Below are 130,711 nucleotides of genomic sequence, written 5' to 3'. Positions count from 1 at the left end.
ACCTGCACTGATTTTGAATGGATTATAAATCACACAGTGAACAAATAGCAGTAACAATTTGAGTAGAGGATAGAGAGGATAGAGCCTATCATCCTAATGGAAAAAGCTAGAAATGAGTTGATATTACAGATTTTTTTCAGAATGTTAATAAAATAGTCTTGCAAATTTTTGAACAGCTGTTTAATGTTCTATCCAATGGTCCTGTAAGCTCCTGCTGTTGAATTTCCTGTGAAGTCTGTAATGTTTGTGGACCTTCACACTTAATTTTGAAGTAATTCTCCTGTGAATTGTGGGGGGGTTTGACACAGAAGCTAATACAAGTACAGCCATTGTATTTTTCTCTACATAATAAATTGCTGCTATCCAAAAAGGTGTACTATATATTTGGACATGATTGTCTGGCACTTTAAGGGGAGTGGTTTACCGATACAGTCCAACCTGAGAGACTGTCCCTTTTTTCACGCTAAGAAGGAGTTTTGATCCCTTGTTGCTTCCTGACTTGGGCAGGTGGTCAAAGTTTTGGCAGACAGATGCCTTCCATAGGCCACTGTGAAAGAGCTTGAACTCTTTTTATAAAGATGTTTATATTCGATCAGTTGATTTCATGGGAGCTGGTTATGCTAATATGCTCACTTTGACCTGGATGATTTTCAAACTAGGTTCTTTCATTTTAAACCATCAGTCAAACATTGTGAGGGGGAACAACACCTCTAAGCACTTCTGACATGCAAATCATACAAATATGAATGGCATAATGGTTATATTACATGTCCAGCTACCACATAAAGCTAACTGAATTCTTCAGCATTCACATTCCCCAAATACCTTATGCTGCTGTGCCAAGATAGCACGTGGCAGAGATGAGTACATCTTTGGGGGATCTGCTTAGTTTCTCTAGATAGGGCATAAAGGGATGGAGAGTTAGGCAGACCACTTTGCCTGAAAAATCTGTGTTTGACCAGAATGTGTGTGCCAGGGGAGTAGGGGGTTGGAGGTCTTCCTTTGCAGTTCTGTCTGTTCATTAAGTAATTTATTCTTTGCAGGGGGTAATACAGTTATGATGAGTGAAAGGTATAGTCCATGTTACCTATTTTAGGTGTACAAAACCAACTAACCAACCATCAACAACGACAAAAAACAATAATCATACAAAACCAACAGAAAAATAAAAACTCTGATAACTTTGCTTCAGGGACCATAGAATGAGCAATTATGTTACACAATTTCAGAAATAACTGGGAAAACTCCATTCTTCATTGGTATTCATTTAGTGAAAACTCATATATCTTCAGTCATTTGGTAGTATGGAATAATTTAGCTGAATTTTGACTTCTGAAATATATTTTCCAATCCAGTAAATAATCAGCTACATAGTAAAGTACATGCTTCTTTCAAGGAAGAGAGCCTCTTGGATCAATTTATGTAACAACGGTCAGTATAAAAGTGAGGTGTAGGAATGCAATGGCCATGTGAAAGCCTTATATTGCAAGATCTCATCAAACAAAACCATAAAGAAAACACTAATAAGGAGCAGAGTACAAAATGCTAGTGGAAGTAATTGTCACTTGCTATGCAACATGAAAAATGATATTGAAGTTGTTTTCTATACAATTCCTTCAGTTATTTGGAGCATACTCCCCACCCTCTCCTGAAAAGTATTATGAAATACAATGCACTTCTAAAAAATTATCCCTGAAGAGACACCTCTCGAGAGAGCCATAATACTGACTAGTAATCCTGGCAAGAGAAAATCTGGATGTGTTGCAATAACATACTGTCTTGTGAATTTGAAGGATTTTGCGAGGAAGACGTTATATGCAAATTAATCTCATCTTGTTCTAAGTTTAAATTGTAGCTTTTGGTATTTTCATAAGAAGTCTATCTCTTTCATCTGAAGATTTTTGAATTACTAGATTGTTTTTGTAGCATGGACCTGACAACTCTGCCAATAGGTGAAATTTTTTAGCGATGATTAAATCCATTAGACTTTCAATAACTATCTGTTTACATGCACAGTTTTAACTCTCAGACTTCTCAACTTCCAGTCACAAGATCTGAATAAATACATTCTATTAAAAGAGGATTATTTCCGGTTATTGTAAGACCTTTAAGCAAAAACTTAAGTCTGAAGTTGGATTTCATTTGGAATAGAAAAACATTCTTTTGACCAGTTCAAAGCATGCAGCTAAATCATAACACTGAAATAACAGATTGGGGGCAAATTTTTAGCTGGCATTGTGTTGCTGTGACACCATTGAAGGAGCCGATGATTTCTACTAAAAGACTGGGAGGGGTTGGACTCTTGTGCTTCTAGTCCATTACTCTTTCTATCAGAGGGAGTCTGCCTTGTCATATCTGTGCTGAAGCAGAAGCAATACTGAGAGACAGGTGGAAGACCTGACCTACCACCTGAAGAGTGGATTGCATTCATCCATAAACTGAGCATGTTTCCAGCATGCTATTCTGTCATCTTTTTCCCCCAGCACACACACACGCTGTATTTGGTAACTTGCATACTGGCCTAAGGTTGTCATAAACGTGCAGCTCAGGCATCCTGGATGAATGGAGTACTTAAATAGTGTTTTAGATAGGGACAGGTCAAATAACATATCTTTTTATGTTTATATGTAGCAGTATGCTCAGTGAGTTTACACAAATATAAATTAAAAAAAAAAAAAAAAAGACATTCCAATACACTTTTGAGTGAGAAGTTAATAGGTTTAGTATTAGGCTTTGTTAATCCCATTTACTGCTGCAATACAGCTAGGCAAGGTAAAAGTTGTAACAGGCTGACTACAAAACTGCAGGGACTCAGCTGGTATGTCCAAGGAGTTTACAGCAGGCACATGCCTACAGTTCGTGGACGTTTATCCATTGTGTTGTTAATTATTATAATTCAAAATATAGTTTCTCAGAAAATAAGTTTCTTGGATAAATCTAGCTGTAGGCTCTGTCTCCCAGCTTTTTCTGGGTGAACACTCAAGTAATATTCAAACTGTCTTGTTCTACCTAAATACTGGCAGCTGCTACCCAAATTGCACGGCAGCGTCCTGGGGCAGTAGCCTTGCTGGATCTCACGAGAAAGACTTTGCATTGTAACTTCAGCTTCAAATGCCAAATAATCCACCATTATCCATCCAATGTGTCCACACAGATTCCATTGTGCTTGGTGTGACCTGGCTATCTGACCATACTAATTGGTCACCTGTCGCCAGCTATGACTATAGCACCATAAAACACTTGTGTGGTTTATATGACTGAAGAGGCTTTCGAAGTATCTGGCAACATCTTGTGAAGAAACTAGGTGTTTCTACTGCTGCAGCAACACTATCAGGAGTTTCACACCATGCTGCTGTGCCATTTAACAGGGTTTCTTGCAGTAGTTTTTTCTTGTCACCATAAGAACCATGCTGACATTTTTGAGAGGCCTCGTGTTTGCTGCCACCAGGTACCTCAGGCACTAGTAAACAATATATCATCAGCAAAAACTTGTTTAGATCAGTTTATCTTAAACAATATTATTTTAAAAAACAAAAACAAGAAAACCCCTGATGTGTCTCAAATCTTTCTGGAGAACTTGGCTTCAAGGGAGCTGACAACCGGCGACATCAGAGGCAGTTTCATCCCAAAAAGGCTGAAACTTCTGGTATAAAAAGCTAGTGGTGGTTCAAAAATTTGAAGTATTTTCAAATGGTTTCAAGTATTTTCTGTCAAAGTATCCACTTCGTGTAATGTTTCTGTGAGCCATGGAGGACCTATGAACTTTTCTGTTACAGAGCCTAGATAAAGCTGTCTTCTCAGAAGCTCGGGCGGCCTTGTGGGATGATTCCAGTTTAGAAATATGAAGCCACAGTCACCCTGAAATACCAGTTTCTGGATGCTGGAGAATAATCAGGAACACATTTTATGGTACAAAGCCAGCTGACAAACAAACTGATTATCTGAGCTCAAGTTTGTTTAGACTTCAGGCTCTTTGAAAGATCTGTTCAATCTCTTAACTCAGTAAGTGTCTGATTTGTCAAAGGATAAGATTTTGAAGAAAGCCAGGTGGAGGGGCATCGAGGTCCTTATTTTGTTTGAAAGAAAATGGATTGTTTTGTTGCAGCATGAGATTTTTTTGTTGCTGATGTTCTGGAAACTCATCCAGCTTAAGCTAATTTCCTTTCAGTTGGTGTTGTTAGTAGCTTGCACTAACTACACTTTATTAAATTGCTATGTCGTTGGAGAGTGTTAGGTGAGGAGAACATGATTACAAAACCTAGAGGATGTGCCCTGTTCTTGTGACGAAAGCTGACATGCGCTTGGCTCTTGCTGCTGCGTCCTGTCACAGCAGTGCAGAGCAATAGGATGAACTGCTAGGAATATAAGCAGCATACCAGTGAACACAAAATACAGCTTTAACTAAGAAAAATTTTTGAGTTAAGAAAAAAAAAACCCTCTTCCTTCTCCTGATACCTTTTTTTTCTTTAGTAATATTCCTGTGGCTATTCATAAGGCCTTGGTTTAAGAAAGTTTACTGAAATGTATTTTTGAGTAGACTTTACCTTCAGTCTGTAACAGACTTACTTAGGGAGGTGTTTGTCCTTTAAGCACCTTAGATATTCCACATATTCTTTTAGACCTGTAATGAAACTTAGCATTGCTATAAAAAAGCATTTCTTGTTAACAATCTCACTTGTTCTGTCTTTTACTCAATGAGCCTTTTCATGTCACCTCAGATTTGGCTTTTAATTTTTTTAACTGAGATTTCCAACTCTATTAGCCTGCATTCGGTTTCTGTTTTAAGATGGCACCTGTTTGTTAGCAAAGACAAGGTCTTAGGATTCCAGAGTTTCACTTTTTCTTGTTTTTCCCTATACTTCCTTTGCTCTTTAATATTTGTATTTTCTCTATTTTACATCATATGATTCGTTTAAGAGCAGATATGAAAACAGCTGTTTGCTAACAGTCATGATACTGTGTTTGAGTCTTTCAAGGGCCAAATTCCAGTCTCGGCTATATGCATTTTATTTCCTTCAAAACTAGTGAAATTGGCTCTTGTAGACTAAGGACAGGACATCTTTACAATGTAGGACAGCAATGGAGAACGGTGTTCACTACTTCTTATTTGGTTACAAAGTGAAGTCACTTCAGTCACAGCTGCATGGTGACAACATGCTACTTAAAATAATTTCCTTTCAGGCTTGGAGGCAGAGGTTTAAGCACTGTGCAATTCAACCTGAGCAGAAAGCACAAGAGGCAGAAGTATCTAGCAGGAAAACAGTAGTTACAGAACAAAGTTTTGTTTCCTCAGTTTTAGTCTATAGGCAGCTTGTCCAACCTCTCTAGCAGACAAGAGGCCCTTCATCACTAGTAGACTTCACCCTCTTTTTTTGGACTGGTGCCCTCTGTGGGTTTGGACCACCACAGGGTTCATATCTGGAAGAAAGAATGTGGGAGGCTTGGTGGAGGTGGTGGTCTTGCTCAATGATAATTTCCTGCCCCTTTCCTCTACATCCTTTGCCCACCCTCTGCAAGACCCAGTTTTCTCTCTTCTCCTGATGTCATGAAGAGTCAAGCCTAAATTAGCTGGTTTCCGCACAGCCCTATTGCTCTGCTAGGTAAATGGAGGGAGCAGATGGTGTACATACAGTCCAGTAACTTGGAATGCAAGGGCAGAGGGCTCTGTGTTGAAGGTAGAAGCACCAGGGTGATGTGCACAGCAAGAGGAGCAGCCCACATCCTTGGCACCCGGCTTTGCCTGCTATGGGTTCACATTCCCTCCAGAGTGGCTGTGTGTTGAAGTGGCCCTGGTTAATGGCAGGGATACATTGTGAGCATGAGCAGGGACAGGTAAGAAAACCAAGAAGATGCCAAACGCTGCAAGATGTCCTGTTAAAGAATACAAAAACAAATCCAAAACCAAACAAACAAAAACCTCAAACCCCAAGAACTTTGTGTTCTCTATGACAGAATTGCTTTTGGCAGCAACATATTTGCAGGACATCTGAGGCTCACTAGACCTCAGGCTTAGTCGATCAGGCAGGGTGCTGCCCACAGGTAGTATGGAGTGAGACTTCTTGCAGCTGGGCCATCACAGTCACCTCTGTTAGCTGGGGAGCTCACACTGGGAACTGGAAAAGTGGATGAACTACCCAAGTGGTTTCTCTGGTGAGGGTTTCTCTAAGCAGAGCACCCCGGGCTTGTGGTCTTTCCAGGCTTGAACTTCAGCATTTGCACCTGGCTGGACATGAGGTGTTCTGCCAGCAGGGATCTCTCTTGCACTCGGAGCATTTGAGCTGAGACAGCAGTAGCAAAAATGACATTGTGAGCCTGCTGAGTTGCAGAGAAAGAGATATAGGGTGGCCAGAATCAGCCAGTGGGCCAGCAGAGAAAGCCAGCTTTTCTGATGAATGTAGGGCAAGCCACTACCAATGAGAATAACCTGCTCACAGACCCCCACCTCTATGTCCAGGGAAGTGAAACCCAGTGGCAGAGCCTGAGGGTGTCCTAGTCCCAGAGAGTGGCCAGGACGAGCAAGGACACAAGGTTCCTTCCCACTGTTCCCTGCCGAATATTTGCTGGTGGAGCTGGTCATGATAAGGCGGTTTACTGTGGTTCATGTAAAAGTAATTAGCACACTCACCTGGTGTGCAAAAACAGGGCCTCAAGCCTCTTCTATAAATTTCCAGACCTCTTAACATGCTGCAGGCATTGTTCATACAGATGGCATGGTTGTCACCCTACACTTACTGAACAGGGAAATTAAACAGGGTAGATGACGTAAAGAAAATTACAGCTTTAAACTTTCCTACTTAAAAAAGCTGCACAGGGAGTACTATTTTTAACATGTGAGAGGGCATTCCTGGTAGGACTTGTGGGTGATGTGGCACTTTCCCAGTGACAGATGCAGGTGTTGAAATTGGGCCAGCTAGTAACTAGGCTTGATTTTAGTCTTGAAACTGCTCTGTTTTCCAGCCAGTCACCAGAAAGAAATCAAGGGTGAGGGAGGTTGATTTGTCTCCTACTATGGGGATATGGATGGTTGCGTTTTTACCAAAGGTTAGGCCTTGCAGGAGAAGGCAACTTGAAAAAGCAGTTAAATAAGTTTTATAAAAACGGTGTATCATTGTTGGTCAGGGGGAAGAAAACATATGAACAGTATGTTTCTGAAAGGAAGGAAGCATTTTGATCCAGAGGGGCTTTAGGACAGTTTTATGATGTCAGAGAAAATCTGAATAAGCTCCCAGAAGAGCCTTCAGCAATGCTCCTGCCGCAGGATGCTGGAGGAGAGGCAGTGCCAGGTGGTACCCACCAGCTGATCCCCTGACAGGGCTGGGAGGCTGCCGTCTGGGCTACCTCACCAATGCCAGGGAAAACACATCTGTCTCCCTCACCATGGCAGAGGCAAGATTGACATGGGTACAGCAGAAACTGCAGACTTACTGTGCTACCCCAAACTGCAGTCGCCAAGCAGCAGCTCCTGGGCAGGGACGCTGGAACAGAACCATTCATGTGATTTGCAGCCTCTCACCTTTCCTTTTTCTTTCTTCTGAGTTCATCCCCTCTACTTTCTTTATCTCATCACGAGTTAATAATCTAAATGACCAGATCAGCACTTCCCAGAGGGGACAGACTCTGCTCCCCAGCTAACAGGAGCTATCCTCACCCTTATCAACACAAACAACAAAGAAGCACTCCAGAACTGCAGAGAAAAAAAGGGGTTGCTCTTTACAGGAGCTAATTGAAATCGGGAATACAAGATGCTGTGGGAGTTATTTCTCAGGATATGAAAGAAATGTCTTTAGGCCTAATGAGATTAACGGAAGTTGAGAAATGTGTGCAGTGTTATTGAGGACAATGTTCTGATTGTTGGAGAAGCAGTTGGAGGGCCGAATGAAGACAGCTGAAGTTAATACAGAAATGCTGTTCACAGAGGAAACAACAGTCTCAAAAGCAGAAAGCAAGATCTGGAGATTAAAGACATAATGAAAATCCTATTGGTATCGCCCAGATAAAACACCTTTAAAAACTGCTGTCATGGGTCCATGGTTCCACAGCTGTAAGCTGGTCATTGCCTTGTTGGCTGCAGATGCAGGAGGACATGAGAAAGGGGACAGTCAAAATACCAGATGAGAGGACCCTTTGACATGTGCGGCTGGACAAAGTTCTTCAAACTTTTATGGTGTGAAGGGTAATGATGTATCTGAAATTATATCACAGGGGGTGGCTGACACAGATAGAGATTAATTGTTTTCCAGCTTTGCAGACTGTCTTGTGCATTGCTTGTTTGGATCTCATGCAATTCACACTTGGGGTCTGTGCCAATTTTGGAGCAGAGCAGGAGCAGGACTGAGGTGAGCACGTAGACACTGAGCCTGATGCCAGGGCTGGGCTTAGGGTCCTTATGCATTGACATCTCGCTTCACCCACAGGACAGAAAACAAGAGCTGCAAAACTGAAAATCTGCCATTTTCCTGCCAGGGGATTCCAGGTAGGTGCCCAAAATGAGAAAGGAGCGTAAAATGGGGATACTGAGAAGATAGCTGTGCATGCTCTGATCACAGAGGGCAGCACAGCAGAACCCAGAGAGGCTGCATCTCCTGACTGCCCTGTTGTGCTTGTGATATTGCACAAGAGTCGAGAGAGTTAACAGAACTGTGTGACGTGGAAGAAATCAAAGACGACCTATGAGAAATATTAGCTAATAAAGCACCAGGACCAGATGGGTATGCAGCTGATTTTATGGGACATTCTGAGACAAATTACTTCCAATTGTAAATGAGGATTATTAATGCACTTAAGAAACAAAATATTTTCCCCTAACTTAATTTAGCCCACCAGGAAGAACACCAAAGAAGGGGAGAGTGTACAAATCTATTTCATTATCTTGCATTTACTGTGGTAATTTTAAAAGTCATTGCTATTAGATGAGGGGCCAATATAATGAGATTTTCTCAGGACAATTTTGCTAGAAGCCACTGCCTTCTTAACGACAACAAAAAGTGAGTATATCAGCTTCTCTGTAGCATTACAATTTGATTGACCAGGAGTATCTCCACAGTGAATATGGTTTATCTCATGAAAAAGGAAGCCACTCACTCAGCTGGTCACTCTCTCAACCTGCATATTGGAAGAGCAGCAGTTGCCCTTTTCCACTGCGGCTCTGGAGAGCAGAGCACACTCGCCTTGCCTGTGTCAGAGCTGCCTTGCACCTTGCACTGCTGTCCCTGTGAGCTCTGCACAGCTCCGATGAGCACCAGTCTGGGGCTGTGAAAGTGCTGACACAGCAGTTCACAGCACTGGACACCAGCTCAGTGCACAGTGAATTATGCCTTAATGCAGAGCTAAAAGTACGCTGTGTGTGCAGTAATTCAGGCAGAGTAGTGTAAATCATTCTTGGTGCCTGGCAATAATAATAATAATAATAATAATAATAATTTATTGCCAAGTAGTATTTCTGGGTTTTAGGTTGTGCCAGTCCAACCCCTATTTTCTGCCTATGTAATCTGCATTTATTTATCCATGTAGATGATAGTCTGCAGAGCCATTTCTGTCAGAGGTGAAGTTTTTGCATGACATTACCCTGTTACCGGAATCTGGGTCATTGTTCAGCATCTTAGTGTACATGTATTTCATGTACATGTCTGTATAAACATGTATTTATATGGTATCAATTGCTATGATGTATATATACATTCATGCAGATGCATACATCCATACAAATATATATGCATATATGGTACGTAAACATTATTTAAAATAAATGAATAATTATGCCACTTAGGTATAATTTCAAATAACAATCTCAACCTTAGAATTAAGAATTTCTGGCTGCTTGGAGGACACCACTTCTCCCCTGTTAGTGCTCGCTCTGCAGTTGCAGCGCAGGCACTAACACAGAGAGGTTTGTTGCAGGAGGGGAGCACAGCTGACTCAGGAGCCTGAGCATCCCTCCCCTCAGATGGCCACAAGGTCACTGCCAGGTGTTAGAGGCACTCATCTGCTACAGATGTCGCGTGATTGCTTTTGGTGCAAGATGTCCTTGGTAGCCCTGGTGGTCCTTTGGCTTTCCATATTCAAATGGGAGTGCACCTGGGAGCAGCCAGCACTGATGATTTCTCTTCCAAAGGGACAGACATGAGCTCTGCTGTGGAGCTGTAGCTCTCTGCTGTGCCAGGCAGCAATCTCATCTGCAGATGGCGAGTATTATTTGGACGAGGCTTTATTTATATCCTGATGACCAGACGCGAAAGAACACCCCAGGCTGGGCTCTAAGTCTTCTGAAGATTTTACATTCTGATTTTTTTTTCCTGTGGTGTTAATTTTAATAGCATTTTCAGTTTTATACATATTTTACTTATGTGAATTTGAAATGAGAGCAACCTTCTTATGGTCAGCAATGTCTCTCTGACCTGTGTAAGGACTCAATGCCTTGCTCTGAGGCTGTGTGTATGTCGTGTGTTTCACACAAAAGCATACTGAGAGGTTTTCTAAATCATAACAGATATTCTAAACTTTAACAGTAGCATTTCTCATATGCCTCCAGTTATAAAGGCAGACTCTTAGTCTCTTAACACTACTTCTTATAGGCCTTGGAGGTGAATAAAAGTTACCAATATAGTTTTAGAAATGGCTACACTGTGAATTTTACTACCTAGCAGCTTGTGACTTAGGACACCTCAACACCTTGGATCACTAGGAAATTATATGTTAACTGCAGAATCTAGAAATTTTTTTGTTCAGTCATTTCTAGGTTTTAAAGACAAAATCTAGGACTGATTCAGAATAAAACATTGTCTCTAAGGATTTGTGTATAAGGGAGGAGGAGGAGAAGTATTTCTGTTTTTTAATTGATCCATTGTCAGCTGTCCAGAGGTGTCCAGAAGCTGTTATGACCACAGTCTCCAAGAGTGAATATGGCTGTATCATATAACAGCTTCAGTACAATTTTTTATTCCCCCCTACCCCCTTTTTTTTAAATAGCGTTGCTGTGCTGTGCTTTCCTCAGTAGGTGGCAAACTTCACAAGCTGTAGCCGGCTGGATTTTTTTTCAAGCCTTTATACCTCAAATAAAATAGCACTGGGAAAGCTTTGCTTGGACATCATCCAAATAATATTTGCTTTCTTTCACTTGCAAAAAAGGAGCTATTATTGCTCCTAATTCAATCATTTTCCTTTCTAGGCTGATCTGTGAAAAGCCTATAGCTGCTGCAATGGGGTATTTACTTTCTGTGTGTAGTGCTCTTTGAGATCGTTGGGTAAACAACAGGGAAAATGCCTCTGTTTTTTTCTGTTTATAAAAGAAGCACCTCACATCAACTCCATCCATGAAACAAAGGCCTGGTTTGCTGATACTATAGAACAATCATTAGTTAAAATAAGAAGTAGTACTGGCATTTCTTTCTGTATAATAAATATCCTCTGGTGCTACAGGTTTTTTTAACATCATTATTAAGTCTAGGGAGAGCACTTGGCATTCTTCACACTATAGAAACACGCATCACCTTCAAGAAACTTAAGAGGTCCCTCTAGCATATAACTAAGGCTCCTGTGTTTCAGCAACTGTATAGTCTAATTTCAAATAGTGATACTCAGTAGCAGGGTGGTACAGAGAGCAGGGTTGGCCTTGGGATCCAAGCAGGTTTTCTTTTCACTCATAGACCGATGGCATTTCTACTTAGCATTGGTGGACTTTGCAGAAGAACTGATGACTCAGGAGGCATTTGGAAGGAAACAAAATGTATGTCTGATACACAAGGGCATTAAGAAAAGACTTTAAAGCATTAGGGGCTGTGACAAGTTGGCCTGACTCTTGTCAGAATGTCTAGAAGTATTTGTTATCACATCTGCAGTATAAGATGTCGTGCACTTAATTCACACATTATTTTGTATAGGGGCTTGTTCTGTAGTGCTTGTCACAGCAGGGAGAGTGAAGAAAACTGGAGAAACAAACATAAGGAGCAACAGAGAGATTTTAATACAAAATCTGAGAGGAACTGGAGAGCTTCAGTGGTTGGGAGGACAGTTCAGTTGAAAGTGTTGTTGCAGCTGTTAGGCTTACCTTTAACAGTACTGAATTTAGACAAAGAACAAAGGCCCTCTATTCCACAGCAAGTCCTCTGTGGGAATGTTTCTGCCTGTGAAGGAGAGATTGATTGCTCATTAGCAAAAATAAAGTGTGTTGAGGGGGAAGGCTGAAATCAGTTGAACTGGTAAGGTACTGTGGTTTGAACTGAAATTTGCTCTTCTGAGTGGTCATGACAATAAGCTGTGCATCCAAGGGCAGGTTTTTTCATTACTCTGTGCCTCTGTTTGTTTGCACTGCTGACCGTGAGGTCCTGAAACAATAATAAGTGTTGATCTGACATCTGCTTCCTTGAGCTGGAGGGCCCAATCCTGCAGGGTTCGTTTAAACTGAGGAATGCATATTGGCTTTCTGTGGGAGAACCCTCTTATCTTCTCATCCTTGGAACAAGTCTTTACTCTCCTTTGCAATCCCTGTCCCCCTTGTATTTTGTCATCCTCCCACCTGCATCGTCAGTAAATCTGTCAACATAATCACCTGGTGTCATCATTTTCACAATATAATACCCTGTTTCCTATCTCCTCATTTCTGTTACACCTCTCTACTCTTGATTCGTATGTTCCCCATACAATCTGTTGAGCCTGTCTGAACTTGTGTTCCTCTTAATCTTGTTATCCCTTAATGTTTAAGGCAAGATTTGCTCACCACGCTTTGGCTCTATTGTTTTCTTCTTTTTGCCTTTTTTTTTTTTCCTGTCTGCTCTCTGCATGCACGCACCTCCTCATTTTTTCATCTCTATCCCCAGTTCATGACATGGCTGCTAGTTTTCCTGGAGGGAAACTGGGTCCTAACAAAGCAAAGCCATAGAAGCTCGTAGCCTTCCTCAGTAGACATAGGCACCTTCGTCTTAGCCACACTGAGGCAAAAACAGGAGAGTAGGACTCATTTCAGTAAGGAAAAACATTACTGTATGTGAGAAGAGAAGTCCAGGGTAGTACTGGGAGGAAAACATACCTCTTCTAATCAATAAGAGAGGCTCAAAGCAAAGAAATGGAGAAAGGTTTTGAAACAGTGACCCTCAAGACCTGCCTCTGACTGTCCTTAGAAGATAAGAAAGGAAGAAAGGAAGAAAGGAAGAAACAAAGAAAGAGCTTGAACTTTCTAACTTACCTGCTGGGGTAAAAGTGGAGAGCAAAGATGGTGCCTGGATATCAGTTTGTCATGCCTGCAAGCATCTGGAACACCAAGTGAGAGGGAAATTGTGTCCTTTCAGGGTGATGCCTTGCAGCCAGCTGTGGAAAAATAAAGCCATCTTGCTCCGACCTGGCTAGTACAGTAAGGTCGTCAAGCAAGATGAAGCAGACACTCAAAGGCACGAGAAAAATGGACATCAAAGTGGGAGAGATGAAAAATATCGTAGATGAATTTCAGGGAAGGCTAGAAGCAGATTGAGGTGGTGTGTTGAGCTGAGTGCACAGAAAGAACCTGGTAAGGAAGCACACCCATCATGGAGCTGATGCTGAGGAGAGCAATGTCCCTTGGGAAGCCAAGTGGTGAGTGTCTTGGGAAATATAATATGATTTATAGGGTTGAAGGAGATGCTGGGGACAGAGGGAGGGAGAGAGACTGCACATAGCTTAAAATATTTTCTTGAGGGTTTATCTGAAGTACAGTTACCTGACCATTGATGTTTAACCAAAAGTGCTTGCCTTCTTTTCCTCTCCACTCCTTGCTGGCACGACCCAAGGCCTGGCCCAGGGTTGCTCTGAGAGGGCTGAGCCAATGACCGTGCTGACCAGCAGCACAGAGGGCTACCCAAGCTCAGCCACCATCACCATGTGTCCTCCACACGTACTTGTTGCTGGGCATGGGCAGGAGTGAGAGGAGGTGCACGGTGCAGGAGCTGCAGCCTCAGCTGCTCGCCATGTAGCACCATAGCTGCAGGAGACATCAGCCCACCCGGGCTGCACCAGCTCCAAGCATTTAGGTCTGCCTTCTGACACATTAGAGCTTCTTGAGCAGCCCTGAAGGTCTGAAAAAGGGGAGAGAAAGTAAAAATCCTCTTGGATTATGACTTTTGGTAAAAGTGTTGTATTTTCTTCTTGCCTTTGCTGTAGAGGGGATGAGTTTTTCTCCATCCCCTATCTCACAACAGGCAAATGTCCAGTCCGAGTCCAGCTTGGATGTCTTTGCATGGTTACACAGCCTGGACACCCATGATCTCTAGCAACAAACATACTCTGTGCTTTTAGGAATTAGCTGTTTAAAGAGTACTTGTTCAGGAAAAGGACTTTCACATATTCCTAAAGGAGCAACATGGGGTCAAAAATATTTCATGAGGAAAATAATTACTTTTCTCCTTGTTTCATTTTAACCACATAACAAAAACTAAAACCAAACCAAAACAAACAGCTTAGGTAAATATTTAAGGAAATTGCGAAGTCCCATTGAGGGACATGTCACGGTGATATACCATTCCAATGAAAATGAAAAGAAGAAAGATCATGATCTGTACTGCTGGCCAAGACAACCAGTAGTTCACAAGCAGCTGACTCAGCTGGGCCTCCCATCCTCTGTTGCACAGGCTTTGGGTTGGCTTTTACAGCTAACATCAACAGTGCAGTTCCCACACCTCCCCAGACCGTGCCTGCTGGTGGAACAAATTGAAGCAATCTGCACTGCCCTCATAGGTCAGGGCCTCCTTCCTTCTCACCTCACCTTGGCTAAGCCAGCTTGTTTACCAAATGCAAGAAAGTTTCTGAGAAACAGACGAGTGTTTGCCAATGTCCTGTGCAATCGGATGGGCTCTCCACGGGAGAAAGGAAAAGCTTCGCCTGGCCTTTACGGGGGCTGAAGACAAAAATTGCAAGTAGCAATGCAGTGGAGACATAATCTGCCTTTTTGTGGCCATGTGGTTTGCAGTTCATAATGTCACACGCAGTTGAAAAATACGCTAATCCACACTAGAGGTAGTGTGATCTTTCTGGATTTTGGCACACACACATTTTTTTCAGAACAGGTGGTCAGGTTAAAAGTACATGTTGTGTTTGAATTATGTGGCTCAGCCTGTGTGGGGAAAATGTGAAGTCTACCAAACTCCACTCTTCTTTGTGCCTTTCCTGAAGCTGCATACCAAATTGTCATATGTGATTTTCATTACCTGTAACTCTTTACAGTGCACAGTTACTGTGACCACCTTTTCTGGTCTGTGTGCTTGGAAATGTTAGAAATAAAACTTGTTAAAATAATGACTGTCCTTTTCAGTGGAATTATGACAAATTGAACTGTTTACAAATTTGTATTTTGCACAAAAAGTGAAAGTGTCTGTAAAACTTGTAACACGTCTTCCCTGTTTCATTATCTGCTTGGCTTCATGCTTGCATCTGCTACACCATTTTATCAGTATAGCTTTACATAAGAAAGAGGATCATAGGCAGATGCAATATAAAACCAGGCTTTGTCTTTGCTTTTAACTGTCATTTTATCTAACAGTTTGTTTATTTATCCAGTCAATTGGGCTTCAAATTGTTAAAAAAATGTCTGGGATTTGCAGTTCCTCCTGACAATAAGTGATCTGTATGGATTAAAAGAATTTCTGGAACAGGACCCTACTTTGCTGCCAGAATGGCCATATGAATTCTCCACTGACTGGGATCTTTGCACGAAACAACAGTTAAGCAACACTGACAAGGATCTCTTCTGATAGCAGGTGTGAAACCTCTCTGGCTTCTAGTTCCCCACTTTCAGCTATTGCCTTTCCTTGGGATGGCCTGCATGTAGCGGCTGCTTTGCTGCAGAGGATGCCACCTGTGAGTTGAAGTTGAGTGACGGTGGGAGGAAATGTGGCCTTTACCACACCAGGATTATTCATTGTTAATTGTGACAAAGTAAAAAACAAACATTAAGGTCTAATACCAACTGTAATTTTAGAACAATAAAGGTGTCACAACACCAGTGAACTAGATAAAATGAATAATTACAGAGTCAAGCTAGGAGCAGAAATAATGAAGGTCGCTTAGCCAAAGAGAGTGCATTTCACTTTTCTAGTTTTCTGTTGGGAAAACCTGATTATTTGTTTTTTTAAAGCATCGTTTTAGAAGCAGTGGATAGCCTAGCTGTTCTTCTATCCCCTCAGCTTCTTCCTGATGTGCAGCATGAGGGGAATGAAATGGAAAAGATGAAAATAGAAAGCAAAACACTAGTTCCTCCTGCAGTTTAAAAAGAAACGAGAGAGAAAACTCAGCTTGCTAAGGTCATTCTTTCCAAGGCTTCTTTTCACGAAAGGAACCTACCCTGCTAGAGAGATGGATCAGGTCCCTGTAGTTCTTCTCTACAACACAGCTGAGACTGAAACTTGGCTGAAGGATTTTGTTGCTTTTCTGTGCAGAATCATGAATTTTCCAGGAGTTGCCTTCAAGGAATGCCTTTGAAGACTGTGGATAAATTGTGAGTTTGCAGTGCCCATGAGGAGGCACTTCTCATGCCACTGTGAAAAGTGCAATGGAAATTGCATGAAGCTTTGCTCTGAAAGACTCTGAAATCCCAGTGTCAGGCAGGGAAGTCTACTGCTAGTTAGTGCTTATCTATGAGATGCAGGCAAACTGTTGATAACTTGTTGTGATGTTTAGCTTGTTAGTTTTACCAATCAATATATGAAGGCATGGCAGGAATGGCAAATCCTGCATGAAAATAAGTGAAAAGAGCTTTTTTCTGATTTCTCTGAAGTGCAGGTAAGATTAAAATGAGAAGTTACACAGCCCGGTTTGGCTTATTCCATTACTAAGACATTCCCATGAGGGCTGTTTTCACAATTGCACCTTCTCTGCCTCCTTATGGAGTTATACCTTGGGTGGATTCAGCCTGTCATGACTATTTTTGGATTATTTCCCTTGGTTGTTCTGATGCATCAGCAGCTGTGACAGCTCTTTCTCTGGATAATCTGCATAGTTTTATGTCAGTCCTCAGGAAGTGGGGCAGAGGATGCTGGAACATATGATCTCATTTCTGCAATGAAAGGCAGCTTCTGGCAGGAGCCACTGAAACTTTTTTTCTAGAGATCAAAAGTGGTTCATTGATATTTTTAGATACTGTCCGTCTAATGCATAGGTCTTGCCTACTGATTTTGTCCATCTTCCTGTTTCACAGATGCAAGGGTTAGGGTTCAGTAAAGTGCAGAGATTGTATGGACTAGAATAAAACCCCTAGATATATAAGAATTCAGAAGTTAGAAAACACATGGTTGGAGACAGAAGTCTCTGTACTGGCTATTTGAGCTTGGGCAAGTCAGTGCTCACGTTTCCACTCCTGTGTGTCTCTGAATGAGGATAAATGTAATCTATCTGTGGTGTTACTTGTTGAAATATTTTACACGAACTAAAGAGATATTGTCTTGGCTTAGGTCAACCATAACCACATTGAGAGATCTATTCCTGTCCTAAACTTTCATGACTAAAATCAGAGTGAACTACTATGTTATTCAAAGTGACTGTTTCCTCTCAAAGAAAGATAACCTGCTCCTTCTTTTCATGGTGTAAATCCTTAATAAAAAGTTGCTCAATATAGAAGGCAGAAAAGCCCTGTGCTGTGAAATAGTTCTTTTCAGATGGACCAGTTTCCAATTTGCACTATGGTAATAATGAGAATGATCTCCTTAACAAAATCCTTCTAGGAACTTGGGCTCCCACCCTTTAACTCATCACATTTCCCCCTCTTGTATCTCCAGAATTAATCTTTCTTTCTAATAATGTCTTTCTTGCTTCAGTGCACTAGAAAGGGAATCTGTAGAAAACGACCTGGACTGTTTATGTACTTAGATGCCTCCTCAGGTTCCTGAAATTATTCTTGATTTGATCAGTGTTTTCTCCACATAAATCTTCCATCCCTGTGGTAACAATGAGTGGATGTTTTGCCCCTTCTGATCACATCTCTGACTCTTGGCGTCAGTGAGGCGTCAGTGAGGCTCATGCTCACTCTGCTTTGCTGAGAACTCCCCTTTAAACTGCCGAATTGTACTTCTGAAAAATTGCCCACTCTTCCCATCTAATTGCTCCCTTTGACAACTATCTTGCAGCCATTGTCTGCTCTGTTTGATCTTCTGGTATCTATTTCTGACCCTAAAATTGAACTAGCGTGTACAAATCATAGCTCTGCCTTGTTCCCCCTGGAGCTCGTAGCTGTGTAAAAGAGCCAGTATCAAAGGCAGGGAGAGCAGCCACCGGTTCTGTCCTTTCCGATGTCATGCTGATTGGCATGCCTGTGGCTTGCTGGTCAGTGAAAAGAGACATGTAAATACAACATTATATTGTGGGCTCTACTTGCTCTGTCAGATCAGTTTTGCTCTCAGAAATGCAACATCTACCATCATTTGTCTTGCTAGACTAGGGAGGGCTTCTGGCTTCATCCTCTTTTGTCCTCTCCATTCTTTTTTTGCTCTAGAGCATATCAAAGTACTGACTTGGACCTCAAACACCATTCATGACTCCTTCACCACCATCATGATCACTCTAGCTCTGTCTTTGGTTATGCTGGCATCTGCAAATGTTGTCTTCTTATCCCCTCTCGCCCTAACTACATTGCCGTACTTTTTGTTCTATCTCTCATTGTCACCAGTTTTCCATTTGACTGCATTGAATTTAACCATGTCCCTCAATTTTAAGGGTGTCCAGCAGTGCTATTTGCTTTCTTTTTGTGCCATCAGTTCCTGAGCAGAGCCTACAGGCTTGTCTGAGTACCTCTTTTGTATGCTTTCTCACACAATTGTGTCTGCATGCTTGATAATGCCAATCTTATGCGCAAAACACCTCCCTACTTTAGTTTTTATTTATCTCTTCATTCTCCAAAAGCTCATTGATGAATACCATCACATATCATTGCCTTTCTTAGCTAACAAACAAACTGAAATGTGGTAAAAAACATTAAGGGAACCCCAGCTGTCTTCCTCTGCTTTGGCTACTGCATTGCTATGTGCTTTCTCAGCTTTCACTTGTTCCTCTTCTAATCCTTGCACCTGGACCATTCTGTTTCAGCTTTTGAGGACTGTAAAATATCTGATAACAGAAGTGATGTGTCTGCTCTGTAAGATGATGCTAGTCTCGGGAGTAGAAAAAAGCTCAAATACCTTCTTTGCAGAGCTCATTAAAAACTGTCTGATGACTTTTTTTTGAGCATTTTGTCTGAAATGTCTGAGCGGTACTTCTCAGCTCCAGACATTTTAAAATATTTTGCTGTATTCTTTTGTATATCATTGTGATTTTAACTTCATATAATTCCTTGGGCTTCAGTCCTACAAGGTACTGATTATTCTGACTCCTCTTCAAAAAGTGTTTTCTTACTTCTTGAGTATAGCTTTTTCTTTTCACTACAAATGAGCTAAGCTGCATCACTACATTCCTCTTTAAATCCTTCTCCTTTAGTATGCACATGAAATTAATGGCTTTTTTATTAATAAAAACAGATTATGCTCCCTCATTTTTGTAATATGTAAGCTTATATGCAATACCTTATTTCCCTACTTTTAATGTGTCTTAAATTATTGACGTTAGTGCAAAAGAAAAAAAGCCTTTGTACTTGAGTGCACCAAACCCTTGCAGCCCTTCAGTGGAATTAACTGTGTGGACTAAATGCTCTAATGTACCCTGAGTGTGTTTAAAGGCTTGGGCCTTCAAAAACCTTTCCTCACTTCAGAGATAGTCATGGGCATGGAGCAGCTTTCAGGTTGGTGCACCAGCCAGTGTGCCCATTTCTTGGGCTGTTAACCCACATTCCTGTGATGTTGACATTTGCTTCTGTATGGTGATCCTAGATGTGTACTACCCACTTTCAGACTCGGATATTTCCCCTTCATCTAGGAAATCTCTCAAATGCCTTCTCATCTCCAAACCTTTCAAGGAAGTCTTTAAGGGTCTGCAAAATTGAACCTAATTGCTGCTATAATGAAGCACATTTTTGTTCACCCCTTTCACAAGACTGATTCTGCTGCTATTCCTGACTGCTAAAAATGTGGAAACTTTGGTGTTCTGAGTTGTGAAAACACAGCTGTTCAAACCTTGGTGTGGGAGTCCAAGGAGGCTAACTTTACCTTTTTATTTCCTCAATAAATATTTTAGACTAAAAGGGAAGACAACGGGGCAGGAATGTGCCATATGAAAGGATATGGGCAATGAGAAACACTCTTATTTTCTAATAAGTGCCCCCTAAACAGTCTTACTTTTAATTACTGCATCTCACTAACTTGCAGAAACTACCCGCAAGGCACCAGGCCAGGCACCATTTGTGAGCTGGAAGTACTGCAAAGAACCACTTTAGCTTTGTAAGCAAATTTACTGGCGCACAAAGTAAGAATGAACTGCTGACTGATCCAGTGTCCTTTCTCCTATGTCCTCAGCGTCAATAAATATATTCCGGTTAGTTTTGAATGAAAATACACAAGTAGTTACAAAGATAACCACTGAGCTTCACGAGAACCTGTGCTGATAGCAAGGTCCTACTCTTGAGGCCTTGCTCTTTCTTCTGTAGACAGTGAAGCACTGCAGTGAAAAATATCAGTCTTCCCATTTCGCAGGCGGAGAAACGGAGGTACAAGAAGGAATGGGGTGAGCTGGTTAGGAGTGACCTGCCAGCTTCACACGACTCGCGCCTGCACCACACAGCAGAGTACAGGGCAGTCACAGTGAAAAGAAAGAGGGTTCAGTAACCCAGACCGAGCACAAGCACCTTAGCAAAGACAGGCTGCCCTTGGGATTTCAGCTTCTCCGTGCAGCGTAGCAGTTGACATGCTCTGTAACCTTTCAGATCCATGCCCAAGAAACAACACAGCTTTCCAGCTTCGGTCAGAGCTCAACCACTGCTGTCAGCTCTCACAGCTGTGTGAGGGGCGTAGAGTACCTACTCAGAGCCAGCCTACATATTTAGCTAAAACATTTAGCAAAGCTTCTCCACTGCCTGCAAGTTGTTTTGTTTCAGCACAATGGAAGTGCAAATTCATTTAAAAATATGGAAAATAATGTCCTTTATCACTTTAAATCTTACAGAAAAGGTTGCAAAGTCTTATTCTGTGTGTTCCCCCATATGTTCCACATCTTTTGCGAACTAAAATCCACTTTCCAAAGGCATGCTCTTTAGCAGTTAATTCTGGCCATGTTTTTTTAATCAAGCATCTAGCAAAAGACCACACAGAGAGCTGAGTAATGCAATTTGAAGGGCAAGCTCTTAGTGATTGGGGCCCCTCAAAAGCCATCAAGACCTCAGAAATGAAAGCTAGCTGGAAAACAGTCTTGATAGCCCTTAATAGAGGGTCTAATTCCTGTTTGTGTTCAGATGTAAAACTTGAACTTAAGTAAGCTCATCTTGCTAACACAAGTGTCTCAGGATTGAGGAAAAGCCTGGGGCAGCAGCAGGATTAGAAACCCACAACCAGGGTGGAGGTGGTCCATGGTGGTCACGATGACTCGCTCTGGTGTGACCCCATCTGTTATCTGAATGTTGACTGTGATGCAAACATGGAGTATTTTCATGCATGTCTTTGAGATATCCCAGGTATTTGAGTCTCTTCTTCTTTGATATGTTACTGTCTGAGAGAATTAACTGAAGTAAATACTCTTACCAACCTTGAGCTGTGACTGCCTTTCACCAGCTATGCTGTTGGTTTGAATATATGTAAAAGTAATATTCTTATTGTAGATGTCTTTCAGAAGCTCTGATATGTTTTGTTCAGCTTATTGTGGTTTCTTTTTTTTTTTTTTTTTTTTTTTAATGGCTAATCCTCATCCTTCAGTCTATCTATCAGCTATGCAATCTCTGCAAATTCAGAGTAGCAATCAACTGATTGCCAGTTTTCCTTGTGAAAGTTTACTATGCCTCCTGTCCTTAGCTGTGGCATTCCTGGGACTTCATGATCCTATTTCCTCTCTGAATCGGGTATCTGATCTCGCTATGTTGCTGGAATTTAAAGCACAAAAGCACAACTGCAAGCAACTTATCGTGAGTCTGGTCATAATGTTTCTTGTGATTTGTAGTTGTTATTTGTGGCTCAGAGAAGTATCTTTCAGATATAGAAACTATTCACAAGACACCTGGTCAGTCATTTATAAGATGGAAGGCTGGCAGGCAACATTTTCGGCTGCCTGAGGGATTTGGTTATTGAATTTTCTCCTCCAAAGCCCAGAAAAAGCCACTTTCCAGAAATTCTTAGAGGAATCAGGAATCCTAAATAGGTTTAGAAGGAATGTCACTAAATAGGTTTATATTCCCCAGAATGCTAATAATTTCTCCATCAGAAAGAGGTGTTCTAACAACTGTTTTTAATTTCTCTGGAATGACTAGTATTAGTTAAATATAAACTAAGCACTCTGTTTCTAAACAATGTGTCACTTAATCTTCGGTCTCTCTCATCATGTGGAAGGATCTAAAACTTGAAAAATATCCTCTCATTTTGCAGGGGGTCAGAAAGCATTTATTATGTCAATTGGTTAATGATGGGTATGTCTTTTATAACTTACTCACAGTATACATTAATTTGGCAGCTCCCATTGTGTGGAGGTCTTACTAGTTACCTACTAAAATGTCTTCTGGTCTGCAGAGGGGAGGAGGAGGTCTCGTTGGTATTGTTCTTTCATTAGAGCTTGTAGATGTAATTCTCTCACACATTTTCCCTATTCCAGTGTAAGGTGGGGATTACTGCCCTTTCTGTGGGAGTTCATGCTTTGCTCATTGCATGTCTAGCAAGCACTGCTCCTACATGTAATCTTGCTTGGGTTTGTTCCTCAGCTGATGAAGTCCACACTGTACAGTGCAGCTGAACCTTCCAATGGAGATACTTTTGCAGATATTGTTATTTGGCTTATCAAAATTCGTAGTATCTATAAGCCAAGTAAAACACATCTATTTCAAGGTCTGTCACAAAAGAATGTTCGTTTTATGGCAGATGCTTTCATTGTGCAGTAATGACTTAGGAAGGTAACATGACAACCTGGAGTTTTCATGCAGAATTATTCAGGAGAACAAGATTTCCAGTGGTAATTTCTCGGTTGTCTCTGAGCAAGCTCGGGACTGGACTTCTGGAGGTATTTCCACACTACCTGTTATTCACAGTCTGGCTTGTAATATATATCTGGAAAAGTTTAGAAATATTTAAGGCAATATCATTTCCTCTTATTACAAGAATGGATGTTGTTCAAATCTAATATAGGAAAAATATCACCCTTAACTAGTACTGAGCTCTATTTACAGCCGAGTCTGGACCTGTCCACAAAACACAGAACAAGAGTGGGGTGGGGTTGACAGTCCAGAAATATCTTGCAGTTGCTTCCTGCATCCTTCATGTCTGGGAGAAGTGTTGGTACAGTGTCCATAGCTCCAGCAGATGTACATGTGCTCAGAGACGTCACGCAATGGGCAGAGAAAATACATGGTACTCTGGTTGGTATGCAAAAGCTTAGCTTTCTGCAGTTATCTTTCAGCTGTGCTTTTTGTCTATCAGTTTGTTTTCACTCATTATTATCTTTAATGGATATATTTTGGAACTAAATAGAACTTGGAGGACGAAGACAAGTAGATTAACAGAAATGGAGAGAGAAACAGTTGTTTCTTTCTAAAAGTAACTTGAAAATTGAGGTTATCAGATGAATGCTGCCAAAAGCAATTTTAAGTAGTCCAGCTGCAATTTATTTGAGTTTTACTTTGTTTGGTTGGTTTTTTAATCTTTTAATTTCAGAGAGTAGAGAAGGTTCATAAGTGTTATGATGAAAATTTACTGCAACTGGACAATTACATGAATTACATGTTTATATGACTTTGGGGTTTTTTTCCACTATCTCCAGATGTAAATCATTCATATAAAAATAGAAGATTTATTCAGAAAAAGCATTGGCTAAAGCTACTCTTTCTACAATGAAGCAAACATTGACACTAATTAAAAAAAGGAACTAAAGCCCTATTATTAATGACCTTATGGGGAGCTACTTTTTCTTATCTTTTTCATCTTAAAATGATATTTTCCAAAAGGCTACAAAAATATAATGGATCTGCACTACATCTGTGTGGGGTTTCCATCCCAGTCCCTGCCTCTCACTATGCCAAAAGTGGATGCTGAGTAAGGAGGGTAGAAACAGTGAGACAACTATACAACATTTCAGCCTTTTTTTCCCCCTTCCTCCATGCTGTCCCAGCCTGTCCTATTCACATCCTGCTGAGCCAGAAGTGGTTTCTGTGTGCTTTGTAGCTCAGTGGATTTCTTCTCTATAAACCTGTCCAGACTCCCCTTCAATGTGTATAAAACATTATGGACCATATTGCCTTGTGGTGGGGAGTTCCACAGCATAACTACCTGGGCTTGCTGCAAACCCCTCACCTGCCAGCTTTGCTTGCTGATCCCTGGTTCTTCCTGAAGCTGATAGGGGCTGACCTTTCTTCTCAGATGTACATCTAGAAAAAAACCTGGCTTAATTAGAGTCTGTGTTAATATGTGAATCATTATTTCACTGTGCAAGCCACTGTCGACCAAACAGAATTTGTTGTTTGTATGAAGGGGTATGTGTATATGATAGACATATCTGCTAGCAATACTTACTGAATGGAAAGCCCAGAAGACAACCTTGTTAGCTTTTGCTGAAAACTTTGTCAGATTTTAGCTGCTGAGTTTGAAATGACCAACAAATGTTACCTAAGTTGAACTTAAGCTTTGTTAGGGTGGTAAGCTCTGTCCAGTGTATCTTAGCCATTTCCGGTCCTGACTTTGGGTCAAGTGCATTGTTTTAACAATGCTTCTTGCTTTGAGAAGCTCCAGTTGATCTGTTTCTTTGAGAAGAAACACTAAAGAGGGCAACTGTCAGTAAGCTCAGACACTGGTTATGGAGTTATATCGCAGTGGTGTGTTTTGTTAGGGTTGAATCTTGCATTTGAACTAGAACTCCCTCATTGCCTATGCTGCTTCTCTCTTCAATATCAGATAGGAGGGGGAGACTGATTCCTACCTGAGTCTGTTTGTAGGCTGTACATGGACAACAAAGCTGGTGAGGGGCCTGGAGCACAAGTCTTATGAGAAGTGGTTGAGGGAACTGGGGCTGTTTAGCCTGGAGAAAAGGAGGCTGAGGGGAGACCTTGTCACTGCCTACAGCTACCTGAAAGGAGGTGGTAGCATGGAGGGGGTTGGTCTCTTCTCCCAAGTAGCAAGTGATAGGATGAGAGGAAAGGGCCTCAAGTTGCACCAGGGGAGGTTTAGATTGGATGTTAGGAAAAAGTTTGTGAAGGAAAGGTTTGTGAAGCACTGGAACAGGCTGCTCAGGGAAGTGGTGGAATCACCATCCCTGGAGGTATTTAAAAGACGTGTAGGTGAGGTTCTCAGGGACATGGTTTAGTGCTAGAGATAGGTTATGGTTGGACTCAATCTTCAGGGTCTCTTCCAACTGAAATGATTCTATGACAATTGACAACCACAAATGCAAGTTTATATCTAGCAGCTCTTAAATGCAATGTGCCCATGTATTGCTTCTAAGCAGACAACCATTTTATGCCCTGGAGTCCCTTTTTTTTTTTTTTTTTCCAGATTCCAGAGGTTATAGAGGTGTGGAAACCCATCAAAGAGTATTTTTTGGGGGGTGGAGGGATGTGAGTGTTTCTTTCTGTCAGCTCTGGGAGAATTTCTCCATGGATGGGAGTGTATGGCCTACTACAATAAGTTGGATTTTTGTTTTTTGTTTTTTCCCTGTTAGTTGTAATTTTCAGTTTCCAGATACAGTAAGAACTTTTTGGGTTGTTTTAGTGCTTGCCAGGTAACATATTAACTTTCCCTTCCTTTGCCTGTCACCAAATGAAGGTGTCTGAGGTTTAATATTCCCTTCTCTGATATGCTTTTTCAAGAACTTTTTAACTGTGAAAGCCATGTGTTCATTGTCACACAGAAGACCATTAGCCAAGCCAAGCTGACTGCCGAGTGCCCTGGAGCCTGTGAAGTGCTGTGTGGCTGGAGATGTTTTCCTTTCTAATCTTTTCAGTCTCTCCCTGCCTTTTGCAGGGACCTGGCTGTAACCTACAGCTGGTTTAAGGACAAAGATGTAACACAACTGGAATTTCATCTTCAGCCGCTCTAGGAATAAATCACCTCCTAGGTCCTCTTATCAGCACAGCTCCATGAATGTTGTTACTGGCACAGAACAAATTGCTGTACCGCTGCACCAGACAAGCTGTGGGCAGCAGTGTGAACCTGATATGCCCTTGCTCAGTCCATGCTTGAAATTTCTCAAGCGTGTATATAGGCTCATCTGAATGGGGATGAAAAGACAGACCTTTAAGACAGTTTACTGCTACTAGGTTGGGTTCACTCTGTGGTGTTCTGGATGTTCTGTTTGTTCTCATTTTGGGAAAAAAACAGAATGAAATGCATCAGTTCACAGGATTTGTTTAATTGCCTTTAGAATCATTAAATGTAGAATGTAGTAGGGTGCTTACTCAGAATTTTTTTGTTATTAATGAGAAGCCTGTGTCAATTGTAATGGTGATGACTTTGGTACTAGAATGGGTAGTATTTGTTGTCACTCACTTCAGAGGAAGGTAATTCTGAGTCAGAATGAACTAAACTACTAAAACTCCCTGGCAATATCCTGACTATTTTGTTTCAAGAAAAATTGCATTTCTCTACAAGCAGATTTTTTCTCTAACTGTTTGACAAGAACTAGATGTAGTACTACACAGAACCGTTGGACAGGAGACCCACTGAAGACAATAAGACCCCACATGACCAAGGTAGCTTAGTAGCTTTTGTTGGCAGAACATGGCCTTTACGCTTGCTCCTTAACAGTGGTCTCCTCAAGGCAGGAACATGTCAGCTACTTAAAAATATGTCTGGTACTGATATTCTCTGATTTTACAAGTTTTGCAGTATCTTCAATACATATCCCAGTGATGAGTGAGAAGTTTCTGCTGCATTTCTTTCCTCCCCCTTTTAAGCTTTAGTGTACTAAAAATGTAATGCATGGAGGTAAAAAGCAAATCTTCAGATATGAATGGAAACTATGGAACTTATATGAAGCTCTCAAGGAGAGAAAAGCAGACAATTTGTTCTGTGTTCTGCCACCTTTCTGAAGCTGTGCCCTGTAAGTCAGAGACTACTGTGGGGAGCACCCCAAGAACTTTGCATTTCTGCAAGCCCAGACTCAGATCCCAGCTCCGTGACTTGAAGGCTCTCCTTGGTGACAACCAATTATAAGACAAGGGGCAATGTGTATAAACTGGAACACAGGAGGTTGCATTTAAATTTGAGAAGAAACTTCTTCACGATGAGGGTGACAGAACACTGGAACAGGCTGCCCAGGGAGGTTGTGGAGTCTCCTTCTCTGGAGACATTCAAAACCCGCCCGGACGCCTTCCTGTGGAACCTCATCTGGGTGTTCGTGCTCTGGCAGGGGGATTGGACTAGATGATCTTCCGAGGTCCCTTCCAATCTCTAACATTCTGTGATTCTGTGTGAACTCTAAGGTTGCAGCTTTGTCTCTCTGTTACCTGTGGTTTACTTGTAAAAGATAACAGTTTACACAGATATGTGTTCTATATTAACATACATGTGTTTCTAATTATATTCTGGAAGTCTGCCAAATATTTACTCCTAGTTATTTTAATCACTGTTGGCTTGTCCTCCCTTTCAGTATTTCATTAATGTAGGATTAAAGATCAAGCCAATGCTGCCTGCTTAATGTCTAACTGAGAGCACACAATGTGGCTTACTTTAGTAGATGTTGGGCCTTCTTTTAACTTTATTTTGTGCACAAAGCTCAGAATAAATATTGTTAAGCCTTATGGAACATGGAATTTTTTAAGCACTAAAATGCTCGTCCAGGGAAAAACTTTGATTAATAAAGTGCAATGCACTGGAAAAGATTAATGGAGCATTTACTAGATATGTTTTCTGGCTATCTTGGAGACTTAAGAATCTGTCAGAAGAAACACAGATATTGTATTTTTTTTTACTCTCCTAAGCCTCTGTATGCTGAGAGTTACACCAGAGGTCCTAACACTCTTTGTCACTGTAACCAAGTGCATGCCTTTGCATCTGCCTCTGGAGAAAACAGTGAATGAGCAGTGTGGTAAAAATGACAGAGGGAAGTCATACATGCTTTGGGAACCTGCACATTCAGTCACCCTGAGAAAACTACCAGTTTTCACTAAAACAAGTAAAGCATATCAGGATATGTTCTAAGGGAAATGCGCTTGATATTTCATGGTTATTTGTGATGTCAGAATAGTCTGGGACACATTATAATCATATTCTATTACCTGTCTGTGGTGAGAGGAGGTCTCAGTTCATGTCAAGACTTCCTTTTTTAGAAGACATCTCACAAGATACTGCAACCAGTACGATGTGTGGAGACCACAGTCCTGGAGAAGACTAGCTATGGCCATCACAGCACCTGGGAGTGATTTCAAAAAACAGGAAGACATTTTTTTACAACAGGAACCTAATATTACAGTCACAGGAAACTGACTCGGAAAAAAAGCATTAAAAGCATTTCTGCAAGTGAAATATATGTACTTTTCTGCCTACATTTAGGTTTGTCCCCATGCTTATTTTGCTCTGACTTCCAGGGCTACTGTAGAAATAATAAACTGAATCTGGTGATGCCTGCAACTCTGGAAAAAAAAAAAAATCTACTAGTGGTTTTGAAAAAAAAGAGGCAAAACCATGAAGGCACTTTGTTGGATGTTTTTTAAAGGCAGAATATGTTTGGGATGATTAGTCCATGTGAAAGTTAAATTGGATATCCTATTAACAAATGTTTTTTTCTTCAAAAGTATACTATGCATCTGTGTTGAATTAACAGAACTGTTCTTCCAGTTCTGTGGGAGAAGAGATCCATCCACTGCTCAGGAATACAAAGGACTATAAGCATGCTTACTTTGTCATGCCACGTTATCAACATGTCGCTTTATGAACATTCATTCTTTTTGTTCCAAAACAAACATTTCCAGACACATAAGTTTTTGTGTTCATGAGCATCCATGCACTGAAAGTTTATGCAGTAAAATCTGAGTAGTAAACATGTAATCGTTTTGCATAGGATACAAAAAAATTGATACTATTGTTATTCCATTATTTTGTGGTGAACTGAAATATAACCTATAAAAGAGTTTTCAAATCAGCTTTTTAATCTATTTTTCAGCTTTTAAAAAGTGCCGACCTCTTCTGCTCAACCCACCTCTCTGTTTTTAAGAGGAGTCTCTTTGGCAGTTTTCTTTCCAAAGAAGCATCAGGAGTAGTTGCTCTGTCTGTACTTGTTTTCGTGAGAAATTTCTGGCCCAGGAGAAGGCTTACCTGTGCATTGTCAAAATGTATTCTTTGATAAACAGGAAGCCATTTCGAAGTGTTAGCCAAACCATTATTACAAATCAGGATAAAAAGCTGGTAATAAAAGCTTACAAAAAAAAAAGCCAGATGAAAAGTTCCCAGAAGTCTGGTTTTAACATCCCTTTTGCCTGAGTTTTCAGTTTCTTCACTCTAGAGAGAAAATATTTTTGCCATTTCCCTATATACCTTAAAGCAGTTTGTAGCAGCCAAGACCTGATATTCTGACCAAAGAAGAAAAGAGTTTCTGCTGCCATAGGCCTCTTTCATCCTCAGGTTCTGTCTCTCTTGTACACTGACATCTTTGCACAATTCTTTAAATGAAATCCAAAATGATGAACTTCTTTATTTTTTTTATTTTTTTTTTCCTTCATTCCCCTAAAGGAAATGGGAGGACAAGAACAAAGAAGCAGAGAAAATAAGACTGCAAGCTAACAAACAAGATATTGTTTTGACATTCCTAAAAAAAATATTCTGGGCTGGCCCCTGACCCTTGAGCTCCCTCAGCTCATGGCAAAAATTATGGGAAACGCTTTTCTCATGGGGAAGGGTTAAATCTCTTCCAAAGTAAGCAAATGCCTCAGCTGTGTAATCAGCTAAGGGTTATGATGCAGTGTTAGCAAAAGAAATGTTTCTTTCCAGTGGCTAGTGTTAAGTTTAATTTCCTATATACAATAGATTTTTATTGCTGTTAAATTGTAAATGATGCGACAGGTGTCAACTCTGTTGCTACTTGCAGTTACTAGCAAATTTGTTTGTTTGTTGGGATTTTTTGTTTTGTTTTTCATTTGGTTTTTGTTATTATTTGGTTTTTCAGGAAAATTTCCTGTCCTGTTCCTCCCACTGCCCTGTCTTTCAGAAATACACTTTTCAGTACATTATTATCTCGTTTTACCAAGGCTAAAATATATATATATATTACGGAAAGCCAGCATGAATAGTTACTCTGGCAGTTACTTTGTTTATGGAGGGTGATATACATGCTCCATATCCTGTCATCTCCGGTATTTGGCAGTGCTTTTAGCAAGAACTGGTTTGGTTAATCCAGCAGGATGCAAGCCTGGAGCCCCTAGAACTGTGGATATTCAAGAAGTCACGCTCTCAGCTTCAGAGAGGAATGCTGAAATAGAGGTGGTCCCTTTAAATAGATTTACAGACATTTCTTATGTGCAATTTACTTCTGTTTACATGAGATGTTATCTAGAGGATGCTAGGAATTTAAACATTGCTTTTCATTTGTGCTTACTGGTAAAGGCTGATTGTAACCATCTGTCGTAAAACAGACTCAGAAAGGGATGACCTTTCAGGTTTCTAGTTCTGGCCTCCCTGAGCTCAGCCTAGCAAAATGAGAGTGCAGTGGAAACACTGGTGGGTTGCTGGGTCCTGGCTGGGTGCTAAGTGGCATAAAGGGGATCCCTCAACATGTAGTGCAAAAAGAAAGTAGCTATTTCTGTTTGACAGTACTGTGCGGTTGCACCCAATTTTTAAAATACAATTAACAATCTGCTCAGCAGGATTTATGGCCCTGGAAGGATTTCTGCTTTGCTTGCAAAACAAGGTACTGCTAATAATATTTCTGTTGAACTGCCAATAAATGATGAGGCTTTTATCGCCTGATAAACTCTGAATGGGCTCACTTTATTTCAGTTAGGCTCTATGCAAGTGCAAAGATCTACTCAGATAATGTTAATTCGTTGCAGGACTACAGATTGGATGCTTGGCCTGCAGGATACGTACCTATTTAACTGGTGTCTAAAGTGAAGGTAACTGAAGTTTTTCTAAATAGAAATATTTTAGTTTTAATGCACGTTGCCAGTGAATGGTTTGAAATGTAGAGACTGTTAAAATATTGACTCTGATCTCGTTGTTGTCAAGTCTCTGTTGGTATGACTTTGTCATTTGAAACCCTCAACACCTGGTGCCAGCAGTTTGGAGATGCCAGATGCTCAAGGCCTCTGCAAATCAGTTATCTTATGATGACATCCAGATGCAGGACTCCAAATTGCCATATGTGGGAGTTCTGTGGCCCTGTCCGGTACCAACAGGATTGAGGGGGATTCACGGCCAGAGACTACTGTGAAGAGGAAGGTGCTAAAAATTGTCAGGAGGTGGGTTCAGAATTGAGACTCCAGAGGATTACATCTATGACTTGTAGGAAGACTGAGAATGAGAAAATGTGGGCTGAACACAGTAATACAGAAGAGACATCAGTTTAAGAATTTTTTTATTATAACTTGCATGAGACCTTCCCTTTCTCCTTTTTGCTTGAAATGTTGTAACTTTCTGTTATTGGTATAACCTGTTTGGGCTACTCACAACAAAAACTCTGGAAATAGAAGACTAAAATGTATTTTGGCCGAGGCTGTTAGCTTATAAACAGATTAAAAAAACAAAACCAAAACCAAGCAAACAAAAAAAACCCAAACCAAACCCTCCCCAGTGGTCAAGCTAAAGGGTCTTTCATATATTTGATATGATTGTCTCCTCTGTATTCAATCCAAATCTATGAATCCTAATGGATAAAGCCTGGTCCTAAAGGGTAAAATCACTAATTTATTGTCATAACTCTTGCTGGCTTTAGCGGAGACAGTCTTCCATTTTTATAAAATTCCTGTTAAGTGTCTCAGCTGTCCTGCATGTAGCCCAGGTCAACTTTGGAAATAAAGGCACAGTATTAAAGACCAAAAAAATATTGTTTTCACTGAGACAATTTCTTTTGTCTGGTAACTTGTTGGTCAGTACCCCGCATACTGCTGGAGAAAAAAGGGAAAGGCAGGAGGGGGAAGTGCGGGGATTTTTCTGGCCAACTGTAGTTATATTAAATTCTGAAGATGACATTTAGTTTACATTGAACACTGAGGTCTGTTTAAGAACTTGCCCTTAAACTTATAATTGTCTGCACTGTACCCTGAAGGGTAGAAAAGTTAAACCAAGCAGTTCTCTGCTTCTGCAAGCCCCCTTTTGGGTAGCAAGTCAGTTATTCTGGGAAGATACAGTAGAGAGATATCAAGGGTGTCAAGGACGTACTTTTGTTCAAAATGCTGAAACCCTGTAAAATTTGCTAATGTGCAGTGATTACTGGGTTATTATTGTTTCCCCTCATGTGTACTGACAATCCTCCTCTTCTTCCAATAGTTGTTTTTGTTCTAGATGCCATACAGTTTTACTTTTTTTTTTCTTTTTCAGACCAGATGCATAAGCACACTAACAACATATGTAAATCATTGCCTTCTTCAGCCACGAGCAAAATGCCATATGCTTGCTTGTACATCTGAGCTAAGTGCTTGAAGGATGAGGTTTAGCTAACACCTTAATTCTCTGTAAAAGTGCTATGGTGGGGTTGCGAACAAAGGGAACAGGCTTGGTGAAAGGAAAGCAACATGCACTGTCATCTGTTTCCTTATCCTCCATCCCCACGCCAGTCAGATCCCTCAGCTCACAGGAAACTGGTTTCCTCTCACACTGGGAAGCACCCCGGCCCACGTTGTGCCTGGGGAAGGAGTGCTGTTTGCAGATGTTCATAGGGGTCGGGTCTGTTAAGGCTGGGATTCTACAGGCAGCCTGCTCCTCAGCCTCCAGCTCCCACGATGTTCGTATTTACCACCAGGCTTCAGCTTCCTACGTGCCCAAGCTGGTGCACCTAAGCTGAGGTCCAGAGTCTCCCACTGTGGTGTTGGATGGCCGCAAGGTCTGGAGCCAGAGCGGTACACGTGGAGAGATTAGGTCTGTCCGATGCTGGTTTGCATGAGCTGAGTGCTGCACCAGCAGCCGTGATCTGACCCTTCCCAGGGTATATGCAGTGCACAAAGTATCTTCGAACAGTGGCACCCAGCAGTGCTACTGCCTTCTGAGGTCCATGTTGGGACAGACACACGCTTTTGCTCTAAACAGTCAGTAAGGGAAAGATGCTTACCAATGTTTGGATGCTTTTTCCTGTAAAATTGGTTCCCATTTAAATGGCTCCAGCTGAGGAATCTCCTCACTTATGAACACATCTTCCACCTCCTCAACACAGTAGCCATGCTCAAATCTCTCATGTTCCATGCATGGAAATACAGAGAAGAGCTTTTGGTTTGGTTTGGTGTTTTTGTTGTTGTGGTGGTGGTGTTTTTGGTTTTTTGTTTGTTTTTTGTTTGTTTCGTTTGGGGCTTTTTGTGTGTTTTTGTTGTTTGTTTTTTGAAGTCAAACTTCCCTTGGGTTATGCTTTCAATCTCATTTACTTCAACTACTTTTTAGAAACTTTTTTTTAAGATGAAAGAGCAATTAGCAGAGTACAAGAGCTTCGAAGTAGTGAAATTCAGGATGTTATAAAGACCATGAGCCAAGATCATATCTGTCACCACAGGTAAGAGGCCTTTGATACTGCCTGTGTAATTCCTTTCTGCGTAATTACATATGTGACCCGAGTCTGTGATTTAAAAGAATCAAACTACAGTTTTTGGCTAAGCTCTTAATACATTTTTAGTCGCTATCTGCATTGGTTGGTTTTAATAAAGCTAGTGGCTGCAAGACTGAATAGTTCAGTAAATTCTACTGGTGGGGCTTTCAGCTTGTCTTGGTTCAAACTTTGAACATTAGTGAAGCTGTGTTAGCATACTCTATAATGGTGATCATATGATGCACATTTAAATTTCTGATCTTCCTGAACAGTTTCAAGTTCAGCATACACCTTTGTGATCTTAAAACTTTTTTTTTTTTTTTTTTTTTTTGAGCAAAAGGGTATTTAACAAAAAGTCTTTTTCAGTTTTGGAATTCTCCTTAAATATCCAATGATGGTGCTATGGCTGGTGGTAGGCTAAACTATTAGGAAGTAAGAGCTGTAAATTCTGACATCTGCAGAGGAAAGGTTCTCTCTCCTCAAAACATAAAAAATTCAGTTTTGCAGAGCTTCTGTCTCACTGAGCACTGTCTTTGGTCTGGATGGCTAAAGAGCAAATCTCTCTGGAAATGAACCAACAATCAACCTTTGGAAAACTCTATATGCTCACAATGCCTTTTTTTTTTTTTTTGGTAAAGATTTTAATCATGTTAGATCAAAGCCCTGTTTTTGTGGATTAAAGTAGAGCTGCCTGCTTTGAATAAAAGCTCAATTCATGCTGGTTTTCATTTCTAAACCCTCAGCTGTTTTGGCTGAATCCTGAAAACAGCCTGGTAGCTATTTCAGTTCTTGTGCTGAAGCTGCTGAGGAACACCGATGACATCTCCTCTGCTGACTTCTGGACGAGGGTGGTCGCAAGCTACTGGGAGGTGGGGACAGACACTACTGGAGCTCTCAGTGAGTGTTAATGTAATGTCTCAGCTCATTATTTCTGCTTAAAACAGGATATATCCTCCAGGACAAAACTCCATGCTGAAATGGCTGCACATCAGTGGGTGCCAAGTAGACTCATTCAGCACCAGCTGGGGACTGTTGGCTCAGCACGGTGGTGCCCTGAAGGTAATGCTTCCTTTAGGATGTGGACACAGATACCTCCAAATAACTGAACAGCTTTAATCTTTAGGTAGGTTATTTTTTTTGAGATCATTAAGTTTGACTCTGAACTCAGCGTGTAAAGTGCCATTCACAAAACCTGTGAGGGGCTGAGATGGGCAGTTCAAACTTTGGTGCATACACTGTTTACTTTCATAGTTGTGTCCCTGCACACAGCTACTCTTAAGGCTGAGTAGGTGTCTAATCGCCCTGCCATGACTCTGAGGGAGATGCTTCCTATTCTCTTTGTATAGACGGATGAATGAATAAGGTAATTGGATATTTCAGTCTCATACTGACACTTGAGATGTGCCTCTAACCCACCCTGTGAAATCCATACCAAGATGAGGTTGGATGAGATTTTGAGCAACCCGATCTAGTAAAAGATGTCCCTGCCCATGGCAGTGGTGTTGGGCTAGGTGATCTTTAGAGGTCCCTAACAAATCAAACCACTCTATGGTTCTATGATTCCATGAAGTTTGTTGGTGTCCTTGAAATTTCACAGCTGGCTTAATTTCTGTGATCTAGCACTCTCATTATTTGAATCTAACCCTGACCTTTGGGAGGCAAAGGTCAGAAAATGGGAGAATTTTCTTTGTCACACTTTTTGTCAATTTTCTGTGCTTCCACAACACCCAGCTCTCTCTGGAAACACTACTGTTCCTGGCCAACACACTGCAGTCCTCAAGGATCTTCCTTTGTGCTTTTTTTACTCAAACCTCATCTGCTAATTTCAAATTCTGTTTGGATAAGCTTTGAATTGAAAACACCTCATGCTGTCATTCACTTGTATGCTGTAAAGAACCTCAGCTGAAATAGGTTTTAAACAAAATGGATTGCCTTTTTTTAAAAAAAAAAATTTTATTTTTTATTGGGATCACTCTCTGGCTAGTGCAGGGAGGAAGCTGAATGACTTTACTCCTTGCTTAAGTGGAATTTTGAAAAAGGGGAACTAGAAAATAAATCAGTACTGGCAGTAGATGTTGATCCAATTCAAGGAGAAAGCATCTGAGCAGGCAAATTTTAGTACGGAGGTTTAGCAGACCAAGATATTAGCTAAGTGGTTTACAAAGTAAAAATCCAGAAATAGCTCAAGTAAGAAATAGACACTGAGAATAAAAACTATGCACTTCCAGAAAAACAGAAATTGAGCTACATCTGGTCATTTAAAGTCTTTGAAAAACAAAGACTTGAAAAAAAGTGATGAAAGAGGAAGAGAAGGAAGAATTAGTTTATTTATTTTTTTTTAAAAAAAGCTACTAGCTCTGAGTGTGGTTACCTGCTAAAGTTTTAGAAAAGTTTCCGCTCTTGGTAACTTGTCTAGGGTTTTATGATGCGTGTTTTTCCTTTTCTAGGGAGGGAAGATCATGAAGTCAACACAAGTCAAAACACTTATTCAGGACTTTTTATCAGGCATTCAGAAGTTCTTGCTGGAGAACTTTCTCCTTCTTCTACATCTGTGTCAAGCTGGGGAAGTGTTTCTTTGGCCTCAACAGATCATAGCTTAACACCAGTGTGTTGTTCAGTGAGAAGACCAAAACAAAGCTGTGCCTTGGGCTATACCCTGGTGTTTGGGTTTCAGGCTCTCCTTTTCTAACGTAGCCTTTGTTCTGCACTTTTCTTTTTGGCTTTATCTTTCAAACCTCGCAGGTTGCCTAGTCCTTCCCACCTTCCTCTCTGCTTCCCATGCTGAAGTCTATATCTGCCCAGGCAACAGTGGATACTGCTTGGGCTATGGGTGGGCTTTGGTGTTCAATTAGAAAGATCATGGTAATATCCGCATGTGAAGTGGGGATTTTCTGAAGAAGTCTGAACTTCACTTTTCTAGTTGATAATTTCATTAATAGTGAGCAAGGATCAGATCTGACACTGTTATTATTAACATAAGACACCTTTCTGGAATTCTCCAAGCTTTCTCTAGGCGCATATAAGTGGAGCTTCTTTTTTTTCTGTATCTCAGAAGCCTCATTCAGTTTCCTCTAATTAAACTGTCATCTTAATAATACCTTGGCTGAATGCCAAGATATGAAAAAATCCTTCAGAAAATAATCTTTTTAGAGGATTATGGCAGATTAAAGCACTGTACTCTGCTTAAAGACTTCAGCATACCTTCTAAACGGTTAAGGGTTGTAATGGTTTCAGAATATGTTGTCACACTTATTATTAAAGCATTGCTGTAAGTGTAAATGTAGACTTCAGAGGGAAGGGAAATTCTTCATTATGATTAGCATTCTTGGTTTTCAGTCTTGATGCTGTGTGTAGCACATACAATAATAAGCACAGGATGATTTCAATACACTAAAATGTATGGTTTTACTGGAGCTACTGGTTAAGGTCAGGACTGTTGTCAGTTATGTGTTAGTTCTGCCTGATTATGCTTCTAAGAAGTATTCTGCCTCTGCAGAACTTGCAACTTTCTGCAGAAAATGGAATAAAATAGATGATATTGTTACGAAAGCTCCACCCCCACCCCAACCCTGATCTTTCATAGTCAGTGGCAGTGTGAGCTAACTAACAAAAGCTGGTGAAACTTCAGAAGCATTAACTGAGATGAAAATCCAGTTGTGCCAGCTGTGATCTAAATCCATGTATGCCAAAATACTCTGCCCCGCAAAGGCTCAGTTTTCAAAGACTCTGGATAAAAATGTTCAGAGCCTCATTAAGTTCACTTTGATCTCAATTAAAACAACTCAGAAACCTTTTCTGAATGCACTGGTAATACTTTAATGGCAATAACATTCCTAATAGTCTTTCCGTTTGCAGTAAATCGGATAGTTGTTTAACTAGGAGAACAATTTCCCATCTGCAATAACAGGGCCATGTGGTCTGAAGGTTTTGTTGGAATGACTGGAGCGGGAACAACAGACTATGAAGAAAGGGAAGGAAAACATGGGCATTTTGCAGCCTGGTTGTGAGCATTGTTGCTGGGAGTGAACAGACTGCCAACATGCAATAATCGTACCTGTAAGTGTGGTTTTTGTTGGTTTGTTTTCAGCCTGTGGTGTCTGGCCACATTTTGAAGATGGAGACTTTACCCTTTCTCTCCTGCACTTCTTGATGTGAAAAAAATTGCCTTTTCTATCCCTTACTAGGTACATTAAAGAACAGGCCAGCTCTTCAGAAGCTGGAATCTAATTATCTCCTCTATTATGGGGACACTGCTGTTCTTCCAGTGCCTTCATTAAGTTCCTGTCTCCAACTGTGCCAAATTCACTGCTTTTGTGGTGCTCAAGACCTGGCTTTGCCCTCTGTGAGCATACTGGTTGTCTCAGGAAGGAATGGAAAAGGGTTCATCCTGGGCCTCATGTGTGACCCTTGTGTGACAGACCAGACTGCCCCCACCCCCGAAAGTTAGAAATGCTGATGATCATCTTAGCTGCTGCCAGGCATTTCACACTATGCTGCCTGAAGATTTGAAAAATTCAACCTCTAACTTTTTACCCTAGATAAACAGTGTGCGGCAGCAGCCTGGAAGGGAAATGGCAAGAATCATCACCTTTATAGATGCACGAAGCACAAGTACAAATATTCATAACTACAGTTTCTAGAATTGAAGTTCTGTGATGAAGCTTAAACATGCAAGCATGTCTTTTAATGCCGCAGAAGATGCTCTGCAAGAACAGTGGTAGCCTGAATTTCTTTTCCTACTACGTTGTTATGTATCTCTACTATCCTGATCTGATGAGAGCCAGGCCACCTCTGATGGTCACGAAGTCCCACAACCCCAGTGGCCGTGCTCCCTGCAGTGATGCTGCGGGAGGACATGGACAGAGGACTCTGCTGCTGTGCTGCCAGCTGTGCCCAGTCCCTCTCACGCCTCTGCAAAGAAATTCATGGTGTTTTTATGATTTGCAGTATGTACGCTGATCCCCATGGCTGTATAATTTGAAGAAACCTTATAATTGGTGATGTGCTCTAGGTGCATTCAGGCCAAGATCTGCAGGGGCTGCCAAGATGCTGAAGTCCATAAATATGTCTGTTCACTGTTCCTCTGCAACAACTGAGGGTTTAGTGCAAGATACAAAGAATTTTAAGAAAAATCGAACTGTTTAAAAGTAGAGAGAATAGCATCAAGTATGGATTTTTCAACGTTACTCATTTTACTTAAAATGTTACCTACCTTTTTCTCAAACTTCCATTTCAGACCACATTTTTATTTCTGAATCTGCTTGACAGAAAGCAAAGGATTTTGTGTTGCCTTGTTGTAGGGCTTTTTATTTGTTTGATTCTCCAGAATGCCATTCTTAACTTCATGTTTAGTGCCTCTTCTGCAGTCAAAAACTTGAATAGTTTGCCTTTGTTATTACAATTTCCAATGAAGCAGCTGGCAGTGACAGTGCATTTGATCTCCTGAAAGCTGTGCTCTGTGTGAGATATCAATGCATCAGAATAATTTCTTTAAAAGTTGTGTGAGATTAAAAAAGACTATAATGCTTACACTTGTTGCATTACAATATGGCTTTACTTCCTGGAGGTATATCCAAATCTGAAGTGAGCTATTTTTAGACTAATTTCTTGACATTACATGAGGCTCAATTAATAGTTATTTCCTTTATTATCTTTTTTAAAATCATCACTTGCTTTTAGTTGAGTCATCAGACAACTTTTTTTTTTCACAAACACATAGTGCATATATTGACTTGTAATTATTGAAAATAGAGAAGATTTTTAAAAATTACATCAATTACTGAGTATGGATTCAGCATACATTTGATTTTTATTCCTCACGCCCTTTCCTGTTTTATCTGAATACCTAATGAGCGATCACAATTCGCAGTCCTCTTGCTTCTAGGGCACCATTATAGACCTGTGCTCCATGTTCTTTTAGAGAAGCAAAGGGAACCACATAGCAATGTTTTAAAATTTACATTGCTGAGAATCTGAAAATGAGGACATGGCCTGTAGTAAACTCTATTACAGTGACTGTTTGTGAGACTTAACAGTCTCAATGAACATTTAAGTTTGAAGGTCCCTTCCAACCCAAACCATTCTGTGTTTTTAAACAAATACAGAAAGAGTTCCTAAAGAGCCTATCTGCACTAAATGAGGAAAAACGTTAGTTATGACAGGATATATAGAATAATCTTAGAAGAAACTCCGCAAAAGCAAGTGATATGATCCTCATGCAGGACTTACTGTAAATATGATTTACGTGCTGCACCTGGCTTCCCGTCATAGCCTCGCATGTTAAGCTATAGACAGCTATAGACATTTTGGGAAAGGAAGGCTTTGAAGGTGTAAGTCAGATTTTGTAGAAATGCTGGCTTTCCCCAAAGAACAATTTATCTAGATTTCCAGCTTTATTAAGAAAAACACAAATTTTATTTGCTGTAACATAGGCAAAAATAACACCTTGGCTCTCTTTCTCTCCTTTGTTCTTTGCCAAAAAACTACACTGTGTTAATCAGAGGATTACTACTATTTTAGAGATCAATCTTAGTAAACATAAATAAACCATTTCCATGATATGTGAGATAAATAGCATTGTTATTCTCTTTAATATGTTCTGGTTGAGAATCTCATTGTTTTACAACCATACACTTTGACTCCTTAATAGAAATCATGCCTTCAAATAGCTTTGATACAACTTGGGCATCAATCAGGTCATTTAACATGACTGAGGTGAGAGGAGTTTACATGTGACAGGAAAACCGAGACACACAATGCTTTGCAGGAAGCTGGACTAAATTTTTTGAGCTGAAACCAGTTTCAAGAATTTTTAACTTTAGACATTGTGTTCCATCTGGTGAGTATTTTGGCATGCTGGCATGTCTCTGTCAGGTTCATTACCTGTTATAAGTAAGTTGAAGGGCAGCTATGCTTGTGGAGAGACTCTCCCCGCTACTTAACCCAAACCTCTAAATGCAATCTGAAGTAAACAACAGTAATTTTTTCAGCTGGTTTGAGGCTTTGCAGTAGGTTAAATACAGGCTTCCTTGTATTCAGCAAGTGGCTGTTGTCCGTGGGTTGGATCTGGGTAACATCCCTCATTCCCTGATGATTAACAGCTTGCCTTTCTGTCACTTTTGTGGAAGTGTATGCAGGTTGAAACTCCCTTTAGGTCACAGCTTCTTTTTTCAGACAACACTGTAATGTCGTGGTTCATAAATTAAGAGGTCAATTGTCACCAGAGCTGAAAATACCTACCTAAAGGTTAGGCCTCTGAGAGATTCTTCAAGATGCTGTCAGGTTTCTATGACAATGATCTTTTCAAAAGAATGTTTTCTGATACTTATCAGGGAGTAAAAGTCAACAGTGTGATGCCTTATCATTTTGGGCTCATTCTTGTGTAGAAACCTTTGCCATGCTGTTTGAAGTGTCACTTGACATCCCTGTTGTTGGTTACAGGGAGAGTTAAGCCTACATCACATAAAACTCAGTAGCGCTAATAAAATGTAATTTCCAGTCGTCTTCTTTCTCGAGGACAAGAATGATTTTGTGGAATACAACCAGAAACAATGCTCTTCGCTCAAGCAGCTCAAGGGCTTCTTCGCCACATCTCCATACTTGTAAGGGGGTAGGTGTCATCTGAATCCAGATCTCCTGACTGCCAGGCTTCAAACTGTTGGATTCTTTATTAAAGTCACCAAAACTGCTAGGATTATGTTCCGAACTCTGAAGATATATAGGATGTGTATTACAGGGAGTCTGCAGACTGTAATGTGTCTGTGTAGGTATTTCTCTATTCACTTGTTACTGCAGGAACCTTTCCATAGCACCACTGCCACTTAGTGAGTGTGGGTGAGAGAGGATTTAACCAAGCAGAGAAGTTTTTTCTGGTGTCTTGGTCTGGCACAAGGCTTTTCAGTGCCTCTGAAGTAGAAGAGGATGTACTCCCTGCAGCAGGGACCACCTCCTCTATTGTGTCACATGCATCACTTGCTTTGTACCATGAAAACTGAGTAGGTTTCTTACTTGGCCATATCTGATAACCAACAGATCCTCAGTCTCCTATGAGACAAAGGAATATTGTGTATACTGCTTGCTTTGTAATGCTCCAGAAAACACTTCTGGATAAAGAGGGGAAATGACCAGCAGACAGTTTAATTGTGAATTTCGTTATTAAATTCTTGCTTGTAAACTCTGGGTTACAGCACTGCAAAGAAGCCCTATCCAGTGACTCCTAGCATGCAGTAGTTCCAGATTATCCTCCTTTTTTCTGTAGGAAGTATGCTGGCTTTCTGATGGCATGAACATGATTATCATGTTCTTATAAACTTTATTGTGGGAACCACTAGGCAAGTCTCCATGCAAGCCTAGCAGATTGACAGCCTCTTGCAGGATCAGCTCTCTGTCGACATATCTACCCTTATTTTCCTATTTACCATCTGACATTGCATTGTTAATCTTGCATTTCTATGTTTAGGAAGAACATAACTTAGTGGGGAAGAACATAACTTAGAACATAACTCTGGGGCCTTCCCACATTTGTGGTAGCCAGGAGGACAATGAATCCTTATGGGCAGAGTATATACAGGCTGGAGGAGGAGAAAAAGATAGATTTAATACTTACTCTTTTAAACATGGTCTTTCACTCAGTTCTCCTCAGCCTGCGTTAGAGACTGAAGAGTGGACTGCTGCGTCCAGGTACTGTTGCTCACAGAATAAAACTTCTGCCACATAGTAAATACCTGGGAAATAATTCTATCATTTCCCCCCACAGTTCAGCACATCTTCCTGTGTACAGCCTTCAGGTTTGGGATGAGCATGAGTCTTTTGTTACTTCGAGAACGTCATCCTCCTCACAGTAGTGTTAACTGAGTGTGCAGATGACAGACAGTGTGCAGTTCAGGCCATTGCTTATTAATGTACATCGAAATGAAAGAGAAGAGACAGGAGGGAGTGAGGGGTGCGTGTGGCTAAGGGGGTGTTGTGGGTTCTCGCCTGTTTTGTGCCTCAGGGACACTTTTTTTTCTTTTCCAAACAAAGGCCTGGAAAGAAAGGGACTGATTATGACTACAAATTATTAAAGAAAGCTTGCAGAAAACAGTTGACTGATTAGCTTCATATCAACAGTCTGGACTGCACAGTTTTATCCAGTAATTAAGAAGGAATATATACCATGCTTAAGTTGCGTTCACAGGAAACTGAACTATTCTGTTTCCCATGTAGAAAAACGCTGAAATAATAGGAGTGATTATGTGTACAAAAGGCATGTATTCTCTTTAGTACTCTGGCATTTCTCAGGAAAAGCTTTGGTAATTTTAGTCTTTTAGATAATGTGACCTTGATATATTGTAAAAATTAATTGTAGTTAGGGGAGTACAATAAGAAACGAGATGCCAAGTTCATTGCTGGAGCAATCAAACTGATTTGAAAAGAACTTCTGCAATTAAGTTAGGGATTAATGGGTCAGGGACATTATACTTTAAAATAAGCTGCCACTTTCTTAATCAGCCTTTAAGTACAGTTATGTTCATGATCCTAGCCAGACCACTATACAATATGAACAGGCCATTCATCATGGTGAATTAGAAGCTATGTTCCAGCAAGCACAAACACAAACACACAAGCTAACCCACAGCCATCTGCATGACTTAGGGGAGATAAATACTCATTCCAAGTTTTTCTGAAACTTTGCAAAATCTGAGAATTACTATAGGTCTGAAACTCCGGACAGTATAGCACTCTAATACAAGATTTGTACCTTCAGGATTTTTTTTTGCTTAGTGTTTTTTCGTAAACAATTATAGCCCAGATTGTATCATATTACACACAGTGTAGCTTTGAGTTCATTTCAATTTTCAACAGTCATCTGTTTTCTTCATCTGCCTTTAAGTCATGCCACAGGAACATCTGCTTGTTCTTTTCTTTCACGCTATTGACTTCAGTTTTGCATTTTTATAGTATGGTTTTGTTTCCAGATGAGGGTCAAAGTCAGCTTGCTTGTTCATAAAGGGGCAAGGGGCAACATGCTACAGAGTTACAGTCATACTGGATTTGTCCCCTGCTTACACAGGGAAACAGAGTCAGGAGCACTTCCCCATGTTGTCCCTCTTGTCTACTTGTAACAATGCCCTGTGGCTGGGCTGATAATCTGTTTGTCCAGTACACTTAAAAGTGCTTTTGATCCCTCTGCTGAGATGGGCATAAGGTGGTTTGTCCCTGGTTTGTGTATTGCAATTTTGCAGTACAGCCTCTGCGCTCTGAAAATGTGGGCTGTCAAGTTTACTCCTCAGGATGTATCAGAGAGCCACTATGTGGGAGCAGATTTTACTTAGAATCCTACCAGCCAGTCAAATCTGCAAATCTGACATAAATCTTGTGACAGAAGGCTGGAGAGATATCTTGAATTCTATGAGATATCAAATAATTGGTAGGATTTGAGCAATACCCTTCCTCTTTCCTGCTGTTCTGAACAGAAAAAAAAATGAATACTCCTGGTGCAACTGCAATTAGTCAGTAAAATGAATATATGTTAATCTGAATACTTAATACTTTAGCATGCAACAGGATTTTGAACACTTTAGCTTATAAAAAGTATCACATTTATAAGCAGGCAATATACATTAATATTAAATTGATAATTAACTTGATTTTAATTTCACCAGCCACCTTGAAATAAGATCAAACTTGCTTTGTTATTATGTTATGGTGTAAATTAATCAAGTCTGTATTTTGATAAAGACTGTATTCCCCTTCTTGTGGGGGAAAACTGATTGATCTGAAAATATTTTAGATTACCTCTTTGTCTATGAATCTTTAATACATAAATGAGTGTGTGTGTGCGTATGTCGAAGGAAATAAACTAGAAGTGGGGGGAAAAAAATGAGCAGGACTTATTAGAAGGGGCTCAGTTTTCAGTCACAACAGACTTAACTAGCAGAAGAGGGAAGGAAGATCTGGGGCTGGCTGCCAGAGAAGCATTGCTGAGTGTAAACACTCCAAGGCATCTCAGAATGCCCTTACCACAGACAACCCAAAAGTGTTGGTACTCTGGGACTCTGCACTCAGGAGCAGTCTTGCAAGCAGAGAGTGTTTGTGTGGATTTTCAGTACCAAGAAAACTACAGTCAAGCTGACTAGGAAGACTGGAATTTCATTTATCTCCTCCCACTCCCCACCGCCTCCCACCCCCGTCTATTTCTCTGTCACCCACTCATTGGATTTCTTTCTCTGGCAGCCTTTTAAACCAGAGATTACTGGGTCAGTGACATTCATTATTTCTTTTATTCTAGTATGCTCTCGTATTCAGCCTCCTGGAGAAACACTGCTACCTGTAAGTATCCGTTTCAATTTTATTGTATACATTGAAGGCTGTTGTGGTTGTAATAATGTTTAACAGCTCACAGTATTCAGTTTTCTGCTGAATGTTGCAGCAAAGCTGTTGGACAGTAATTTTTGTAGTCAGGATGGATGAAAGGTCAGTTCTAACCTTGGAGGAAAACAGACACTGGTTCTTGCCAGTCATTTAGTAGAAGTTAACTTGGAAGTTAAGGATTACAAGCAACTTAGTTTATCCTAACGTTGATACAGATTTCTCAACTATGCTGACTTTCTTCCATTAGTTCTAATAAAACTTTATGGTTTTATCTTTTATAAAAGTTTAGAAGTACTGAGCAAGATTTATTTTCTTGAAATTGTCTTTTTAGTAAGATACACTGGGAGAGAGAAATCTGAAAAAAGCACTGAAAACCATGAAAACTTTCAAGATTAGTCAGTCTTTCTAACAGATGTATTTTGTTTAGCTGGGTTAACTTGATTTTAAATGCATGTTTTAAAATTACAGGCTTTTATTTTGCAGTAGGGATCTGTGAGAGTTTTTAGATTTTCATGTACATTCAGACAGCTGACTTCATTCATCTGAATTAGTCAGATGTTCATTGGCAATATGTATGTGTAAATGTTTATACATGTTTCTGAAACCACAAATACATGCTTGCACAGTTTTTACATTTCCTGCTGATTTCTTTGCATTTATTCAGAACCAAACTCTAAAATATCACCTTTTAGAGATTAGTTGCTGTCACTCTGTGTTGTACTTCAACAAATCCTCTAGATAATTATACAGTTTCTTGAAATAGTTATTAAAGGGCATTTCGCAAGTTACGTTTTTGCTAGTTAGAAAATTCTACTAGTTCATCATGTGAGCTACCTCAAGACTGCACATAATCGTAGGCAAAATGCATCTCTGCTGTTGACATGCGTCCAAGGTGTCTGTGGGAGGCACTGGAACTATAAATCACCAGTTGCTTTCACAGTAAAAGAGCACACACATCTGCAGAAATTGTCCCATCTCTTTTCTCTTACTCGGATGTTACTGCTGTGGCCCTGCCAGCATTTTCTTCATGATTCTTCTCTAGGGTTTATTCTGCTTCCAACATGACTTAATGCAGATCGTTTTAACCTAGAGGCTGAGATGGTTTAGATATGGACACCTTCAGATTTTGAACATTTTTTTCCAGCACAGATCCCTGCTCTGAGAAGAATTAGACAAGTATAAGGACAAATGATTAAACAAGTCCCTGGACAATGACTTGATTTTTAAAATGAAAATACCTCCTGTCTATTAATTTGTTACATTAATTTTCTGCAGTCCTTGAAGTAGTCTTGATAATATTAGTCTATATAGTACAACATGAATTAATTTTTTCATGGGGATAAGAAATTATCACTGCCAATAAATCTACCAGTGAATTCAGATGGTAACGGCAGTATGTGTAGTAAAAACATTACGGTGAAATAGCACATACTAGCCAAATAATAATACACTAGAAGTACAGTCCACTTGGCTGCACCTGTTGAGCATAAAGGGAAATTGAGCAGATAATTCGTCACTGATTCTCTAACTTTGCTTTTCTCAGTTTTTGAGACTCAGTGGCAGTTAGTTGTGGACCCAGATTAATTTATGTCATGCTAATGGCTGTGTGACCTACAGTTACTGTATGTAGATTGTCTGTGCACAATTTCATGCTTTCACAACTTGTAACAGAGATCCCCAGGATGATTCACCTGCCTTTTGTGAAGTTGGGTAAAAACCCACCTGAATAGACTGCATTTGGGAAGCTGTTAAACACTCCCTAATGAAATGTGTTATTTCCATCTCTAGTTGCTATCCTTGTGAAGCCTGCAACAGTATTTCAAAGAACTCTGATAGCTGTCTCTGAAGAGAAACTTCTGTAGCTGGATTGTGTCTGATTTTCTGACAAATGCTGTCTAAAACTGTTACGCAACTGCATGAGTTGACTGTTTGTAGCTGCACTTTGCAGGCATCCTGAATGCATAAGGATATACCTGCGTCAATGAAAATTGTTAACAGAAGCGAAATTGTGAGTATGGGTATGTTTTTAGTGGATCTAGATTAATTTTGATGAGATGTGTAACTACTTAATATAGCGCATACTCCTTATCAAACATAATTTGAAGGCAATCATACCACATCTAAGTAACATATAGATGTAACAAAAGAACATCAAATCAATTTTGATTTGTATGGAGGGAACGTCAAACTCCTAGAGGAGTCCCCTCACATGCCTTTTGAAACCTAAATTTGTGTCTGCACTAAATCTATCATCTTTCTCTTAGCTATATAAACAGGAAGGAATTGCTCTTTGAAGGCACACCTTTTGCTCCTGGAATATAGCAGTAATCCTGGCAAAAAAGCTCAAATGAGCTTTTAAGTTTCACATATCTAAGGTGCAAAGAGAAAAACCAAGCCAGCGTGTCTGTGGGAAAGTATAAACTATACCATCTACCAGCTGTTAAAATTTAAGCATTCAAAAAAATCCTCTGTGTAGCATATGCAGCAGATTGCAAGTGTTCTTTTGTTTAGGACTGAGATGCTACACACACTTTGGTGAGCTTGTTTTTGTGAAGAGCAGTCTGCAAAGCCTTACTTCTCGAAAATTAAGAACCTTTGCCATTACCTTCAGGGCTCATCAGCTTAAAGCTCAGCCTCCCCCTCCCCACACACAGTTAACCATCCCAACCAATAGCAGTGCATATTAAAATTATTCTAAAATCACAAAAAGCACATACTGTACTTCAGGTAGCTTTCTGCCTGTAAGAGAGAGTCTGTCAGAGATGGAAGCCCACTGCCATTTCATTGCTTTGCTCTTCCACGTAGAGCAGGGTTGGGTGTTGTCTCATACAACTCAGTACCTGAGCAGACATGTAACATGAGATGCAATGTGTCAGTTCTACTGCATTTTACCACGACTGCCCAATGATTTTTTCACATAGGTATCAGACCTTATACTTCATGGTATGATGAAATTATGTCATTGTCAGGCAGCTGATCACAGGCTCCTTGTCCCTGCCTCCTCACATTGCTATTCCTTGTGCAGAAGGCTTTTTCTGCTCCTTCTCTCTGGGTTTTGATACCCTCACACTTGTGGGTCAGAGATGTGTTCAATCTCTGGTAGAACTCTGCCATAAATCAAACTCATCTAGTGCTTTGTGCATGAGATCTGACCATAGCTTGCAAAGGTCATGGAAAAGCATCGGTCTGCAGAGCTGGAAGCCTTGTGTTGTCGTGTTATGTACTGAACGCAGTGCTTTCATTTCTGTCTTGCTGAAGTTATGGATCAAGCTGAAGCTAACGGTTTTGTCATTATAACACAAGCACAGTGGTCACTGACTAATCCTAGGCTGCTTGCTGAGTTTCACTGATTTCTATCTGTTAATAGGTACTTGCTAAAACTAAATATCTTTTCAAAGTCAATGATCTTGGGAGATTTCCTCTATCTACTACTTCACCCACCCACAGTTTCCATTATTTGGAGTAGTTTTCATTTTTATTTTTCAGTCATTCTCTGTGTGGATTAGGGGAAGCCATTCCACTACCCATGTTATAGACTGCTCTTCTCTTAAGCAGAGAAGGTTTTACTCCCTATCTGCAGTGTGTGTGATTATACATAAAGTAAAAAAGGTGGCTAATCTACTTCTTCCGCTTTACTGTTTTCACCAGTTTTCCCCTAGTTTATATCCCTCCCCAGCCACAACTGTGAATCTCCAGGATCCCTCTCTCTTTCTCATATAGGAAAAGGAGAAAAGAAGAGAGATTAAATATGCTTCTGATCTTTACAATTGTGTCATTCTCTTAGGAGAGTACCAGTATCACATTAAACTACAAAACAATGGCAGTAAAAAAAAAAAAGTTTGTATTAACATTTACACTGAGAATTAGCCTAGTCCCTTTGCCAAAAACCCAACATTTTTCTGTATTTGAATGGTCCAAAGAAAATTTTAAGTGGGAATATTCAAACATTCTGAAATGTTAATTAGACCTGGAAATGGCAAAGAGGTTTATTCAGTCTGTGTTTCTCCTAGGCTGGCTTGACTTTCTCTTCCACCAAAGGGAAGATGGGAAATCAGTGAGTACTGAGACCCAAGAGGATGAGGGTCATGTGCAGTGCAGTAACCTATGGATAGCATCAGTGGAAGAACCTCACTGGAAGCTGGAGTGTTTAATGAACTTCCTCAGACAGTTGTCAAAAAGATGTAATTATCTCTTTTTCAGAGTGATTTCTGCATTGCACTCTGTTCCAATTCAGTGCTCACGTCTGGTGGAGAATAGGTAGTCAGAGGGTGGCAGTTCCTATTTGCGTAGTGATCTTAAAAACACATAAAGAGCAACTAAGAAGGAAAAAAAGAAAATTTATCTTCTCAACTTCTGCAATATGAGAGATTTTTCTGGGCTTCAAAGAGCAGAAGGAAAAGAAGCTTTCATTGGTCTTTTAAGAAGAACATATTTACCTGTTCAAAAAATGAAGGTTAGCTGTTACTTTCTTATCTTTATGAAAACAAAAGCCAAGACTTGATTTTATTTGCTTTTGCAGTTATCTTCAGTATAATGGGCATCTGCTAACAACGGGATCTCGATCTCTATCTCAAAATTTAAAGTACTTCTAACAATATAAACAGATTTACTTAACACTTAACAGGTAACAATGCATTATTTTCAAGATGGTCTTTGAGGGGCAACCACAATCGATAGCTCCTTTTTGTTATTCTCAGTCTGGGACTCTGACCTGCTCTACCTTTCTAAAAGTATGTTGTGTAATGGCTGAAGGCCAAGCTGTTAAGTACCCCTGCTCTTGATTGACTGAAAATCGTCTTCTCGGTGCTTGCCTTTCCCTTTATTTTCTTGTCTGTCACTGAGTCCCCCCACTTGCCTTCCTACAGCTTAGCTCTGTTCAATGGCATAGAGCGAAGGACTGCTCTTTAGACAGAAACCCCTCTGGCCCTACAGCCTCTGGTTGATGCAGAAGGGGATCTCCTAAGGAATGGAAATTAGAAAGGTTCATCGAGGGCTACAGAGGAACCCTATGGAAAATAATAATTCCATTTTCAGCCTTGCATTAAGCTGCAATACTTGGCATCACAATGCAATAATGTTTATGGTGTTATATTCAGATTTTCCTTCTCTACTGCTTCTCTGCATTTGCGTAATGTCAAATATGTTTTCAGTCTTACATTGGCTTGACAGCATATGGGGATACTTCTGCACTCAGTTTCCACTAGCTAATATCCTAAACTTGGATTAATCCTAACTTAGTGTACGACAGTGACAATACCATGCTGAGAATGAATATTGAAGTCTGAAACCATCTCTTGTCAATTGAAACTGTATTAGGTCTTTATCTGATAATCATTGCTAAAATATCTGTAATGCGAAAGAGGGTAGAATGAAGAAAAACAGGTGTGGAGTTTTGTTTGTTTGGGTTTTACCCTATAGTATTCTTATTATTCTGTTTAATACAGCAAAGAAACAAAGGAAAGAATAAATGTTAAGAACCTGGATACGTCTGATGTTCTTCACATTCATCAGTTGTTATCCCTGATGAAAGTTCTATTGATTGACCATGCAATTAAACACTTCTTGTTTATTTACATTGCTAAAAACTGTACAGGATTTGTCAAAAAGTGCACAGGACGTCCATTCGCAGACCAAAACTGAGCAAGCAAAACAAGAAAGAAACTGTTATCTACCATTCCTTAACTCAGCAAATACCTTGCTGAATGCTTAGCTTCTATGTGACCTGTAATCTTTGTTTGTAGTGCATGGAACAAAATCGTTAAATAGCAAACAGTGCAAGGGGCGCATGTGTTAATTGCACATTCTGAAGTGACAACGCCCTAATTTAATAGCTCAGGATCCTTTCATTGCCCCGAGCTAAGTTTTAATTGCTGTAACAATATTCGCCTTTTTTTCCACTAGAAATCGTGGAAGGCTGCTATTCGTTTCCTTTAATCCCATCCTGTTAAAAAAAAAAAAAGGAAAAAAAAAGTTCTTCCTGTTTCTTGTAAACTTTTTCTGGCGTTCATCAAAACAAACCAGTCCAACTCCCAGCCCACAACAATCATCCTCCATAATCCCCTTCAAGCTTTGTTCGATGAAATCTCCCAGGCAACCAGAGATTTTGTCACACAAAGAGAAACTCCTAAAGTCTTATCCAAATCCCATTGAAGACTTCGGATGTCATTGAGACTTGGCTCAAGGTCACTAGCGATTATAGATTTTTTTTTTTAGTCAGCTTCTAGGTATTGCAATTGCATGTTATTAGTGCTGTTTCTGATCTTATTTTAAGTTGTTTTGCACTGGTAGATAGCTATCTATCTAAATCATTTGGACTAGTCTTTCTTTACATCACATCAGCCATTCTCAGAATCAGACTCAGGAATCTGTACCTTTATAACTTCTAAATAAAGAAGTGCTGGAAACCTTCCCACCAACGGATTAATATTTGCATTCTTTGAAGTAAATTTCATTAATACCAGGGTTGTAGTGACAAAAAAAGATATAATAAAAATTTATCTAAAATAGCAGATCTACTTGACATGCATCTAGACACACACAAATAAGAGTTTCTGTGTGTACCTCTGGGTGAGTCCTGTATATGGAGTCCTGCATATTTTCTCCAGAGTCTGCTGCTGGAAAGACATCTATCTTGCAATAATTCGTGGATGCTTTTAGGGACTTAACACGTTCTCCAGCTTCCTAAAAACAATGAACGCTTGGCAAATTGGGAAGTTTGGTCAGATATTTTGTGATGATGATAGCTCTACGGCAGTCTCTGAGTTCCTTTGTTTTTCTCTTTTTTTTGGTTTTGTTTTTTGTTTGTTTGTGGGGGGGTTTTTTGTTTCTTTTTTGTTTCTTTTTTTGTTTTAGGCTCTTGAAAACCAATTATATTTGGTGAGAATGCTTATGTTTGTAATTAGCCATTGCATCACATGTGCACCAGCAGCTCTGAGGAAAAACTGGTTCTCCTGGCATTTGGTGGAAATTTTTAACAAACCACATCTGAAGTTCTGCATAACCTTCCCCTATGTTGTCCATAGTGCGTTGTGTTCCTCTGTTAGCTCTACAGAGTAACATCCACTGCCTCTTTAGAGGCTCCTTTTCCCTCTGCCTTCTCTCCTGGGCTCATCTACAGAGCAGGGCAGGGCTCTGCCAGCAGATGAGGAGCTCCTCAGAATTCCCCTTGCTGACTGTCCATTGCACAATGCTTTGGACATGTCTTCAGGACTCCTTTTCCTTTTGGCCAGTCTGCCTCTAATTATGAGAAAGGTCTCTTGTTGCCACATTTTTAAATACCAGTATGGTTTTATATTGGATCTCCTAGGAATTACTGAACCATTTGTGGGGTACAGTGCCGTGTTTTGCAAAAATACATCAGGTAATTAACTTGGGTCCGGGAACTCAGACAGCTTTGTCATTTCAGCTTAGTGTCATCACAAGATGTAGAGTGCAAAAGATCTCTGCAGGTAACTGCTCTCACCCCTTGCTCTCAGCACAGCTAGCTTTTACAGCAAGTCAAGCTTCAAAGTTACATCAGGCTACTTGGGCCATGATTAGTTGTTTTTTAAATATCTCTGAGGATGGAGACTCCACAGACCCTCTGAGAAACATGTTCCACTGATCATGTTCAATGTGTCTTTTTTTTTTCCCTAATATTTAATGTGAATTTCCCTTGTTGTGAATTTTGTGGGTTGCATCTTGTCCCTTTGCTGTGCACCTCCAGGCTCTCTGCACTCTTCTGTTAGATGTCTAAAAACATCAATAAGCCCCTTCTTCTTCAGGATGAACAGACCCAGCTGTCTCAGCCTCTCCTCATAAATCATGTCCTCCATTCCCACTGGGGGATAACAACTAATACATGATATAACACTGAACTGACATGGCTGCTTTACTTCTGGGACCAAAGCTGATGGCTTTTTGTGGCCTTGTAGGCACGCAGTGCACCTGGGCCTCATTCAGGTGTTTTGCCATATAGACAGACCCTTAGAAAGTCAATGAAGGAACAGCTTAGTTTAAAAATATTGATTCTGCTAACATGTTGTTCATGAATACCATTATTTCAATAAGCCTCTATATCTGAAATATTGTGGTGCATTTGGAATTAAATAGTGACTCAGTCATTTGTTTATTCTGGATACACAGGTGACATGCCAGGGAATGAATAGCAGGCGTGAATCAGGCTTGGTGTGATATTAACAGCAGAGAAGTAAGGAGACTGTAAGGAAGTCCAAAGCAGCCACAAAATGTGGCAGTGGCATCACCAGCAGTTGTAGAGCTGCTGGAGACAATGCACTGTCACTGTAGATCAGCATAAGTACTGTGCAGCACATGTGTGACCTTGCTGAAGCAATGGCCTTCACACAGAGGGGAGAATGCTAATCTGATGGCATTGACTTCAAAACTTTCTCATTTTATTGCCATTATGCGCTGAAAGGATCTCCATTGCATTGCAATGCATTGCATTGCATTATTTCATTTATTTCATGCTGCTGTAGTTTGGTAAGTGATTGAGAAAGCAAAGTTATATGTCTCAAGGTCTTTACTCAGCCACGTAAGGAGACAGCCCTGCAGCTGACAAGTAGGGGCCAATTCCTGGATCATATGGGGCAAACATACATAGTGACACAGGAGTTGTACCTGCAAGCAAAAGCAGTCAAAGCAAGACCGTAATACACAGGGACAACAAATTTTGTAGTAGAGCATGACTCACACAACCACCATGAAATTGGCTAAATGCTCCTGGCTCCTCTTGGAGTCCTTTTATGCTCTTCGTATTTGAAGCAGGGTAAGAAAAAGCAGCACGAGGTTTATACCTGCACCCAGTGCTGGGGTTTATGGGGCAGGCACCACAGATCAACCTGGGCTTCATCACCATTGAGGTGAAGATGTCTCTGCATGAACGACTCTGGCAGTGCCTATCGGAGAGAGACAGCTGGCTGTCACACATGTACACACATGTAAGGCGTAAAGAGAACAATATGCTTCTTGACCAGTACCGTTTCTCAACTGGTGATTAGGCTGTCTCTGAACCATAACATGTTTTTGTGGCAGCTATCCAGGTGGGAGAGGAGAGGGTCAAACTCTCGAGGCTTCAATTCTGTCATTTCTCATGAGGTACCAAGTGCCTTGTGAATAAAGATATTTTGCACTGTAAATCAGTGCCTTAGCCTGGTATTATGGAGCATGAAGTTACTAGCGTTGCCATGAGCTGTAAATCACCGGGTATATGCTTCAGAGTCATTGATGGCCTCTTAGCACTTTTCCAGGTCCTAGTCAGAGTCTAAAATTCCTAATTATCGTCTTCTTATCTGAGCCCCTCTATGGCTCAAGAAACTCAGTCTTCTCTGAAACTACCTAAGACGTACTAATGCATGACTTCTTCATCAGGAACTGGAGTAAAGGGATTCAAAATCCACTGCAGTCACTGTGCCAGGAGCTTCCTGCTGGCCAAGGATCTCAACGTGCATGAAGTCGGAGGTTTCAGGCAGAGCATCTTCTTGAGACATATACTAAGGAAGTATTTTACTTCCCTCAGCCTTGTCTTTACTTTGTTTAATGCAGAAAGTAGGAAGAAGACACAGAAATGGAGAAGGTTTTAGATCAGAACACCTCTCCATATTTTGCAGCTGGTATTTGAAGGAAACACAGATTATATCTGATAAATGCCAGTAATCCCTACATTGTGTGATAAATGCCAATCAGATATTCAAGTTAAAAGGTTGCACTTGCAGCAAACCACACTTTCTCACTAGGAGGCTGAAATGTAGTCTGTTTTCCTCTGTCTGTCTCCAAGTTTTCCTTTATAGGACTGAAGACTCTTACAAAACTGTAAATTTTAGGAAGTGGAGTGCTGTCTCAGATGTGCTTATTTTGATGAAGTGCTATGAATACCCATCCCTCTAGAAAGAAACAAAAATTAGCAGGTACTTTGGACACATTTATATATCTGGATTTTAGTAGAAGCTGTTTGTGTAACTAAACATTTAAAATGAATTGAGATTTTGATTTGTTTCTGGAACACATTAAAAAAACCTTTAGCTGTGAACTTCATTCCCTTTAGCTAGAATTCTATATTTTTTTTCAGAGTTTGTTCAGACTGATCTGGCTGAAAAAATTTAGGCCAAAATGGAAGGATTTTCAGATAAAAAGATAGAAAACCAAAATGAAGATTTGTGGCCCAGACTACATGGTCAACATATGTCTAACTTTAAACGTGTTAGTCCCAATGTCTTCAGTCTTGAGTCTGAACTGAAGTGAGTAGATCTGTCTTATGTTACTTTAGGAAGTGAATAATGGTTGTTTTCCAGTGAAACGTAAAACTGAGTGGATATGTGCATACAATTGTAGGCTGTTCAGAAGGTCATCCTGCTGGAAACAGAAGAGTGAACAGTTATCTGCTAACAATAATGAAGAAAATAGAGAGATAAATGGATGTGGTTTTTTACTTAGCTTTCAGGAAAGCTCATTGTTGGTGGTAGGGTTCTGTTTAAATCATACTGTGCACAAAAAATTTACTAGAAAGTGAAGGAATGTTGATGTTTCAGTAGCTTGAAATTCTTATGTTCTTATCAAATTTGATAAGGTCAATACCATTGCCTATTCTTTGGGCCATAGATTCAGTTACTTTCAAGGGTTGTGGAAATTAGGGTCTTACAAGGATTTCAATAGTGCTTGTTTAATGTCAGAAGAACCATGCCTTTTTTCTGAGTTTATAAACATGAAAGACAAGATTGACTGTAACTAAGGGTGTGAGGACCTTGTGTAATTTTTTTTTCCCATATTGTCTTTTGTTCCTTTTTTCCACTGAATATGCCTCAGATTTGTTTGGTTTTTTTTTTTTTTTTTTTTTTTTTTTAGTAAGAAATTAATCAGCTTTGTTGTGCCATATCATGTGTTTTTGTGCTGATGTCCTGACATAGTTGCTCTGCATAGCAGGAGGAGTAGAGTAGCACTGGCAAGGTGTTTTCAACTAAAGGCTGAATTTTTCCCCTGCATTCAATGGCAAAGCAAAGATAGATTTAACAAAAGATGATTCTCCCTTTGTTCCACTTTCAGGTATATTCAATCTGGATGAACACCTACTGCCGCACTTTCAAATTATTTGGATACTCACACTCTTTTATTAATATGTACTTGGTCTGCCAGTAAAAAAGGATCACTAACAAAGGATCCTACACAGTAAGAGTTTTTATGTGCATATGGATCAATGGTGCCCTGGAATTCATATTGAGAGCTGATCCATTGAGAGAGAAGTCCCATTTGTATGTAGCTAATTTTCTGAGCATGTGTGCACTTAATAGTATTCAAAGGTGAAGCTAATCTGTTGCTTGAAATGAACAGCAATTGTAAGAAATGGCAGAAGTTTTTTGCGTAGTTATTTTTTCCCCAATAGTTGCTCATGCCTTATGTCAACTTTCTTTTCTTTCTTTTTTTTTCTCTTTTCAGGATTAGCAAACTTTTAAAGTACTCTGAGAACACATTCATCATCTCGTCAGGCTTGACCAATGAATTTTATAAAAAGCCAAGCATATTTTCGAAGGCCGCTGTCCAAATTTCAGTCAAGGGATGCATATTAATAGAAAACACGTAGTACATTGTTACCTATGACTAACATTTTAGTCCTTCATTATATGGTGAAAATCTGCTGGTGGAAGAAGAGAAGACTTCTTTTTTTTAAGAACATTTTCACTGGTGGAAAAGAGCTGGCGTACACTCGAAACATGAAGCCCTTTGAGAAAAGCTGTCTGTTTCTACTGCTGCTTGTGGTACTAAGAGTTGTGTGCTCCTCCTTCATTAGTGTCAACCTTGGGATGAAAGTGATGAAGGGACAGTCTGTCTTCCTGTCAGAAGATGACCTCAAGTTTTCCATCCCCAGAGAGAAGGATGTCTGCAAAGTAGAAGTTGTGATCAATGAGCCAATAACACAGAGGGTTGGGAAACTAACTCCACAGGTATTTGGGCTCCCTTGTGCTGCTCTGAGTGTCCATGTGTGCGCGAGTGTGGGAGAAGCTAGAAAGATAATTTATTTTTTTGGGTAGTGACTAAAAGGCATGAAACTGAATGGTCTGTGAGATTCAGCCTTTTGCTAAAAGTAGCCAGCTGACAGAGAACTCCAATCCTGAAATCCAAAAGCTGAGCTCAGTAACACAAGTGAGAAGTGAGTTTGGTCAGAGTCTCCTTTTACAAGCAGAGGATGGGTATTTCAAAACCTTCAGCTGGGAGATATCCTTCAGTCTCTCAGCTGCTTGTTTTTCTACCATGAGGGTAACCAGTGCCCCTCGGGTAATGCATAGCGTGACAGAGCATTTCACATTTTAGTCACGCAGCCACTACTTAGGGAGAAATTGAGAAAAAAAATCATCACATACAATAAGCACATTGTGTACACCATTGCTTGCTCTGCTCTGCAACAGCTAAATTGCTAACAGATGGCAAATACATTACAAAACAAAGTTCTCTGTTAAAATGTCAAGCTCGTAGGAACAGTGAAAGGTATTTCACCTATCACTGTTCTGCTACTCATTCACCTTATAAATCTCCCCACCTGAACCACAGCAGGAAGGAATTCAAAGTAATCGACATGAAATTGTAGCAGTAGAGATAGAAGATGAATGGTTTCAATGAACCATAACCAAACAGTTTTTGTCTATTTTTTTAAAGTTTTGTTTAATGTACCATACAGCATATACTTCTACAATATATCTTTGTATATGTATATTGTTTTAAACATCCTCTCTGAGGTTACTAGTGGTCTCTATGAAGATGGATGCAGAATCATTAGCCTCAATAGATTTTTCAAAGCTTCTGGCTTGGTCAACCTCACTATTTTAGCAGGCAGCTGATGAGTACTTCAGCTGAACTAGCACTTGGAAGGAGCAGAGGCATGTCAGGGAAAACAGGAGGCGATGAGCAGGGCCATGTCTGATCTTCTCTAGAGACTGTCCCCAGGGAGTGCGCTGCCTCTGCTGAGGCTCTCCCAGGGCTTGCCCTCTGTCAGCACAGGACCTCTGACCATAGTCTGCCCTCTCCACTTCCCCAGTCTAGTTTGTCATATGAGGAGAAAAAGAGAGACTTACACGTCTTATTGCTGGCAAACCTCCTCTGTAGGCAAGCTGTCTGGTTGAGGGAGTGACTTTGTTTTCCATTTCTGCCTCAGCCTCTACATGCAGTAGGACACAGGTATTTTGAAAAAGCCACTTTGTCCTTTGTAGCCTGACATGCTTAAAGCACAGGGTCAAAGGCAGTTTTCCAGAGACCCCAAGAGATATGTTTTCACCATACCTTGTTTTCCAAAATACCTAGAGTCCTTGATGTTCCTCACTCCCAACCCCCTAACCTCTGTTGGGCGCCCATGCTTTCATGGCCCTGATGTGAGCCCCAGCAGCGGAGCGTGGCTCTTGGGGGCTGCAGGCACTCCTCATCTGCAGGGGTGAGCTTTCCTCAGCAGGTAGCCCTGGGCTACCAGGCTGGACAGTGGCTGTGGCTGCTGGTGGCGCCTGGAATACCTCCTCTGGATGGTCTCCTGGCCTAGTGCCATCCTGTTAGGAAAGATGCCTTCTCCTCCTCTCACCAGGCGTGGTGAGGAGGCAGTGCCAGAAACACCCCACCACGCAGAGTCACCCAGGAGATTGCCAGTGAGACAGGCAGTGTGGTTATCTTGATCAACCCATATTTCCTTGGTGGGAAAGAAAAGGACACATTTGTAAGTTTAAGGCTTCTGTTTTAAATGACAAGATTCTGAGCCAGACACTGAAAAGTCCTGCCTGAACTTCCACCATTCCTGAAAAAAGGTGCCAGAGTTTGCCCCCACCCACTCTGGTGCCACCTCTGCTCCTTCTACCAGGAAATTCTGCAGCGAGAAAATGTCTCTGGTCTGATGTTTTACTGCCGTTAAAGTGAGTAATGTCCTAGGAATGTATAACAATTTAATTATAAATTGTAATTGAAAAGCAGCTGAAGTGGAAACAAACAGAGCTCGACAGTAATTAGGAAAAGATTTAGATCTCCTTTGTCTTACCCAGTGAATTTATAGACAATTAGAGTTGCCTGTTCATATAAAATGAAAACATATTAAGAAACATAAACCAGATGTTTCTTTTTGCAAAGCAGATTGTGTCTTACACACATATAAAATGACTGTCAGTCAGTGATAACAGACCTCTGTGGAAAGGTCCTTCATTTTCTGTCCCCTTGTTATCAATTAAGAAGTGGGAATAATGATGTCTCAGAAAGAAAGAAATTAATTCTTTGATAGGATAAACCATCTCCTCTGCTGTAGGCACTCCCTTCTGATATGAACAGGGATGCATTATCTGAGCAGTATCTCATCGTCAGGTGCACACCAGAACTACATGTCACCAAATGCCCTACTGACTTTGAGGGCTCTACACTGATTTACATCAGTGAAGAATATCTTCAGTGTACAACTTTAAAGTACTGGAAGCTACAATTTGAGTGGATTTTGTATATAATGTACTTTTAACTTTTTTTAATCTGATAATCGTAAGTCATTACTTAAAAGAAAAAAAAAAGACTTTGTATAATGTATTTCTTGATGAATGTTAAAAGCAGGCAATACATTTTAAAATCACTAGGAATACAGAAAAATTGCCACATAGCTTGAGCATCTAAGAACAACTTCAGTGAAAGTGGACACTGCCAGTAATAATGAAAGCTGATAAACTCTATGTTTTTTTTTTTCCATTATAGGAAGATGCAAGTTTTAATTCCATGTAATGGCTAGAAAGAAACCAAGTTCACTAGTTCTTGTACCCTTTAGTTTAAATCCACACAGTGGTTATGATGCACTTCAGTTAACTAGGCATTATCATCTAATATAGAAAGTAAAGTATGACTTTATTTTGCACTGAAAGTCAGATCATCAAAGACTTTCTCTATACATTGCACTTCCAGTCAGCTTTTCAGAACCTCACTAAAATCCCTCTTCCATTTCACCATCCTCCAAAGTCTCTTCATTTTCATGATTCTTTTGGTGTATTTTGAGAAATGACTGGCAGTAAGAAATTACCTTTCTGAAAAAACATGTGGTTTGTCAGGCACCCATAAATGTATATGAATCCTTTCTAGTTTTGGCCTCACTAGGTCTATGAGTGAATGCTGAATAGATTTTACTGAAGTCCATAGAAGTCCATAGAATAATATGTGAATACTGGTGATAAAAACTGAATCAAAACCTCATATAGTTTCACAGTGAGACACCCAGGAAATGTGATGATTAGCTTTTGCCTTCTTGCTGACAAGACCATGCCTTGTCTCTCTGTAGATATGAAACAAGAGTATCCTCAATCTACACATGGTCTGTGTAGAGCTTCCCTGTTATCACAAGGATAACATTGACGTGGTCTTATCAATGCTAGGAGCTTTCAGCTGTTAAACTCTATAAAGAAGTATAGCTACATGGGAACGGTAATTTGCCAGGCTTGCAGACCGGTATATGTGAGGACATGGAAATGGTATGCCCCAGAATTCAAATCCTTTCTCTAAAGAATGGGTGTGTATCTGAACTCTCCAGGGAAATATTTTTTCCATTTGAGTCAGGACTTTTTCCTAATTGCCTTACTTTTGCAAGTCAACACATGATTAAATAAAACAACCAGCCTGGAAAAAAATGTCTGGCTTAGATGGTTAAACTGTGGCCAACCAGCTTTGTAAATTCGACCCATATCAGGTATTTTATAAGACTTAGTCTCTTTTGAGTTAGCTGGTGGACACAATAGAGAAATTCTGCTTGCTTTTATGCTGTGGGATTACACTGAAGTTGGGGCTGGGTGTTGGTATGACACAAAGATGACATCTGACCTGGTAAAAGGGTACTGATAAAAAGCCAGTGCTCCAAAAACATGTAACAAATCTGAGCTAGCAAAGTTGCCAACAAAGAAGTTTCACTGGATCATACTTTTGTTGTCCAGTGGTAGTGGCCATAAAGCAGGATTTACTATATAATCAGGCTACCACCACAAGCAACTTTAAAAGCTAATAAATCTAACATGATACTGCAGGAGCTGCTGGCTTTTCAGACCCACTGCACTTGTCCCACTGAATACAACTGCATCCATAAGTCCACTGGCTGTCGTGGTAGAGGAGTGTGCCCTCAGGCTATTTGTTGCACTGGAGGAAGGACTTCGCAGCCTGAAACAGTCATATTTATACGCCCATTGCCTTTCTAATTGTAGAGTGCCAGCAGACCCAAATTAGAATAGTTGCTCTGACTCTCACTGGGAGACCACAGAATGGGTAAATACTTATTCGTATAAATAAACTACAGTTTAAAAATTTCCTTAGTCTGATGCATTCCTGACAGTCAGAGAGAAGTGGAGCAGAAGCTGTGAAGTTAACATCCTTGACAGTGTTGTACTAGTCTATTCTTCCTTCTTCATAGGTTTTTGACTGTCACTTCCTTCCCAATGAAGTCAAATATACCCACAATGGCTGTCCAATTTTAGATGAAGATGTGGTCATGCTTAGGTTGTACAGGTAAGCAGTGGTGGGAGATCACACTTCATTGTTACCAGGAGCACAGCTGCCTTCAGGAAGAGCAATTATACCATTTTTCACAGTAAAAACATATTCTGCTACTGTGCATGTCATAACTACTGAGATCCAGTAGCAGCATCATCAGTCAACAAGTGGCCGTCTGGTTACAGAAACATTTCTCACAATGTATTTCTGATACGCTCAAATATGCCTGTTAGCATTAATAAATATTATTAATTCCTTGATTACAGAAAAACAGTCATTTTTCTTTTTGTTATTGAAAGTGACAATGGTACATTCAGAGCACTGGATATTCTGTGCTGTCCTGGTGATCAGGACACAGACCCTTGCATGTGGACAGTGAGTAATCTCTTCACACAGACACCCTTTTTACAAGTATGAGGAGGTGGGCAGCAGGATCTGGCACCTCATGGTCTCTGGCGATCTGGGGTTTGAGGGCACATGAGACAAAGGGCTTCAATTAACTCGGTTTAGAAGGTGAGGCCAATGCCAAACTCACAGAGCGACAGGAGATGAGATGAAACATAATAATTTCCTTCTATCACCTGCAGGTTTACAGAAACCGAAACGTTTGTAGAAACATTCACCCTCCATGTGCAGTTACTTGAACCAGACTGTAACATCATCAAAATGCGCTTCCATGCCCTGGAGGTCCCTGAGTACTATGGTCTGTCCAGGGCGATTGACAAGAATGTCCTCACTTTTGACTATGACAGGAAGATAAATCTGGATTGCACCATTTCCATAGTTTCTTTGGAAACCCACCTGCCTGCTCATGGCCAGCTCATCACTGGGGAAGTGCAGCAAGAGCGTCTTCATGGACATCAGTCACAGAGCTTCTTCCCTGGCCCTAGTATGATGTGCTTTAGTTGTTGTATTAGCAAGTTCAAAGAGACCCAGCAGTTTAAATCTGCAGCAGTAGGTTGCTTCAGATGTGCGGGGTAAGAGTGGGTCATGTGAAGTTTAATGAACAGCTTAAGCTATCATGGAAACTGAAAGGGATATGAAGTTTGTGTGAGGCACAATGAAGATCACAGATCTGGTAATCCCCTGAGGGAGTCTGGTTTTGGCTACTAGACTTGTGGACCAATGTGATGCTTTTGCAAGTGCCAAGACTCAGTAGAAATAGTACAGGGAGTTGTTGAAGGCAGGAAGAGACCCAGGAGCCTGAGGGAGGTTGGAGTTGGAAGATGCCAATTGAAAACAAAATCCTGGAGGAAAAGTTAAGTCAGGAAAGGAGTACTAATTCTCATAACACTGGCTTTTTATCAGGGTTAGCTTAGCCATATGAACAGGATTCCCATGTTGGTTTCTGCTTTGGTAACTGTTCTACTATTGCTTCTGTTGGGTTACAGAGCACAGCCTGGGCCAGCAGTGCAGAAATGGGAACTGCATGCTAGAACTGGGAGTAGTTCATGACACAAAAATGAGCTGCGAAGAATTTTTGAGCATGGGGATTCGATATCGGCACCTTGACCCTCCTTCGCCTGACACTGATTATATTCCTGTGAGGCTGGATCTCACAGACAGCAGAAGCAAAACTCTGCATAAGGTAGACTTTTGTGCAATCTTATAATGTTTGATGTCTTCCTGGTTTTCAAAAAATTTGATTTTTTTGTTCCTTTTCATGTCTGAAGAGAGATAGTGAGCCTTAAAGTTTGTTCAGTTCTTACAGGGTTGCCAGCTGGGCAAATGAAATGCATTGTCTCCATGGTTCTTAGACCATTATGGCTACAGAGAAACACCTCTGATTGTTTACTGGCGGCCATAAGTATTTTAGCTTGTTAGCAAAATTAATTTTGGCATAAGTCCACCTTTTTTATAGAGTATGATCTGCACCAACTTCAACATACATAGTAATTAATAAATGAAGAGCCGTGTGAACATATTCAGTTAATAACAATTAATGGCTCATGCATGTTTCTGTCAGGTAAAGTTATTCATTAAACTCACATCACATTAAGCAAGTTGTTTCATCCCCAAATTAAGGACACAAATAAGACTAGTAAACCTGGAAGACCCTTTCATGAGGTTGAAGTATTTACTTTAGGCATTTCTCATTAAAATGTTTTAATTTTTCTTTTCAAAATAATTATTCCTTTAGCATGTACCCCAATTAGCTGCATTAAGGTAATGGAAATCAAATTTATTTTGTTTGCTTCACTTTGTCCTTTTGGTTGTCTCATTTTTTCCTGTTGTAGACTGAGTATGCATGGCTCCCTGTTCGGATTAAGGGTGCCATTCCCAATCAAATACCCAAAGCTGCTTCAATGGCAAAATTCATCCTGGAAGTAAATCAGTTTATTTTAACCCCCATTACAACTACAGCCATTGATGCTGAAGACAATGAAACTCCAAAGTCTTTGCTTGTATTCAACGTTACCAAGCCACCTCCACAGGGCTTCATCACTCATCTGTCTGACCACACAAAACCTATTGGCTCCTTCACGTGGAAAGATCTCAGTGACATGCTCATTGCTTATCAGCCTCCAAATAACAGCTACACAGAGAGGAGGAATTATGAGGTAAACATGAAATGTATGCACATTTGCTGCTTTGCATCAGTAAGCTATAAACAAATGCATTCATATGTAATGGCTATTTTTCAGAAAAAAAAAAGTTAAACTATATGCAATGCGGGAGCAGAAGTAAAAGCTTTTAGCACTTTCTCCTAGACTCACCAGCTTAATTGTCTAACACAAATCAGATATTTGTTGCTTAGTACTTAAGAATTTATTTGCACTGAAAAATTTTTACCCCTTCTGACTGAGAATATCTAAGCAGGATTGTTTTTTCTTATTTATTTACTTATCTTTTACGAGAGGATTAGGGAAATAACAGTACTAGTAGATCTACCCAGCCTTTGGAAGGATCAATAGTGCCTTTTCCACACAGCTTTTATCCCTATGTGGCCATATTGATCCCTTTGACCTGCGGAGAGGTGACATGTTTAAAGCCATGAAAGACGAACGCGCTAAATGGCAGGATTGCCATTTGATCTCACAGCCTACCTACTGTGGCAATGGTGGTACAGGAATAACAAAAAGGGACTCCAAACAGTTCCTACTGAGAGGAGTAAAAGTATGTCACTAACATAGAGAGCATGATGCAAACAATGAGAGCAGGGGAGGTATCTGCAGGCTCTGGAGTAAGTGAGTAAATAAACAGTGCAGATCTATGAGATCTATGAGGCTGCAGGAATTCAGCAGGAGTTAAGCAATAACCCAAACAAAACAAAACGTTTGGTACTAAAGTAGTGAAACTGAAGAAACAGAAAATCAGAGCAAGGTAAGATGGGGAAAGGGTGGCCTGAAAAGCAGAGAAACAGTAACTTTGGCACCTGGTGCTGATCTGGCTTGTCTTTTTCTAACCTTGGCTGTCATAGGAACCTCCTTTCTTTCTGTTTCCTTAGTATGAGGATCAGTCATTCCACCAAACTGCCTGCTCCTTAAGTGCCTCTTCTCTGTTCTGCTTTCAGCATTGTTTGACTGCAGGTTCAAGAGTTTGACATTTTCTTTTATATAAATGCATATATATATATATATTTTTTTTTCTGTGTCAGTCTGTACTTTTATTTCTTTTTATTTTGGTCCTACATATGTTAAAAGAGTGGGAAATGCCCCTCCCCCTTGTTCTTATTGCAATAAAAAAGCCGTGTGTAATTGCACCCCAAAAAACAGCGAAAATGCTTACCTCATTAATTTCCACACATTGCAAACTGACTTTCCCAGCATTCACTGTGAGAAGCACAGAAGGCAGATACTTAGTTTAGTGCAGAACCTCAAAGAATCCTTTTAGAAGCTAAATCAAGTTTCATTTCTTAATGTGTTATCAAAAGTCTTTAAGATGTCTCAGGAAAGAACACACTAATGTGTTTTGAGGAACAGCTGATTTTCAGGGTCTGTTTTTTCAATAAATAGTTTGTCTGTTTTAACAACAGGTGGAGTTTGAGGTTCATGACTTCTACTTTGAAAGGAGTTTACCGATCACTGTGCATCTTTCTATCAGAACAACAGAAACAAATGCTCCTCGGGTTTCATGGAATACAGGTGAGATCTCTTTTCCTCAGTTTATTTTGGTACAGAATTTATAATGCTTTGACACAGACATTTGATAAAGCTCTAAAGTTCAGATTTACACATGGAGGTTAAGGATCATTAAATGGAAGGAGCGTAAATCTATTTTTTATACAATTTGGGGTGAACAATTTACAACAACTTGAAAAAATTTAAGTCTTAACTGTAATGAGAAATCAAGAAAAAAGGGCACTACAGGAAAGTCAGGATTTCCATATCTAGCATTTTCTTCAAGAATGAACTGGACATAAAAGATATTTACAAAACAGTAAAGACAAATATATGATGGAATAGGAGTAGTAGGGTAGTATGTGGGAAAGACCAAGGCTTGTTGGTATTGTTTAAAGTTGAACCAGAATATATTTCTGAAAAAAAGTCCTTAAAGGCAGTTGACTAAGGCAACTATACCAGAAAAAAAGCTGTGATCAAGTTTTTAAGCTGGCCTTGAAATGTCTGTCAGAGGCAGGTATGTAGATGGAATTTAACATGAGTGCACACATGGAATTTAACCTGACTGCAAAAGCCTTTAGAAAGGTTGGATGCTGACAGCCTTGACTGTTGCAGATACTTTGGAGAAATAACACTCTGCTCTTTGTAGGCCTCAACCTCCTGGAAGGGCAATCCCGACCCATCACATGGCAACACTTCCAAATTGTAGACAACGATAACATCCAAAACGTTCGCTTGGTCACAGTTGATGGCTTACAGCATGGGCAGCTCACAGTGAAAGGTAAATCATTGCAACTTGAGGGCCTGGAAACATGTTCTCAAGTGACAACTGGCTATGACAACGTGGCAGTCAACAAGATGTTGATAGAGTCTGTCATATGTCACTCCCTGCTGAGGGCTGCCAGCATAAGAGACAAATTTACAACGGAATGAGGGTGTGGAAGGAAGACTCTGGAAGCACAGTAAGAAATAAAAAAAAATTCACAAGTTTATAAAAAAAAGTCAGTTGCATAGCTTAGACACTTTTGCAAATAGAGTATTTATGCTGTCCACATCCCTAAGTAGGATATACTTGTAAGTCTGGCATTTTGCCTACACACCACTTTCATTTGAAAATGAAATGGGCTCTTAGTTTCTTCCCTGGAGATGAACTCAGCCCAAGGGAGTTAATGCAATCAGTAACAGCGTGCAGCAGGTCTGATGCTGCCCTGTCCCACCGAGGCTAAATGAGGACGGGCAGGTAACTCCCTGAGAGGCAGGGCTGTGACGCCACTGCAAACAGAAGGGAAATGCCAGCGTAGCCTAATGCTGCTCTGTGCTGCTCCTAGGAAACAAGAAAGCCCAGGACATGAAAATGCATCTTCTGTGGGTTTCCCTTCAGGAACGAAGAGTGAGACTGACCCAAGGGAAGCAGCAAGGCCGTGCAGCACTGGGCAGGACCGCCAGCCAGCCTGCCTGCTGAATGGTCTCCCCTGCGACAAATGTGCTTGTTGCAACAAGACTACTGATAAATTCAGTGTTTAAGCTGTTACTTTCTTAATGTATATTTACACCCCAAAGCTGAAATTTTAAATAAATCAGCTGTGCTTTCATTGAGCAGGCATGACCTAGGCAAAATACAGCCATTATATTTTTACTTCTTAAATTTTTGCTTGAAGATGCTAAGGAATGTTGAGTGATTTTGAATTGTTGGCAAAACCAGGCAACATTTGGATATGCTTTTTATTTACTGGCAGCTTTAAGGTTTATTTCAAGAAGTGGCAATTAAATTAGACTTCTGATTTGTTAGCATTCTGCATTGTCAATATTACTAATTGCAATTTCATGAGTCAGCACAGTGCTGCGCTCTTTGGGAAAATGTTTATGTAAAAAAGTCACTCTGCAGTTGGCAAGGTGGAAAGGGGCTGCCACTATCAATGCTGGATTTTTTGACAGTTAAAAGTATTCATGTAAAATGCATAGCCTAGAGACATAAAACAAGTATTTAAAGAAAAGGGGAAGGTGGTGTTCAGAATTTGGTGGAAACAGAAACTATTCAGAAGTATTTTTCATCTCCTGCCAAGGAGTTCAGTGTCTGCATGATCTACCAAGCACATCCCTGAAGAAGCCAAAGTCTGCTCTCCTGAAGTCCAGGGTAGTGAGTTTGCTGGGAGCCCTCCTCACTGCCCTAAGGATCTTGAACTCATGGTCACTGCAGCCACAGCTGCCCTTGAACTTCAGATTTCCCACCAGCCCCTCCTTGTTGGTGAGAACAAGGTCCGGCATAGCACCTCTCTTCCTTGGCTCCTCTGTCACTTGGAGAAGGAAGTTATCACCAGCACATTCCAGGAACCTCCTGGATTGCTTATGTCCAGTTGTGTTGTTCCTCCAAAAGATATCAAGGTGGTTGAAGTCTCCCATGAGGACCAGTGCTTGTGAATGTGATGCTGCTCCGATCTATCTGTAGAGGGCCTCATCCACTTGGTCTTCCTTGCTGGGTGGCCTGTAGGAGACACCCACTACAATGTTACCTGTCTCTGCCCTCCCTTTAAACCCAATGCATAAGCTCTCAGTTGTCTCGTCATCCATTCCCAGTGAAGGGATTACCATTAACTGCAGGTAACAGTGAATCAACCCAATGTTTTGAACACTTTTTTGGTTGGGTTTGGTAATGCCAGTTCCAGAGCTAAAGGAAAGCTCTGAAAGAAAGATGTATATATGGTGGTGTTCCCTGCCTTCTGTCACTTTTAACACATTTTTCATTGGTGGTGAGGCAGTTATTTCTCCATCCTAAAGTTTGCCTATAATTCTCTTCAAGTAAGGAGCCAATAGAGTCAGAATACACCTGCAGCTGCGGGTATCTCTGCTGATGTTACATAGCATGGAGGGCAAAAAATATTTTCCTGGGGAGATTGTCTCTTCTAGCACCAGCTTGCAGTTCCTGAAACCTTTAACCTACCTGAATATTTTTTTTGTGTATGTGTGTAACATACCTAGTGAAGCAGAGGTGCAAAATTGTCTCATTATAGACAGTAATCTCAATGTGCAGAAAAAAGAAGATCCACAGATGTTGTTTTTTACTTGCAATGAAATGCTGAGCTGTAGTTATAAAGTGTGTTCCCTTTGATGCTTAAAATACATTCAAAATGTTCTGATAAGAAAGTAGAGGTTGAAATTAAATGGAAACAGTCACAGTTAAAAAATCCTTGATGTTTCAAATTATCTTTAGTGGAATGGACATTTGGAGGATTTTCTCTGCTACTACAGTTGCAGATCCTGCTTTTTTATTAACTATCTAAACTTCTACAAACTTGTTTCCAGTAGGTGAAGTTACATTTGATTTTTCTAGTTAGAAATGCATTTTCCTTCTCTCTCCATTAATAACATCCATATTGGTGGAAGGAGTCTCTGGGCTGAACTGCATGTTTTTGATGTTTTTTTCTGCCACTGTTTTGACAGGAGGGAAAGGATTCATATTCACTGTTTCTGACATTCAGGCTGGAGTTGTTCACTACCATCACGATGACAGTGATTCTACCAAGGACTTTGTGGTATTTAGGATTTTTGATGGACTCCACAGTATTCGCCATAAGTTTCCAATCAATATCCTCCCTAAAGATGACAGCCCTCCATTCCTTATCAGCAATGTGGTCATTGAAGTGCGAGAGGGACAGACGATCCTGATTCAGGGCTCCATGCTTCATGCTTCTGACATGGATTCCAGTGATGATTACATACTATTCAATATTACCAAGCCACCACAGGCTGGAGAAATCATGAAGAAACCAGGACCAAACCTGATAGGTAATGAAACACATCCACAATAGCCTACTTTCTTTGTCGCTTCCTTTTTATCTACAGTAAATGTTACAGTTAGACAACTTATTCTGGCTCAGGACAAATCGTGGCAAATTTGGACTTCTTTCGTTATAGTGTAAATCCCCATCATTAACTAATGTTGGTCTCTGCACCAGGATAACTATACCTGTGAACAAAACTTGTCCCATAATTCTTCCACTCTGAGTCTATTTTCCTACTGTATGTTTCTCCTCCAGAAAAGCTGGACTAGTCAGGAGTTGTTTTATCTGCAAGGATCCCTGAAAAGTTCAAACTTATTAGATGACACTAATGGTGCTAAAAGAGGAAGAAAACTCTGCTTCCATTTAACTGAATGCAGAAATCCCTGTGCTAGACTGCAGAGGCTGATAGCACTGCAAATTCTTTTGTCCTCTGAACAGGGCTATAGATCCATTTGATGTGTTGCTTTTCTTGAATGACCTTTAAATGACAGAAAATAAGTTGATGATCTTCAGGAAACATGAAAGACAAAGAGTTAACATTTCATAGGTCTTGCTCTAGTTAGGGTGAAAAAGAGGACATCGTGCTTCACCAGTTACTTGCACAGCTAATGGATAATTTTTAGGAATTATTAAAATAATGCACAGTTCAAAAGAAGATATATTCTTCAATTCAACAGGGTATTCTGTCAGCAGTTTTCTTCAGAGGGATCTGTTTAATGGAATAATTTATTATCGTCATTCGGGAGGAGAAGTATTTGAAGATTCCCTTGAGTTTGTGCTGTGTGACAGCCATGACCCTCCCAATCTCTCAGAGCCACAGGTATGAAACTAGAGCACCTTTGGCAGAGTTCCACATTTTGCCTTCAAATAGCTGATGATTTTACACCTTCTGGCAGACCTTCAAATCAAACTGGGGTAGACTTTTTCTGTTTGCCCTCACCAGAATCGTCATCACAAATAATGTTCTTCAGAGCTAGCTCTTTTTCTTGCTTTCCATGGGGTAATTTTCTCTGCCTGGCTGCAGAGAAACAAGTCCGTTACAGAGTTTTTCCTACAGTGTAAACTGAAGTGTTGAAAACAAATTAGATTTGAAGATAGTACAAACAAACTGAACAGTCCCCCTAAAATCAACTGAGAAGAGACTATTTCACCCAGGATTCCAACACACTGAATTTAAGTTTGCTTTTAGTTTAAAGGGAAACTGCTAAGATTCATAGGCTTTGCATTTAACTATTGTATATCTCCATTACTCATATGTTCATGATATGGCTTGACAGTCACATCCTATTACTCATATTCCAGTGACCCTCTTACATCTGTGTGTGCATGTTTGTAAACAGCTGTTTGGACACTGTGTTGTCGAGAGGAATGGCTGCTGATTTTACTGTCTTCCTGATTTCAGGTGATGATGGTGCACATTACCTCTGTGGATGACCAGCTACCCAGAGAAGCCCCAGGAGTGACTCGTCACCTGGTTGTTAAGGAGACTGAGATTGCTCACCTAACTAAGAAACATCTCCACTTCATAGATGTGGAAGAGCAAGACAGGGAACTGACATACACCATAACCACTTCCCCATTTTTCTCTTGCACGCACAGGTAGGTATGACCTGCCATGCCTTCCATGTAGGACAGGGCAATGACCCACGTAAGAGGAGCAGGCTCAGTGGCAGTAGCATGCTTGTGTCTCAGGTTCATCTGTTTGCTTAAAGCGTGGGTGACAATAGCTGAGTGCAGCTCTCCTGTTGATGATTACAGATGAGCTAGAAGCAACAGAATAATACACAGAGTAATAAAAACAATGTATGGTTTAGAAACAAATAAGAAAAGCACCTTAAACATTTTCTTTCCTTTTGTTGGACTTGCATTTTACACTGGCCTGTGGGATCCTGTACAGCCTTCGGCACAAGTCACAGCCCTTCTCTTAACTGATAGAGTGGGGCTCACTGGGGCCTGCCCCAGACTAAGAAGACGAGGCGCTACATCTTTTTCTAGGCTGTGTATTATTACCATGGCACTATGAAGGACTCCTTGTCCTGGAGAAGGAACCTGTGGAGCAGAATGCAGGCAGAACAGGTTATGAGGCAATAGGGCTATGGGATGAATGGGTGTAGTAGCAGTTTACATGTCACTGATGCCGTTTCACCATTCACAACAGCATCAGCAACAATTTACTAAATAGAAAAGTTGAAAATCCAGCCATTGTACAGTTTAAGCTGAAGACCAACACTTCAATTTCTGACCTCAAGCAACAGAGGATCATACGCAGATGGGGGAGAAGGATGTTTAGGCTATTCCTCTATTTGGTCAAATAGTCATATGGTTATCTACTTTGCTGGTTACTGCCATTGGAATGCTGGCTTGCTGGAAACTGGTTCATTTCAGAAGTTTATAAGATGCATGAAAACCAGAAAATAGTCTTTTTGTATGTAAAGACAAATACAGGTGTGTAAGTAATAACAATGCAATGTACAAGACTTGCAGGTGGAGTAAATGGTATCTGGGGTGTGCAGAGATATGCCTGTAGCAAACCCAGACCTTGCTTATAAGGTATGCAACAACTTTTCATTACCATCCTGAAAAATATTTATTGTGGTCAGTTTTCTGTGATAATGTTTAAATGAATAACAAGGATAGAACAAAGATAAATGTTTTTCCTTTCAATACATTTTGGGAGTCAGAAGTCAATTTGAAATGCAAGATTGAGCTATGTGACTGTTGTTTTTCCTGTTCTTCAGTATTGCTAACCAGGATGTGACATAGGTATTTTTGTACAGCCACTCAGATGCTGGGAAGCTGTTTATGGTGGACACCATCCCCAAGCTGGTCAAGGATCCTGCTGCTCTTGCACTGCAGTCGTTTACTCAGGTTTGTCATGCTACCTGATTTCTGAACAGTTTTAAAAAGCTACAAGCATACAGTTTCTTTCTGACAGGAAAACAAGAGGTGAAAACCGAGGAGCAGTACTATCACAAGCTCTGCTTAAGAAGCTTAAAACTTTGCTCATTCAATTCCAGCCTTTAAAACACTTCCATCATGCTTCAGCTCTACAGTATGTAAACAGAACTCTCCTTCTGAAACCAGCAGGGGCTGCAGTTGCTTAGGGTAAGCTGAATTTTGCTCCAGCATGATGTTAAGAGGAAGGAAAAAATACACAAAATCTGGAAATGAGGCCTTAATAGTTTTCTGCTTCTTTTTGGTGTCTTCACTAATAGATTTGGTACAGACTGGAACAGGCCTCTTTCAGGATTTTGTTTGTCAGTTTTTATGCTTCTGTAGTTTGACAGATGTCTTAAAAATATTAGTGAAGTGCCCTGTTTTATATCCTGCTGTATGGTTAAGGCTGCTTATTGGTGATCGTTGTAGTACCATAATGAGAGCTCTGAGCCTAAAAATCCTTAATCATATGCCTAATATGAGTGTCTGGGTGCAAGATTTTGGTGATTATTTTAGTCTCTTTCACCAGCCCACCTAGGGAGGCAGGGTGTGCAGGTTATTCATACTGGTGAGGACAAATTCAGCTGCTGAGGGAGATGTTACATTAAAAGCTATACTTTGATGAACTGTTTATTTTAAAGTCACAGTCAGAAAAGGTCCTGGGACCCAGCATTCTCAAGGTGGTCCATCAAGAAGGTAAGGCCATTGCCTCTGTTATCACTTATAAACCATGCCTGTATTTTTTGCTGCAGGTCTGAGTATTTAAACCGGTACTCACCTGATTTGTAGCTAAAGATGCTCTGAATCAGGGTATTGCCAGTAGCTAAAGAATACGTGCAAAGTTTCTGGAATTAATTTTGACCGTTTGGATAACATGTAATCAGAGGATGAGAAAGGTCTCTAATGTCCTGAATTATGGCTACTCCCATGATGTCTTCTTATATGCACCCTCTTCTCTTTTTGTAGCACGCTGTGAACTATATGAAAATTGCCTACATGCCGCCACTGCAGGATATTGGGCCTGAACCTCAGCAAGTCCAGTTTATTTTTTCCATCAGCAATCAGCATGGTGGCACTTTGTATGGGATCTGCTTCAATATTACAATTCTTCCCGTGGACAATCAAGCCCCAGAGGTAGAGTGGTGCTGATGGCAAGAGGGAAGGACTTGGAAATAGCACTGGGTAGAAACGGAAATGCAGAGAGATGGCCTGATCCGACTGAAGTAAAAAATAAATCTTCCATGGGATCAGAGTTTCAGTGTCTTGCACATAGCCTTCACAGGGACTAAAGGGAAAGGCAAAGTCTGGTGGGTGTGGAAGGTGACTTTTTGTGCTAAATAAATTGAGGGCTAACTTCATTGTCTGAGTGGATATACAAAAATATGCCTGTTACATCCTAGGTAGCAAAACTGCACGCCTCCTCTTTGTGTTGTCTATTGCCTATGAAGGCCTCCATCAATGGAGTCAGGACTGGGCTGCACATATTAGGGCCTATTATACTATTAGTGGATTCTTTAGGTTTTCCTAACACAGCAGAAAAGAGGACAGCCTTTAGCATTTTGGTGTCACGCGTCCTCATACAAGAGCAAAACTGACATTGCCCTGTTTGCTGTATGTTTGGAAGTGCAGTAGAAAGAGAGTTCAGCATTTCTCCTCCATGCAGGTTTTTACAAGCCACTTGAGAGTGGAAGAGGGTGGCCTGAGCCCTGTCACAGAAGGACATATTCTCATCTCTGATGTGGACACGAAACAGGAGCATCTCCTCCTCCTCTTGCAGAAACAGCCCCAGCACGGGGTAGTGGAGCTGGATGGCTTTCCCATGAAAGAAGGTGACAGGCTTTCCTGTGGGGACCTGCGTACCCTGGCAGTCAGGTTAGAAGAGTGGCTGTCTTCTCATCTTGCGGTGGCTGAGTCTCCCAGTTGGATGAGCAAAAGCCCTGCGGTGAAGTGGTTCAAGGCGCAGTGGCTACAGTCAGCCACGCTCACCACAGCGCGGATCTGGCAGAGCTGCTCCAGGCCGAGGTTCCTGGCTCAGCCTCGGGACAGCACCGGTCACCGTGGAAACTCAGCTGTGGTGTGTCCGCGAAGCGGCAGCTAGCGACCATGTCTGATGTAGCTAGGTTTCTCTATAAAGCATTGTCCCCTGCAGATGAGGAGGCAAATTCTGTATTCAGCCATGCAGTTCCTGTGAAGAAGGCAATGGTTACCAGTTTTTTTCTTTTAGGGAAGTTGAGTTCATTAAACTTGGTTAGTTTACATTAGAACCTGTATTAAGGCTGATTAACCTAGAAAAGAAAATTTTTCTGCTATATTTGTGGCAAGAACAAGGCTTGACTTCCTACATGCAGAATTAGAGCTTCTTGACTCTGTTTCCATCTGTTAGTCAAAGAGGGCACCTACCACAGTGAGGACATACACGTTTGGTAGACATCTCACAAGCAGCCAGAACGTAGATGACAAAGCCTCAGTGAAACCTTTTTCCCAGGTGATGTTTAGCTTATCTTGGGGGTTTTCTTCTTGTAGGAGACCCCACAAGCACTCTGAAGAAACTCCGATCCAGAAGCAGCAGTCTTAGATGGACACCCTTGCACAGGGAATAGATTTTTATATTGTGAAGAATCCACATTTTCTGACATGACCAGATAGCACAGCTTCTCTGTTTGTGTGAAATTTGTGTAGCTCTTTTTTTTTATTATTCACAGGTATCGGCATGATGGTTCTGAAACCCTCACTGATGTTGTCCTCTTTGCAGCCACAGATGGCATCCACTTTGTAGAGTTCATACTGCAGGTCAAGGTCAGTGAGTTGCATATTTCTGAGAGCAATTGCCTGTGTAGAAGGCTGCAAAACTTGACTTCTGAAAGTCTTCACATTCCCTTGGAAACTGGAAGATAATGGACTTGTTAGGCTTCAATTTCAGCCCTAGCTTTCAGGGTTATGCAGCAAATTTGAGAGGAGATTTTGCTTGTGCTAGCTTAAAGACGTTTGTCCTTGCTCTGGTTTGGGTTATTCTGTCTGGAATTATTCTCTCTCTACTTAAATAGGGGGAGTGAGTTTTCTTTCTCTAGCTGTAATTATCTAGTTTGTTTTACTTTTGTCTTTGAATTTTAAGAGTGACCCTAATCCATTTGGTTTCATTTTGTTCACAGAGAGAGCTCGATATCTGTCACTGACACCACACCATTGTTTTGGGGTGGAAAGCAATGTGTTAAGAAAACAGGCTTCCACTGAAATGAAAAATAAAATATCTTAAAATTATTTTTATGATTAGGTATTGCCTGTGAATGATGAGCCACCTGTTATGCGAACAGGCCTTGTTCCTGTGCTCCACTGCCTGGAGGGTGAAGAAGTGGTCCTCTCCTCGGACCACATTTATGCCACAGATGCAGACAGCGATGACATGAAACTGACATTTATACTGGCTCGCCAGCCCTACCATGGGGTAGTGAGGAAAGCTGGCCTTGCTGTGGATCGTTTCTCCCAAGTGGATGTCATCTCTGGTTTAGTCACGTACAAGCACACTAGTAAGTGAGTTAAGGACAGAATTAGACTGGAAGGTGGTCAGAGAGTTTTGACAGAAAATCGTAACTTGAATCCATATAAACTTTGCAGAAGCTCAGCAGGAACTGCTGAGAAACTACTTGTGTTGTGACTAGGGAAAAAAGTAATACAACTACCAAATACTTTAATGTGTTCTCCAAATCCCTGTTTGAACTGAAAATTACAGAAGAACAAGTACATGAAAGCATCATAATCCTGGAGGATGTCTTTTGCTGTTGCTGATAAAACATATTGGGTTTTTTTGTTTGTTTTGCAAAATTACTGTTAAATTAGGTACAAAATAAAGGGGTTTTTTTGTTTGTTTATTTCATGGCACTAAAAAAACCCGTTTGAGCTTTTTCCATAGTCATGTTTAGGTAGGACAATGTAACGTTGTAAATGAGGATGCTGAGTTTTAATAGAAAACTGCTAAAAATGTGAGGTACTTGCCTCTTCAATCTAGATGGATATCCATTTTTGGATAGTTTATAGTCTTTCTGTACCAAAAGGTAAATGATATTCAGGTTTTCTTCAAGAGAACCACAGTGTTAAAAAGATGTAATTTGTGGTTTTATCTTTAAAATGCTTTTTTTTTTCCTAATTACAGAAGTCAAGGGCCAGTTAAGCCCATTTCCTACTTAATTTGGTCCTTTCATTAGCATTGAAGGACTTCTCTTTTCTACATCTCTGATAATATTAAGCCTCTGGTTTTCTGTGTAATTAGTCTGTAATTTTCTGTTAGCATGGAAAATATATGTGATATTTTCAGGCTTGGCACTGTCTAAAATGAACATCTGCTATTTGAGAAGTGCTTGATTGTGGCCACCCATAAAAAACTAAAGCATAGCATCCTAAAGCTATCAGGAACATTATTTCAATGGCAGAGTTTTGCAGAGACAATGAAGGGAAGAAGCTGTCATTCAAGGGTGCAGTGCCCCTGTTTTTCATTCCCAAATTTCTACATGTTAAATGTGTTGCTAGTAGATATCACAAGAGAGGGTGGGAGCTGCTGCTGTTGCTTTGCAGGCAGCTTATTAGTAATATCTTGCAGCAATGCAAGACACCGGCTGCCATAAGTGCTGAGAACAGGAATACACTCAGCCATAGACGATTCTTGCAAGGGGTGGCAGTTCCCAGTCCTGTGCTGTATCAGCCCCTATTTTGAATGCGATTGCATATAGGCATAATATATAGTATAGTAGCAAAGAATAGCCCTTGTTATAATCCATTTTGCAGCAGTTAGAGGCATATAGGAATACAAGCATTTCTTGGTATGCAAAAATGTTTTCTTCTGGAGGAGCATGGATGTTACCACTTGCCATAGAAAGGGTATATATATGTATATAAAAGAAAGATATTTTCCTACATTTTTGAGAAGGAATGCAGAAAAACCCCTCAATTTCTGTGCAAGTTACATTTTGCTCAAGCTTTAGTGCACAAAGAACAGAATCATGGGAACTATTGGCAATTTTATTCCAATTACAATATTATCAATCACAATATTATAATGGTATGATAATAATATTATAACTATTAGTAATGCTAGCCTAGTTACATACTTTTCTACACCCTTTTATTCTAGAATAGAAGCTGGTTAAAATTAATTACAAACAACAAATTGAATCCTTAAACAAACAGCACCCCCACCAGCCAGAATTAAGAATTCTAGTCCTTCTGCTGTTGAATTGGTCTGTCGTCTTCTTCTGACTATCAATACTGCAGACTGTCCTTGCAGGATATAAAATTCCTCATGAAGTTTTGGTAAAACATTTTTTCTGAACTGCAACATTTTTTCTAGGTGGGGAGATTGGCTTGACTCCTTCCATTGAGATCTTAACCTTTGTTGTCTCTGATGGTGTGGCTGGCCTGGGTGTGAAAGGCTGCTGTCATGACGGACCTCTTCCTCCTCCAGTTCTGATTCACGACCCATTTCCAGTATATGACCTTAATATCACTATACTTCCAGTGGACAACCAGCCTCCATCAATTGCAACTGGTGAAAGCTTCCTCTCACTATAGCATTATAGTGTGGGCTATGCAGTACTGTAATGGCTAAAGATTTGGGGGGAGTTTGTCTGGTTTTTGTTTTTTTTTTTTTAAGCATCAGGAAGAATCAGCTGAGATCAACATACAAAAGTTTTGGATCAGAATTTATCAACATTTTTTTTCTCTTTTGCTAATACAGTGCAACCTCCAAATTCAGGGGCAGGTGCGAGTATGAGTAACTGCTTGTGGCACTTCAGCTGCATGTTTAAATCATGTGGTTAGAGATGAGAGTGCTTAGTTATGCTCTCCTCCATCTATACATGTCCATTGCTGCATATGGAGGCTATGTCTGAGTAAAAGTGATCAATATCCTGCCCTGAACTTATGTCCAGACAATTGTCAGGTTTATACAATACAAAACCATAAACATACTACCTTTGCATGTAAAGTATACTACAGAAATTTAGACTCTGACCCTTATATGAAGGGAGATCATATTTTATTACCTATATTTAATTCTGTCAGTGAATAAAGACAAATCTAGGTAGCAGAACAAATTAATAGGTGTGAAGCTAGTATGCTAGTGTTGGTGATGTACATTTAGTACAACATCAGCCCATTCATTGTGTGAAATTTCTATTGATTTCCTGGGCTTTGGATGTAGTTTGTAGTACACATATTAAAGGTATGCTTTCTGTATGATTTTCAATGTCATTTGTTTGTAAGCATCCCGTATATGTCATGTATCTCAGAGAATATTTAAGCATATGTATGAGTAGCTTTGTAATTTGCAGGCTCTCACTCAACTAATGTTCTGGAAATGAAGCATTGTCCCAGCAGGGAAATTAAGCAGTGATGCATGAAATATTGTTCATTATGGCAATTCGTAACAGCTCTCATGTAATTAATGCTCTGACAAACAGAGGTAACAACCAATTTTGAGCAGCGCATAAACCATACCTAATAACTTACCGGTAAAATTATCTCATGATCCCCTTCCTCTCTACTTACATGATGGCAAAAGTAGAGTTGATGGTGTAAGCACACAAAAAACCCCTAAACCAAAACCCATCAGTAGCTCAGTATTTGTTGTCTTTTCCCCTTTAGTTATGATTTCCATTCTTGTTAACAGAAACAATAGTAAAATGAGCTAAAGAACCAATCATGCTTATCATATTGTTTGTGTGCAGGTGCAAGGTTTGTGGTGGAGGAGGGCTCCTCAGCAGCCCTTACCACCAACCATTTGTTTGCCACTGACCCTGACACCTCTGCAGAGGACTTAGAGTTCGTCTTGGTTTCTCCTCCCCAGTTTGGTTACATTGAAAACATACTGCCTTCTCCTGGGTTTGAGAAGAGCAACATTGGTATAAGTATAGGTAAGTCTAAATGGCGTATGGTAATCAAGCACATGAGATGCAGAGAGCTGTATGGTGGGCTCTGATGAAGTAGCTGCAGGTGTGTGCATTAATATGGACTTATTGAGGAAGGCAGGTGCTGGCAAACGAAGAGCAGTGGGACTGTGTGGGAGAAGTTCAAAGGGAGACCGAGGCCCCACAAATGAGAAGAATTGGCACTTGAAGTAAACAAACCAATACTTGTTTTATGAATTCCAGCTGCAATCTATTAGAAGTGGTATAATGAGCCATTAACCTGCTCTCTCTGCCTTTCCCTTCACTCTCCCAGGCAAGGCTCTCGCACTTCCCTTCACCTAGTACTTCTGTCAATAAAATGCTGCAGCTGAGAATTTGAAAAGCCTGCGTCCCACATCAGTTTCCAAGGCAAAATTACAAAAGTGGTAGAGATGGTGGTTGACTTGGGTCTTTCCCCTTGTTCACCTTAAATATTGCAAGGCAGTTTCATCCTCAGCAGAACAGATTGTGGCATGCTCTGTAATCCTACCAGCTTTTCCTAGCGTCTCCAGCTGGACACCCAGCATTGCTGAGCATTTTGGTGCCTATTTTCCTGGTCTGTTGGTCAAATATCAACCTGTGTAATTACTTAGACCTCAAAACTTTTTGTATTTGTTATTTGGGTCATTTTATTTGGGCTCAGTTCTGCAGACTGGACTGAGAAGTTTGAAGTTGCACAGTCCCACAAGAAGCAGAAGGATGCATTTCTGTTTCAGGGGAATGGCACGAGCAGTATAACTCTTCCAGCCAAAAAATGACTCAGAACTTATAAAATCCAAGTTATTTGTCCTTTGAAGAAAGACATATCTTCAGATGTTCTTTTTTTAATGATACGTAAGAAGAGAAGGCAGGAAAAGATTGTGCTAACTCATGATATCTTTAAAATCTCTAGCTTCATTTCAGCTGAAGCACCTGGAAGCCCTGAACATAAACTATGTACAAGCCAGGCACATGCGAATGGAGCCAACAGCAGACCACTTTGTACTTTATGTCACCGATGGGCTGCATCGCTCAGCAGAGACTCCATTTTTTGTGCTGATCAACCCAACAAATGATGAAGTCCCAGAATTCATAGCAAGGAATATTACCGTAAGGAAAGAACCAGAATGTCTGTCATAGTACTATTTTATGCCAGAAAATATAAATAAGAACATGTTTTCTGACACTCGTTCCTCTACATTTTTCCCTTACTTTGTGTAGTTTAGCATAGTTCGTGAAATATCCCAGATACATGCAATGTAAAACTGTAAGACAGAGCTTCCGTGGGACTGGAGCAGTGCACAGCTCTTTTTGGTAACTTCAGCTAAGTAAAAAACAGGCTCAAATTTTTAAACAATTAAGTCATCTAGAAAACAGAAGGATCTTTATACTTCCTCTGGTTTCTCAAAAGCCTTTAATAAATTTTCTGTAGTGTTTTTTGGTGTTCCTGGCACAGCCTCTCTCCTCTCTGAACACTGCTTTTGATATAAATAATAGTGCTGTGACCACCATGCTAGGGCAGTGAAAGCGTTTGTTACTGTAAAGTTAAAAGTGCTTGTATATGTATAAATTTGTATGCATCCATGTTTTTATATATATTTATGTATTCAAAGTCTTTCTCCTCTGTTCATTCCCTAGCACTTAATATGAAGTTTACTCACCTAACAACTCTTTTATTAACTGGGACAGATACAAGCTCCTTATCTCACCTTGTCTTTTCATCATTGTAACTGTTTACTATCCTATGTCTCTTAAAATGGTTGAAATTGGTAGCTGGTTCAAAAGCTACTGGGGAGATGGTGGAGGAAACAGAAGGATACACTCATACACAAAAATACTCTATTTAGGTAACAGTGTTAAAATTCTGTAATTTTTATGTAAAATGGACTTTTTTTTCTTTCATGCTCAGGTTCAAGAAGGGGAGATAAAAGAGCTGGATCTCTCTGTTATCAACGCTGTTGATCTAGACGTGCCTCAAGACCATTTGGTATTTGGGGTTGTGCAGATGCCCTGGCATGGGTTCATTATTAAAGGAGTTGATGGCAATGATATTCTACACTATAAACAGTTAATTAACCATAACCAGCACAGCCATGGGTTGCTTGTCCATGACTTTTCCATGGAGCTACTGAAGAATGGTAGGTGCAACTTCCTTCTGAAACAGGACTTTCATTCATTTAATGAGGCAAGGTGACAAGTAAGAAACCTTCACTACTTACTTATTCAATTGCCTTATGTGTATTTCCCAGACGATGTTTAGGAATATTAGTTAGCCTATTTAATGTTAATGTTATATATTGATTTTAGGAACTGTCAAAAAAATCACCCTGAGAGGCCCACATGTCAGAAAGGGTAGTTATACAACTAGGGAAGCCACCTGTTCTGAAAAAATAAAGGGAATGTTGTAACATATCAGCAAACAGATTTCAAAATGTTTGACAGCACCAAGAATAGAGACAGAGAGACTGATTTAAAAACACTTTAACTGATCATGGGTTTAAATATTGTTCTAAATGATCACAGAATCATAAAATCATGGAATGGTTTGGGTTAGAAGGGACCTTTAAGGGTGATCTAGTTCCAACCCCTCTGCCATGGGCAGGGACACCTTCCACTAGACCAGGTTGCTCAAATCCTTGTCCAGCTTGACCTTGAACACCTCCAGGTGTGGGGCATCCACAGCTTCTCCGGGCAGCCTGTCGCAGTGTCTCACCACCCTTATTGTAAAACATTTTTTCCTTTACGTCCAATCTAAAAATACCTTTTTTTCATTTTAAAACCCTTGACTCTTGTCCTGTCACTACAGGCGTTGGTAAAAACTCTCTCTGTCCTTCCTATAAGCCTCCTTTTTATATTGGAAGGCTGCAATGTATACCTTCGTCATACCAAATACTTGAAGGTATGAACTGGGGCTCTATAGCTTAGCATGATCAATTAACACGCTGTGAAGAAGCAAAGCTCTTTCAAGTACATGTAATCAAAAAGTGTATTTATAATAACACTGCCAGATTAGGGTGGATTCTTCCAGACCATGGCCGTTTAGTGAAACAGGGAATCTATCTATATAAAGAGGGACATGAATGCAATCCTGACACTCACGTTGCAGTTCAACCCTCAAAACCCAAGGAAAGATTTTTCTCCTCTCTGCCTGTCTAATGTGAACCTTCAGAAATGTCATGTCCCCACTCCAAATTCGTCAGCTTTCCTAAGTCCTGGTTTTGACTCTATTCCAATTGCTTGGCTTTTCTATTTTCCTGTCCACAACAGTGACTGAGCCACCTCCAGCCCAGATCTTCTGATTGCCCATTGTCATAGTCACAGGCCAGCTCTCCTCCCCAAGGCTTATTTAAAGCTTCCTGATGATTGTTTAAGGTTCAGAAAAGTGTTGCTTGATAGTCTTAGCCTTTCTATGGTCCCTGTTAAAATGAAATGGAATGAGGAGAAGAAATGTGCCTTTTTCAGACCAAGAGAGGCCCTTTTGTGAAGGGAGTCACTCCTTAGTCAGGTCAGGCTGGTGTCTTTGAGTCAATAGTATGTTGTTAGATCACTGAACAGCAGTGGCTTGCCAAGCTCATCTTTTGGTAGCTGAAACAAGCTTGCTGTGGTGTGGGCGTATGCGGGGGAGGGAGATGGAAGAAAGGTGATGGAAGCAGAGTGAAATGATGTAAGAGATTTTGCAGGAGTCAGATTTATTTGTTCTTTCCATTTCTCTCTCCTTCTACCTCTCCCTTATTTTTCTTTCCCCCACCTCCTGCATAGGAATGAAGCTGATGTACATTCATGACAATTCGGAAAACCTCACTGACAGCTTTAAAATCCAGCTATCAGATGGGAAACATAAAGTCCTCAGAACCATTTCAGTAATGGTCATTCCAGTTAATGATGAGAAACCAGTGCTGAGCAAGTAAGCCACATGTTCCTGTCTCTGACAGAGGAATGAGTTCAAACAAAATGATCCAAAAGTGATCAAAACAGCAAGTCAGTGACTGATGGGGAGAGGATGCTGTAACTAGTCACAGACGAATGTCAGTACAGATGTTTCCATGTAGGTCTCTATCAGCTTGATTAACAAAAGCATTTTTAGTGAGAGAACGGCATGCTTTAATGTTGCTCATTATTAAAAGAATATAGAAAAATAAAGGGCGGGAACATACTTGTTTTGTCTTTCACAACTTACTTCAAGATGTTTGCCAGAGAACCCTGATCTTTGCACACCTCTGCCGGCCAATGTCCATCACAGTGTTGACCACAGTTATTTTGCTTTCTACTTCCCTGGGGCCATTGCCTGTCCAAAAGACATCTGAAAGCAGCTTTGGATTTTGGCAAGAGAGAATCCACAAGGTTGATGACTTTTTTGCTCACAGGGGAAGGCCTTTCAGATTAAATGATTATCTTCTTTTCTATTAAAAAACTCTATTGCTCAGCCACAATTCAGCTTTCAAGGATGTACATGAAAACTTCCCTTACAGTTCAAAACTGGGAGTCATAGATGAATTTGACATGGTCAGAAATTTCCTGGCAGACCATGTGCAGATAAGCAGCTGACTGCAAGAGAGCCAGACCTCCTGGACATTTTGACAAGGAGCTTGTCCCTTGGGATCCCCATTTTTTAGCTGACAACCTGCCAGAGAGCATCAGGGCCTCTGTCCTCCTGTCTGCTTTCCAGCCCCAGGCTGGCAGATGGGGAGCTGGGGGCCTGGAGGCTTTGGGGATGTAGCTCTGAACCTCTAAAGTTTGCATTTCAAAAATGACTCACAGCCTGCTAAGCAGGCTGCCACTAAAGTGGGAATTTCTGATCCCTTGGGATATTTGGCCTACCCTCAGATCAGACTTATATTTCCCATTGTAGAGAATTTTGAATGTTTTGTTTACGATGTAGATCTTCTGCATTAAGAAATGTTTGGTTTATAGTTGAAAGATTATCAAGGACCACATAACGTCAACAAGAGAAAGTCCATTCCTAGGTAGAATAAAGGGTATAGTTTACGTATTCATATCATGTACTGATAATTACTGATAATTGTTTATTTGTTCCCCACATGGTAAAGACTGCTGCATCTTTTTCCACCCTTTCTGTCTGAAGGAAGGTGATAGAGTGCAAGCAGTGAAGTGTTTTTAGTTTTGCCCAACTGGATCCAGAAACTGTTGCTGCCTTCTCTGGCAATGTTATATCTCACCATTTGCCATTCCTGTGGTGAACAGTAGCACACAGTGAGCCATCTACTTGCAAAATAGCTATTTCATTATAAGAAATTACTGCTTTCTTGCCTTTCACTCTTCCACTGAGATGCAGTATGCTACCAGTGGTTAAACAGTAGTGCTTTAAGGAAAGTTGCTCAGTTTGACATTGAAGTGGTTTAGCTATCACATTCAGTCACCACTTCTTTGCTGTGGGGTAGGAGCTCCCTCATGCCACTGCAGTGTTTTACAGGTGAACATTTGACAATACCTGTAGGCTTTTTCTCACCTTTTGTTCTGGGGGTACCTCTCCACCCCAGGGAGTTTTAGTTCTCATCTCCATTATCTATGGTGAACAGACTGAAGAATCTGGATGGGATACATTTAACTGGAAAGCAGGGACTCTTATTCACAGTGATCTCCAAAAACTCAATCTGTCACATCTTGGATTGCATCCTGTAGCAAGGCGAGCCTTTGGGGAATGTAAGGCCCTCACACATTCCCCTTGAGAGCTTCTTCTCAAGATGAGACATGTGGGTGCTAGAAGGACTTAACCAACTAACTGCTACACAGAAAAATGAGTTGGGATTACACAGCATTCAGGGTATAACTAAAGGTGTTTATCTTCACTTATTTTTTGTTTGAATCTTCTCTTCCTAGCTCATACAGTCTTTGGGTCAGACACCTGGTCTTTCTGTTTGCACAGTCCCAGCATGATTACTGGCAGTATGAGCAAATCATTAAGGTTGCTTGATCTGTCATTAATATGGCTTGGTATACTTTATCATATGACTCGGTATACTTTGTCATATGACTCGACTTTCTTTGCTTCTCCTTTTGCAAAATGTGAAATTTCTATGCCTCATATCCATAGCAGTTTGAACACAAAACTTCAGGAAAAAAATCTCCTCTCTTTCTGAGAATAATAAATGTATTTTCCTAAATCCCTAAGTAACTGTGACAACTTCTTTGGAAATCTCAGTTGTCAGTTTGCTTTGGAGCAGGCACTTGCAGCTTGGCAAAGGAAAGGGCTGTTACATGAAGAATGCATCTCTAGCAATTTGGGTAAAAATTTGTATTTGGCCTTTGAAACAGCATGGCTTGCACATGGTCAATTGCATCTGGCCAGAACTTAGCTGCCCAAATACCTAAGGAGTCTGCCCTTTCTCAGTCTGCTCTTTGGCCCCGGTGCAGAGTAGCTTGAGAAGGTCCCATCCCTAGGGTGACTGAATATGCTGAATCCCCTCCGACCTCCTTGAAACTTCTGTACAGTCTAATAATACTGTTTGGGTACTACATTGTGAAAATGTAAGACAGCTAACAGCAAAATGATAAAGCAGGGTGCGCAGAGGCAAACTGGAGGATGATTACTAGCTCAGAACAGAAACAGAGGAGACATGATCTGAGAAACATCTTGGAGCAACTCTGCACGAATTTCAAACTGTGGCATTTTTTCCCACAGAGATGCCTTAAATTTTATTTGTGGCTGCCGATGGCCATTTCTGCCAAGGAACAGGTGGCTTTACTCTACTCTTCTAAATCAAGAACCCAGGAATATGCTGCAATGGGGAGCATAGAGAAGAAGCCAGTAAGGTCTTTGTAGTGTCTCTTAAAGATTAAGGTGAGCAGTGACAGATTAGTTGTTTGAAAGATGGTCTTTTCTCTAATGGGTAATCAGTTCATTAGAGCTAGTATTGCTATGGGCTATAGTAGCAGTACCATATAATACAGACTACTTGTTTACATTGTCCTCTTATAAACTGTATGAAGGTAAGAGGAGTATGGCCCAGGGGAAGAACACAGAGGTGGTAAATCCCAGGTTGTCGTAGGTATATGCTTTGCTGTTTTTCACCATTGTAAGGAGAAGCTGGTCTATCCTGTCTGCCTTTTTACTGTTTTGAACTGAAACAGGCAGCCTACTTCTATTCTTTTTGCAGTTGTCATTTCTGTCAGCATCTGGGTAATTTGTATTCCTGGCAGAGAAATTACATGTTGGAAAGGTTATTTTTCTTCTATTGCATCAATATATGACTTTTAATTTTTGCAGGAAGGTTGATATAGAGGTGAATGTTGGTGAAACGCGAATAATTTCTAGTGCTGTTCTGTCAGCAGAAGATAAAGATACCCCCAGGGAGAGAATTTACTATTTATTTGAAAGACTTCCAGAAAATGGTCAGCTTCAGCTCAAGGTTAGTCTTTGTACTTCAACAAAAAGCAGGCATGCAAATAACTGTATCTTTTTAGGTTAGAATGAAGCTGATCTTCCTTTTCTCACAAATGTCTGTCATGCTTTGAAGTAGATGGCTGTAGGCAGTTTAATTGTGGAAAGAGTGTTTGAACCAAACAATGATGCTGTCCCAGAAGCTTTGACACTAAAGGACAGATCCTCAACAGGAGGAGAAGGAAGGTGAAAAGCATGGCAGATGATCTCGGGTGACAATGGAGAGAGGTGCTGGGAGAATCATCCCACAGAAGGGGAAAACCAAGCATCAGAGCTGCAAGGGGGTGGGGAGGAAGTCCTTGATCAAAAAAGTGACAAGTAAGCCATTACTTCAGTTACTTCAGGGTTCAGAAAGAGTGGAGGGAGATGCATATGAAAGAGTGAGTAACAAATCATGAATTAGAAGAAAAGTATGGGGGGAAGGAAAGGAAAAAGTAAGAAGATAGAAAAGGATATAGCAAGAGGAAAGGCAGAAAATAAGATTGGAAATGGAAGGAAAGATGACCATCTATTGATCAAAGATAAGCGGTAGAACGGTAGAAAAAAATGGTTCCTTTTAATTGCGTGCATATATCATAGAAAAAAATAAATCAGTTTCTAAGACCTGTGAGCCTGGAAAGTATTTTGGTGCTCCAACCCTGCAAGAATCTGTGGATGACATAAAACTTGTGAATTAAAGAGGTCCCACACACGGGCAAGAGACAGCTACTGGCTGGAGTCTGACAGTTTGAACATATAGGGTAAACGTGTGTATCTGAGCTCTCTGTCTTTGATAAGCTTTGCTTCAAAGCCAGTGACACTGTTACTACAAGCTAAATGTCAAATGCACAGATCAGTCCAACACAAGATACTGTGTTTTCTTCTGAAAAGCAGGAAATTTTGTTCAGCAATTCACATTTTTCAATCAGAGGACCTCTTGGGCTCTAAATTTCTGTGCTGTTCTGGATTTCTCCATAGGTTCATTTCTGATAACCCTTTAGGTATGGTTTCAGATAGAACCAAGAACAGCTTTTGGAAATCGAGAAACATAAAACATAAGTTGGACCAGGAACCATTTCATTTTCATCTTGTTGATGTCTCATTTGGAAGTGTGCATAAATGTAAATCCATTTACTCCATTTTATTAATGATCACTGTATCTTCTCCAGCCTTACAGCTGCTTGGGAACAGCTCCAGCTATTTGCTGCCCTTCAAAACATACTATGAGGAAAGAATCTACAGCTTAGAAGGGAAGCTGGGTAGCTGCCACTAACAGCCCACATAACTGCAAACAAACACCATTAACTGGGGAGGATACGTCTATTTAATGAATGATGTTTATTCTTTCTAGGTAGGCCAAGGCTGGATGACGCTCCAAACTGGAATGAAGTGCACTCAGGAAGAACTGGATATGAACCTTGTGAGATATGCCCATATAGGAGCTATAGGGTCCAAGAACCAAGACAGCTTCACATTTCATCTGTGGGATGGGTACAACAGATCCCCGGCTGCAGACTTCTACATACATATCAAGGACATGGAAAAGGGTAAAGATCTGCCAGACTTGACATTTTACAGTGCCTGTTTCTGAAACAAAGATGATCTGAGTGCATGTCCTGATCCTTCCCTGAGCACTATTCCCTTGGCAAGTCTCCCTGCAGACCTTGAAAGTCTGTCTGCTTGGATTTCACTGAGGGCCAGAGCCATGATGTTCCTGCTGGTGAAGAAGATGTCCTAGGATTTCAAAAGGCTCTGCCTAAGGCAATGTCTTGCATCTTGCCTCCCAGGACTCCCAGCTACTTTTCAGAGTTGAAAATATCCTTCTGAAACTAGCTTTATGTCTAAGTAAATCAAAGCACAGAAAAATTGCAAGAATGCAATAAGGTAGATAAAACACTGTTCAAGAACAGCTCTGTCTTCCAGGTTTACACTCTAGTCTTACAGTCTCTCTTCCTTCATTACATTCCTATTAGAAACCTAAATTAGGCCAAATTAACATGACACTACTGAGATTGGAACAAGGGTCCAGAGAGATTGCGCTTTCTCTGTCCTTGGCAGTTTTCAAGCCCTGATGGGATAAAGCCCTGAGCAACCTGATTATGGCTCATATAATGGCTGACAATGCTTTGAGCCGAAGGTTGGACTAGAGATACCCTGAAGTCCCTTACAGCCTTATTTTCCCTATAATCCTATAGTCCTAAGTTTTTTCTGCTTGTGATGGCTTGCCTGTGGCTAAATACTGCATAAGAGATCAACTTGCAATTAAATATTACTATTTTAGTGTTGTTTTGTCTATCCTGCAGGAGACATTGCTGTTTTCATAAAACCTCTTAGAGTGTCAAAAGGGGATCGGAGCTACATTACAACTGATGTCCTCCTGGTGCTGGATGGTACTGACAAGCCAGAGGAGCTCCTCTATGTGATAACCTCCCCACCCCAGTATGGACAAATAGAGTATGTCAGCTATCCTGGCATCCCCATCAGGAGCTTCAGTCAAATGGATGTAGCAAGACACATAGTCTGCTATGTTCACAACACTAAGGCAGTTGTTTCTGAAGATTCATTCAGGTAAGGCATAATAACCCACTACACAAACTCTTCTGCTTGGGTTTATTGAGTATTAAAAAAACCTCACAACACAAACCAAACTAGAGCAAAACAAAAAAACCAAACCAAACTAAATATTAAAAAGCGGTGGAAGCCCTGTGGGAATTCTCGATATTTATATAGCACAGATATTTCTACTGTAATACATGTAGTTGTGACTGCTTCGGTAATAAATGCAGTTTCTAATTGATGCTGAGACTGTAGCCAGTGCCACATTCATGCTATGAGACCAGCTTCAATACTGTTATAGCACCCAAACATACACGGAGATTAAGACTTAAGTAGGGGAGACTGACTAGTTTTCTTGCCTATTTTTATTTATTGTATTCGTTTGGTTCCAGGCTTTTTGAATCCATAAGTAGTTCTCAAACATACTGAAAGCCAGTCACCTTACCTGTTCTGACAACACAACAGCTCAGAAATTCGTACAGATGATGGATTTTTGGGATAAACCTGGTTACCTACAGGCCCCATTCAGCAGCCTAGTGATATTTAAGTTTACTTTCACTTGGTTCTGAACCTTTCTCTTAGATCAGCTTAGATTAGGTGCATTCCTAAAGTGAATATTTCCTTATTTTGTTCTCAAATGAACTTCCCTTAGTTGTAGAGAGGAATGCTGTAATGAGTTTTCACTAGGTAAAGACAGAGTAGATGTATTGTTGCACAAAGTCTCGGGGGTGGTTGTAAAAGAGAGTAAATTCAGAAAAAAAAATTAAGAAGTGCAGAAATAAAGACATTTCTTTAAAGGAAGAACACTACCTTCTTGCTAGCATTGGCAATTTCCTCTGAAAACAGCTTTTGACAGAAAATGGACTTTCTGTAAAATTTAAATATTCCATACAAAAAATAAAAGCTTGGTTTTTTCTTTAGTTACTAAGAAAAAAATGAAAGATTTAGCTCCTAGGAGTTGCAATTCAGAAGAGACCCCTTTTTACCCTCTCTTATGAATAGATTCCTGATCTGAACATCATTTTCCATGATGCATGGTGAAGATTCAAGGAGATGTTGTGCCACCTAGTTTGAGAGCTTTTTTTCAGGGAAGTCAAACAAGTAGGGCAGGAAGACATCAAATAAACCTCCTAGTGACACCAGGGCAGCCCAGCTGACATTACCTAGAGTTAAGCTAAAGGTAATATGGGGATTTTCCTCGGGTGAAACATTTTAAACTATCCCTTCCCCTAAATTCCATGTGTGGAAATTCTAGTTAGGATATTTGTCTGATCCACTTGTCATAACAGATCACTTATCATAACAGAAAAGTAAACAAGTATTCTCTGGCTTTATGTTTCTCAGTCATGAAATGCTAGAACCAAAACCAGAATTAGCTTAAAAAAGTAAGGTTTCTGTCATGCCAGCCCTATGTTCGGCAGTGTAGGAGTGGTTTGCATCAATATAACTTCTATACCACATTAATGAAAGCAGACCAAACAATTCTAACGGAAACTGTTCATGTGGATAAGTCCAACATCTTCTATTTAGGCCAATGGCTTAGAATCAAACTAGAAAGTCAGCCTTATATAAGTGAGTTTATGATGCTTTAATAAATATCAATATTGAATAACTGTTTTAGTCACAATAATTGGTGTTCCTGGATGCTATCATTTGGAGAAGAGTTTGGTTTTATGTAAACATATAAATATTGTGGCAGAATATTATTATTATTTAAACAAGGAATGGTCACATTAATTATATGGGTAATTATAGTGGGAGGGGGATTAACTGGTCAGATTTTTACTTTCCACTGAAGTACTTCCTTCAGACATAAATTTGCCTGTATTGTTTGGTGTTGCTGGCCTGGAAGAAAGATTTGGCAGTGCTTGTTTGGACAGATGACTTCAAGTGATTAGCAACCTGACATCAGATGCTGACAGCAGGATACTAAAAGAACATGCTAATGTCCTCCATTTTGACACACTGGCTTGATTTTGTAATGAGCTGGCACTATTTATGATTCCATTTTTATCTTTTAAATGCCATGACAGATGGTAGGTCCTACAGCCAACTCCATTGCCATCAAACTGCAAAAAGCATGAAACGTTGGTAATGGTGAAATCAAACCATGCAACACGTCCTCCTAACTGTGCCTGAGAGTTGTCCCCTAAATTTCATCAGAGTGAGGAGAATATTGGCTGCTCTTCATTCCCAAGGGAAAGATGAAGCAGCCATAAACCAGAAATAAACAACCAAAATCTCCCAAAGTGCAGAAAAAAGGACATCTTGGACATAGGCAGCTTCATCACCTGTGAAATCAAGTGGCGTGTGGCATTTGCATCATAAATTGCAGTCTGATGTATATAACCAGGAGGTTTGCTCCTATCTGTTAGAGGACTGGAAGAATCTTAAGTTTTGTAAACAGAATTATCGAAGTATTTCACTTAAATACAGTTTGAGACATCATCCAAATGATTTTACAGCCATTAAATGAGCCAGAGGAAACTCACTTCTGCTGCAACCTTCCAGATTTTTTGAGAGATAGTTAAGGTCTTGATGGAACATGTTTTGACTTTTTTTTTTTTAGCATAGCATTTATCACGGTCATGCTAGTTCTGTATTTGATTTCAGCTAGATTACTAATAGCACAACCCTTTTACCATTGGCACAATAGCATTAGGTCAGTGCAGACAGATGTCTCTAGTTTCCCAGCTGGGAATACCATCCTCAGTAAACATATTTCTAACTGCTATGTAGTCCCTGGTCTGCCTATACTCAATCCCATCTGTTTAATGGCATACTGCCAGCTTACAATTTGATCAAGCCCTAATCATCCAGCATTGGTGAAAGCAGTGAGGAGTTTTAGATGGACAGAGATGGACAATCCATGTGACACAGTGAGATACTCCATGACCTACTGAAGGTTACTTACATACAAGGCATGCAACCATAGGCCAGGTTCTGACCCTTTAATAATTAAAATATTTCTCTGAGGTCTACAGTCAAGAGAGCAAGAGAAGGCAGATAATCTAAATGTCGATCAATCCCCATTTCACTAGGTGGAAAGCAGCCAGCTAGCCTGGCCCTCATATTCTCTGAAATAACTGTACCATACTGCATAAGTATAGCTGCGTGTGCATTCAAAGCAGTGGGCATTGGAGTTCGGGAGAAAAAGAAAGGTCAGGCAATGCGAACAGTCTACCACCAGCAAATTTCTTTGCAAAGCAGACTCTGTTCTTGCTCAGGCAGAATCAACCTGGGTGAAAACCACTCTCCAAGATGCTTCTGCATTTACGATGCTGCATAATTTGAAGCAGTAAAGGTGGGGGGCTGCCTTGGTTGCAGTGACCATGAGATGGTGGAGCTCAGAATCTCCTGTAGTGGGAGCAGAATACCGAGCAGAATTGCAACCCTGGACTTCAGCAGGGCCGACTTTGGCCTTTTCAAACAATTGCTGGGGGAAATCCCGTGGGCAAGGCTGCTTGAAGGTAAAGGGGCCCAAGATAGTTGGTTAACATTCAGGGACTGCTTCTACCAAGCTCAAGATCAGAGCATCCCGATGCGCAGGAAGTCAAGGAAGGGAGCCAGGAGACCTGCGTGGTTAAACAGGGAACTGCTGGGCAAACTCAAGTGGAAGAGGAGGGTTTACAAATCACGGAAGGAGGGGCTGGCCACTTGGGAAGAATATAAGGCTGTTGTCAGAGGATGTAGGGAGGCAACCAGGAAAGCTAAGGCCTCCTTAGAGTTAAACCTGGTGGGAGGGGTCAAGGACAACAGGAAGAGCTTCTTCAAATACATGGCAGATAAAACTAACACCAGAGGCAATGTAGGCCCACTGATGAATGGGGTGGGTGCCCTGGTGACAGAAGATACAGAGAAGGCAGAATTACTGAATGCCTTCTTTGTCTCTGTCTACTCTGCCGGAGGCTGTCCTGAGGAGCCCCGTACCCCTGCGGCCCCAGAGGAAGGCAGGGCAATGGAGGAGTTTGCCTTAGTTGATGAGGACTGGGTTAGGGACCAGTTAAGCAATCTGGACACCCATAAATCCATGGGTCCAGATGGGATGCACCCGCGGGTGCTGAGGGAGCTGGCATTGCTGGACCGCTCTCCATCATCTTTGCCAAGTCTTGGGAAACGGGAGAGGTGCCTGAGGACTGGAGGAAAGCAAATGTCACTCCGGTCTTCAAAAAGGGCAAGAAGGAGGACCCGGGCAACTACAGACCGGTCAGCCTCACCTCCATCCCTGGGAAAGTGATGGAACACCTTATCCTTGGTGCCATCTTAAGACATATCAAGGATAAGAGGGTCATCAGGGACAGTCAACATGGCTTCACCAAGGGGAAGTCATGCTTGACCAACCTCATAGCCTTTTATGAAGACGTAACAAGGTGGATTGATGATGGCAGAGCAGTGGATGTGGTCTACCTTGACTTCAGCAAAGCATTTGACACCGTCTCCCACAGCATCCTCACGACAAAACTGAGGAAGTGTGGACTGGATGATCGGGTAGTGAGGTGGACTGCAAACTGGCTGAAGGAGAGAAGCCAGAGAGTTGTGATCAATGGGGCGAAGTCTGGTTGGAGGCCTGTATCTAGTGGAGTGCCTCAAGGGTCAGTTCTGGGACCAATACTGTTCAATATATTCATCAATGACTTGGATGAGGGAATTGAGTGTACTATCAGCAAGTTTGCTGATGACACCAAGCTGGGAGGAGTGGCGGACACGCCAGAAGGCTGTGCTGCCATCCAGCGAGATCTGGATAGGCTAGAGAGTTGGGCGGGGAAAAATTTAATGAAATATAACAAGGGAAAATGTAGAGTCTTGCATCTGGGCAGGAACAACCCCAGGTTCCAGTACAGGTTGGGGAATGACCTATTAGAGAGCAGTGTAGGGGAAAGGGACCTGGGGGTCCTGGTGGACAGCAGGATGACCATGAGCCAGCACTGTGCCCTTGTGGCCAAGAAGGCCAACGGCATCCTGGGGTGTATTAGAAGGGGGGTGGTTAGCAGGTCGAGAGAGGTTCTCCTTCCCCTCTACTCTGCCCTGGTGAGACCTCATCTGGAATATTGTGTCCAGTTCTGGGCCCCTCAGTTCAAGAAGGTCAGGGAACTGCTGGAGAGAGTCCAGCGCAGGGCCACAAAGATGAATAAGGGAGTGGAGCATCTCCCTTACGAGGAAAGGCTGAGGGAGCTGGGTCTCTTTAGCTTGGAGAAGAGGAGACTGAGGGGTGACCTCATCAATGTTTATAAATATATAAAGGGTGGGTGTCACGAGGATGGAGCCAGGCTCTTCTCGGTGACAACCAACTGTAAGACAAGGGGTAATGGGTTCAAGCTGGAACACAAGAGGTTCCACTTAAATTTGAGAAGAAACTTCTTCTCAGTGAGGGTGACGGAACACTGGAACAGGCTGCCCAGGGGGGTTGTGGATTCTCCTTCTCTGGAGACATTCAAAACCCGCCTGGACGCCTTCCTGTGTAACTTCACCTAAGTGTTCCTGCTCTGGCAGGGGGATTGGACTAGATGATCTTTTGAGGTCCCTTCCAATCCCTAACATTCTGTGATTCTGTGATTCTGTGATAATCACAGAAAGTTCTGTAGAAAGAAAGGTAACTCTTATGTAATATATGGTGATGGGACATGAAATATCATGAGACATTTTCAAAGCCATTTTTAGTTCCATATAGCCTCAAAGATTTTGTTACAGGCATGACAATGTGCCATATAATTGCTTTCAGAAAAAATACTTAAGTAATAAACTTGGCAATGAAATCCGGGATGAATTTTGAAGGCTAAAAGATTGGTTTTCTGTTTATTTTAATCCACAACTAAATTTGATAATAAATTTCTTCAGAACGTACTGTCACGTGTATTACAAAAGCCCATACCCAGCTGGTACACTTCCAATTGTTTTTCATAGAATCATTTCAGTTGGAAGAGACCCTCGGGATCATTGAGTCCAACCACAACCTAACCTAACTCTAGCACTAAACCATGTCCCTAAGAACCTCATCTAAATGCCTTTTAAACACCTCCAGGGATGGTGACTCCACCACTTCCCTGGGCAGCCTGTTCTAATGCCTGACAACCCTTTCCATGAAGAATTTTTTCCTAATATCCAATCTAAACCTCCCCTCGCACAACTTGAGGCTATTTCCTCTTGTCCTATCACTTGGTACTTGGGAGAAGAAACCAACACCCTCCATGCTACGACCTCCTTTCAGGTAGTTGTAGACAGCGACAAGGTCTCCCCTCAGCCTCTTTTTCTCCAGGCTAAACAGCCTCAGTTCCCTCAGCCGCTCCTCATCAGACTTGTGCTCCAGGCCCCTCACCAGCTTCATTGCCCTCCTCTGCACTCTCTCTAGTACTTCAATGTCCTTCTTATAATGAGGGGCCCAAAACTGAACACAGGATTCAAGTATTTCTCTGCAGCCTTGGGCACCTTCATCTTTGTTTTCTTTGGGAAAGAAAAATTAACTGTAAAGCACAGTCAGATCTTTAGTATATCTGAAGAAATATTACTGCTTGGGAGAGGACTAAAAGAGACTATGCTGCTATTAGTAGAAATTTCCAGCACAGAGTATGAACTTTGCAGGTCTGACCCTTCGATAAATATTTGGCATGGACATCTACGTTTTAAAAATTGCCCTAGCAACTGGTGTAATTCTGTTTAATATCTCCTACAGAATCTTGGTATTTCAGTGAAACCTGACTTGAGCTTTGTAGAGAACCACAAACTATTTCACAGAATCACACAGAATCACAGAATGTTAGAGATTGGAAGGGACCTCAAAACATCATCTAGTCCAATCGCCCCGCTGGAGCAGGAACACCTAGGTGAGGTTACACAGGAATGTGTCCAGGCGGGTTTGAATGTCTCCAGAGAAGGAGACTCCACAACCTCCCTGGGCAGCCTGTTCCAGTGCTCTGTCACCCTCACTGTGAAGAAATTTCTTCTCATATTGAAGTGGAACCTCCTGTGTTCCAGTTTGAACCCATTGCCCCTTGTCTTATCATTGGTTGTCACCAAGAAGAGCCTGGCTCTATCCTGGTGACACTCACCTTTTACATATTTATAAACATTAATGAGGTCACCCCTCCTTCTCCTCTTCTCCAAGCTAAAGAGACCCAGCTCCCTCAGTCTTTCCTCATAAGGGAGATGCTCCACTCCCTTAATCATCTTTGTGGCCCTGCGCTGGACTCTCTCCAGCAGTTCCCTGTCCTTCTGGAACTGAGGGGCCCAGAACTGGACACAATATTCCAGATGAGGTCTCACCAGGGCAGAGTAGAGGGGGAGGAGAACCTCTCTCGACCTACTAACCACCCCCCTTCTAATACACCCCAGGATGCCGTTGGCCTTCTTGGCCACAAGGGCACAGTGCTGGCTCATGGTCATCCTGCTGTCCACCAGGACCCCCAGGTCCCTTTCCCCTACACTGCTCTCTAACAGGTTGTTCCCCAACCTGTACTGGAACCTGGGGTTGTTCCTGCCCAGATGCAAGACTCTACACTTGCCTGTGTTATATTTCATTAAATTTTTCCCCACCCAACTCTCTAGCCTGTCCAGATCTCACCGGATGGCAGCACATCCCTCTGGCGTGTCAGCCACTCCTCCCAGCTTGGTGTCATCAGCAAACTTGCTGATAGTACACTCAATTCCCTCATCCAAGTCGTTAAGGAATACATTGAATAGTATTGGTCCCAGTACCGACCCCTGAGGCACTCCACTAGGCACAGGCCTCCAGCGAGACTCTGCCCCATTGATCACGACTCTCTGGCTTCTTTCCTTCAGCCAGTTCCCAGTCCACCTCACTAACTGGTCGTGCAGTCCACACTTCCTCACTTTAGCTGTGAGGATGCTATGGGAGACTGTGTCAAATGCTTTACTGAAATCAAGATAGACCACATCCACTGCTTTGCCATCATCTATCCACCTGCTTATGTCCTCATAAATTTCCTCTGATTATACTGACATTTACAGATACTGTTAGTGCCTAAACAAACACATACATTGCGATGAGGATGGCTCTTTTTCCAGATCGCTTTTTCAGATACTTTTGGGGCTATTTGGTACCAAAGGCTTGTAACAGTAAACAGGAAAACCAAACCAAACCAAACCAAACCAACAAACAAAAAAAACCTATCCAGGCAGACCACACGCTTTACACACCTCTTTCTGTAAGCCGTACACAAGCTAGCACATCCACTGACAGTTGCCACTGCCAGGTAACCAAGTGAAGATATGCTTGAGGATGTGTACAAACTTTTATGCCAGAGGGTGCAATAAGACCCCCATCCAACCCATCATTTCAGATCTGCTCCATCTGAGCTAGAAGATTGGGTCATCTCTGTTATAACTGCTGAGACTGATCAGCACATCCTCAAAGCCATCCCTCCACCATCTACTCAGGTTCCTGCAGACACATTGTAACTCTTGCCATATATCCGGCCATCTGTTTTCATGTTTTTAAAATATATATCCACCCCATCCCCAGCCTGGGTTTGAGCTGAAACTAGCTCTACTACTTTTGCTGTATCAGCACAGGCAAGTTCTGTAGTAAAGGTGTGTGTTATCATTTCATTTCAGTACATGGTGAATCAAGAACACATGCTGAAGACTACCTTGCCTCTCTTTGCCAGATTCATCATCAGCAATGGACTGAGGACTAAGCATGGGACATTCATGATCTCCTTGGAGGCAGTCGACCAAGCTTTGCCCACACTGTCTAGGAACACAGGATTAAGATTAGTGGAAGGCACTACGGCACTCCTTTCTCCTGATGTTCTGCAACTTTCAGACCCAGACACTGCTAAAGAAAACCTTACCTTTGTCCTGGCTCAGCTGCCCCAGTATGGTCATCTCTATTACCGAGGAGCTGTGCTACTGCAGTACAATTTCACCCAGCAAGATGTGGACAACAGGGATGTTGCATACAAACACGGTGGTGGGGATTCCCAGACTGACAGATTTACATTTGTTGCAACTGATAGGACTAATCAAGGCTTCATCGTGAATGGGAGGGTGCACAGCGAGCCAGTGGCATTCACCATTCAGGTAAGTGTGATCACAGGCCTACTTGAAAAACATATATAGCATGATAAGGTGGAAAATGTAGCGATTTTCATAAGAACTGGCGCTTGCTGCAGTATGTGATATAACCGAGGTACTTACCAGCTAAAATGTTTGCTTTCTGTGTTCCATGAATAATTAACCTGGAGAATTAACTAATTGCCCCAATGCATTACTCAGGCAAAGAATTTTAGAGAGCGCAAACAGACAGACTGCATTTAAGAGAAGAAAGACATATTGCTAACATAAACAGTAATATTAATATTAACATTAATATTAGTACAAGCAAATATACACTTACACTTATAAAATATTTTAGATAGAAATCTCAAACCTGAAGTTGAGCCCAGCAATGGAGAGGAACGAACTTCCTCCTGCTCAGCTTTTGCACTTGGTACCTGACCCACTGATTTGCATGTGAGGGATACCAGGATGACTGTTGATTTTTATGTAATCTTGAATTACAGCCACTTTGCTCCCACAACTGGATAGCCTGTCTTCCTTCTGGGAGTCTTTGCAAAATGCCTGCTCTGATTCTTCCTTCCTTTACTAGGATTTTCCTGTTCACTTCCCATTTCCCTCATTTTCAAGTTCTTCCCACTGTGTCACAGGCTCAGACACCTTTGCTATGACTTCTAGTATGTTTCTATCTGGCATGGTTCAGTAAGCAAAGCAGGCCTGGTTGCATTGTATGTCAAAATTCTGTACGTTTCAAAACACCAATACTAACTAAGAGGCTCCTAACTTCTCCTGATGACAAAGTTTGAGGTTATATGATGAGCAAGGAGTACCACTTCAACAGAAGATGAGATACAGAAAGAGCAACAATAGTTGCCGTGTGCTTGAAGACTCATCAGAAGTTGTGAAAGGTGGCACAGATTTGAGGGGACATATTGGCCAGGTCTGTGACTGTGATTATCGTAATCCTTAGGTTTCCATGCTTGTTATTGTGAAATAGAGGTGAGAATCCTTTGCGGGAGTTTTCATTTGCTTTGAAGAAAGTAACATCAAAAAGAAGAAGGATTATGGGGAGTGTGGGACATCTGGGCAGAGGTACACAGAATTTGCATTGCCCACCCCAGTGTGTGCTGTATCTGCCTGTATGTGGCAAGTGACTGGGCAATCTTGGCTGGGAAATTCTCATGGGAAGTAGTGCTTAACTGGAGATCAGACTTCTGGAGCAGACTGAGAGTCAAAGTGGCTATTACCACCCTGAGCAGGCTACTGTGCTTTTAGCAAAGGTAGGACAGAGAATATCCTGTTGCTGTAAAATGACTATACATTTGTTTAACTTTTATTTAGGTGGATCATTTGGACAAAACAGCACCCAAAATTATGCATTTGCGTTGCTTTTCTGATGTGGAAGTGCTGAAGAATGGCAATTATGGGATCTATATTACTGCCAGGTCCCTGAAGGCATCTGACCCCAATACAGAAGATGACAAAATAATGTTTAGGATTTTACGAGGTCCTCATTATGGCTACCTGGAAAATATAACAACAGGTGTTGTCTTCCATAATTTCTGTATTTTGAGACATGTCAGACCAGATTGCAAAACTTGCCCTGTTAATGTTTGCTTGACAGAGGAAAAAAATTCTTTGCAAACTTTTACACTAAAACTGGAGTTTGTTGTTCATCATGAATGATAAAAGAGTTTGAGAAGATTGTTAATAGCTGTTGTTGAGAAACTATTTTTCGTTTGTGTCAAGTAAAAAAAAAGATTAATACTGACCTTGGCCATTTGATAAACACGTCACATGGGAAGAAGTTGGCTGGAGCTTATAAAAGCTGGGATGTTGCTGTTTAGCTGTAAAACCAGGTTTCTATGTGTTCTAATTTTCCGGATGTTCAACAAGAAGAAAAGTTGAAAACAGTCTGTGTGAGCTACATGATTCTTATTAAAAGGCTTTTGATTCACCTAAACATTTTTCTTCTTTCCTAGGTGGATTTATTCAGGAATGGTTTAGCCAAAAGGATCTAAACAGCAAAATCATACTTTATGTCATCAATCCATCACAGGAAGTGAATTCAGACAACATCGAGTTTCAAGTCACAGATGCCAGGGGGAACTCCGCGGTGCCCCAAAGGTAGCCCCGACCCTGGGTGATGTGTGCTGCAGGGCACTGTGCACACCCACCCCGGGGCAAATGAACCCGTGCCGGGCCCAAGGTCATGTTGCTGTGACTCAATTTGCCATTTATTTTGTTGAAGAGAAGGTTTCCATCCCTCAGGGAGGTGCAATAGAAGGGCCTAGCTCCAAGTCAGTCTGGGCCACGGTTCCTAAGGGCCTGTGAAGCCTCACAGGAAAATATACAGGGAGTTCAGTCTAAGTGGGAGTTGTGCGCTTGGAGACCTGAGATGCTGGGTGCTGAGGGACAGGACTGCCACTTCACATACGCAGTCCTGCAGCTGGAGGTCACTCTTGCCCCGTGCTGACAGCAAGGCTCTTTACAAGACTGAGATCATGATGGAGGGGATGCTCTCAAGCAGTAAAAGCTGTGAGAGCCATACCTCTGCAAAAGAGCACTGAAAGAAGGTGGAGGGCATACAGCACCTTCCTTGTCATCCACTGCCAAAACTTATACTAGGCATGTTATCAAAATGTCCTTGTGACATATGATAAGCCTAATGTACAAAAATCAGAGACATATGGACTGTTCTTTGATGATAAAGGCTGAAAGTAGGAATAGCTCTAAAGCAGGAGCAACATTTCTCTTTATTTCTGAAAGCAGGGCTAGGTGTTCAACCAATTTGTTTTATCAGAAGCAACTGAGAAAAATAACTAATGCTATTTCCCTGGGCTAAACTGGGTACTCATAAACCAGGACTCATGGCAAGGGAAATGGAGCATCGAGCTGGATCCTAAGGCCAGGCTCCTCCACCGGGCACTTCCCTCCACGCTGGAGAGAGGACAGGGACTGCACAGAGTCAGCGTTTTGGCCATTACATGGTGTGCCAAAAGATGTCCCCATACACAAACACATCTGAGCACAGCCAGCCTGAGCATGTCTCAGCTGCACTGTGCTGAATCACAGGTGCACCGGTATTAAAACCACCTTTAAAGTGCTGTGATTCCTCGGGGGAAAGTGGGGCTGCTTATGTATAAATAGCAATGCATAACATAGCTTTACGAAGAGAGCAAAGCGAAAGCGCTTTTTGAATGGAAAAGGAGGTTCAGAGAAGTAGAATTTAACTGTGAGCTGAATTGAACCTCAGAACAAAGGGGAATTTGGATTTTAAGGAAAAAATAATGTTTTTAATCTTGGATTTAAATGGTTGAGAGAGATTTTTTTTCAACAATTTACCACCTAGTTGCCACTGGTTCAAAATACAAGTTTTATTTGCATGTTGGTATTATTGAAACTGCAACCCAGCTTTTATCTGAATGCTGCTGGACTACATTTGGCACATGCATCTTCTTTAGTAAAAAGAAAGCAAGTCAGCTTCTAAATGGGTTACCCACACCATGAGAATCAGAGGATGTAGGAGGACAGGAGGAAACTTCCACTGGTGTTAGCATTAATCAACCCTGAAAGGTCTAGAAGTCTGTTTTAGAAAAATTCAAGTTCTTTTGTACATAGTACAGCTAATTTTCTATCTTTCAGCCCTCTTTCATTCCTCTCTGACTCTCACTAATTTTTATCACAGCTTTCAAAAAGGTGAAATATTTATTTTCTACACTGTGCAGCATGCGATTCTCCAAGTTTCCATCACATTCCCTATAAACGATTTCAAGATTCAGTGTATGAGACACCTTGACTTAGTAATTTCCATGGCTGCAGAGTGAAGTACATGGAGTATTATAATATGGGGAGTGGGGAGGACACTTGCACAGAGCTGGCAAAGTCCTGGAGCATGCCCTATACTCTAGAGAAGAAGAGTGATAGATGAAGGATGTCGGGAAAAAAGGAGGATATTGCAGAGAAAATGCTGAGAGTAAAATAAAACTACAGGGACAAAGGGACCCTGGAAGAAAGAGGTGTCTCTCGTCTTCGCCTTATTTGGTCTTTTCGACAAACTTTGCTCTTCTCAAGGTTGCTGCAAGAATCCCTCTGGTTCTGAAAAACAGTTGTGGCTTGTTTTGGGGTAGACCAGAGCTCGAGGGGAAGATTTATTAACTGCTTCTCCTTCTTCCTAATCAGCCAAATCACACAGATATGTTGATTTGGAAACAAAGACTCAGTATGTCTATTGGCTAAACCAGCAGTCAGGAGAGAAATGGGTCCTTGTGGACCCCTGGAGCAGCAGGGGGTGGGGGCAGCAGGGGAGGGGGCTTTGCTTCACACCAGCTTCCTCTCCTCTCCCGCAGGCTGGAGCTACAGTGGTCTCGCATTGAAATGCAACAGACTGAGTACGAGGTGTGTGAGAGCGTGGGAGTGGTGCCTTTGAAAATCACCAGGGCAGGACACGCAGCGCAGTCTGCCTTTATCGCAGTGAAGGTAAAGCTAAAACCCAAGCTCCTAACTGGAAACTTCATAATATTAAGTAGTGAAGCCCATTAACTTACTCCTCAGACTGAAAAGGTATTTCAGTAATCAGCAAAGAGGCCGTGCAATTTTACTTACTGGGACATTGTCTTTGCTAGTACAGATGGTTGAAACATTTCTAATAAAGCTTTCTGATTTTAAGTAAAAATGCTGTAATGCTTCGGAGCTGTATTTCAGTTTTGATGACCTTCTGTGACACAGCAGGAATTTTCCTCTGTCACTGTACTTAGAAGCTGATTTTCTGGGATTTGCCACTTTTAAATCCAAGCTTTGGGCAACCTGGGGCATTGAGACTTCTCATTTCTCTGCTCAGGCTTGAGAAGCCTAGGAGCTATGGGAGCTTCAACTCCACGGTCATGGCAGTGTCCCCCATATATCCTCCCACCGCCATCAGCCTAGGAAATAGCCCAAAAAACCTCTCATATCTTCAGTAACAGCCTCTGTCTTATGTCAGAAAAATTAGACTGAAAGCTGCAGGTTATAATTATGTAAAACAGGTTTTGTGCAACTGGCCTTCACAAATTTTATTTTTCCTCATAAAATGGAAATTACAGGATTTTACCAGCTGCCCTTGCTAAAAAAATACCAAAAGTTTCCCTCACAGTTTCTCAGGATTGTAGCCCTATTTGGAAACATAGTTTTCATTTTTTGCTTCATGGAAGTCAGTGGGAATTTCGATATTGACTTAATCAGGGGCCATCCTGCCCTACCCTTCACGGACTCCAGGGACTCTACTCTGGTTGCCACGTGCCTAAAAAGACCAGTGAAATTGATCCCAGCATCAAGAACACAGTGTGGAAGCTGGTGTCCTCTGGCAGTCTCCTGTGAAAATTCAGGGAGTTGCTGGAGTCCCCATACTTACGTATGCAGGGACCCATGTTTACACCAACAAGTCTTTGGGGCTGACAGACAGCTCTGCATGCAACTGCTTCTCCCAAGACCTCACAAAGCACTAAATGTGCAAACATGGCCAGGCTGCTGCTGCTCTTCCATGATGCTGTGATGTGCCTGTCCAGGAGCCAGGTGTGGCATGGTGAACAGCAGTGTGATCTGATGCTGTCAAGCAGTAACTTGAGAGGGGATGACGCAAAATTTTAAGATGAGCAAACTTTTTTTTATTAAGAGATTTATACTGTGGGCAAAGACAGAATGATAGTTGCACATCAAAAGGCTTATTCTTTAGGGCTTTTTTTTTTTTTTTCAGTCTAAGCACATGTATGGGTTGACATGTCTTTTTGAGGCTCCACGGGGAGGCACACAGTAGCTTCAGCACATAGCAGAATGCAGCAATTTGATGAAAAATGTCACATGGCATTTGCTGTTTGATTTCTTCTCAGGTCAATGAAGTATCAGCTGTGCTGGGAAAGGACTTTACAGTGACTCCCTCCAAGCTTGTTCAGTTTGATCCAGGTATGAACCAGTGCACTGGATATTTTTAAAATTAATTCACTGATTTTGAAAGTGTAAACTGTCATTTTGGAGAGTGAAACCTATTATGTATCTGTAGCTAGAGAAGCTGAATAGGATTAAAGACACTTGTGCTAATTTTCTGGAACTGCAGTGAGCTTCCTTTGTGAATTAGTACCCTTATTACTTAGGGTGAGATGGCGTATGGTCCCTTTACATCAGCTAAAATATCAAAAGTGCTGAAATGTTGTCTACTAATCTCCTCATGGCTGAGCCAGGGAGGACTCACCCTGAGCTGAACTGTGAGAAGCTTTAAAGATTTAAAGATTTGACCAGGACATTGGTCAAATTTAGACAAAACTGAGTACAACTTAAGTTATGCAAGGTATCCAAGACCAGAAAGGTGCAAAAGAACCTGAAAACTGTCAGACTTCATTTCTGCTTGCACTGCTGCCTGACCTTAGCTGAGGCTGTAAGTAGCATGAAACTATAATAACTGTATTATCAAAAGAAGTTTGGTTTTTTTTCCTCAGGGAAAATCAATAATAAAAATGAATACAAATGTGAAGATACCGAAAAAAACTTCCTCTGTTCTGCACAATTTATTATTATGCTTTGGGTATCTCCCTGGGTCTAGGGAAAAAGCAGTCCAGGTGAGAGTTTCATGATTTACCATTCAGAAATTCAGCTTCACCAGAAAAAAAATGGTTTTGCCCACGTCAGTAGGTTACCTAGGAATGAAAACCCCTTTGCTATCACAATCACTTCATTTGCATATACACATCGGAGTTTTTTTGAAATGCATCCTGGTGGCATAGTCCAGAATTTGAGTTTAGAAAATGAGGTCTACACAGGCCTTTCACGATGTTGCCTGCAATGCCAGTAGAGGTTATCCCAAGCCTGCCAGCAGTACGATTTCAATGGCAGAAAGTCACAGTGACTATAGATGAGACAAAATACATCTTCTGTGAAAGGTTGAAATAAATAGTATGTATTTGATGGCAAAAATTAGTCTAAGTGCTTACCTGCATTTGAAAAACGGACGTGCGGAATATAGTAAGTCAGTTCCAGCCAAAGCTTGGGGATTTTTACTTCAAGACATAAGTTTTTTATTTTGAAAAAAAAGGCAGTGTGTATTGCAGAGATTATGTAGCACTGCATCTCATAGATGAACTCATTTATACCCCAGCTTTGCTTGGCTGTCTCATAGGAAAACTTGTAGCTTGAAGTCTAGTTAGAGCTACAAATGTGATTATTTTGGAAATGTGCCACTACAGCCCATGTTGAAAGAGGCAAATTTTATGTAAAGGTGTAGAATGAACAACTGCTAGCTAGTTTTTAGAAGTATATACAGGAGGACACCCACCAGACAGCAGAAAAAAAAAATGGGCAGAAAGGTGGAAGTCTGCCCTAATTTGCAGTGGTTCTGGAACACAAATGAAATATTTGAAACTAACAAGCCACATTCTTAGACCCTTTGTCTAGAATTAGATTTTGTTGTTTTTTTAAATTAAAAGATGGATGAAGGGTTTCAGTGATCAGTGTAAAAATTCCTTCATACTGTGCTGCCCAGGATTCCAGCTCTATTTCCTCTAACGTACTACACAGTCAAACTTACCAGCCTCTGGACTGAAATGTCTAGAGATTGCTATGAAGAGATTTTTAGTGCAGGATGGTTTACTAGAATTTTCCTTTTTTGCTGGTCCATGCAGATTCTCTAAGCATGGGACTATTTGGACTTACTGTTATTGTCTTTCTGAATGTGGTGGTAAGCCACATGAAAATTAACTGTGAATGTGGACAAGAGAGATGCACCCTGTTCCCCTTTTTTGGCCAGCTTCTCAGCTTTTAAAACAAACCTCAACTGTCCAAATTTATTGGGCAGATTGGTACATTGTACTGCAATCAATAAATGGTAATGGAAAGGGGCAGAAGAAGACCCTACCCAAGTTTATGGGTCTGTTTGTACTGACAGCTTCTCTTGGCTAGAGGATTTGTACCGGAATGGAGCAAGGAAATAGAGGTTATGTGAAGTGTCACAAGGATGTGTTTTTGACAATGTTGTACATGTGCCTTTGATATGCATTTTGGATGTTAGCACTGACTTCATGATTCAGAAACACTTCCAAAGATGTTTTGTTGACAGTAGTGTGTACGTTGAGATCTGTTTCTGTCCTGTTGCCTCTGACTTTTCCCCAGTAAATGTGGTAGCCTTTCAGTTAATAACCAGCTTAGTCCTCTATTTTGGAATGATCTTTTCTCATTCCCACAATGCACACCTTATGTTACCCAGAAAAGGCAAATAACCAAATAAAAACTTTGTCACTAAGTATAAAATCTACCTAAGAGTTTGTATTAGAATCTATTAAATAACTGTTCCATCTTTAAAATCAAGCTTTCACGACAAAAAGCCTATGATACTTTTTCTCTTGAAAACTGCAAGGAAATCCTAAATCTATGTATAGCAGTGTCATTTCCTACATCTACAGTAGCTTTTTGTTACAGTTGAACTGAATCATCATTGCCCAGGAACAAATTTGAACTTAATGTTATTTGAGAGAACAACAGGAGTCCAGGCAGTTGGTAGGAGCACAATAACATATACCAGCTACTCCATTCTAACTGCAGACATGTTAATTAATATATTTCTTTGACACTCTGATTGAGTGAAATAGCACTTAAAGAATAATTAAAATGTTTATTTCTGTTAGGAATGTCAACCAAGACGTGGAATATAGCAATTACCTATGATGGATTAGAAGAAGATGATGAAGTCTTTGAAGTAGTTCTGAACTCCCCTGTGAATGCTGTTCTTGGCACCCGGACAAAAGCTGTAGTGAAAATTTTGGACTCAAAAGGAGGTAGTGTCTTTTGATCTTCATCATTAAGAAGGTGGGACAATCTTGGCTGAGTAGCTACTTATTTTCAACCACAAGTTGTTCTTAACACTCAAGTTCGGATCAAAATGCTTAATTTTGCTTTAGAGAAAACACGCTTGACAGTTGCAGACCCTTTATTCTCTCACACAGTCATATTCATCCTCTTAGGAAACACAGCATGAAGAAAGCAACAAGTACAAAATGAGAAAGGTGCAAGGAAAGAAACCACTTTTCGTAACAACACGAATGCAGTTCTCATTTATTGAAGTTGTGAAAAAATGTATTTTAGGTTCATTAGAAATTTTTTCCCAGTTATTGTACAATAGCTGTTATACACCTCTGAAAAAGATTCATTTTCCTCTCAAAAAACAAACCTGACAACTAAACCCAGCTCTTAGAAATGCATTTTCTAATGCTTAACACAGTCCACAACATTACACCACACACCAGTCATCATTACAGAGCTTAGGCATTTGTGTCTTGATTATTATTGTGTTCTTCACTGATCAAACTTGGTGTGCCTAAAATCACTCCAAAAAAGAAGCAACTACAGGAAAATACAAATAACTAACAAAGAAGCTGAGTCCTCTGAAAGCTCAAGAGTGTTTTTTTCTTCTGGTGCTTAGTGGAACAATAGTTAAATACTGTGTTGCAATGAATTAGGCTTAATTTTACAAAAATTCCTTTTAACGTTTCAGATCTGGTTTTCTTTAACATTCATAATGTAAATCAGGAGTTAATTTACACAACTAGTTTGTAGGAACAACAGTGTCCTAGATTTCTGAAAAGAAATTTGTCTGCGAATGATGGAAGCATCACCAACACTAGTTAGATACGTGTCTATCCATGAACAAAAAACAGCACTACAAACCCCAATCTATGTATGAAAACTGAAAACATACCCAATGTATGTATGAAAATTTTCAGCAGGTGCTTGACTGAAATTCTGATCTGTGGGCAGACAGATGTATAAAAACAAGACCTCACTTGCAGTCCTGTGTCCAGCTCTGGAGCCCTCAGTACAGGAAAGACATGGACCTGTTGGAGAGGGGCCAGAGGAGGCCACAAAAAAGATCAGAGGGCTGGAACAGCTCTGCTATGAGGACAGGCTGAGGGAGTTAGGGCTGTTCAGCTTGGAGATGAGAAGGCTCCGGGAAGACCTTACTGCGGCCTTTCAGCACTTCAAGTGGGCTTCTAAGAAACAAGGGGATAGGCTTTTTAGCAGGGCTGGTAACGATAGGACAGGGAGTAATGTTTTTAAACAAGAAGAGGGGACATTCAGGCTAGACATGAGGAAGAAATTTTTTACAATGAGGGTGGTGAAACACTGGCATAGGTTGCCCAGAGAGGTGGTAGATGCCCCATCCCTGCAGACATTCCAGGCCAGGCTGGATGGGGCTCTGAGCAACCTGATACAGTTGAAGATGACCCTGCTCGTTCCAGGGGGTTGGACTAGATGATCTTTAAAGGTCCCTTCCAGCCCAAACTATTCCATGATTCTATGACTATATACAGGTAGTAGACGCAGTCATAGTCATAGCAACCCCCACAAATGAGTATGACTAAACAAACAGCAAATCAAACACATAAAGTGAAAGAACTGTCCAACTTTTAATGACAAGCTGTTTATGTGCCCATGTCAACATGACCAGTTATCTGCTCATGCAGTTAGAACTGACCATCTGTCATTTTTAATGCTTTCAGGTCAGTGCAGCTATTCCCATCCTTCTGGCCAAAGGAAGCATGACTTCTGGGGGAGAGGCACACTGCTTCCAGTTTCCTCAGGCTCCTCATCACCTCCCAGGCCTGGCACTGCTCCCTTGGAAGGGATCCCACTGCCTCCTTCCAAAGGGATGAGAGAGCACGGAGGGGACCTGCGGCAGGAACACAGCTTGATGAATCAGTCAAGAACCCTGAGAGTGATTGGAAATGGCAGAATAGTAAGACACTTCTGTAGTGCAGTGATGGACTGATTTGGGAATTAATTGGGATTTGATATCTTAATTTAGTTGTCATATTTTTGTAGGGATCCTACCTGACCATACAATAACCATGAACTACCTGAGTTTGCTTTGAGTCAGGCCTGAGAGATATTTAAAAGTACTTGGGGGGATGGGAAGTTTTTTAAAAAAGAAGATCCATTTATGCAAGAGAGGAAGGAAAACAGATTTGGGGGAAGAAATATGCATCAAACAACTTCAGCAAATGTCTAAATTATGGGTTAGCTAGAAGAAAGAAGTCACTTCAGCCAGGCTGATGTATAGAAGCTGTGCATCTGCTCCACAAGTTGTAAAGCTGAAAATACTGTTAGCTTAAACAGGGAACAGTTACTTAAAGCTTTCCCATTGCTTTTTCTGCTTAAGCTACATTGGTTTAACTAGATAGTTTAGTAACATTCTGCTATTGTGGTCTTATGAGTTAATGGAATCTGTTTGTTTATATACTTGTAATGTGTTATTTTTAAATGGCTGTTTTCAGAGGTGATCAGTTTCCATTGTAAAAGAGAAAGACTTACACCCAAGATATGTTCTGCATGATTTGTGACCTAGATCTTGTAGTAAATCTTGCATAAGTCTTTTTGTTTCTATAATGCATGAATATGCCCACCTCATTCTGCTGTTCTACCTTTCTTAGGTTCGTCCTTCATCCGTATTTAGAAATGGAACTGATGTGGTTTTCAAAGTAAGAGTAATTCTCAGGCATTTCTGTGATTTCTTTCTGATTTCGCTCTTTGCAGGCTTCATCATTGTTAATAATTCATTATGACCAATACTTTATTTTTCTTTTTTCTTTTTTTCTTTTTTTTTTTTTTTTTACTTGGTGTCACTTCCCCTTGATTTGCAACAATGTGGGGGGTTTTTTTGTTGTTCGTTTGGGGTTTTTTTGTGGTTTTGTTGTTGTGTTTTTTTCTTTTTGGTGCAGTATTTAAGAGTTGCTGGTATGTGCTAATCCTCTCTTTTCCCTCTCCTGTTCTGCCTCTGTGTGTGTGATAACGTGAAACAAAGTATCATGGGATGGTATCACTCAAAGTAGAGGACGACACCTCATCAACTAAAGCAAACAAGAAGGCTCAAGTGTCAGTGATTAACCAAGCACAACCACAGATAAATGTTGTCTCCTCTAGGAAGACAGAAATCCCACAAGCTGATAAGGCAGAACCGGCATCTGAACCAAGCTCCAGACATCAGGTATGAAACCTTTTGTTCCATAGGTATTTTCACCATCTGTTTTCAGCCATGCTGCTTTCCAAAATGATTTAACACCTCTGAGATCTGCAGCCTAACCCTTCACACTCCAACACTGAGTTTAACCAATACGCAGATAAATTAACAAGTCAGCCCTTGAAGAGTTCTCATGTAGTGGAGTTTTCACATAAGACCTGCTTAATCTGTTTCATGTAGCTTGTTTGTTTTGTGTAATTATTTTCCTTCAAATGTTCAAATGACATTTCTCTTTCCAGGACTTTTACTCTTTCCCAAAGGCCTGTACACCAGATTTAAAGGGGCTTTTACATTATGAAGAAAGCACTCAAAAGTTATTTCAGTGTGATGGGATAATATGGCAATTCTGGAACCTCCAAAGCAAGGTAAAAGTGTCACCATGAGTACGGATCTAAGTCAGAGCATGGAGACTGTGATGAGTGAGACTCAAGCAAAGGACATTCCTGTAACAACCATTGACTTGTATAGGGAATACAAGAGTTGTCCAGAGTCAAGTTTGCTGTCACCAGGAAAAAGGATTCCCAGAGACAAGATGAGGGTTTGATTACTGGGGTTGCCTTTCCTCTCTGTCACTCACAGGTGCTCCTGCATGAACAATATGAGCACTGGTGTCTTCATGCTTCTGGGGATGTATGCATGAGATAGTGAATGAAGCCTGTGAGACAATGAGTGGCAGTTACTAAAATTAACCCACTTAGGTATTCTGTAAACATAGAACCCCTCCATCACATAAGATATCATGCTGAACTTTGTTGCACTGCATTCCCTACAGTGACTGCAGGAGACAAAAACTGGTTTCCAAACTAACATGGTGTCTTAAGAGGGTTTTTGAAACAGGAACCTTGTGTCACCTTTAAAGCTGCTCATTATAAATTGTAGGGTCCTCTGGCAGGCATTTATTTCTTTACATATTTTAAGCAATGCTGTAGTTTTATTGGTACATACCAAAGACCATGTTCAATTTAGTTCTGGGTGGGCCATAGACAGCACCTCCAGCCTTCAGTCTGATTATTAGAGCACAGACCTAGATCACTGTAAGCAGGAGTCTATTTTGCCTTTTCCTCTTTTATTTTAGGAGGTAAGCGCAAAGAAATGTCCCTCTGGATGGAGTCACCACGAGGGCAGCTGCTACCTCCTGGTAGTGAATCACAAAGTCACGTGGAACACTGCTGCTCGGGCTTGCAGAGAACAGTAAGAGATTTCTCCATCTGAATGTGTTCGCTGTGGACTGCTGTTGCCCTGAGCTGGATGCTGCTCTTAAGGCCAAGTTCATTCAAATAAGCCCCACTTTGGTTGTACTTCACAGCTCCCCAAAAAGCAGAACAAGCCCTGGGATTCAGACAGAGAGGAGGGTAGAAATATGATTAGTTTCATTATGTTTCAGGTGGTGATGCTACCTTATTCACAACATGAATTCCCAAAGATGTCCACTTGCAGTGAGGATGCTTTCCCAATGAGAGATTTTGCTTGAAAGAAGAGAAACAGAGCAAAGACTCTGTCTTTCATCCTCTGTGACCCACCACTTCCTTGGCTATACCTTCACTTGATGTAGCGACAGTACAATGTTGCCTGCTTCTGTGTACCTCACCATATTCTTCTGAAGATGCAACTCTTCAGATTCTGTAACTGCTTGAAAACTTTAACATTCAATTTAAAAATAAATTTCTGACTTTTAAGGATAAATAAAAGCTAATAAATGATAAAACATCAAACTAGGAGATGAATAGGAAATCCACCAGTCTCGCTCTTTGGAGGCCTGCATTGTGATTTTGGTTTTAGGAGTGATAGCTTAGGACTGGTAGAAGTGCTAGCCATGGTAACACAGAGCTTGCCCTGGGATCATACATGTTCTGTACTTTGTGTTGAATTGTGAGCACCAGGTTAAAGACTGAACTGAACAACAGAAAGGGCTTTAACAGACCTCTCCATTACTCCATGAAAAGAAGATTGAAAAAGGGAAGAGTTGGATATGAAAGAAACAGAATATATTCCATAAGTAGTTGAAGGACATGCAGGAAACATAAAACATGGACAAGCATGCATAACAAACCTTGATTCATTCCTTCTGGTTATGCCAGATTATGTTGTCTTGGTAACACACAAAAGGAAAGTTTTGGTTCTAATACCTCACAGCTGATGGAAGTTACTCTTTACTAAAATATAAATGTTGCCTGATTTGTGAGATCACCATGAACTTTAGACTGTTAATTGGTTTACTTAAAATTTCAGCTCCTGCAATGGCTTTCTACTACTCACTTTTATTTTGTTACTTACCCAAACAAATCTGTAAGTTGTGAATTTTTTTATTTTATTTTATTTTTTTTTTTTCCCTGAAGGCTTCAACATTCAGTTGATCCCTTGGGAATGTATGTTACTCTGCTGGGAGGTGTTCCTCATTTCGTAGGAGTGTGCTTCTGGTGACCCATATTATTCGCAGGTGGTAACTTCTTGCTGAAGGCTATAGTGTACAACGTATCTGTTAAACTGAGTAACAGTGAATGAACAACAGTGTCAAACACCTACACAAAAAGTAAAGGCATATCACTGAATCTACAAGCAAATGAATCCTAGAGCTGTGATGATTCAATTAATGTCAGACTACCACAGATTAAGGAAGCTTTATCCTGGTAAATGGAGTACTCCTGGCCTCTATCTGAAACAAATTTACAAAAGTATAACCCCAGGCACACACTTTTTAAGTGGTACAAGAAGATAACTAAATATTTTTTTTTTTTGCTTTTGCCCAGCTTCCCCCCAGCAATCACCACCACCACCAATTGTGGTATTTCTGTTATTAATACGTCTGCTGTTGAGATTTAAACAGCTGATATTTCCAATAAGAAAACAAAATCAGCATGGTGGTCAATCCTTAATTTTTTTATTAGATCAAACAAATGTTAGACATTAAATGAAAATATTAGAGTTGACTTTCAGTAAATCAGCCAGTTTCACTGAGAAAGAAGAATAATTTTTATTACTACAAAAATGGCATTATTTTAAACTTCTATTCAATTTTCTTGCCAAACTTTTCCTGTTATATAGAATGGGAAAAAAGCACAAGCATTTTTAAAGTTGTTTCAGTAACAGTCTCCAACTAACCAACCTCCTAGCCTCTTAGAGGAAACACTGTTATCCTCTGATTATGGACTAGAGACTAAGCTATACAAAAAATACATGGACAGGCTGGAGAGGGTCCAGGGAAGGGCCACAAAGGTGACCAGAGGACTGGGAAGCCTGTCATAGGAGGAAGGGCTGAGAGAACTGGGCTTGTTCAGCCTTGAGAAAAGAAGGCTTAGAGGAGATCTCATCACCATGTTCCAGTATTTAAAGGGTGGCTACAAAAAAGATGGAGATTCCCTTTTTACAAAGAGTCATATGGGAAAGACGAGGAGTGATGGGTACAAGTTACTCCAGGGAAGATTGGACACAAGATGGAAATTTCTCACACTGACAACAATCAGCCATCAGAATAATCTCCCCAGGGAAGTGGTGGATTCCCCAGCATTGAACCCTTCTAGGATTCAGCTGGACATGGTGCTGGGCTACCTTGTCTACATTATGCTTTTTCCAAGAAAGGTTGGACCACATGACCCTTGAGGTTCCTTCAAACCTGGTATTCTATGATTCCATGATTTTATGATTCTATTCCATCAAAGTAATGATATCAATTTATTGCATAAGTAATTGTTGTCTAGGCAGAACTATATGTACATGGGCTTCCAAAGAGCTTTGACATACATTGCATCTATTTGTTGCAGATGGCATACTAATCTTTTCTTCAGTTTCCACATTGAGGGACAGAAGCCGACATCAAAATGTACTTGTGTGATAGTGTGCATGGAAAAAAACCTCAGCTATTTGCTGTGAAAGTCTTGTACCATTTCTAACCCTTCTCCAACACACTGGAGAGAAAGGTATTTTAAGAAGTCATTTCCCTAGCTTTGTTTTTTATGTGTGAAGAGGCCCTTGGCAACATAAAGAGAAGCATCTGGGGGATGTTATGGCTGAGTGATCCCACAGCAGCTTGATTTAGCAACAATTTTGGTGATTTATGTTCCAGTTCTTGTTTATCCCATAGGAACACGTCCTCCCCAAGGGTCAGTGCAGCAGGGCTCACTCACATGTGAGATGGTTTCACTGCTGCTATGGAAGGAACTCTACACTGGACAAACAGAATCCACAGTTGGATCTCTTGCTTTTTTAGTCAGGTTATACCTTTATCTTCCTGAGGTTGAACATTTAATTAGAGCTATAATATGGCCAGATTTCAGGTCCTTTAGTGCCAGCTTTGTAAGGCAAGGTTTGTTATTTTGTTTGGTGTTTGTGTATTAGCAACATGTGGCCTCAGTCCTTGGGAATCCCAGGCAGAACCACATCTAAAATAATAGTTTAGATCGCTCATGATGGTTCAGTGTTGCTTAGTGCAAAGCAGGATAGACCCTGTTGCCTTTCTCTCCTAATGCTTGTGTTCGTTCTGCAAGTGATTGGTTTAACATATTATCGTTAGTGATTCCAGTGTAGGGATTCAGGTACCCAGAGTTATTTTAAAGACTCAGCGAATCTTGTCTGACTTTCAGCTGCCACTCAGTAAATGCAGGGCTCCTGTAAGCTCTGCATCATGTCTGCCAGCCTCATCTGAATGTTTTGGATACTGTGAGGCATTGTAAGCAAGATTAGACTTCTATTTCAGGGCACCAGAATTACTCCCTATGTGACCAAACAAAAGCCTGGGATAAGAAAAGTGTCTCCGTCACTCCTTCCCCTTCACCATCAGTATAGGACATGGATTTACTACAGCAGTTCAAATTAAATGTCTTCCTGTGCTGTGGAGACTTTCATAGCTAGTCAAGTGTGCTTTTACTGAAGTTAAATTTATCAGAATGGTACAAAGCTCCTTTAAATGTATTGGATAATTTAACTTAAAATCGGCAGAGTTTAAGTGTTTTGCATATAATACTTCGAGGTCAATGGCTCCCAAAAATACTTCCTTAATTTGGGCAACTGCTTGAAGATGATGGATGCTCTTGCCTTGATAGCAAAAATCTTAAAGCACACAGGACTAATTTCAAATTTACTTACTTAGCACAGAAATCAGTGATGGGGGGGGTGGGTTGTGGTTGGTCATTTGTTTTCAATAGGGCATTATGACTGCTTCTCTAGGGTGATTTAAATTAGGAAGTGTTAGAGTTACATAACTCCATAAATAACATTATCTTGTCATTTCCTGTGTCTGGCGCTTTGCGTAGAGGTACAGTTAGTAATATTATCATAAGCAGCATGTTCTTTCAGGACTGTTCTCGTTTCCCTACAATACATAAAACCCCCTGACTAAGTGTAACAATGAGAATAGTTGTCCGCTCTTCACTTGTGTGTTTCTCATGCTGTATTTAGAAAGCACTCCTACGGAGAAAAGATAATGTTATAATTATCACAATGCTTTCCTTTCATACTGCTGAAGTCTCTCACTGGTACTTGGATTGAAGTGAAAGTCTGAAACTGTTATTGCAGTTACTGATACACATTGATGCCTTTTGTTTTCACATTTTCTAAAACAATTGAAAAAACAGGAGTAAGCTATGCTTACTCAAAGTAAATGACTTAGTTCCAGGGCTTTGATTGTCCTTAAGCAGAAGCCAGATAAAATGCCTATTTTTGTTCTTGCTCAGCTAGCAGTGATACCCCAGAGACTGATGCCCAAATCTCCTCTTAGGCCCAAGTTTGGTCAGTGACCAACCACAGTCACTGTGAGGGTGAATGGCACCCTGCTGCTGAATCAGTTACCCTGGGAGGACAACCTGAATTAACTGAGCTTGCTTTCTTGGACCTTTTGTCTGAGGAAGAAGACAGACTACAAAACTCTCCAAGAGCTTTTGTCAGTCTAACAGCTTTGTTCCTGGTTCACTGCAAACTCTGTGCCTAGTAGATGGGCCCAGAGGCATGGAAGCAGGTCACTGCGGGGACACACAGGCACCAACACCATGCATGAGACTTTTACTGTGATGAGATGCATAGTCAAAGTCTCTGCTGGGAGCTTCATTGGGTAAAGTTTTGGGAGCCTGTACCATAAACAGGTGCGCAATCCTGACCCCTACCAGACAGTTGCTACTCACTCTGTGCTGTGACAGTCTGACATTTGTAAAGTCACGATGAATGTTTCTGAGGCCATCCTACCGCACCTCTACCTGAGGAGAGTGTACACAGATGTCAGTGAGATTCTTTACACTTTGTTCTCTGGTGGTCCCGAACTTGGGACCCCTTGATAGGACCTACATGACTGTGTAGTACTTTGTCTAGGGCAGCCGTGATCACACAGACTGTGAGGCTAACACTCAGCTGTCCTGCAGATCCACCATGCGAAGTAGAGCAGAGGGTAAATCCCCTGCTGCTTTGGTTGTCTTCTGGGGTAATGGAGAAAGCCTTTGCATCCCACCAGCACTACAATGAATTTGTTCCATACCACGCCCCTCTATGCCCAGATTAAGGAATGGTCCAGATTTTGTGCAATAGGGACTGCAGAATATTGTGGGGTACTACTTTGAATTCCTCCTGATGTAAAATTTGCCTTCTTCCCTATCTTGTGTGGTGTTATGATATGGCATCCATGGGATCAGTACTGTTAGAAGAGATAAAAGGCAACTAACAGGATTGGAGCTCCAGGCATGGTTCTCTAACTGGGAAGCAGGCCTGGTGATAGGCTTGCATCCCAAGATCTGATCATGGTTTCCATAGCAGATTCAAGTCTGCCATGCCACCCTTGACGTCATAACTTCCTTTGGAGCAATACTGTTCTTCTGTGTCCATTATCTGGCAACAGTCATTAAATTAGCAAAATACTCATTATGCCATTGATTTATTCTGCTGATAGAAAAGATTTTGGCTCTCTTAAAACATGTTTCGATGAGCAGTGTTGTTTACTTGCACCCTACCAAGCATCACCCAGGATGTTCCTGGAGGCCGAAGGGGCTGGCATCACTGTTTGACTGAGTGGCAGTCAGAAATATGGGACAACAGAAATGACAGATGCTCAGCATCACAGGGAGGCAACAGCAGGTATGACAAGTAAAAAGGTGACATCAAGGCTGGCAAAAAGATGGATAAATAAGAAAGTAGAGCCACTGATGGCTGACAGTTCTGGCAAATGTAAAGGGTGCTATTTGTCTGTTAATACTTCAGGATTTAGTCTATCTGCAAATGGCTTAAAAGCAGCCTTCTGGTGCTTGCATGCTTGATACTAGCTGGAAGACATCACAATGGCAAGGCCACTCAGTGGCTAGGGTTTGTAAGTCCTCCTTTGGGGCTGGTATAAGTAGAAACACAGGGCAGAGCTTATACATTGGCTTCATTCTGAAATAGTCTGGTCAATACACCCCACAACTGCTCTCCGATCTGAACTAAATGTGTAGTCATTGAAGGCAACCCAACATTACCTCTCAGAACCACACTACCACTCTAAGCCAGACCCCTTAACTACATACACTTGGTTCTGTTTTGAAATACAGAGGAGATTTCAACTGTGTTATTCAAACCTTTAGCATTATCAGAACATGATTTCAAAAAGATATAGTCTGCTCTACTACCCAATGGGTAAAGCTGTGTCTTTCAGTGGCTTGGATTTTAGTGTGGGCAGATGATTATTTAAAAAAAAAAAATGTATCAGTGATGGTATCAATGGTTTAAAACACAGTTTGTGAGTATGAGGTACACCTTTCCTGTATATGTTTCTGTTAGTAGCCCAGCTTATTTAATTTTTCTGTTAGAAAAATCAGACTAGGACTTTGGTTCCTCTCCAAGTGATCCAGAATTTTAAGACTTTATCCATGCAATTATTCCTTTATGCCAGTAAGCAGTGTTTTTCCTATGAAACGTTATTTAGAGGCTTTGTACTAAAATCACTGCCCGTTGTTGTCAAGTCAAAGGGAAATGTCAGTCACTCTGTGGAATGCTAATTACTTTGTCTCTCTCCTTGAGCCTAGATACTTGGGGAGTCTAGCAAGTGTGGCTAATGAACAACACATGCAGTGGCTGTGGGACTTCAGTGGGAGGAAGCCCTTTTGGATAGGCAAGTACATCAGCTGCCTGTCCCCTCCGAGAATTACAGTTCCTGCTAACCTTGGAAAGCAGGAACTGCACAGCAGTTCCAACCCAGTTTTTAAATGTTGCATTGTCCTCAGCTTCCTGCTGCTTTTATCATTTCAAAGCAAGGCATAAAATGAAAACCATAATTTACCCAGCTAGTTTTATAAGTCTTTATCAAAAAGAAGAGTTTATCCTGTTGCCTATTGCTGTGTTGTTTTTGCCTTGACACCTTTACTATTTTAATACTAGCTGGTAAAATAACTTCCGGTGGCACTCCTACTCTTTTGCTTATCTCACCTTTCTTTTGACTGTTACTTTATTTATCTCTGTCTTTTTTTTAAAGTTTACTTTAAATAATAATTTATGTTACTACTAATATAATTGTGTCACCTTGTATCAGAAATCTTGTGAATTAGATGATCAGCTAAAGAAGATTTCATCACATCGTTTTAGATGTAGCCATCTGTTTCATATTATGCACTCTTTCATTTAATGAGAAATTGAAAAAACTCAGATGGGCCTTCTCTGTACCTGCTGATCCCTTTCTGTGAATGTCTGCCTTAGCTCACAGACTAGCACTATTTCTTCTAATTTGTCTCATTTCTGCTATATTTTCCACATTTTAGTGGGGTTTTTTGCATGGTGTTTTATTTTTTTTCCAATTGTGAACCACAATTTTCAGCTTTCAGTAATTTTCTGAGATGGATTTACTATCTATACTAAAATAACTTTAAAAACTACAGTGAGTTTGGGATCATGTTTAATGGTGTCATGATTCTGCTAACCTGAGAGAAATAAACTCCTCTGATAAGAATGAAGACTACCAGACCATTGTGTCAATTTTCTGACCTTGGTCTCTTCTAGCTAAGAAGACAGGTCACATCTGAAAATATGCCACTCATGTTGGTCTTAGTAACTCAAAGGCTAAGTGAAAATATGTTTTAGATTGCATTACTTAACACAATGTAAATTTACAACTGTTAATTTCAACAGTGTAAATAAGGCCTACAAAGATCTGCAGGATTTTATTTTCAGAAAGAATCTGCAGGCATCTGAGGCTGTCCCGACTTGAATACAACCTTCTGCTTGGCATCTTAAGTATCCAAGGAGAAACCTGGGAGGTGATAGACATGCAATAGATGGAAAGAGATAAAACATTTTAGACGGGCAATAATGAGGAAAAATATATTTTCCCTTATTCAGATGGCACCAATTCCCTTATGAAATATTAAATTGTATTTTACCTGTGTTCTTCCAGATAGGTTTTTTCACTTAGCACAGTACTGTATGCATTTTTTAACAAAAGGAGAGAACAACTTGCTTCTGTTGGCAACAGGCTCCAGAGACAATACAAATTACTGATTTGGTCTTACCAATTTCATACAGGCTTGAATGACCAAGTCAATCCTGGACAATGGGAGTGGAACGGAGGAGAACCTGTAACTTACATAAACTGGAGAAGAGGCTCATACCACTTTCCAAAGAGAGGAAGAAATTGTGTATTGGTGCAGAAGCGAGGAAAATGGCAAGCAGCTGACTGCAGGAAGGTGAAACGGAACAGCTATATATGTTCAAGAAAGCTGTAAAGAACGGATGATCCTTGTGAAAGCATCTTGACGTGCATGTTGTTTCAGTTATATTTATCTGCAGACGTGGGACGGTATGCAGTTAGAAAACTGTCCTAATTATCAGCAAGGTTTATTTTATATGCTGCCAGAAGTGCAGATGATAGAAGTCAATTGCGAAGATTAAGTCCAGGTTAAGGTTTTGAACTTTCCCCAAAGACTTTGATCTCTCACTCCTATATATTTTTACACCAAAGAGGAGTGAGGTCTGAAGGCTTTCATCACATTTCTGTGTAAAAATACCCTTTTTTTCTTTTCTTTGTAATGAAAAGAAACTAGCACATTGGGTAATTTGCTTCGCTCTTAAGCAGGGGAATTGGCTGTTGCTTCAATTCATTCACAATAAAAACCGAAGTTTTATCCTGCAGTCACAAAAAGAAGAAGACTGCTTGGGGTACAATGAGGGCAGACTCTGCTGGCTAAAAACGGGTCCTCTTGGGTGATGACGAAAGGGACGTTATGGCAGAAGACTGGGGCTTCTTTAGTGGATGCCCTAGTACAATGTCCTACAGAAATAACAACAGCAGGATTTAGTAACAGTACCAACAGGAGCAAAGCCTTGTATTTCTTTTCTGCGTCCCAAGGCCAGCTTCAGATCGAAGTGGATCTGCTCACACAGAACTGCATATTGTTTCACATTCCTAAACAAAGCTGTTTGATGTTTTTTGAGGTTGCAGGATGGTGCTGTAATTTTTAGTGTAATTAAATAATGGGACCCCTGTAAGACTAATGCTATATCAAAGGATGATTTACACAAAAAATAATAATACCGAAGCTTAATCCTAGAATATTATCTTGGGTTATTCAGTGATACATGAACATCAGTAGGATTTATATGTGTGTATGAACTAATGTAATCATGAGACATATTTTGTACTAAAGCAGCTATGGCTTTTGAAAAGTATTAATCTAAATCCTTATTAGGGATTTGAGATTGTTAAAAATAATAGTAAAAAATCCAGATTTAGTTCTGAGAAAGGCTTAAAAATCAGCATTTAATAGGAAAAAAAAACCCAGCTGCCCCTAACTTAAACTTATTTTAAATATTTGCAGTTGGAGTGTTACCATTTTGTAACATTATAGTAAATTTATATTTGACCTGCCAAAAATCTTGCTTTAGGGCCTTCTTACTGCCAGCCTTAAAACTAAAAAACAAAACAAGTCAAAAGCTTCCTAAAAATATATATTAGAGCTCCTCTCAAATCCTCCCTCTGTCCACGATGAGCGTGTGACAGTCGGCGGGGCAGTGAGCAGGGTGAATTTGCCCTGTACCTTACGAACTTGCATCCCTCCCATCTGCCTGCCTGCTGCCAGCAGTTGATTCTCCCCGTGCCCTCTATCAGCTCATCTCTTTGTCCAGCCTCTGGATCAATTGCATCTGTAACACTATTTGCACCAGAGCTGCAAAACCTCCTTCTGGGGGTCCTCACAGCAATTTCTCAGTCCTGTGAGGGACAGATGTAGCAGAATCACCTCTGCTCTCTAGGCTGAGGGATGCTGTTCAGGGATTATTTATCCCTTCTTGCCTTTAGCATGCATGGGATATTTATCCTTCCTTCTTGCCTGTGACAAGTTAAATGAATATGCATGTGAGTAGCTGGACAGTCTTTATACATAGGGGAGAACCTTTCTGAAAGGACTGTTGCAGATAAACACAAGTGCATGGCAAAACTGGAGGAAAAATACTGAGGACAGAACCACATCACCGTTATTGTTGGTATCAACAGACACAGCCAAAAATATTTCCAGGATTTCTTTTTTCTTTTTTTTTGGTCATAGTGACCTTTATGTCGAGCTTCTAGACACTTTTGCTAGATGCTTAACACTTTTGCTAAAGGAGTTTTCTAGATCTGCATAGTTAGGCTGTTTCAAGAATTCCCCAGACCAACTACCTCTGAGTACCCATCCAGCCCTGTTTTTATTTCTGATAGTCTTCGCTGCAATAAAAACAGGATCTAAAAAAAGCACTCTTGGGATCTCTTGCTGTTGTATTCTGGAATTCCAGTCAAAAAATGACTAAGAGAGCTTGGTAAGATATAAACATAAACTTCTATATCTTTAGGGCCTCCTTTTTATAAAAACTGCTGAGTTTATTGGTGCTATCTTGATAAAACCTGTCAAGATTATTTAAATACCTCTCCTAATTGTTTAATAAATGAATGATATCAACAGATAGGGAATTTTGACCAAGGTGCTTGTTACTTGATCAGGAATTAATAAATGACTCATGCCTAGTCTGAGACAACAGTGATCTCAGAGGTTTGCTTTTGTGAGATGAGGGAAATTCCATTTTCTGTATTTCTTTTGAACTGCTTTAAAGTGATTGAAGAGTATGAAGATTTCAGTACACAAGACACTGTTAGTTGTGCAAACTGTGTTTACTGGTTTCGTTAGATCTAATACCATACACTAATGAAGCTAAAATTCTTATATTGCAGTGCAAGGATATTTCTGTCCTGAAAGGCTGCCGAATTGCTTTTCAACCAATTAACTGTTTCAAACATTTACTTATAAACCATAAATTGTTTATCCTTAAAAATGAAGTAATTTTTTTACAGATTTTATGCAGCTTTTATTAGTATACTGGAGTTCAAATAATATAACACATTCAAATCAGAGAAAGCACAAATACATCGCTGTTTCTGTTGCCATAGGAAGTTGTTGTCTCTAAGAGGTTTAGTAAAGAAAGGGCCTAAAATCCTGAGAAGTTATTGGGAATTTTTCCAGTCTTCAATAATTTTGAATTAGACTGTGAGTAAACTCAGGGGAAAATCAGTATTCACAGGGTCAGCATGAGCCGAGGAGTTTTAAGAGACTGAGAGTAAGAACAAGGAGCATGTAAATACAGGTGTTCACTTATGGATGACACAATTTCTTGATAAACAGAGGATTTATTTCACCAGAACTATCCATATGCCTTTTAAGAGCAACAGAACCAAGACGCAACTGCTCAGTGAAAAGAACTCAGTGGTTACCCTAGATTTCTATTACAGGATGGGCAACATGAGCCCTTTGAGTGCCTGTCACTTTTAACCACCTTCTCTCCCTGTCAAGTTGCTTTTGAATCTGTTGACCAATTTCAAACAAATTTGACAGAAAAGTAGTTGACTCAAAGGCAATGGTTATGAAAAAAATTGATAGGCAACTGGCCACAGGAGCACTTCTTCCAAAACCAAATATTCTAAAACATTGTATGTTGTTATTAACTTCATGGAGATCAACTTTTTAATCTGAAAAAAGTCTCTATTCACTCATTTTAAAATTATAATAGCTTTGAGAGAATTATATGTATAATTCCTTGAATATTGTGATTCTACATTATCTACGTCACAAGACTGGTGCTATTTCAATTCTTGTATCCAGAACACTGTATATATTGCTATGTTTAACTTTGTAATGTGTGTTAACACAAAACAGAAACATATTTTGGGGAATACGTATTTCTACAGTTTCATAATCTCACAAGAGCTTTTTTTCTAGTGATAACATTTTGTTGGGCATAGTAGCAATGTACTTAATAGTTAAGCATAATATACCTACTGTTTATGCAGTATCTGAATGCTGTTTCTTCTTCTGTATAAATTTATTCCTGAATTAATACCCTAAGGACTTTTTTGGGTAAGCAAACCATTTTTTAAAAGCAAAAATACTGTTTATTTTAAGAAGTATATTAAAGTTACAGATCTGTAAACAGATATACAAGGTGAAAAATGAATTCAAGAAAGACAGTCAGTCCATAAAATTGAACTTTATTATGATTCTTGATTTAAAGGAGAATCTGAAAAAAAGTCATTGTCCCTCAGTAATCTCAGTCATCTTCATGGAAGACATGCAGATGTCAGTTTTCCTCTCTTATTACCCTTTAAGAAGCTATGATGCTCGTGATATGGAGAACCCTGCTACTGTAATTCTGTTGCATAACTACTATCCTCTACATCAGTACACAAGCAGTGTAAGGTTAGAAGAACACAACAGGGCTTGTTTGTTTATTTTTGTAGTGTTGAGATCATGTATTTCTTTCAGTCAGAAGTAATCCTAATGAATAGGAATCTGATATCTGAAGTACTGGATATAAGCACATTAAACAAAATGATATCATTTTATTCATAGAGATGAAATTTTCAGATAAGTCTAAATATATTTTTACTTTACTAGAAGAAAACTTATCTGCATCTTCTTCCTTGAATTATGCTACAAACATTTTCTTAGTGTTGTCAAACTCTTCAGTGACTCACCACTACTCTCAAATTATGCACAGCAATCTAAGAAAGATGTGAAATGTCTCTCTACTCAGACATTTTCTCCCCTGGCTCACTGTCCCAGCAAGCAAGGACATAACCAGCACAGCTCCTCAGACTGGGTTTGGAATTGGGTACACTCTCAATTAGGAAGCACATATGGCCAGTACCATTCAGGAGATGCTTGAGGTGGACGCCTGTGCAAAATCTACCAGCCTGAAAATCGTAATAGAGAGAAAAACATCCATGGCATCATGTGTACGTAGCTACAACCACAAGAACAGGGGCCAATACACGTGAAAGGACACTTATCCTCACCCTGCTGGACACACGTGCAAACATTTTCAAGTATGAGCACCTACTTTTTGGCAGCAGTTTGAAACTTAAGACTCCAGTTCTCCAGCTACCGCATGGAGAAAAGAAACAGAGAGAAGTGAGCAGGAAATTATAAATGAGTGAAGAAAGAAACAATGCAGCAGAGGACTTGAAACTGAATAGAACATAGGGGAGTTCAGTATGTACAGTATCTAAGGTTGAAGGTACGAAACTAAACAGTTCCATTGTCTGTTCTTTCATATCATACCTTCTGAAGAGCCTTTTGTTTTCATAATTATTACTTGGCCATGAGGGCTGTATGTAGTCTGTTTCCCCACAACCCAGTAAAGCAAAGACCGCAGATGGCTTTCTTTGATAAGTATAATAATTGGAGAATAAACTGCATAGTGCTTATTTATTAGTTCTGAAGTGCATATGGGTTCTGTAAAAGATATGGTTTGACTGAAACCAGGTTAATTTTCTTTATGCAGTTATATATATTTTTTTTAATTTTTAAATTTTTTATGTAGCTAGCATGGTCATTGTTTGGACTTAGTTTAAGAACAAGAAGATAACACCCTGGGACACAGTTAATGTCATCTGGGAGCCAAGGACTTTTTCTGAGCTCTCTGCCCACAGGTGCGAGGCAGCTAAGAAGGGGAGCGTAGATGAGGCAGACCTTGACTGACATCCCGACTGATCAATAGGAGTATTCCATCCCATTAGCATCATGCTTCATATTTAAGGAGAGTCAGGATCTTCTGGCTAGTGATGGAGTGGGAGGGAGTCAGAATGGAGACTTGTTCCAGGGGGTTCTGTTCGGGGGTTTCTTTAGTTCAGCCTTTTGCCATCGGACCATTTTGCAGAGGCCTCTGGGCCTTTCTGCCTTTTTCTTTTTCTCTCTGGAATCGGCTGTTTGGGACCAGGTGCTGCTTCCTGGGACTGGCTGCTCAGCGCGGACAGAATTTGTGAGGAATTGCATTGAGTATCTTTTATTTTTTATTCTATTTCCATTTTATACATAATAGTAGGAGCAGTAGTAGTAGTAGTATATTAGTGTTATGTTATTAAACTGTGTTTATATCAATCCATGAGTTTCTCCCTTCCCTTTCGATTACCTTTCCTATTCAGGGGCGGGAGAGGGAGTATTAAGCAAGTGGTTATCATGGTTATATTGCTACCTTGGGCTAAACCACAACAGGCTGTAATATATAAAACCCATTCTAATTATTAAATCATCAATCATGCTATGAGGAGACTATTTAGCTCAACAGAAGGCAAGTAATTCAAGCACTGCCTAAGAATTATTTTTAGGCATCAACTGGCAGAAACCAATTACTCAGTTTATGTCCATAATGATTGAATAAACTACAGCTCTGAAACAAATGAATAATTCCACTTTGCATTTGCATAGTGCTAGTCATCTATAGACGTGACAGTTTTAAAAGGGTGGGCAAACGTTCATGGTGACTATTTCCAGTGAAAACAGAATGTCTTGAACAAATTGCTACTATGAAGGCAAACCAAAGCCTGCTTGAAAGACACCACTACATTTAGCCACAAAATTTAACAACCAAAATACAGTGAAAACATGTGCTATGCTTAAATTAAAGGGTAAACAGGCAGGAAAACAAGTTTTTATAAAAGAGCATTGCTTTTTGTAGAAATCTGAGATTAGCTGTATTTGGAAGATAATGATAATGCGACCAGTCCAATCTCTGTTGTCAATTAGTAGTCTATGTAGTTGGTGTCACCACAAAGAGACTTACAAATACTATTTTTAACTTCAGAATGATTCTTCAAACTCGCTGTTGGAGTTAGGATGCCTTCCCACAATGCACGCAGGCTCCTGGCTGAGCTGAGGGGCAGAGGATAGATCTCTTACCTGTGCACAGTTATACAGGCACTGACTCCAAAACAGATTTAGAACAAGTGTACATATAGAACAAACTGTGCCCAGAGGTACCAGGTCCTGTTTCTTAGCAATTTTGTCACTTGGAAAGCAGCCACAGCTTACTATCGGAAGGAATGAAGGAATAGTACCAGACTGGCCTGGCAGAACCAGAGGTGGCATGCTGCTTCTAGCTTTCAGCAGACCTTGGGTAAAACCATCCAAGAAAACCCAAGAAGTAGAACTGTCTTGACCTGGAGGAGAAGAGGGCTCTTTGGTTGCAGAGTGACTTACCAGAAGACTTGCTGACACTGCTTTGCTTCAGCCTTCTTTCCTACCCTTCTGTAAATAATATGTTGTGCTTTTACATCTGAAGCCCTCTAAGGCAAGCCTTTTTTCTTGTTGTATGTTACAGGATAAAACAGTACATAACATGAATGGATCCTGATCTTCAACACGTATTTTTCACAGCCATTACACTGCAAGTATAAAAGCAGCTAACACCTACACCTATATGCCAGCAGTAAGGGTTTTATAAGTTCCTTGTTAATATTTGCACTGCACCAAAAACTGACTGGTTTAGTTTGGTTAGAAGTGTCTGTGCAGCTCAGTCATTCCAGTACTACCATTTGCTCAAATTTTATCTGTGCCTTGACAGACACATACTTAAATCATTTGCCCATATTTGTTGCTTGCGACATGATTTATTCTTTGTGAAGAGCTGCAGGAAGAACCCACCGTAAACAGTGGTAATAAAATTATTTTGCTCATATTCTTGCTACAAAGAAGAGAACCCTCCGGCAGAAACTAAGATGCTATCTGGGCACCAAACCATGCCTCAGCCACATCAGATAAGAAGGGCAGAACATACTTTCAAACATACACTTTTTTTTTTTTCTTCACTGTTTGGGCAGATTGGCGTAAAGTTTAACTGAGACTTAAAAGCCTTTTTTCTTTTACCTTGAAGGTAGAGGGATTTTTTAAGCAGACTTTGAAGAGAGGTAAATTGGGCCTTTCAGGAACTTAGGTTTCAGTTCTGTAAACATGCATGGCAGTAATTTAATGCAATTTTGCTTACATGGATAAAGTTGAATATGGACCTTACAGGATCAAGACCACAGCTGGAACTTCTAAACAGAAAGAGCTGGTATACCACTGGTTTAGACTCAAGGAAAAGGCACTTCCTGGGAAATAGCTGAAACAGAGAAAAGCAAATAGAAAGAACACCTCTGCTGTGTTGCTATAATCTAGAAGGAATCATCTTTAAATTGTGTTAGTTAGACTTACATTTTTAAATTCTGAAGCAAAGAGCTGCAAAAATACATTACTTCAAACAGTCAAATCTTATGTTTGAAAGACATTGCCAAATCTTGAAATCATAGAATCATACAATCATTTAGGTTGCAAAGGTGTCAAAGGCTTTACTGAAGTCTAGGTAGACAACATCCACAGCCTTTCCCTCATCTATTAAGCAGGTCACCTTCTCATAGAAGGAGATCAGGTTGGTCAGGCAGGACCTGCCTTTCATAAACCCATGCTGACTGGGCCTGATCACCTCGTTGTCCTGTACGTTCTATGTGATGGCACTCAGGATGATCTGCTCCATAACCTGCCCCACCACTGAAGTCACACTGACAGGTCTGTAGTTCCCTGGATCCTCCTTATAGCCCTTCGTATAGTTGGGTGTCAGATTTGCTAACCCCCAGGCAACTGGGACAGGACTGCTGATAGATGATGGAACGTGGTTTGGTGAGCTCCCCCACCAGCTCCCTTAGAACCCTTGGGTGGATGCCATCTGGCCTCACAGATATGTGTGTGTAGCAGGTCACTAACCATTTCCCCTTGGATTATTTGGGCTTCATTCTGCTCTTTATCCATGTCTTCCAGCTAGGGGGCTGGGTACCCAGGGTACAACCGCTCTTCCCATTAAAGACTTAGTCAAAGGTGGCATTAAGTACCTTTTCCTCATCCTTTGTCACTATATTTCCTCCTGCATGGAATAAAGGATGGAGATTGTCCCTAGCCCTCCTTTTGTTGCTCATGTACTTAAGAAAACATTTTATTGTCTTTTACAGCAGTAGCCAAATTAAATTCTAGTTGGGCTTTGGTCCTTCTAGTTTTCTCCCTGCACAGCCTCACAACATCCCTGTAGTCCTCCTGAGTTGCCTGCCCCTTCTTCCAAAGATCATAAACTCTTTTTTCCTGAATTCCACCAAAGCTCTCTGTTCAGCGAGGCTGGACTTCTTCCCCGCTGGCTTGTCTTTCAGTACATGGGGACAGCTGCTCCTACACATTTAAGATTTCTTTCTTCAAGGATGACCAGCCTTCCTGGACTCCTTTGTCCCTCAGGACTGCCTCTCAAGGGACTCTGCCACCAGCCTCTGAAATAGGCCAAAGTCTGCCCTCCAGAAATCCAAGGTAGCAGTTCCGCTGGAACCCCCTCCTTACTTCTCCAAGAACTGAAAACTTGATCATTTCATGATTGCTATGCCCAAGATGGCCTCCAAGTATCTCATGACCCACAAGTCCTCCTCTGTTCACAAACAACAGGCCCACTGGGCACCTTCCCTAGTTGTCTCACTGACCGGCTGTGTCAGGAAGTTGTCTTCCGTACAATACAGAAGCCTCCTAGACTGCCTCCTCTCTGCTGTGTTGTATTTCCAGCAGACGTCTGGAAAGTTGAAGTCCCCCATGAGAACAAGAGCTAGCGATCGTGAGAATTCTCCTGTCTGCCTGCAGAATATTTCGTCTGCCTCTTCATCCTGGTTGGGTCATCTGTAACGGACCCCCACCAGGATATTTGCCGTGTTGGCCTTGCCCTTGATTCTTGCCCATAAACACTCAACTCAATCATCACCTTCATCAAGCTATAGACAGCAAACCACTCCCTCACATACAGGGTTACCTCATCACTTCTCCTTCTTGCCTATAGCTTATGAAGAGTTTATAGCCATCCAATGCAGCACTCCAGTCGTGAGGACATCCCACCATGTTTCCGTGATGGCAGCTATATCACAGTTTTCCCACTGCGCAGTGGCTTACAGTGCATCCTGTCTATTGCCCATGCTGGGTGAATTGGTACAGAGGCACTTGAGTTGGGCTATTGATCCCACCACCACGTTTTGGGGAAAAGCCCTAATTCCTACATGACCACTCTCAGGCACTTCTGTGGCTTCTAACACATCAACAGCCCTTATATATTTGCTGTTGCGTGGCTCTCTATCCCCTACCTCCACTGAGATGGCAGACCGAAGTACCTCGCCATCACACCACCCTTCAAACTTTGTTGTGCCACTCTCAGATTAACCTCTAGCAAGCCTGGTTTTATCCCTTTCCTCCTTCAAATCCAGTTCAAATGCATCAAACCCTTCTATGTCAATACAATACATAGGTCTGAGTATCAGCCCAGTCTTGTAACTCTCTGAGAAACTAAAATAAAGAGGGAAAAAAAAAAAAAGAGGAAAAACTCAAAATATAATATCCTTAGGTTTGGTGAATAATTTTGAATGACTAGTTCCAATATGCACCAGATACAAGGAATTTTAGTTCCAAAGGTCAACTGCTTCAGTTCAACTCATTAGCCAATAAAGACAGAATGTGAAGATTCAAATTACACTTCTAAGCTACTTAAGTTACTGTCTACCATTGAATTTATCCTCTTGACTCATTGTTGCTCCATCCTAATGCTGCACATGCTTGTGTAAATATGATGCAATGACCTTTTGCAGGAACATCCCACAGCTGATCTTATTGCAGATGCCAGAATTTTCCATTATTTCACTCCTGATAATTGTGGGAGAATTTGCCCTTCCAGAGCATGCTTGAGACTTCAGGAAGGCACCAAATCAATGGCAGAATTAAATTGCTCTCGGCTGTAATTACAGAGCAGAAGAGCTTATGCTTCATTGCTGTGCTTCCTTTAATGAGATCATCCCACTGAGGTCAAGGCACAAACACAGTCTAGTGTTGGTGTGTGAACCCCATTCTTGCTGGAGCTCCATGCACTTCTGCTTCAGGATGGACCTCAAGATTAGAACAAATGTTAACTCAAATGAATAATGCAGTAAGGAAAAGCTCTAGATCTCCACTAACTTTGTGCTAAAGTTTTAAGTCAGTGCCTCACAATGATGTTACTAGGCAACTAGTTTACTTATCAGTCAATAAACTAATTTCCCAGAAATGAAAATCAAATAATTCCATACATCCATTACAGACCACCAAAGTTTTCAAGACTAATGAACAGATTAGCTACAAAATTAGGAGTCCATTGATAGGCTCTTTCTGGTAGAAACAGGAGTGTGTAGAATGAGAGCAACTAAATGGGAAATTATCTGAAGTAGAATTTGCTTTTAGTATTTTCAGATAAGG

General features: G+C 40.7%; 1 protein-coding gene across 8 annotated transcripts; it reads left to right on the top strand.

The window, feature by feature from the left end:
• Positions 1-44,938: 44,938 nt before the first annotated feature.
• Positions 44,939-123,493, top strand: FREM1 (FRAS1 related extracellular matrix 1). 8 transcript variants are annotated; one of them, XM_065656013.1, is made up of 37 exons: positions 44,939-45,024; positions 56,494-56,999; positions 61,448-61,542; positions 62,115-62,416; positions 62,919-63,115; positions 63,765-64,088; positions 65,504-65,612; positions 66,238-66,369; positions 69,027-69,371; positions 70,045-70,187; positions 70,770-70,966; positions 72,145-72,235; positions 73,271-73,438; positions 73,968-74,176; positions 75,007-75,100; positions 75,576-75,828; positions 77,643-77,840; positions 79,021-79,206; positions 80,132-80,328; positions 81,128-81,356; positions 82,978-83,122; positions 86,444-86,585; positions 87,948-88,143; positions 88,900-89,164; positions 97,774-98,188; positions 99,506-99,707; positions 100,147-100,291; positions 102,514-102,643; positions 104,029-104,101; positions 106,810-106,959; positions 108,682-108,917; positions 109,612-109,659; positions 109,983-110,165; positions 110,438-110,563; positions 111,274-111,389; positions 118,172-118,257; positions 119,661-123,493. In XM_065656013.1, exons 2-37 carry the CDS (start codon positions 56,652-56,654, stop codon positions 119,858-119,860), a joined length of 6,675 nt encoding a protein of 2,224 aa, XP_065512085.1. In that variant the 5' UTR covers positions 44,939-45,024; positions 56,494-56,651; the 3' UTR covers positions 119,861-123,493. The 8 variants fall into 8 exon arrangements, with proteins under 8 accessions (XP_065512085.1, XP_065512086.1, XP_065512087.1 ...); XM_065656014.1 differs by lacking the exon at positions 119,661-123,493 and having other exon boundaries at positions 118,167-118,253; XM_065656015.1 differs by lacking the exons at positions 118,172-118,257; positions 119,661-123,493 and adding an exon at positions 111,583-111,656.
• Positions 123,494-130,711: the final 7,218 nt, after the last annotated feature.

This window comes from Caloenas nicobarica, chromosome Z (assembly GCF_036013445.1).
Source record: "Caloenas nicobarica isolate bCalNic1 chromosome Z, bCalNic1.hap1, whole genome shotgun sequence".
NCBI lineage: Eukaryota > Metazoa > Chordata > Aves > Columbiformes > Columbidae > Caloenas > Caloenas nicobarica.
The sequence above is the reverse complement of the archived record's forward strand: the minus strand, read 5'-3'. Positions and strand labels throughout refer to the sequence as shown.

Coding starts and splice junctions, on each gene's coding strand:
- FREM1 (XM_065656013.1), top strand. CDS start 56,652: ATGACTAACATTTTAGTCCTTCATTATATGGTGAAAATCTGCTGGTGG. Junction 111,390..118,171: donor GCTCGGGCTTGCAGAGAACA/GTAAGAGATTTC, acceptor CCTTGAGCCTAG/ATACTTGGGGAGTCTAGCAA. Junction 118,258..119,660: donor GAGGAAGCCCTTTTGGATAG/GCAAGTACATCA, acceptor AATTTCATACAG/GCTTGAATGACCAAGTCAAT.